Below are 144,179 nucleotides of genomic sequence, written 5' to 3' on the forward strand. Positions count from 1 at the left end.
ACAGGTTTAAGGCCAAACAACCCAACATTAAGTGTTCATGTTCCTGTCCTGCTGAACTTTATACCCCCCCCCCCCCCTCAATAAAATAGTAAGGAACTTTGTTTAAAAGTTCCTACTTAGAAAATTGTTATCGTATACTCCAAGAGAATGAAAAACTGCAATAAGGAAAAATATAGAGTTTAACTGATCTCTGCTGAGGAGTTTTAGGGATTGAAGAGTTTTAATTATTGACTTTGAAATAGCAGCCAGTGTGTTATACACTCTCTGACTACAGAGCTCCTGCCTCAAAGAGCATACAGTCTTATACACACACACACGAATGGTAGAATATTAAAAAATAAGGCGTATCAGTTTATGGAGACTTCTTTTTCTCCGCTTATTCAGTATTTGAAGTTGAGGGCCAGCATCATCGTTAGCTTTTAGCATGGTTAAGATTGTGGACTGCTGTTCTGTAAGAAGTCTTGCTTTAAAACTATTTTACTGTTCTGCTGTGTAAGTAAGGAATGTATGGCACACTGACAAATAAAAAATAAAAAATGCCAGTACCAAATGGGCCGAATGGTCAAAAGGAAAGTGAAGAAACCAAAAGACGCCAACCTAATTATCAGAATTGCTCTGATAGCTGAAGCAGCAGCAAATTAACAATCCTAAAGGAAAGGCATATGCCCCCAAGAATAAAAATAAATAAAACCAAAAAAAGGAATAAAAAAAACAGCAACTCCCAGTAGTGACCCAAAATAACGTTGATTGAAAGCAACCTTAACTATTGCCTTTTAATCACCTCAGCATAACACAGCAAGGCTCATAAACTTGCATGGGAACTTATTACTATAAAAAAGGGTGTATTGCCATGGGACTTTGGGTTCGTTCTGCATGGACATTGAAGCTTTGGACACGTCAGACAGAGACCCAGCTCTGCCCTCTCCCTTGTGTGTAGTTCAACTGGCCACTTGAACTGACCGAGCAACACTAAGGACTGGTAACTATAAGATCCAGCTGAAGAACCTTGGGGGTGTGTGTGTGTGCGTGCGCTAATTTTAATGTTTAAATTGTACTTTCAATAAACGTGGCGTATTGCCTTATCCCCTAAAAAAAATTCCGTGTGCTTCTTATGAGCATAAGATTTTTGGTGGAGAATAGTGGAGGGGAACATGGTGATAGACCATACTTCTTGTAAAGTTTTGCCTACAGTAAAATAAAATTGATCAATCCTTGTAGAAGTTGGTGTGCACACCCTCGGTCGTAGCGAGCCGAGTAAATAGGGGGAGAACTTAAAGTTTCTCGCTCCAACCTGAGCATCGGAGTAAACTCCGAAGGGTATAGGAGTTTCAGGCGGTATTTCCTGCATTCCTTGTGTAAGACCCAGCTCTGAAGAATATAGGAGGGTGGGCAAATAGTGGTACACAACGCAACAGCGTGTAAATTGGCACCTTTGTAGAAATGTTGAAAAGGAAGCAATCTAAAGATAATGCCTCCAAGGAAGGACTGGGATCACTGCCTTTTGTTCATGAGATTACTCCTTTTAAACAAAATTTGCAAAAATTCATAGATTCATAGATTCTAGGACTGGAAGGGACCTCGAGAGGTCATCGAGTCCAGTCCCCTGCCCGCATGGCAGGACCAAATACTGTCTAGACCATCCCTGATAGACATTTATCTAACCTACTCTTAAATATCTCCAGAGATGGAGATTCCACAACCTCCCTAGGCAATTTATTCCAGTGTTTAACCACCCTGACAGTTAGGAACTTTTTCCTAATGTCCAACCTAGACCTCCCTTGCTGCAGTTTAAGCCCGTTGCTTCGTGTTCTATCCTCAGAGGCTAAGGTGAACAAGTTTTCTCCCTCCTCCTTATGACACCCTTTTAGATACCTGAAAACTGCTATCATGTCCCCTCTCAGTCTTCTCTTTTCCAAACTAAACAAACCCAATTCTTTCAGCCTTCCTTCATAGGTCATGTTCTCAAGACCTTTAATCATTCTTGTTGCTCTTCTCTGGACCCTTTCCAATTTCTCCACATCTTTCTTGAAATGCGGTGCCCAGAACTGGACACAATACTCCAGCTGAGGCCTAACCAGAGCAGAGTAGAGCGGAAGAATGACTTCTCGTGTCTTGCTCACAACACACCTGTTAATACATCCCAGAATCATGTTTGCTTTTTTTGCAACAGCATCACACTGTTGACTCATATTTAGCTTGTGGTCCACTATAACCCCTAGATCCCTTTCTGCCGTACTCCTTCCTAGACAGTCTCTTCCCATTCTGTATGTGTGAAACTGATTTTTTTTTCGTAAGTGGAGCACTTTGCATTTGTCTTTGTTAAACTTCATCCTGTTTAACTCAGACCATTTCTCCAATTTGTCCAGATCATTTTGAATTATGACCCTGTCCTCCAAAGCAGTTGCAATCCCTCCCAGTTTGGTATCATCCGCAAACTTAATAAGCGTACTTTCTATGCCAATATCTAAGTCGTTAATGAAGATATTGAACAGAGCCGGTCCCAAAACAGACCCCTGCGGAACCCCACTCGTTATGCCTTTCCAGCTGGATTGGGAACCATTAATAACAACTCTCTGAGTACGGTTATCCAGCCAGTTATGCACCCACCTTATAGTAGCCCCATCTAAATTGTATTTGCCTAGTTTGTCGATAAGAATATCATGCGAGACCGTATCAAATGCCTTACTAAAGTCTAGGTATACCACATCCACAGCTTCTCCCTTATCCACAAGACTCATTATCCTATCAAAGAAAGCTATCAGATTGGTTTGACATGATTTGTTCTTTACAAATCCATGCTGGCTGTTCCCTATCACCTTACCACCTTCCAAGTGTTTGCAGATGATTTCCTTAATTACTTGCTCCATTATCTTCCCTGGCACAGAAGTTAAACTAACTGGTCTGTAGTTTCCTGGGTTGTTTTTATTTCCCTTTTTATAGATGGGCACTATATTTGCCCTTTTCCAGTCTTCTGGAATCTCTCCCGTCTCCCATGATTTTCCAAAGATAATAGCTAGAGGCTCAGATACCTCCTCTATTAGCTCCTTGAGTATTCTAGGATGCATTTCATCAGGCCCTGGTGACTTGCAGGCATCTAACTTTTCTAAGTGATTTTTAACTTGTTCTTTTTTTATTTTATCTGCTAAACCTACTCCCTTCCCATTAGCATTCACTATGTTAGGCATTCCTTCAGACTTCTCAGTGAAGACCGAAACAAAGAAGTCATTAAGCATCTCTGCCATTTCCAAGTTTCCTGTTACTGTTTCTCCCTCTTCACTAAGCAGTGGGCCTACCCTGTCTTTGGTCTTCCTCTTGCTTCTAATGTATTGATAAAAAGTCTTCTTGTTCCCCTTTATTCCCGTAGCTAGTTTGAGCTCATTTTGTGCCTTTGCCTTTCTAATCTTGCCCCTGCATTCCTGTGTTGTTTGCCTATATTCATCCTTTGTAATCTGTCCTAGTTTCCATTTTTTGTATGGCTCCTTTTTATTTTTTAGATCATGCAAGATCTCGTGGTTAAGCCAAGGTGGTCTTTTGCCACATTTTCTATCTTTAGATAGAATAGCTTGCTTTTGGGCCCTTAATAGTGTCCCTTTGAAAAACTGCCAACTCTCCTCAGTTGTTTTTCCCCTCAGTCTTGATTCCCATGGGACCTTACCTATCAGCTCTCTGAGCTTACCAAAATCCGCCTTCCTGAAATCCATTGTCTCTATTTTGCTGTTCTCCCTTCTACCCTTCCTTAGAATTGCAAACTCTATGATTTCATGATCATTTTCACCCAAGCTGCCTTCTACTTTCAAATTCTCAACGAGTTCCTCCCTATTTGTTAAAATCAAGTCTAGAACAGCTTCCCCCCTAGTAGCTTTTTCAACCTTCTGAAATAAAAAGTTGTCTGCAATGCAGTCCAAGAATTTGTTGGATAGTCTGTGCCCCGCTGTGTTATTTTCCCAACATATATCCGGATAGTTGAAGTCCCCCATCACCACCAAATCTTGGGCTTTGGATGATTTTGTTAGTTGTTTAAAAAAAGCCTCATCCACCTCTTCCACCTGGTTAGGTGGCCTGTAGTAGACTCCTAGCATGACATCACCCTTGTTTTTTTACCCCTTTTAGCCTAACCCAGAGACTCTCAACACTTCCATCTCCTATGTCCATCTCTACCTCAGTCCAAGTGTGTACATTTTTAATATATAAGGCAACACCTCCTCCCTTTTTCCCATCTATCCTTCCTGAGCAAGCTGTATCCATCCACACCAACATTCCAATCATGTGTATTATCCCACCAAGTTTCAGTGATGCCAACAATGTCATAGTTGTATTTACTTATTAGCACTTCCAGTTCTTCCTGCTTATTACCCATACTTCTCGCGTTTGTATATAGGCATCTAAGATACTGGTTTGATCTTTCCTCCCAGTTTTGTCCTGACCCTCCTTTCTCTCTGCCAATATAGCCCACACTCCCTCTCGTTTCCGACCCATCTCCCAGGTCTCCATGTTCCCCACTTACCTGCGGGCTTTGCTCACCTGTCCCCGTCGAACCTAGTTTAAAGCCCTCCTCACTAGGTTAGCCAGTCTGTGTCCAAATAGGGTCTTTCCCCTCCTCGAAAGGTGAACGCCATCTCTGCCTAGCAGTCCTTCCTCAAATAGCATCCCGTGGTCTAGGAAGCCAAAGCCCTCCTGGCGACACCATCTTCGCAGCCAGGCATTCACCTCCATGATGCATCTGTCTCTGCCCGGGCCCCTACCTTTGACAGGAAGAATCAAAGAGAAGTACGGGCACAGTCCATGGACCGAACAGGTACTTGCAAAAGTCCACACTATTTCATATCTAGAAGATAAATTTGCCAAATATATACTGGTATATAAACCTTCGACCCCAGCAAAGAGAGATTCAGCAGCAATTTGGCTACTATGGGAGGCAAGCAATGAGTCATATCTCCGTCTGGCTGCTTGCCAAGAGGAGAATGCCTCCCTGCAGAAGAAGTTTTCCCAAGCAGAAAAAAAGATCAAGAAATGGAAGGTACTGGGAACAGGAATACAGAGTCAGTTAGATTCCCTTCGGGACACATTTAGAGAAGGGAAACAAAGGGGAAAAAAGTTAGCAGACCAGGACTGGAAAAAAAATAAGATAAAAAAAATAATTAAGTGTTACAAGAAATGGTTAAAAATTAACTTTAAAACAAGGCAGAGCCCCTGCCAATCATAATCGCTCTGAATCCCTTATTAAACACCTTAAGGAAAAATTGGAATTTGCAACCCGCCGAGTAGTGGTGGTAACGGCAGGAAAATCGGCTGACAGCCCGGAAGACGGCACCCCTAGCTGGGATAAACCATGGGATCCCTGTGAAGTATGGGATGGAAATATTTGGAATAACAATTCTAAAAGGACAGGACTTAAAAACCCTGTCACAGCCATAAAACAAACTGCGACCACCAAAGTAAGAGACTGGGGGAGCAAACTCCACCATCACCACAATTCCTGTATCTGCCTCCAATCTCCAAGCCATGTCAAAATGGTTAGAACCCCTAACTCAAAAATTTTTTTCTAAATGAAGTTTAAATGCAGTCCAACTTGCAGGTCAAGAAAGTCTAGAAGTAACTGAAGTGCGGTGCCTAATAAATATCTGTGCCGCACCCGAAATTCGTGGGGGTCATTAACAGAATAGTATGTGCAGAGAACACAAAACTCATAGTGCTGACAGCTTTTGGGGAACAGATGGGCCGCCATTTAATAGCACAAGCGGTACTAATGGCCCAAGAGCCCAATGAGATAAGCATAACTATACCCTTTGAACCTGAACAACACATGTAGAAGGAATTCAAAAATATGAAGCATGGGTGTGGCCTAGACAGCTATTTCCTATTTGTTTAATTTGCATATATGGTTTCATTTTGCACTAATAGCCCATTCTGCCCCCCCAAAAAAAATCCCCCAAAAAGGAACTGTCTGCCAATAACCATCACTAACAAACTTAGTTGTGTTTTGTGTACTTGTGACACAAATTATACCCACTTGACTCTGAAATTAACACCTGGGGTAAAAGTTCTTATTAAATACTGGTACTCTGGCAGACAAAAGCAAGGTATGAGTCTTTTGATTTTTACAGATTCCAAGCAGAACACCACTATCTGAAAATTTACTTTTCTGTATAACATGGCAAGAGTCTACAACCTTTCATAACCTTAGCTTTGCCATAATATGTTGAGCCATTAAATCCAATTTCGTCCTTCCAAAAATAGCCACTATCCCCGTGTTCCAAAAGGAAGGCAAAAAAACGGCAGCATTACGCAGCGGACCGAATGTGCAGGGTTGTACTGGAAGCTTTTTTCCTAAGCCACTGTAAAATCAAACTTACAATCAGAATGCTGCATGAGATTTAACCATCACTATCAAATGTTATGCGTAATTACTAATACCTCCAGGAGGCTAAACTCTCCTCAATTCATAAGTCTTTTGGGGGTGGTTAAGCAGCAGCAAACTGCAGATTTTTATAATAAAAACAAACATAAAATGATAGCATAATTATGCCAAAAATAATCTTAAATAATCCTTATAGTCTTTTTCTGGAAGGGAAAATGCCAGCTAGTTCAGGTCAATCTGTTTTGCCAGAGAAAGGTGTTGGGAGGAATTTTCTATTCAGAAATATTTATTCTTTCTTAATACATCAGGTAAAAAAAGCCCGCATTCAAAAGTTACAATGTAACATTTAAGTCCCTGTAGTATTTAAATCCTTCACTAAACTAAAATTAGCTATTTTTGCCGGTAAATTGAAAAAACCCTTGCATGCAGTCTGCATCATTCAACCATGTGTAAATAGCTTAGTTATAAAGTGTAAAGGATTGCATACAGGAATAAATAATTCAATTACAAGCCCTTCATCAAAACAAATAGATGTGGAGCTTTCCATACATTATTCAATTCTATATTTATTCTGAGGATGCTTTCCAAATAAACCATACGGAAAATATACTGTACAGCTTTAAGTACAGTGACAAGATGGCCTTTAAAAGATCATTTGCCAAAATTAAAATATTAGACATCCATCCCATGTTGTATTTAAATACCAGTTCCTATTTTGTCTTGATCTGTTATGTAGTAATTGCTGTGTGCTGTTAAGATATCTTTGGTATTCCATCCCAGAGATGGTTGCAGTTCAGCAATAGGTGAAATTATAGGATTTACCTATTTATTATTTATTGTGAGGCTTAAAGGTGACCTACAAAAGAAAAAGCAATTGTGTGCACTTTTGGGGGAGTGGAGGAGGCTGGTTTATGATATAGGAGGGAGGTTAATATTTTCTGATTAAATTTTTACATTAGAAATTCAGATCTTACCGACATTGTTTTCCCCAAAAGACTATGTACATCTGAAGTAATAATGTGGAAGGGGAGAAAGGATGTGTAGCCAGATTACAAAAGCTGAATCAAGTTTTAAACAAACAGCTATGTAATTTGAAAGTCTGAGACAACAGATGGGAGAGTGTCAGATATCTAACATGCCCAACTCCTCAACAGAGGGCTAAAGTAGCTTTGACTGCCGCAAGTAAATACAAGATTATATTCCTAGAAAGGTAAAGCAAGCAGAAAAAGTTCTTTATAAGATACCAATCACAACTTCTTTATGCATCATTAAGCAGCAAAAATAGGGCACGGATCCATTTCTTTCATTTGCAGGTCACAGAAGTAGTTAATTGCTTATAAAGCACTTTGATATCCTTGCAAGAAGGTATTAAGGAAACAGTACTGTAATCACATTAGTAAATACAATATTTTCAGGCAGATCATAAAGCAATCATTTGGAATTTACCATATAAAGTATTGTTGTAATTTTATCATGCAGTCATTTATTTAGATAACTTGCTTCAAAGTAGTCTAGTACTGACATAACAAAATCAGATTGCACAATTCATCTTATGGTATTTGAATAACGATAATTTTTATCAGGCAGTTAAACATGTGAACAAGCTTTGCTGGCTGAACTTTTTTTTTTTTTTTTTTTGCTTTTCTTGTTTTTCTGACACATTAGTAGCTTGTAATAAAATTTCATCTCACTTATGTCACTTTATATTCCACTGTTCTGCATTATTTTAAAAACATGCAGTAGCTTAGGTTTTTTAAGGTCCAATCATGTACTTCAAACAGCGGCACAGTATCTCAGGCTCTCACTAACTTCAGATTGGTTTCTATTTTAGCTAGGATGCATTAGGAACATCTCCACTCTCCCCTGCATTATAGTAAACAGTAATACTGACTTATCCTTATTGGTCATAAGAGATTTTTATTAAATGTAAGCTCCAGAAGAAAACAACTTTTTCGCTGCATTAAGTCAAACATCTGACATACTTGAGAGAAAAAAAAAATTTGGGTACGTCTACAGTACGAAATTAATTCGAACTTATTTTATTCGAATTTTTGGAAGCGATTTTATACATTCGATGTTGTGTCCCCCCACTCAAGCGCGTGAATTCGGCGGAGTACGTCCACAGTACCGAGGCTGGCATCGAATGCAGGAGTGGTGCACTGTGGGAAGCTATCCCACAGTTCCCGCAGTCCCCGCCACCCATTGGAATTGTGCGTTAAGCTCCCAGTGCATGATGGAGCAAAAACATTCTCGTGGGTGTTTCTGGGTGTGTGCCGTCACTCGCTCCTCCCTCCATGAAAGCTACGGCAGACGCCATACTGCCAGCAGACGGTGCAGTACGGTGCACCGCCTGTCTCCTGGTACTATGAATCCACCTTGCATGTCCTCTCGTCTTTCTATCTACTCTTTTATCTAACCATTTCCCACCTTTTTTTGGCTACCATGAACCGAGCAGCACAGCTTCCGCTGCAAACTCTGCTCTCCTGCTCTTGCATCGCTAGCTAATTTTTCCATGTTGTCAGTCCTGGGTTCCCGTGCAAGTTACAGAAGGCAACAATTCCCCGCTGTTTTTCAGCCACCGTGAACTGAGCCGCACAGCTTCTGCCGCTTTTTCCATGTTGTTGGTCCTGGGCTCCCATGGAAGCTACAGACAGCAACAATTCCCCACCGTTTTTTGACCATCGTGACCTGAGCTGCACAGCTTCTGCCGCAAACTCTGCTCACGCCTCCGCCGCAGACTCTGCTCTCCCGCTCCTGCAGCTCTAGCGAGCTTCCCGACTCCATGAAAGCTACAGAAGACAACCATTTACCGCCTTTTATCTGCCATCTTGAACCGAACGGGCCTCCTACGTTTCGCGCCCTTTTTCCAGGATTACCCGTGCAGGCGCCATAGCGCAGCAATCATGGAGCCCGCTCAGATCTCCGCTGCAGTTTTGACCATTGTAAATACCTCGCGCATTATCCAGCAGTATGTGCAGTACCTGCAAAACCGAGCGAGGAAGCGACGACAGTGCAATTACTATACTGATGAGGACATGGACTCAGACATTCCTAGAAGCACGGCATGTGGCGATTGGGAGATCGTGGTGGCATTGGGCCAGGTTCATGCCGTGGAATGCAGATTCTGGGCCCAGGAAACAAGCACAGACTGCTGGGACTGCATACTGTTGCAGGTCTGGGATGATTCCCAGAGGCTGCGAAACTTTCGTATGCGTAGGGCCACTTTCATGGAACTTTGTGACTTGCTGTCCCCTGCCCTGATGCGCAAAGACACCAAAATGAGAGCAGCCCTCACAGTTGAGAAGCGAGTGGCCATAGCACTGTGGAAGCTTGCAACGCCCGACAGCTACCGGTCAGTCGGGAATCAGTTTGGAGTGTGCAAATCTACTGTAGGGGCTGCTGTGCTGCAAGTAGCCAATGCAATCATTGACCAGCTGCTATCAAGGGTAGTGACTTTGGGAAATGTGCAGACCATTGTGGATGGTTTTAATGCGCTGGGGTTCCCTAACTGTGGCGGGGCGATAGACGGAACGCATATCCCTATCTTGGCCCCGGCACACCGCGGTGGCCAGTACATAAACCACAAGGGGTACTTTTCCATGGTGCTGCAAGCACTGGTGGATCACCAGGGACGTTTCACCGACATCAACGTGGGATGGCTGGGAAAGGTGCATGACGCTCGCATCTTCAGGAACTCTGGTCTGTTTGAACAGCTGCAGGAAGGGACTTACTTCCCAGACCAGAAAATTACTGTTGGGGTTGCTGAAATGCCTATAGTTATCCTCGGGGACCCAGCCTATCCCTTAATGCCACGGCTCATGAAGCTGTACACAGGCACCCTGGACAGTAGTAAGGAGCAGTTCAACTATAGGCTGAGCAAGTGCAGAATGGTGGTAGAATGTGCTTTTGGACGTTTGAAAGCGCGCCGGCGCAGTTTACTGACTTGGTTAGATCTCAGCACAACCAATATTCCAATTGTAATTGCTGCTTGTTGTGTGCTCCACAATATCTGTCAACAGGGAGATTAGAAGAGCGCAGCAGGGCGTGCTGCGCATCAGAGAAGCTTTGAAAGCCAGTTTCATGACTGGCCAGGGTACAGTGTGACAGTTGTGTTTGTTTCTCTTGAAGTTACCTGCCCCCTATATATATGAAAGGAAATAAAGTCAAAATTGTTTAAAAACTGTTCTTTATTATTTGTTGCACAACACATTGAGAGAAATCCGAAGGTAGACCGGGGGAGGGGAGGGTATAGCGTTGGGGGGGTGGAGGAGGAGGAAAGGACAAGTCCAGAAACCAAATCGAAAGTTCGCATATGCCAGCTTTCTGCTGCTTGGGCGATCCTCTGGGGTTGAGTGTATGGGTCCCCGTAGCCTCCCGCCTCGTGTTCTTGGGCATCTGGGTGAGGAGGCTATGGGAACTTGTGGAGGAGGAAGGGCCGTTATACAGGGGCTGCAGCGGCAGTCTGTGTTCTTGTTGCCTTTCCCGCATTAGATGCACCATAGAGCGGAGCATGTCAGTTTGCTCCCCCATGAGCTTGACCATAGCGTCCTGCCTGCTCTCATCACGCGTGTCCCTCCTCTCTTCGTGTTCCTGTAATGCTTTACAGGACTCCTCAATTGTTTGCCTCCACGCATTCAGCTGGGCCCTATCAGTGCAGGAGGACTGCATGAGCTTGGCGAACATGTCGTCCCGAGTTTGTTTTTTCCGCCTTCTAATCTGGACCAGCCTCTGGGACAGAGTAGATAGGGGCCGCGTTGAAACATTTGCACCTGGGGGAGGAGAAAAAGGGAGGACAGTATTTTAAAAGATACATTTCAGAGAACAAAGGGGACACTTCGGTGTGAATAAGCCATCATACACGGCCGGGCAACAGAATTCAGCTTGCAGGCAGCCTAGGGGCACGCGGGGTTCTGCTTCTTCTACATTCATTTCAGTGCTCTCAAACTGCTGGGCCCCCTTTCCCATAGCAAGCAATGCCTGGTGGGTTTGCCATATAAAAGGAGGGCCTGTGGGCTCTCTGGGATGATTGTTTCACACAACCCCCCCCCCGCGTGGCTCCAATAAGGCTCTGAGCAGGGATGAGCCCTTTAAATTAAACGCGAACAGTCCAGCATCGCTGGGTTTCCCCCCCAACCCCCACCACGTGGCTCCGATCAGGCTCTCACTCACCAGAAATACTTTCTCCAGGGTCATGGTCCGGGAGCCCGCCTTGGGAGTGGGGGGGAGGCTATTGGCTCCAGCCTTAAGAATAGTTCCTGGCTATTCCCCACTTGCCGCCTGTGCACTGTCCTCCTCCTCTTCGTCCTCCAATGACTCTTTCTCCTCGCTCCGTGCAACTCCCCCCTTGCAGGTGTCCATGGACAGTGGAGGGGTAGTGGTGGCGTCACCCCCCATAATTGCATGCAGCTCACGGTAGAAGCGGAATGTATGGGGCCGTGACCCAGAGCGCTCATTCGCCTCCCTGGCTTTTTGGTACACTTGCCTGAGAGCTCCTTGATTTTTGTACGACACTGCTCGGTGTCCCTGGAGTAGCCTCTTTCCGTCATGGCCCAGGAGACTTTAGCGTACGTATTTGCGTTCCTTTTTTTGGAACGTAGTTCTGCCATAACAGACTCGTCTCCCCAACATGCGATGAGATCCAGAACCTCCCGTTCGGACCATGCTGGAGCTCGTCTGCGAATCCGGGACTGCGTGATCTCCGGCGATGGTGGACTCTGCATGGTTGCCTGTGATGGTGAACTGTGCTGATGGTGACCAAACAGGAAATGAAATTCAAAAGTTCCCGGGGCTTTTCCTGCCCACCTGGCTAGTGCATCGGAGTTGAGAGTGTTGTCCAGAGCGGTCACAAGGGAGCATTCTGGGATAGCTCCCGGAGGCCAATAACGTCGAATTGCATTCACAATACCTTTAACCCGGGATTGCGATCTCGATTTAAGCGCTACTCCACTTGCCAAGGTGGAGTACAGAAATCGGATTAAAGAGCCCTTTAAATTAAAAAAAAAACGATTGGTCATGTGGACAGAATCTTTTTTTTTTTTTCGAATTAACTCGGCTAATTCCGAAATAACAGACTAGTGTAGACCAGGCCTTAGAGATTCAGCATGCCTTCATCCGAGGTCTGAGAAAGCACACATACCTGTTTCCTGGTTGTCCTCATCCAAAGAATCTGGCAGCAAAAGCAGAGGAGACAAACCCTGTATTCCTGCCATTTTGTAGGTAAAAACAAGTAGAACAAATGTTTGGAGGGAGAAAGGGTTTTTTATATACATTATAAAAGATAATCCTTCCTGCATCATTAAAGTTAACTTAATTACTTTAAAACATCTTGCCATATAAGGTTCTCCTCTTACCCGAGATTGTAAAATCTTTGAAGCAAGGAACCTGTTTAGCTATTTTGTAAAGCACCATGCAAGTTATTTTAAGGTTATTTTCTCATAACAGTGGTTTTCAACCTGTGGTCCGTGGACTCCTGGGGGTCCACAGACTATGTCTAAGGGAATGGTTGTCATTACCACAGAGCAGCAGTTTTCAACCTGTGGGCTGCAGACCCATGGGGGTGTTTAAGATTTCCAAAGGGTTCCACACCTCCATTTGAAACTTTTTGGGGTCTGCAAATGAAAAAAAAAAAAAGGTTGAAAACCACGATTCATGGCCACTTCAGTGGCGTAGGCCGACAGCTTGAACCATGGAGCTTTGGACAGATGTGGAGAATGAACAACAATTTCTGTACAAGTTTTAATTTTTAATTGAAGAATGACGACCTCTCAAGTACATTGTTAGTTTGGTAAGCCAGGCAAGTTAAAAACAACTTGCAAATTATGCTTCACACAGCTTACATTAGCACTCTTGCAATATATATATATATATACACACACACAAACACACACACTATCAAAGACCTGCCTAGCCCCATTTCTGATATAAGATTATTCAAAATAGACTGCTTGGAAGTGAATATGATGCATGGTTCCTGGCTTTTGTCAGGTTATTGTTTAATTGCCAGGCCATAAAAAGGAAGTATAGTGTTGTGATTAAAGCCCAGGAGGGGAAATGAAGAGACCTGGGTTCTATTCCCAGCTGTGTTACAGATTCACTGTTAGTCTTGGCAAGTTACTTAATCTCTTTGCCTTAGTTTCTGCAAGAAACTTTGGGGGGGAGGGAGGAGAGAAAAAAAAGGGCCATGGAGAATCAGTTAAGTAAAGTGATTTGAGACTTTTGGATGAAAGGTGCTACAGAAGTAAAAACATTAATATTTAAAACCATACACAATCAAAGTGTCAGAAACACATTGTGGTTTTAACGCAACATAACTTTCATAAGTTCATAGATTCCAAGGCCAGAAGGGACCATTGTCATTATCTTGTCTAACCTTCTGCAGAATGGGCCATAGAACTTCCCCAAAATAATTCCTAAGGCATATATTTTAGAAACATATCCAATCTTGATTTAAAAACGGTCAGTAATGGAGAATCCACCACAACCCTTGGTAAGTTGTTCCAATGGTTAATTACACTCACGGTTAAAAATTTACACCTTATTTCCTGTCTGAATTTGTCTAGCTTCAGCTTCCAGCCATTGGATCATATAAATTCCTCTGCTAGATTGAAGAGTCCATTATTAAATATTTGTTGCCAGTGTAGGTATTTATAGACAAACTGTCACCCCTTAAACGTTCCTCTTTGTTAATATAAATAGATTGAGCTGTTTGAGTCCATCACTATAAAGCACATTTTCCAATCCTGTAATGATTCTCGTGGCTCTTCTCTGAGCCCTCTCCAGTCTATCAACATTCTTCTTGAATTGTTGACACCCAGAACTGAACACAATACTCCAGCAGTGATCACACCAGTGCCAAATACAGAAGTAAAATAATCTCTGCTCCAATTTGTGATTCCTATTTATGCCTCTAAGGATTACATCAGCCCTTTTGGCTTTGGTCTCAAAAAAAAGAGGAAAAAACAGTTACAAAACAAATAACCAGACAATCTAGAAACTTCTAGAAGTGGACATAATTCAGATTTGTTGAAACACAGGGATAACCAGATCAAATCAGTATTCCATCTATTCCAATATACTTACCATTTTCTGTACTAAAGTGCAAAGCACGCCTCTTCAAAATTTGACTTTACAAATTAAAGCACACAGCTCCTCAAAAAAAAAAAAAAAAAAAAAAAAAAAAAAAAAAAAGGCCATCCCCACATGCAATACTCCTCCTGGGAGGGTGAATGGAGGCACCTCACGTAACATCTGGTAGTCACATTGTTTATGCATCATTAGCACTTAGATGGATGCAATACAAGAACTTGGATAGAACTGTATCCTGTCTGTGACAATACCCAGTACCAGATGATTCAAGAGGTAGAAGGAAGAAGCTATGAAGTAGGCAGGTTTATTCCTGTCCATAAGAGAAGAAACCCCTTATCGAAGGTTGCCTTGTGCCCCAAAAGCAGGAGGATTTATCATCTTATCCAAGGTATTAAAAAAAAACTAAAACTAGTATTTCCATGTTCCTTTAGTGAGTGATTTACCTAGCCACTGTGGATTCCTTCAGGAGAAATTTCGCTTTCAGTAATTTGCCACCAAGCATAAAGGCCCCTAAATTTTATTTTATTCCTTAAAAGTTTACTTTCTCCCACCCCCTACCCCAAGACATTGTTAAAGCTCCGAGGTGTTCTCTCTGGTTCCTTTTTGCAGAGTTCCCTGATCCCAGTCTCAGGAGTTCAAAGCCAGTTTTATTTGTCTCACTACAGTATTAGTGCTCTAAGGGCCTGATTTTCAGAAGTTATGGGCGTGCAAATTGGGCATTTGAGAATACAAATGAGCGGAGCATTTAACCGTACATTTGCATGCATGATCATAAGTGCATGTCAAAGTTAGGCATAGACTGAGATGCACCTAAAATTAAAAACCACAAATTTCAATTTTTTCAATATAAATTTGAAGGGATGGGAAAAAACACTTTAATCAAGTGCACAAGAACTGTTTTATATGACTGCAATTTTAGTACAATGCATTAGTAAAAACCCATTTAAAGAAAAGAATCTACTAGTTTTATTTAAAATTTTAAGATGGTGGTTTTTGTTATGTTTTTACTACATTATGCTATTAATCATTGCCGAAAAAGAAGGGGTGCTTTATAAGCACAATTACTGCTTCCTACTTCTATTTTTATTACTAAAAGAGCAATACCTTGATTTGAATTTTCCTCCAAATATATTTTTAGTTTTGTTTTGAAGGGTGCTTAGAGTTAGAAGCACCAAAAAACCCCCCAAAGAAACCTCCAAAACTTTGAAGTCCCACTATTATTATCTGTACTAAATTTTAGTTATTTTCTGATTATTAGATTACCTTACAACAGTAAATGCACGTTTCTAGACATTTTAAACAAGTGTTTCTTATTTATTCACAATTTAGACAGTTTAAAGAAAGACACAAAAGAAATACAAATGACAACATCAAAATGAAAAGGAAGTTTAGTGACAGAAAGTGAGTTTCTATAGCCAGTGCTCTCCATACATTTCAAAATATTATCCAAACACTGCAGATGCAGAACTCAAATCAATGCCACACGATAAACTGCTGTTACTATTCTCTTTGAAATTAAAATGGAAATGGAAGTTAGCTGCCTCTTTATTTATGATCACATGAACCACCTAATTTTCCATTTCTGCTTAAAGCAACATTTAATATCTTTTACAAGATGAATTCTGCAATACATTTTGAAGTAGCAACTTCATTTTGTCTGAGCTCTGCTTAAAAGAAAGTCAGTGTCAATTTTCTTTTTAAACAAACAGTTTTCCATCTTGCTTGTCAAACATGCAATTCAGAGCAGCGTTACACTTGCGGCTTGGAGGTATCCTTGGAGATACTGCAAGGCTTCTGCATTCAGACTAGTACTCAGCATTGATGGAACCTTAAACATAAATAAGACAGAGGCATTAATATGTGTATGCACTAACCAAATACCACTATATTTCAGGATTGCATCAGTCTGAGGGTATAAGGTACGGCGCTAACTGAAGTCCTGACACAAGGAGTTTTGCAATGTGAAAGCACTTCCTGCAACAGACATGCCAGTGTCTGCCAGCACAAGAGATTAGTATCAGAGATCTTAATTCCCAGCATTTTTCAATACTGCACCTTGAAATTGAAATTAACATGAGCAGCTTCGCTTATATTGTTGTATTACCAGTTTGAGTAGAATGTGAAAAATGAAAACAAACCAAGTACAAAAATCAGGTGCCTTACACAGTAGGCTGTACCCTGATCTCTCTCTTCCTCAGAAATCTTGAAGACTACTAAGAGTTATGAAAACTTAAAAATATTATATGGTCTAAGGTATTTTTAACTGCAGCCTATTAGTATGTCCAGGCACGAGACTCTTCATCCTGAAAAGGTGTTTTCCATGCCAACAGTAACACAGCTTAGTGTTTTTCAAACCGTGGGTCGTGACTCAGTACTGGGTCGCCTTGCTCTGGTCAGCATCACCGACCGGGCCGTTAAAAGTCCCTTCGGCAGTGCTGCCCAGCTAAGGCAGGCTAGTGCCTACCTTTTCCAACACCGCGCTGCACCCCGGAAGCGGCCAGCAGCGGGTCTGGCTTCTAGGCAGGGGGGACACAGGGCTCTGCGCGCTGCCCCCACCTCGAGCACTGGCTCTGCACTCCAATTTCCGGCCAATGGGAGCTGGGGGAGAAGGGGGGACGGTGCCTGTGTGCGAGAGTTGTGCACCTCCGCCTAGGAGTTGGACCTGTTGCTGGCTGCTTCTGGGGCGCAGCACGGTCCACGGTGCCAGAACAGGCGGGAAGCCTGCCTCTGCACCCCGGCTGTGCTGCTGACCAGGAACCGCCGGAGGCAAGTCCACGCCCCAACCCCGTGCTCCAATCCCCTGCCCCAGCCCTGAGCCTCCCCAAACCTTGAACCCCTTCTTGCACCCCAAGCCCCCCATCCCCACCCCAGAGCCTGCACCCACAGCCCAGAGCCCTGACCCCATTCCCCACCCCCTTCCCCAGCCCAGAGCCCCCTCCCACACCCTGCACCCCTCATTCCCGGCCCCAGCCTGCAGCCCTCACCCCCGCACTCCAACCCTCTCCCACACCCCAAACCCCTCATCCCCAGCTCCATTGGGTTGCAGGCATCAACAATTTTATTCAACTGAGTCCCCAGAAAAAAAGTTTGAAAACCACTGACATAGCTGAAGACACTGATTTGGAGCTTTACCATTCTATTTAACTCATTAGTGGCATTTTTTCTCTGGATTCTGCTTCCAGTCCAGGCATCATCTTCCCCAGAAGACCAATAAATGCATTAGAATCTAATTCAGAATAGTTTCCCCCCCTCCCCCCCAACCCACCCTTTTACCAAGAGAAGATAGTTTACCCTAAGAGGTGACAACATTTTAAACTCTTCTCAGAATCCAACAGAAGTATTTGGGCCCTTATTAGCCTAGCAAAATATACCTTACAGAAAAATACTTCAGTTGCAAACTAAATGAAACATCCACTCAGTTTTTCTGGCTAGCAAGACAACTTGCACAAAAGAAATCCGTTGTCAAAAGGGTATCTTCTCTCTGTAGAAACGGAGATTAATGTGCCTTACATTAACTGTTACCTACCCTGCCTGGACATGCAGTAGATAGTTTGTGAAGAGACTGTGCCAGGTGGATTTTAGGATTGTTCACCATTTGACCCACAGGATCATGTTCTTTTTTCCCAGCAAAGGCAAGCTGAGAGAATGCAGTCTGGTATCCTGGGGTATCTTCTATATCAATGAAGTGTTCTTCATCAGGGATGGTATCATCTTCAGGCAGTTCAAAGAGACCAATTAGAGCCTGCAGTAAAGGAGTCCTACAACAGGACGAAGGAGGATAAAACCAAAATAGACACACATTATGTCAGCATGGATGGATTTTAAAAGAATACTGAAAACTCAAATTTATCTGAACCTGAGTGAGAACTAACAAAGGGCCAGGTGTTCATAGATTGCGTCCTGACTTGTGCAAATATGGGCTGTGTAGGTGTAATGGATGTGCACAAAAATTTACAGGCACAACTTGGATGCTCTTATTAAAGAGATGGAGAATGTATTCATCTTGGATTGTCTCAAGTTCTCTTAAAGTGTCTAAGGAAAGCAACTCTTTTAGACTACTCCATTCATGCTGCCATTGAATTTTTTCCTAATATTCTAACATTGAGATCAAATCATTTTAAATATAACTTAAGTTACTTGCCATTTGGACAATGGAATTTCTACGAGGCTTGATGGCAAACAAGAATTTTATTAATGGAACAATGGCAACATCAGAACGAAAGTTATATATAGGCTCAATTATATTGCCATTCTGAAGACCAATGAGTCAAAACCTGGCTTGATTTTTCATAAGTAATGCAAAGGTAAAGGAAAGTAATATTCTCTCAAGCAGGGTCCTAGCTGACCTGTCCAATGCTGCATCCCTGTCAGATAAGTTTCAAAACAATACTGACATCTGCTCTGGAAGCAGTATAATATCTCTCTTAGTAACAGCAAACAGGCCTGAACACTCACTCCATATTGCAGCAAGCATATCTAAGACCACAAAAAGACATTTTATTTTTTTTAAAAGGGATTTGATTAGTTCAATTGTATAAGCAACACTCAGTATCTTCACCAACAAACCTTCAGGAGTTGTTCTGCACTTACCACAGTTTTGTGTATTCTGTGTCCATCATGGGAGGACACTCCGTTAGTATTTTAGTAATACCAACAGCACAGATTTTCTTCTCTACTTGTCCAGATACTTTCTGTATTTCAGGAATTATAATTTTCTCCAAAACCATTCCAAACATCCTATTGTGATGTTATAAACAGAAAAATAAGTATAAATAAAAATGGTGAAGGGGAAAAATCCGCCAATTATATTTAAAATAAACATATACTAAAACTGTATGTAATCTTCAGGGAGCGATCTAAAGAAAAGCAATGCTATGCCATCACTGAGGTGACCTGAAATGGGTTCATTCAAAAATCCAAACCAAGCCAAGTTTAATTTCCTAACAGGAACAGAATCAAACTTCACAATTCCCCACGATCATCAGTGAAGTGATCTAACGAGTTCATTCAATAGAAATTACATGGAAAAGTAAGTTAGATACGCTAGGAAGAAAAGAAAGACTAGAGGATATGAGAACTACCCAGTCTTAGAGAACAAATAAGGACAGCAACAAGAGGCATCAAAAAACCATACAAAAATGTGGAATCTAGCATGACAGAGCATTCCCAGAGGACCCAAGCTGGAAATTGTGTGTAGGCAGCACGCTCTTCCCATGGATCGAGGCGAAACAGGGAATACCTCTTGCCCTCTTCAGGAGACACTCTTTGGCAGATACTCAGACAATCAGAATGATTCAGGAGGAAATCACAATCAGCCAGTCTCAGCAGAAGAAAGTATTACTGCTACATGGAGCCTTTGATATGGTAGCAGAAATCTCAGCGGATAACCCCTCCTCCAGGATGGGGGGGAATAAAATGACTATTTAGTTGAAGGGACAAGTACTTGTTTTCTGATTTTTAAGTAGCAGACCAACTATTTCCCACTTACAAGTAGTAAATATACAAAAGTCTTAAGTAAGAATGATACTAACTTTGGCTGTATGCTGTCAAATATTTCTTGAAGTGCTAACGCCCCATATTTTACACAGTACAAATTAATGAAGACTAGGAAACCTATTGAAAGAAAAGGATCAAGTTAAAAAACTATCTAAAGAATATTTGTACATACTATTGTATAACAAGAGAATTCTCTGAACTAGCTTTAGAATGAGAAACAGACTGCACCATTACTACTCAACCTGGCATAAGACATCTGATTTCAAAAAGTGGCATTTTTTGATAGGATTAGAAATGGTGATCCAAAGAATGTAAAATTTTAGTTATAGGAACTAGCTTCATTCCAGTTATCGAGATTTGTTCAAAAAGTTATGCACAGGGTACAATTTTAGATATCTAAAAAGAAATGAACAAAGATTGATTTTCTCATGCAATGTGTTCAAGCTCCTGCCATAATTAGATAAACTAAGAATTATGGCAATTGTAACACAACAACTGTCAACCCTCTTTCCTATGTGGCTGTTAGGAAAATCACTTAATTTCAGTTTGATGTAGGTTGTTATAACAATCATACCATTCTCATTCCTGCCAAAGACACACATTTAACTACAAGACTAAAGATTTTGTGGCATATTGTATTATTTACATAGTGAAAGAACACAAGATTATATACTGAGTAACTATGATACTCTCTAAATTATGGTGTAAATCACCAAAACACATTTCAGTTATTTGCCATACAATTTGCTTGTGTAACGCAAAACCCTAACGATGACCACAGCTGTGTTAAGGCAGAATAACGTCCCAAATGCATGAAATGTGAGAGTCCTATGTGCTGATCTGTTGATATAATTGACATACAAGCACATCGGGTCACTGTAAAATTTCTGTATTTAGAGTGCAAGTTTGATGAAGCTGGAATATATATTGCTTCTCAGTATCAATTTGAGATGAAAATGAAAAGTCTTATGGAGTGTTTTATCAATAGTGGTGTCAGCAATATGAAGGTGGAAAGGAACACACACAAGTCTTTCCCCATAACTTCTTATTTCCCTTATTTTGGATGGATGGAGTGCAGCCTTAACTGCCTCAAGATGTAGTTTTTGTTCGCTAATAGAAATAAGTTGGTATAAATCACAGAAGTTCGAGATGCAAAAGACCTGTTAGGTCATGTACTCATCCCCCTTAGCCACTGCAGGATTCTTCCCTATGGTAAGTTCATCCAGTCACTTTTTGTGTTCCAAGTTATAGGGATTTCTGTATATCAGAATTCATATATGGCACAAAACTTACTTTTGATAAACTTTGTTGTTTTGGAATTTTGCAGTCTTTGGAATAGTAGAATGAAGATTTGCTTCCTGTACTGGTCAACTGATTCTCTAGAAATTTAAAACAATTATTCAAGTTACAACTGTATCTTGCTAATGTAGTTTTATAGAAAGCGTATATAAGAGTTTAATTTAAAATTATGACATTTGATTGAATTTAGCACTGGTATCTTTCAAAGTACATAAATATGTCTGGTCTTCAGTAATTAGGCTTGAACCCTAGTTTCACGCAGTTATACTCACGGAGGCATATGCTCTATAATACTGTTGAGAAGATAGAATCCTTGATGGTCATTAGCTTTAGAGGCAATCAGCTTCTGGAACACACCTAATAATCCAGGCTGTAAGTGAAACAAATGAAAGACAGCATTTTTCTCTGGTGTGACTTAGCAGATATGATGAGAACTAGCAAAAGTCATGCACCTATTTTCCTAAAAAGTATATCAAGGAGAATCAAATCAATCAATCTAACAGACAATTTCATTTTTGCAGTTAGGGACAAAAAGATTTAGCAAAAGGACATTGATGGAACCAAGTGTTCAAGAGTTAGAGCTAACTTTGAAAACTACTTGAAAGCCAAAGCTAATTCAGAACATGGCTGCCTGCCTGTTCAATGGCATTATCTGCTCAGGCCTGACTCTGTGAAGCTGGGTGGTGATGGAGGGTCATGACACGCAGGACAAATCTGCTGCTGGAAGTTGCAGGGAGAAGCATGGGGGGCATATTTGTTCCTCACCATTCCAATGCTCTTTCTGGGAGAAATCTTTGTCCTTTCCTGTTCCAGAGCTCTACTGAGAGGCTCCAGCTTCTCCCATCTCACTAGCAGAACTGGGAAAATCTATTTGCCTGCCAAGAGCAGCAGGGTCTGGGCACAAGAATTCTGCATCTACAATGGTTAGCTGTGTGACGGAGTGGTTGCCATCAATAAAGAAAAATAGAATGAAGAGGATGTGCAGTGTACATTGTGTTGTGTACATTATTCTTCAGTTTACTATATGAGAAGTTTGAGTTTACAAAGGGAGTAAAAACTCTGCATTAATCTTGCTACCTACTAAATTTGTTAAGCTTTGGAAAGTGTGTCAGTATCTCATTTGTCTGAATTAAAAAATGCAGTGATAGGCATGTTGCAGTCAAATTAACCCAACTTACAATTTTGTCAGCTGCAGCACTTGCTATTGTATTGGCACCCTTCTCTAAGTATGCCTGGAGGAGTCTCACCAAAGGAGGAATGTTTCCTGTCCTTTCCCACAGTACTGGCTGGAGGAGATGAGGAAACAATGCCATGTAGGATGACGGGATGTCATTTTTATGTATTTCCAATAGCAAAGACATCACTTGAAACACGTATGGAATAAACTCTGTTATGAGGGAGTAGAAAATGACATTTACACACAGTTGAAAGGGTCACTATCAATTCATACAAACATATTTCTGTCTAAATTATTTTTAAACCTACTATTGTTACAAGTAACACCTAAGATCCCTGTAATGAAACCTAGGAAAAAAAGCTTTTCTGCCCCCACATTTACTTATTGTATACATTTGCAAGCACTTTGTGTATAGTCAAATTCAAATTTTCTCCATTTGTCAATCTTTCACAGAGAGGAGAAAAACTTGAAGACTATGTAGATGTTAGAAAGCTGCAAAAACTGGTAGGATGATTCGGGGGTAAGAGTAGTAAGTAGGGCTGTCAAACAATTAAAAAAAATTAATCGCGATTAATCGTGCCATTAAAAATATTAATCACGATTAATCGCACTGTTAAACAATAGAATACCATTTAAATATTTTTGGATGTTTTCTACATTTTCAAATATATTGGATTACAACTACAACACAGAATACCAAGTGTACAGTGCTCACTTTATATTTATTTTTGATTACAAGTATTTGCACTGTAAAAAAACAAAAGAAATAGTATTTTTCAATTCACCTATTACAAGTATTGTAATGCAATCTCTATTATGAAAGTTGAACGTACAAATGTAGAATTATGTACAAAAATACTGCATTCAAAAATAAAACAAACAATGTAAAATTTTAGAGCCTGCAAGTCCACTCAGTCCCACTTCTTGTTCAGCCAATCACTCAGACAAACACGTTTGTTTACATTTTAGGGAGATAATGCTGCCTGCTTCTTGTTTACAATGTCACCTGAAAGTGAGAACAGGCGTTCTCATGGCACAGTTGTAGCCGGCGTCACAAGATATTTACGTGCCAGATCCGCTAAAGATTCATATGTCCCTTCATGCTTCAACCACCATTCCAGGGGACATGCTAATGACGGATTCTACTTGGTAACAATCCAAAGTTCATTTTCATTATCTGACTCAGATGTCACCAGCAGAAGGTTGATTTTCTTTTTTGATGGTTTGGGTTTTGCAGTTTCCGCATCGGAGTGTTGCTCTTTAAAGGCTTCCAAAAGTATGCTCCAAACCTCGATCCTCTCAGATTTTGGAAGGCACTTAAGATTCTTAAACCTTGGGTCGAGTGCTGTAGCTATCTTTAGAAATCTCACATTGGTACCTTCTTTGCGTTTTGTCAAATCTGCAGTGAAAGTGTTCTTAAAATGAACAGTGTGTGCTGGGTCATCATCCGAGACTGCTATAACATGAAATATATGTCAGAATGCGGGTAAATCAGCAGGAGACATACAATTCTCCCCCAAGGAGATCATGCACAAATTTAATTAACGCATTTCTTTTTAACGAGCGTCATCAGCAAGGAAGCATGTCCTCTGGAATGGTGGCTGAAAGATGAAAGGGCATACAAATATTTAGCATATCTGGCACATAAATACCTTGCAATGCCGGCTACAAAAGTGCCATGCAAATGCCTGTTCTCACTTTCTGGTGACATTTTAAATAAGACAAGGGCAGCATTATCTCCTGTAAATTAAAACAAATGTTTGTTTTAGCAATTGGCTGAGCAAGAAGTAGGACTGAGTGGACTTGTAGGCTCTGAAGTTTTACGTTGTTTGTTTGAGTGCAGTTATGTAAAAAAAAAAAAAAAATCTACCTTTGTAAGTTTTCACTTTCATGACAAAGATTGCACTACAGTACTTGTATGAGGTGAATTGAAAAATACTATTTATTTTATAATTTTTAGTGCAAATATTTGTAATCCAAAATAATATACACTTTGATTTCAATTACAACACAGAATACAATATATATGAATTGTAGAACATCTAAAATATTTAATAAATTTCAGTTGTTTTTTTAACAGTGCAATTAAAACTGCAATTAATTTTTTTGAGTTAATCACGTGAGTTAACTGCAATTAATTGACAGCCCTAGTTGTAAGTTAACTATTTTTTTTTTAAATTGGTTAAATTTTCAGTTGGCATGTCCTGTATGAACAAGGAGATGTTGGGATACTGTATTTTATAAATAAAGCTCTTTGGAACTGTAGATATAATATGTAACTCAGAATTACTGCATTAACAGATATGTGTAGTAAGTCATTGCACATTACATACACTACAACACAGGATGGAAACACAGACAGCTACTTATTGCTTTTAGTTACCTTGCACATCATTCTGTAGTATCTCAGTAAACACCATAAACAAAGCCTCTTCGAAGCTTCCAACAGCAGCAGGGTTTGCTTTGCAAGTTATCCTTATCGACAAGCATATTGACTCAAACATGTAATGGTTAAAGTGAGGTTTGCTTGGGTTCTAAAAACAAGTTATGAATAAACAATCAACTCAGACTTTGAGCCAAGTCAGTTATTTAACACAATGTAACTTATATTTAAATAGAAATCTACAGCTTCTTAATCTAATTTTAGTCAAAGAATAAGTGCATTATGCTATATTTTTCTAACAGTAATTCCATTGACACCATGGGATAAAGCAGCAAGATCCACTAATATTCGTTGTCTAAGTTCTTATCAGTTTTGGAAATATACAAATACGGTTTTCATAACTAGACAAACCAAACAAATATAAAAAAAGAAACAGCATGGGAAAACATCTCCTGAAAAAAATAAAAAATATATTTTGCAGTTACGTAACAACGTTCATTCAATTCTTTATCTATACAGAATGGCCTTTATTCCCTACAGCAAAAATGTAGGCTTTAAAAAAAAAAAGTTCATTTGGTTAGCAGTTGAAGGTGGTCTGTAGTCTTCACAGGATTGTCTACATAAAGTATAGCAGTCCAACTTGAACTGAAAAAATCTGTTAGTGATCAAGAGATTTAAACATATCAAGAGTTAATTTCTTCTTTTATAAATAACATTTACAGCCTCCATATTTCATTGGTTTAAACAACTGCCTGAGAAGTCCCCAATACAAAGGAAAAACCAGACAGTTTTAAGATCTATGTGACTATCCGTGAAAAATCCAGATTTATATACTCGCCGTTTGTGTATATACAAAAGTTTGTACTAAAATAATTGTTATATTATAAATACACTTAAAAAGTTTTTTATAAAGCTTGTATTTCAAATGAAAGAGGGGAAACTTTGCAGGAACCTGTGTCTACAAAAGAGGATACTATTTCACTAGGTATGAAGAATGAGTTCCTACCAAATGTAAAAAAGCTGCTTATTATTATTTTAATTGGCAATTTGTTGTGCAACAACCAGTATTTTAACAACAACAACAAAAATCATTTTTAAGAAAAACAAAACAGATTTCTGCCTTAATAAGTAGCAGAAGCAGCTAATAGCGAAGTGAACATTGTGCTCAGATAGCCTTCTGTTTACCTTACTGACAGCCAGCAGTTTCTGTGTAAGCTGAGCGATGAGAGAAGGGATGTATGGGATTATAGCTTCCTGTAGCAGAGAAAAACTTCTCATGACAGCTGTAAATAAATTGAGATAGAGAATTTTACATCCATGAAGATGTGCCAGCTTGCCAGTTATACGTATAAATCCTTAGATCTTGTATTATAGTAGAGCCTAGAGGCCCCAGCTAAGATCAGGGCCCATTGTCTTAGCTGCCACATCCCTCCTCTGAGGCCTTGCTACGTTTTTGTCACATACAAGCCTGCTATAGATACCATATTTCCTGGGTTCCACATTTGGGCCATGGCAAAATTAGCTATGTTAACTTGACTAATAAGCACCTGCATTTAGAGTGTGTATCCACTTTTTTTAAAAAGCTGCATAAAACAGGCGTTTCAAATCAGACTTTCAGAGGCCCATAGCTAGAGTAGCTTCTTACCTCAAGTTAAGTCAGTTTCTCAGTGCACAGTATGGAATTTCTTACCTTTCATAATATACTCATTTTCAGATGAGCCAGGAAACGTCAGGGCTTTAAAAAGGTTTGTCAGTAGCACTTCTACAAATGGTGCCATTTCTGGAGCTGTAATGCTGTAGATGAAAAAACACAGTTTTGCAACACTTCAGTGTTTTATTCAAAATACAATTTCTGAGCAACTTAGGATACTCTGATATGAAGAGAAAAAAAATCCCCTAAAATGCTGATAAAAACCCAGAGATAAAATTACTTCTAACTGAAAACTTACAGTGTAGCATTGTTAGTTCCTCTCATGGTAAACAATCTCTCAAGAGCATGGGCTGCATAAGTATGAACCACAATACTTTCTGCTTGCAGATGATTGATTAAGAGAGGGATAGACACCAAAAGTTGTTCTTTAGGTACCTACAAAAATAATAGTAACAACATTTATATAATATTAAAATTGACATTTTAGAATCAGACACCTGTATTTTGAGAAAACATTCACCTTAGAATCTGTTTCATTGAGACAACGCAAGTTCTGCAGGAGATCAGAAAGAATCTCTGGCAGGCTTCTCCAGTAGTTAATATCACACCCTGACCACCTGATATCCATAACCTTTTTTCTGTCGTCACCTATGTATTGCTCCCTATCAATATAATATGATTTTTTTAAATAATATTTTTCTTCCGCATTTTATTATGCAAAGAATCTCCAAATTAAGATCTCAATATTTTTTCTCCTCTTAACTGTCTGTATGATGATCATTTTTATAGACTTCTCTAGCAGCATTTGATATACCTAAAATACTTTTCTCCCCCATTATTAGATGAAAAATAGCTCTCTGATATCCCCTATGGTATCAATTTGACCAGGAATGCTTGGGGAATAAGGTACTACTCACCATGACTAAGGTAGCAGAATCAGGCTGTCTGATTTTATTTTGGGGCCCAATCCTGCTCCCATTACAGTTAATTTAAAAAAAAATAAAATCACATTGACTCCAATGGTGTGGAATCAGGCCCTTTTGTCTTCTGAAATAATACATAGCTGTGATTTGAACAGCTTAGCAAAAATAGAGTATACAACTGAAATACCTAATGTCTTCTCTTGCTACATCTCAAAAGTCAAAGGAGAGAGAGGAAACATTATTGTACTTCCTGTAACAACAGATGTCATGACAAAGGCAACTGGGCAAGCCCTAGCTAAAAGTCACTTCACTTCTCTGTGCACATGGAAGCTTAAGAGTGGAAAAGAAATCCTAAATGTTCCCTATTCTAACAGTAACGGAACATTAACAAGCTTTTTATACCACTAATATTCACCTTCAGACTTAATTTATCATGGAACATGAGGTTACTGAATATCTGTTGAAGTAATTTATTATATGTTGTGTAGAAATTAGTTCATTAGGCTTGGTAAGTATAAAATGACTGCAAGCTAAATGACACTAGTAATGGAGGATTAAGAAAGCAACTTACTTGGTTCCTGAAAATCATGATATACTTGATGCCATCAGCTTTAAGCACAGGAAATTCATTCACTACAAATGAATGGGATGTTTAGTGAGCTTTTGGGCATTATTGTATATGGAGATTATTATTTAACATAAAATTACATACAGAGTTGACAGCAGCTCAAAGAATTCTTCATGAGTTATCTGTACAATACATTTTCAAAATTTTATAACGTGGACTTTGCTGTAGGAGAACTTACACAGCATGTAGCAGTTGTAAGAACGTAATGCTCTCTCCACATTTGCTTCTTTTTTGCTTTTTATAATTTTACGATCAGATATGTTAAACTCTGGATTTTGAGTTGGTCTGATCAGTTATTCATAGCCCTGACCTACAACAATATGACATGGCACTAGCCACCACACTGATCCTATTGGGAACCAGGAAGTGGGTGGGCAGAGCCCGCCCACTGCTAAAGGACCCTCCCCCCAGCCTAAGGGGAGGATCCACAGGGCCTGGAAACCAAATAATTCCAGGGGACAACTAATGAGATAACAGGGACGGGAGTGAGGTCAAAGGGTCAAACAAAGGGAACCTGACGGGGACACCGAGCAGAGAACCCCGGACAGCGCCCACTGCTCCTTGAAGGCGTCAAGGGAGCCAGCGGACGCCGCCCAGAGGAACTCTGCCCGGATGCGTGAACGGACCACACTGATGGTAGGCCATGAAACTGATCAAGGTAACCTCGTGACACAGTTTAAAGAAGTACTTCAAAAAAACAAAAAAAAAATCTGAGGTAGTTTGTACATGAATAGTTAACTGTATTTCTAGGCTGAAGACAGCAGTCTATCCTGGATCAAATGGGAATATGAAAAACCTCCCATCCTCAGCCCCACCAAATACTTCCACAGAATAAACGGTTGCAGCAGAATACAAAACATTCAGTCTCCTATAATCAAATTTTTGACTTTGCTACCTTACTCAAAAATGGGTGGGTATACGCTGCAGGCAAGCCATCAGTATTGTTACTCTTAAAACTTTTGTGCATCTGAAAAATCATCAATAAAAGTTAACGGCCACCAAAGAAGTTTTAGGTATGCTACAAAAGGAGCGTTATGGCATACGTAACCCTGAGCTTACCATTAGCAGACTTTAAGTCAGGTTGAATATGATTAACAAAGAATTCTGTCAGATTTACAAATTCATTGGCTTGCGTTATTCCATGCTAGAAAAAAGAAAAATCAGAAAAATCTTTATAGACATCAACATTCATCTATTTTTCTAACTTATTGCCAAGTCGTTATACAGAAGGCACCCAAATTTATCTAGTTATTTATAAAGTGCTCAATCACCACAGTCTAGGTGCTACATAGGTATTCTCATTCAGAACATCCTCTCCAATTATTCTGCACACATTTGTTTTGGCATCATTTCTAGCTGCAATGTTAAAAGCTCAACATAAAATAGCCCCATAACTGAGAAAGTACTTATGACACTTGCTAATCCTATAACCCCTATATAGAGATGAAATCAAGTTCCTCTTAAATCAAGTGGAGATGTGTTTCATGGCAGTTTCGTAATCCTTGTAATCCTTATCTATAGCACAACCATCTAATGTATCATAATTGAGCACTGCTATTCAGATGCTCACAACTGGAAAGCAAGAGAGCTATAGAGCAGAATTGGGGTTCTTTGGCAGAACAGCAAGAAAGAAGCGTGCATAACATTTTTCACGATGCTTGATTGCAGACAATTGTATTAGTCTCTCATAAGGCCATTCTAATTCATATACGGTGGGCCAAATTTTGATCATCCACATAATGCCCTTCCCTTTAATTAATTTATTGCCAGTATATACCATGTAACAAACTCAATCAACCTGTGGTACATAATAGTTTAGTCTCCTGTGGGCTGTGATACTTTAAACTCAAGGACCAAAATTAGACCAATGTGCAAGTGCTGGGTGATGGTAGCGGTCTGTGATATGTAGGGGGTCAGACAATCCAGTGGCCTTTAACTCTATGATGTGTGTATAGATACATTATGGTTTAAAATAAAAGGCATGTAAAAGTACCTTCTGTGTCTGAGCTTTGGATGCCAAAGATGTTACAAGGTAAATGGCTGCATCTTTATGCTTCCAGTTGACAGATGGATTCTTTGCATATTCTTGCAGCATGGAATTAACATAGCCAGAGAAGATCCCTGTTACAGGTCCTTCAAAAAACTTGCATAAGCCTCGTACTAGATCACAGGCTGCTCTGCGTCTGGTATCAATATCTGTATAAAAAAGAAATAAAAAGATTATTTGGATATGAAAGAATGAATGGATCTAGGTCACATACATACCTAATATAGTTTATACTGACTACCAACAACTATTGCCATGTACAGTATTAAGTCAAATATTTTATTTACTGTGATGAACATAGAATGGATAAGTTTAAATCCATGCAGAAAATTTAAGCAGTAGATTAACAGAGTGTTAAACAATATTCTAGGATACAGGCAAAGATATGTAACACTGCTGATAGCATGCACTTCATATTTAATGCTCAATGAAAAAAAATTTTTTTTGACAGGCATGCAAGGAGTTTTCTTCTTCATCATAATTTTCTCTTTACCCTTACAATAAAGTGCCTGGGCTTATAAATTTGCATGACAATTCTGTAGAATTTTCTTTTTGTTTCCAAAGAGGACATATACACACTGGAGCTTATTCTAGACAAACTCGAGATATGGAATGAGCTTTTAAAAAAATGGATTAAAAATTTAAGGTTTCCAACTGGACAGAACAAGTAACAACCTACTTTCCATAACTGTTTGCAGTTTATTTGCTCAACTGGTCTCCAACATAATATAACTGAGGTAAGGGAAATCAGAACCAGATTCAGATGCATCAGGATGTCTTCCTAGTATCCCAAGTAGCCTCAAAGTTCATATAAAATGTAACCAGTTGCCTAAATTCGATAAGAGTGGTATACTAGTTCATAAGAAGTCTCTCTACAGTCCTGGGACCAACATGGCTACATCACCACTGCATATTATATCACAGAACTTCAGGATCATCATGAATAAATGCCAATAGTGGAGGCAGTGTTGCCTAGTAGATAAGCGCTCAGAAGACCCAGGCTCTATCTCTGGCTCTGCCATGGACCTGTAAGGTGACCCTGGGCAAGACACTTCACCTCAATGCCAGTTCCCTCTCTGTAAAGTGAGGATAATGATATTGACCTCATTTGTAAAGCATTTTGAGATCAATGGATGAAAAGCACTACATAAGAACTAGGTACTAGGTATTATTATTGTTGTACGTCTGAAGTCTGCCTAATTCCAGGTAAGAGTGGTAGTATTTAAAACTCTGCTATGTCTTTCAATTGCAACACATTGACTTTTAGCCACTCTCTTTCCTATTATAGTTTAAGAAAAAACTGAACAATTATTCTTTTGCATGACAGTCAACTTTCTCAAGATTTGGATAAAGTCTCTTTAGAACTGATTTTGGAAAGGATCTTCCAAGTGTAAAAATAAAGATATATAAACTTCAGTAAACTACTTCAGTTCTTTGGCATTATGTTTAAAAATGTAAAATATTCCCACTATATCTGTGCATTACCAGATCCTTCCAAATCCCTTCTTATATATTCTTCAGAATTATCTTCAAAAGCTTCTTCATCAGCAGCTGCAGAGAAAATAGACCATTTATGAGATACACTAATGAATTCATTTGTTTGTTTGGTTCTTGGCAAAGAATTGAGATAATTTGTGTCAACAACTATGGTTTAACAGTGTTCTGTGATATTAATGGGATTAAGAGATCTTGACAGCTACCACACAGCATATTGGGCTTGATGCATAACAAGTGACACAATGAGCTTTAACTGACAAATGTAACTCCTTTTCTTTCATGTTCATGAGCTGTTATACATTGGATGTAGAAAAGATGGGGCACATTCAATATATTTTAAGTGTATTTGCACCAAGAGGCTTTCAAACTCACACACTAGAAAGAAGAGAAGCTTCCAATTGCTGCAATAAATTTTCGTTACAGGTTAAGTCTTGCTGGCCCCGGGATCAAAATGATTCAGATGAGCCAGACAGATGAACCACTAAAGCTTGATGGGGTAAATTCTCCATGCTCCACCTCATTACACAGCCTGAATTATTCTGGTGTTTGCTCTAATAACTTTAAAAATTCAAAGTAATAGCTCAACTTGAAATTACAAGAGAAAGGACTTCCATCATTCCTTCCCAAATTGAGATTTTCCTACATGATCATTTCCACAGCAACTCAACAGATGAGCATACTATTAGAGAGACTTGGTTTGACTCTTGTGCAAGGGTGCATAGGGTCCAATCATGCAGCCCTTACATTACTATGCAGGTAACAAAACCACCACTATACCCAAAGTTATCCTTTACTGGTCATAATTGCTACTAACATGCCTTAAAAAACAAAAAATTAGTTACCTCTAAATTCCATGTTGGGAACAATAACTTTTTCACAGATGCTTGTCAGGGTATTCTGATCTTCAAACAGATGTTTATAATGTGGTCTCTCACAAACTGAGGCCAGAAACTGGATTGCATTGCTTACCAACTAGAACATAAAACGGACCATTTTTAGCACAACTGAATCGTTTATTCTAAAACTGGATGGAAATATATAACAACTTACCAAGTCATATTTAACTTCCTGGCCTGTCGTGACCAACAAATTCCAGATCGCTGTGACAAAACGAGGCAGGTAAGGCTGGAATTCTTCGTCATATTTTTGAGCATACAAAGCAGCATTATCACAAATTTGGGATTTCAATAGCTCCAATAATCCAGCTTCCTCTTCATCCTCATATAAAACAAAACTAAAAACTCAAACATGCAAATTTCAACACTAGTGAACAGTCAGCTACCAAAAAAAAAAAGAAAAAAAAGAGGCAAGTATTTTATAATGCTATTGTATTGGTGTTTCACAATTCTAAATACAAGGAAATATAGGAATAAATGTACAGTTCTCACAATGGAGAGAAGTAAATAACAAGGTCTCTCAAGTATCTGTACAGGGACCAATGTTGCTTAATATATTCATAAATGATCTGGAAAAAGAGGGTGAACAGTGAGGTTGCTAAGTTTGCAGACAATACAAAATTACCCAACATAGTTAAGCCTAAAGCTGTCTATGAAGAGTTACAGAGAGATTTCAGAAAACTGGGCAACAAAATGCAGTTTTGATAAATGCGAAGTAATTCATATTGGAAAACAATCTCAATTATACATACAAAATGATGGGGTCTAATTTAGCTGTTACCACTCAAGAAAGATCTTGGCGTCATTGAGCAATGTGCAGCAGCAGACAAGCTAACAGAATGTTAAGAACCATTAGGAAAGAGATAGATCAGACAAAAAAGCATCAGAATGTTACTATATAAATCCATGGTATGCCCAACACCTTGAATACTGTGTGCAGTTCTGGTTGCCCCATCTCAAAAAAGATATATTAGAATTGGAAAAAATACAGAGAAGGACAACAAAAAACGATTGGGGTATGGAACAGTTTCTATATGAGGAGAGATTAAAAAGACTGACTGTTCAGCTTGGAAAAAGAGGCGACTAAAGGGGGATATGATAGAGGTCTATAAAATCCTGACTGGTGTGGAGAAAGTGAACAAGGAAGTATTATTTACCCCCTTCACATAACACACAACAAGGGGGTCACCCAATGAAATTAATAGGTAGCAGGTTTAAAACAAACGAACAAAAAAGTACTTCTTCACACAACACCCAGTCAACCTGTGGAACTCATTGCCAGGGGATCTTGTGAAGGCCAAAACTATAACAGGGTTCAAAAAAGAATTAGATAAGTTCACAGAGGATAGGTCCACCAATAGCTCTCTCCCAGCGCTGTGCCGAGACTACACAAGCCACATTAAAGTGCTGCCACAGCAGCACTTTAATGTTGCCAGTGTAGACAAGTCCTTAGTCACTCCTTCCCATTGCAAACAGATTTGAACAGAGGCAAATTTTATGGAATACTTACATCAGTCTGTAAAAGTTTGTTATCTAAAGTTAAAAGACTATGAAAATTTGTCATCCAGGTTTCCATGTGATCTTCAAAAAACTCAGGAAGATCCTATGAGGGGAAAAAAGTATGAAAGAAATGCACATTTTAAGTTCATTCCTGGTTATACTAGTTTGGCAGCTTTATACAGTTACTGTCCACTGTTCATTAATTTATTTTCTCAAAAAGGAAGATGGACAAGGACATAGGAAATCATGCAAGACCATGACATAGAGACTTCACATTATAGCTTCTATCTCTAGTATTTGTTTGTAGACACCACTTCAGGGGATATTAGGAGCCATGAGAGATTTTCTCCTCTGAAAGATGGTCAGGGAGAGGCAACTCACGGCCCTTTTTGTCATAACTAAAGACACTCTCACTCCTCTTGCCCCCTTAGCCTCAAACACAAAAGCACAGGCCGCCCCTTTTGCTCAATCCTACTCTTCAGTCCAAAAGAAGGAAACAGGAGTGGACTCCAACAGTCTACGGGGACGTTTATCAAACTTCAAGGGCCTGTACTCACATGGGTGCTTTGCATTGCATAGCGAGTCTAAAAGTTTGCTTTTTAGCGTGTTTTTAAACACAGATATGCTTGTTTTATACCTTAGCAATTCTATGGCAATAAAAAAATAGTGAAATTATGTTGCTATCAAACTTAAAGTTAATAAAATCCCTTCTCATTTGATTTGCTTGAAACTGTTTACAACTGTTTTCTGTCAATCCTTATTAGACATGCAAAATAGTTTGACACTTGGGAAACAATGTCCATTGAACCTTTACCACCACCACTGCTCTTGTAATTAAGGTTGAACACTCCTAACAAAACGAGAAAAGGCCAAAATTGACATTTTGATCGTTTTCATTATTGTTTACCTTACTATAAGCAACAAAAGCTTTTCAGGCTCCTTTATGCATTATGAAGCAGCAGAGTGGTCACAAATTCAGGGTTTTTGTTTTTAAGAGTCTTTTGCAATTCACCTGTAACTAGCTACCCTTGTATTTTTGAAATGCTAAGGGAAATTAGAGAGGCTATCAAAATTAAGAACCCAATAATAGTGGGGGATTTCAATTATCCCCATATTGACTGGGAACATTTCACTTCAGGACGAAATGCAGAGATAAAATTTCTCGATACTTTAAATGACTGCTTCATGGAGCAGTTGGTACGGGAACCCACAAGGGGAGAGGCGACTCTAGATTTAATCCTGAGTGGAGCGCAGGAGCTGGTCCAAGAGGTAACTATAGCAGGACCGCTTGGAAATAGTGACCATAATACAATAGCATTCAACATCCCTGTGGTGGGAAGAACACCTCAACTGCCCAACACTGTGGCCTTTAATTTCAAAAGGGGGAACTATACAAAAATGAGGGGGTTAGTTAGACAAAAGTTAAAAGGTACAGTGACTAAAGTGAAATCCCTGCAAGTTGCGTGGGCCCTTTTTAAAGACACCATAATAGAGGCTCAACTTCAATGTATACCCCAAATTAAGAAAAACAGTAAAAGAACTAAAAAAGAGCCACCGTGGCTTAACAACCATGTAAAAGAAGCAGTGAGAGATAAAAAGACTTCCTTTAAAAAGTGGAAGTCAAATCCTAGTGAGGCAAATAGAAAGGAGCACAAACACTGCCAACTTAAGTGCAAGAGTGTAATAAGAAAAGCCAAAGAGGAGTTTGAAGAACGGCTAGCCAAAAACTCCAAAGGTAATAACAAAATGTTTTTTAAGTACATCAGAAGCAGGAAGCCTGCTAAACAACCAGTGGGGCCCCTTGACGATGAAAATACAAAAGGAGCGCTTAAAGATGATAAAGTCATTGCGGAGAAACTAAATGGATTCTTTGCTTCAGTCTTCACGGCTGAGGATGTTAGGGAGATTCCCAAACCTGAGCTGGCTTTTGTAGGTGACAAATCTGAGGAACTGTCATAGATTGAAGTATCACTAGAGGAGGTTTTGGAATTAATTGATAAACTCAACATTAACAAGTCACCGGGACCAGATGGCATTCACCCAAGAGTTCTGAAAGAACTCAAATGTGAAGTTGCGGAACTATTAACTAAGGTTTGTAACCTGTCCTTTAAATCGGCTTCGGTACCCAATGACTGGAAGTTAGCTAATGTAACGCCAATATTTAAAAAGGGCTCTAGGGGTGATCCCGGCAATTACAGACCGGTAAGTCTAACGTCGGTACCGGGCAAATTAGTTGAAACAATAGTAAAGAACAAAATTGTCAGACACATAGAAAAACAAACTCTTGAGCAATAGTCAACATGGTTTCTGTAAAGGGAAATCGTGTCTTACTAAGCTATTAGAGTTCTTTGAAGGGGTCAACAAACATGTGGACAAGGGGGATCCGGTGGACATAGTGTACTTAGATTTCCAGAAAGCCTTTGACAAGGTCCCTCACCAAAGGCTCTTACGTAAATTAAGCTGTCATGGGATAAAAGGGAAGGTCCTTTCATGGATTGAGAACTGGTTAAAGGACAGGGAACAAAGGGTAGGAATTAATGGTAAATTCTCAGAATGGAGAGGGGTAACTAGTGGTGTTCCCCAAGGGTCAGTCCTAGGACCAATCCTATTCAATTTATTCATAAATAATCTGGAGAAAGGGGTAAACAGTGAGGTGGCAAAGTTTGCAGATGATACTAAACTACTCAAGATAGTTAAGACCAAAGCAGATTGTGAAGAACTTCAAAAAGATCTCACAAAACTAAGTGATTGGGCAGCAAAATGGCAAATGAAATTTAATGTGGATAAATATAAAGTAATGCACATTGGAAAAAATAACCCCAACTATACATACATCATGATGGGGGCTAATTTAGCTACAACGAGTCAGGAAAAAGATCTTGGCGTCATCGTGGATAGTCTCTAAAGATGTCCACGCAGTGTGCAGAGGCGGTCAAAAAAGCAAACAGGATGTTAGGAATCATTAAAAAGGGGATAGAGAATAAGACTGAGAATACATTATTGCCCTTATATAAATCCATGGTACGCCCACATCTCGAATACTGTGTACAGATGTGGTCTCCTCACCTCAAAAAAGATATTCTAGCACTAGAAAAGGTTCAGAAAAGAGCAACTAAAATGATTAAGGGTTTAGAGAGGGTCCCATATGAGGAAAGATTAAAGAGGCTAGGACTCTTCAGTTTGGAAAAGAGAAGACTAAGGGGGGACATGATAGAGGTATATAAAATCATGAGTGATGTTGAGAAAGTGGATAAGGAAAAGTTATTTACTTATTCCCATAATACAAGAACTAGGGGTCACCAAATGAAATTAATAGGCAGCAGGTTTAAAACAAATAAAAGAAAGTTCTTCTTCACGCAGCGCACAGTCAACTTGTGGAACTCCTTACCTGAGGAGGTTGTGAAGGCTAGGACTATAACAATGTTTAAAAGGGGACTGGATAAATTCATGGTGGCTAAGTCCATAAATGGCTATTAGCCAGGATGGGTAAGAATGGTGTCCCTAGCCTCTGTTCGTCAGAGGATGGAGATGGATGGCAGGAGAGAGATCACTTGATCATTGCCTCTTAGGTTCACTCCCTCTGGGGCACCTGGCATTGGCCACTGTCGGTAGACAGATACTGGGCTAGATGGACCTTTGGTCTGACCCAGTACGGCCTTTCTTGTGTTCTTATGTTCTTATTTTTGCCTCTCTGATCTGCTACTTAGAGTTTACCTAGATCAGGAAGACAGACTAAAATTAACAAACACATTAGTCAATCTCAACCTCTGCCTATTCCCTCGTGTAGGCACAGGTTAATACCTTTTACCTTGACCAGATAATATGCTCCAGAGGGGACCTTTTAAATTGATTCTACAGCAAAAAGCATAACAGCTTAAAGCATAACAGCTCTGTCTCCTTCAGAGCAGACCCAATAATTAGGAACAATAAATTAAGATTCACCTGAAAATTTAAACTGTAGAACAATTTTGCAATCTGAATTAGAGAAGAGAAGAGAACCTTCAAAGCACTGGCATCATTTGCATGCGTACTGCAAAGTTCAATGGTGGCCTAGAAAAGAAGAAAGGATTAATAGGAAACATGAACAGAAATGTATTGGGTGTATTGCAAATGCCATGTAATGTTACAATTTTATTGAGAGCACATTCCAGAGTACTGATGACTTTAGTTCTGTCATCCTGATTTCAGTTTAAAATTTAGTATGTTTCTAAACAACTATTTCTAAGTAACTTGCATTCCACAAGAATTCACAAGTAAGTCAATTTAAAGTGTTAAATCATCCTTAAAAGAAGCTCAAACAACTCTCAGAAATAATCCTGTACCTTAAAGAGATTTGTCAAGGGCTGTGCAAAGGCATCAAGGACAAGTTTGATTTCTGTCCACAGTTCATTTGATTTAAACTCATGGCGGTATCTGGCAAATGAAGGGAGGGGGAGGGAAAAAAATGGTAATAGCACTTCATTCCAATTTAACTTGCATCTAATTATTTATAAAGGAACTCTGAACCTTGAGATAAGTCAATTCAAGCAAATGCAAGAACTAAATGCTACAGTTAAAACTGTCCATGTAAGATATGAAATTCAATAACCACTTAAATAAAGCTACCAATCATTATAAAGTCAGTAACTTCAATTAGAAGCCACAAACAATTAACACAACCACAAAATTCAATTTAATAAGCAAAGGTTTGTGCATTTTAGTAGAAATTCTGGAATCCACACACTAATCCCTTAATACCTTTTAAATAAGGAGTGTGCAGTGCGAAGGACTCCATTAATGACATGGAAATCTCCACTCTGAAAACGATTCACCATTTCGGTCAGCAGGTCTGGCCATTTCTGAGGGAAGTCTTCCCTGCCAATAATGCTAATGGCGTCACTTAACTGGAAAGGAAATGTAACCATTATATCATACCATTTGTGAGCAGCATAGTGATCAGTACTTACATATGACAGTTACTCCTGGGGGAATTTTGCACCACTGCTGGTGTCTCCTACCCTGCTCCCCAGTCCACCCAACCCCCATGCATCCGGACCCCCCATATCCAGAGCAACCCAGAACACCCCCCCTCCCCCCCCCCAGAAACCCCTCAGTCTCCTGCACCCGAACCCCCACCACGGTGATTCTTACCCTTCCTGCAACCGGACCCCCACCCCTGCACCCCGAACACACCTGCTGAGCCCCAACCACCTTCATCTGGATCCCCCCCCGCAGAGTCCCATTCCCCCAGCACCAGGAACTCCCCAAACAGCCTCTGCATCCATATCTCCCCCTTCAAACCACCCACACAGAACCCCCTCACCCCATACCTGGATTCCCACTAGGCTAATCCTGCTTGCCTCACACCTGGATCGGGGCCAGGGCTAGGCATGCAAGACTGTCCCCCTCTCACTTGCTATCTTGGTACATATGGCATGAAGGGGCAGGGCCCTGGGGTGTTTCTGGGGCAAGCCCGGCCCTTGCATTGTGTTCGGGTCTGGTGCAGCCTCACCACTGAGTCTGTGTCCCGAGGGGCGGGAGAGCTGCAGGGTGATCTCCCACCTCCATGCTGCCAGTGGCCTGTGCTCCCCTCTGCCATGCTGGAGTCTCCACATTTATTGACTAATGAAATATGCAGAATTTTAAAATACTGTGCTCAGAATTTTTATTTTTTTGGTGCAGAATTCCCTTAGGAGCTACAGTGACTGACAAATGACAAATACCTAGATGCTCACTCACTTTAAGCTACTTAGATTGAGAGGGATCACAAGTTAAAGAAAAAAACATTTGTTTTATCCACTTGTTCTCATTGGGCGGGGGGAGAGGAGAGAGAGAAAGAATGAGAATGACTACACACACACACAAAACTCTTTGGGAGACCCCAGAACATGACTCTGATCTCCCATCAGGGCTTGTAGGCACAACATCCTCCCGAAGGTCTCAGTGAAGCAATCTAAAAAACCCCACTTCATTCTGTCCTCTTACCTGTTTTTGAATTTGTTCTGGACTGCTAAGCATCAAGTGCACTATGTTGCCTTTAATAGCTATCCTGTCTGTTTCACATATTTTGTTTGGTTCATCTTCAATCTAAAAGTAAAACATTAGTTAACTATGAGACACATCTGTTACTCCTCTGTGCAATGAAAGGAAAAAATACTCCACATATTTTTTAGTGTTCTTTACATAAATTGAGCATGTTGCACTATAAAACACTACAGTGTAGAAAACTGAGTGTTTGCCAACATCTTTATTTTTAATGATATACCTCTGCCTATGCTGGAACTATAATGGCAATCTCTGCAGATAAACCAAGAAAATTAACTGCTTCTATAAAATTAGGGACTACACTTTCTCCTTCAGAATTACTGGTTTGAAGAGGCTGACCAACCACTTCAAATAGACACCTATAGGTGAATTGGAATTAAATTAAGGTATTTCTCTGTTGGGTGGGTGAACTTAACTTGGAACCCAGCGAACTTCAAACAATGAATAAGTAATTTCAAAGCACTGCCACATACACAAAATAAAACTGAAAACAACTAGAGAAAGGTCCCCCCGCCCCCTTCTCTAATCTGCGATTTATAGTTATTGACCCCTTGCTGAGTAGTAGCAGAACTCAGGACCGTGCAAGATCAGCTTCCTATTTGGAGCAGAAATAAGTGAGAGTGAACCTCTTAATGTAGCTTGTTTATTTACAAGATGTACAAATCCTGTTTCCTTGAACAGGACTTATAATGAGCAGCGCATAGGCATCTCCCTCTTACAGCGGCCTCAGGAAAGGTAGCTTTGCCCTGTCGCCAGAAGCATCTTGTGCCTCTAGCTCTCTTCTCCAAGACCTATCAAGTCTAAAGCCTGGTCTATGCTAAAAAGTTATGTCAACATCAGCCATTTTGCATCAACCTAGTTGAATGTGTCCAATTTTGTCTCCTTCCGACATAAGCTCTCCATTATGCCGACATAGTAATAGCACCTCCCTGAGCAGCACTGAGCCATGGTCGATGTACTGAGGTTGACGCAGAGTGAACGTAGACACTGCATTACCTATGTTGACCCTAACAGTCCTCCAGCAGCCGTCTCATAATACCCGACACTGACCATTCTGGTCACAGTTGTGAACTCCACTGCCCAGGCATCACAGAGACCTTAAAGCCCTCCACATTTTTGAAATGTCTTTTCCTGATTGTCCATCTTGGTGAGCACAACTACCAGTTTTCCATTGTTGTGGACAACTGCCCAGCTCACCACATCAGCTACATGCTCCAGACGTGCTCCAGCCAGGAGCAGACAGGATTGGATTTCCTGGGCCTGAGAGCATTCTGTGCAGTCACAGCTACAGACCATCCATAGAAATGTGGACGTCTATGAGCAGATTGCACAGGGGAGGCAGAAGGGGTACGACAGGGAGCAGCACCAAAGCAAAGAAATGGCGGCAGGCATACCAGAACGCCAACGAACCCAACGGTCGATTCAGTGCCAAGCTGCAGACCTGCTACTTTTACAAAGAGCTGCATGCCATACTTGGTGGATACACCACCATCCCACACTCCCCCATTGATACCACTGAGGAGCGCAAATCACAGGCCCCTGGTATGAACAACAAGGATGAGGACGACAACGGGGGACATTCAACTGGGGAGGGTGTCCAGCTATGCCACAAGCCAGGACCTATTTGAGACTTCACTGCAGTCCAGGCAGTTGAGCAAAGCAAGCCCACGCCTGTGTAAAAATGGTGCCAGTATTCAGTGCCATTGCCCTATACTCATAATTTTATGCAACCGAGCAATTCCCCCCTTCATTTCCCTCATCCCTGGCAGGGCATACCACGGCTGAAGCTGTGAGTGATGCTGCGCACAATCACTCTGAAGCAGAAATGTCAACCTCTTGTTTAACATTTTAGGGGAACAAGGGAAGGGAGTTCTGAATCTTAACTTTCGTTTTCCGTTGTGACTATACTGACAACGGTACCTCTGTGTGTTTTATCTGTAGCTGCTGCAGTTGCAGCAATCAGGGGTTTCCCTTCCACACCGGTGAGTGCCTGAACCAGAGGAGGACTTGGGATAACATTTTCAGTGGGATTCTGCAAGCCAGTGCTGCATCAGACTGTGAACAGAGGACCTGGAGGATGAATATCGCAAGACTGTAGGGAGAAGGAAAGATCAGACAGGGGAAGGGCCCAGGAGTCAGAAAGGGAGATGCACCAGGTCATAAAGGGGCTTCTCTATCAACAAACACAGATGCTGCAGACTCTTCTGGACCTAATGATTCAACAATCCCAGGCTCACCTCCCTCTGAAGGCCATGGAGAACTCCAGGATACTCCACATTCCATGTGGCATCAGGGGCCACATCCCTACCTCTACCGCTTCACACTGGGGGACATTAAAGACAACCACAACTTCACATACACTGACCTGTTAAGAGCCATGACTGCTGTATGTGAAGCTAAAATGGACATGAATGTTCCTTCTGCTTCTTTAAGCTCTGTTCCAGAAGTCTATTAAGGTTTTAATGTATTTAGTTTTAACTTGCACAAAAATTTTTTTTGAAGTGTTTTCATTTACTCAAGAAAACAGTATTGTTTGGAAAATAATTCATCTTTATTAGTTCCCAACATATGCTGCAGAATGCCTGGTGGCACTGAAAGCACCCACTTCGTTGTTATTGTACACTGTAAGACAATTCATAGGCTCGGTGAACAAAGTATAATCATCAGATGTGCATCAAGCACCACACAATTTGTAACAAGCCTCAAAACTATAGGGCCAGGTAGAGCACTGTACACCACAAGGCATTACTGTGGCTTGCTGTTAATGTGCTCTTTCAAATCCTCCTTGAGCTATATCGCTCCATGCTGAGCTCTTCTGATAGCCCTTACGCCTAGCTGCTCAAACTCAGCGGACAGCAACTGCACCTCTGCCCTCTACCCAGCAGGTACTATTCCCCCTTTGCTTCACAGATATTATACAGGACACAACAGGCAGCTATGACAATTGGGATATTTTTCTTACTGAGATTCAATTGTGTGAATAAACGCCAGCACCCTTACAGTCTACCAAAAGCATATTCATTCAACTGTCATTCTCCAACTGCTGAGCCAGTATATGGCTTCATGACCCAGGGGAGTAAAGAATAGGCTGGGTCCCTCAGGATCAGTATTGGCATTTCAACATCCCTAATGGTAATCTGCCAATCAGGAAAGAGTCCCTGCGTGTAGCTTTCTGAACAGTCCTGTGTTCTTAAAGATGCAAGTGTCATGCACCTTCCCTGACCAGCCAACACTGATGTCAGTGAAGTCCCTGGTGAGCCACCAGCGCTTGCATAACCATTGAAAAATAGCCCCTTCTCATGATGTACTCTGTGGCAAAGTGGTCTGGTGCCAAAATAGACACATGCATGCTGTCTGTTGCTCCACTGCAGTTCAGGAAACCTATTGCTGCAAATCCACGCATTATGTCCTGCACGCTGCCAAGAGTTACAATCCTGCATAGCAGGAGATGATTAATGGCCCTGCACACTTGCATGACAACAGTCCCCAAAGTGGATTTTCCAATTCCAAAATGACTTTGCAATGATAGTAGCAATCTGGCATTGCAAGTTTCCACAGTGTAATCACCACTCACTTCTCCACTGTCAGTGCAGCTCTCATTCTTGTGTCACTGCTCTGGAGGGCTGGGGCAAGCTCGGCACACAGATCCAGGAAAGTGGCCTTGCACATCCGAACATTCTGCAGCCAGTGCTCATCACCCCAAACCTGCATTACAATGCGATCCCATTAATCAGCACTTGTTTCCCAGGGCCAGAACCAGTGCTCCACCACTTGCACCTGCTCCATGTACACCAAAAACAATCTTGAACTAGTTCTCACTATGTCCCACAGCAATCTGTTCTTCAGAAAATCATCACGTTCTCCGCAGCTCTTCAAATACCAGAAGACTGTGTCTCCTGTGCCTGCAATACTCAGGACAATAGTTCAGAGCTGTGCATGCTCCATGCTTGTGTCAGAGATGGCGGACAACAACAAGTTCCACGTTGGTTCACAGAATTTTCAAAACAAGCGTGAAAATTATGGGATAGATATGGCATTATGGGGTAGAGAAAGTCATATGATGAGAACTTGAACCCCACAGTCCCAGTCACCCCTGTGCGACTCACTTACGCACTACCAGGCAATGCCAAAACTTTCCAAAACACAGTGCAGTGAATGACGGGGGGGCACACTGGGATTACCTACCCATGGCACACCGCATTGTTCATCGGAACAAGCATTCCTGGTGCATACATGAAGTGCTCACATAAGGAGCGAAGTGTGCATGTGCACAAGTGATAGAGTAACTGTGGCGGCTTTATGCAAGCAGAACTTGTGCCGATAAAAGTTTGTAGTGCAGACGTGACCTATGTGCTTGATAAACTCAGTGCCTTTTTCCTCCCCCAGCCCATGAGCTTTATATCTGGGGAATACCTCCTAGCCCAAGGCTGTTCACTAAGACCACATGGTCTAGAAAGGTGAACCTGGACATATACTCTGTACAGCTGCTCTCCAACACAAGTGAATCTCAGCATTTCAATTTCCAGACAAAGGGAGTGCTTGAACCCACATGGCATCCTTAATGACTTTTTGGATGCACCTACTACATGGCATCTTTATCCTGAGTGCTTGTACTAATAAGGAAACCATTAGCAACTTTTGCTATAACTGTATGCTGGATACTAATTATGACAACAGCAAATACAATATTTCATATAAAGAAGTGTGATATGACAGTGTCCATTTAAATTGTAGTAAGAGACACCAAAGCCCTAAAATTTTACATCACTAATACAGTCATCCCATTTGTAATGGGAAATTCACATTCTGATTTAACAGCTAGTTTGCATTAATCCTAAAGCATTTTTTCCAATATTATAAAATTTATACATTGAAGATTTTCAGAGACACAAATGGCAGTTAGGCATTTAACTCCCATTAACTTTCAGTGGGAATTCAGCATTTAGCTGCCAGGTGTACCTACAAAAATCTCCACACATTGTCAGGGTTGACAGGTCCCAAATTTAGTTGTTTTAACCATAAATTAAATTTCACTACAGCTGAATATTTTGAACAAAGAACGCTCCAGGATCTCCAAAATAAGAACAACTTTAAGTTCCAACATCTCTGTAAGTGAGAAACCAAAACAATATAATGCCCAGGTGTGGACACTCTTTAAATTGGTTAGCATAAGTCAGTTACAACCTGACCTAAGCTAAATTGATTTAAAGAGTGTTTGCATACAAAGTTGTATTGGTTTATATCAATTGGTTTAAAAAAAAAATAAAAAAAAATCACACCTCTAGTTGAAATGAGGCAACTTTGTGTTTAGACCAGGCTTGTGCTACTGTCTTCTGTATTTTTTGCAGAAATGTGAATGTCAAATGCTATATTCTTCCTTCACCATTTCATTATCCTGCTCTATTCTTATGATCCAGCAAGGGAGTGAAATTAACAAGAATCCTACCGTCTTCTCTCAGGCTTCAAGAACCCAAATATTGTTAATTCCTATCCCATCAATAAGTCAAGATCTGTACTTGTTTTCTGAATGATCCATCTATCATCTCTCAAAGCATGGGTATGCAAACATTCTCCATGATTACTGTTCACATAAGAATAATTTACTGCATATCAGAGAGCTTATATTACATTTTATCACAACTATTCACCAAAATACCTACAATTCTCCAGTTTCTTTTAATATAATTCTTGAAAGTTACAGAGGCACAGACTTTGATGACATTATCTTGTGACTTCTCCAGCAGCGTTAAGAGTAACAATGGATAATTCTGGTTTCCTTCAACTGATTCGAGAAACTTCTCCGCTGTAAGAGAATATGCTAAGTTTAACAAAAAATGCATTAGCTTTTACACAGAGCCCTATCATTCTTCAACATTGAAATAGAAAACAAAGCTCCATTTAGTAATTAGACTAATATTCATACGAGTGTGTCTCAAGAAGAGAAGTATGTAAATAGAATGCATTTTTATTTCCACAAAAATTGACAAATATTAAGTAATAGTGGTGCTAGAGTGTTTCCACTACAAACAAAAGTTTTGAATGCAGAGCAAGCTGTGGAAATATTGCATTCTCACCATTTCTAAAAAGCCATAAACACCCAGAGGCAAATCCTGGATTTTTAATTAGCATTATCCATGTTTGGAAACAGCATTGCTTCTTTTCATTGACAACCATATGAAGATATACAAGAGAATATGAAATTAGGAAAAGAGGGAAATGGAAGAGAAGAAAAACAGGGAGAAGAATTATGGATAGCTTTTATTTACACACTTTGTCACAGGGTTCCTTCAAAGACTCAACTGCTTTAGAAACTAACCCAAAACAGCTTAAGGTAGGAAAAAGATCACATCTAACAAACTTCAGTGGCAGTTCAGGCAGACAGAAGAGCTAAGCAGATACTATGCTTTTCAGCCAAGCGCTATGCACTTTTTAACCATTTTACCTGGACGCCGTATAGAAGGATCTGGATCTAGTGTCTTCTTTAGGTATTCTGTTAAAGTCTGTAAATTGGCATCACTGAGCTCCATAACTGCAGAACCTAAAGATGCATAAAATATTTGGTTAAGAATTCAGAGTAAAAAATAGTTTCTATGCAATCTATTTACCAGCCCAATAGTCTGTGCATACACTTATTTAGGATTTACATTTTCATTTGGAATTTCAAAAAGTGCATTCATAACCTGTATTATATCCAAGCAAAGCTGATATGAAATTAAATATGTATCTAAAGCAGAAAGCATGACATTTTTCTCAATTATGTATGACTGCTAACAGCTGTTTCAAGCCAAAGCCAACCTATGTTACTCTTCCTCTCCCCTCATTGTCCTACACATATTTCCAGGTTCACCTCGGTGAGCTGTTACCTTCACAACTTAGTTGAGATCATTCAAGTGACAATATCATCTCTCGACCAGAGTCAAGACACATTCAATTTTGTTCAAGCTCTTTTTCTCCCTCTTCTTTTCCCAAGGTGGTCTGTTTTTCTTTGCTGTTCCAAGCAGCACTTTCTTATCCTATTGTTTAGGCAAAAATAAGATTGGGCTTTTCTTCAGTGAGCCATCCTTAGATGTTTCCCTTCTCAAAAAGGAGATAATTTTAATTGTTGCTACCAACTGCAGAATTTGTAATCTGCTATGAGAACACACACTTTTCCACTGGAGTATCAGCAGATACTTCTGTAATCCAGACTGAAGTCTGGGTGTCCCATTTTAGTATTGATCACCAATCCACAACAACTTCTAACGTATCTACAAATGCATCCAGCCTCCATCTCGTTGAGATAATTTTTGCCTGATGGTATAGTATGTACTTATATAGCATTTTAAAGAGACAGTAACACCACAAGAGTTTCATTTACCTTACTGTGGGTAAGTATGCGAGTGACCATTGCATGTTGTAATAGAATACAATCCTGCCCCAAAACAGAAAGGTCAGAGGCATCACTTTTTCCTGCAGTTTTCAGCTGACCTGACTACAATCACATTCATTAGCTCATATCAGCTAACAAAACCCTACTAAAAGGTAATATTTAATATGAGAGTTTACCAGCTCTACGACAGAATGCCCTCATCCACCATTACTATGGTAAAACAAATATTTGATGCATCCATAATTAAAAATTACTTACTCCAGGCAAGTATAATTTTGCAAGGCCAGAGAATCAACCAATACACAAGTCATTCAGTTTATCTTTTGAGTCTGAATGAAGTTCAGTGCTCATGAAACAAATGGATCGCAAGTACTGGCTAGGGAGAGCCTGGCCTTGGTAAGCAGCTGTATAATATAGGTATGTAGACATACTCCACCCTAATTAAACTCATGTCACTTGTTAATTATGTAGACTTGATACATGGCTGCAGTGGTAAGTAATGAATCCATAACACACAGACCCTTTCCCACAATCCTATAGTGGATGGAATTTACATTAGCAACAAGAATGTTGCTGATTTTTCATCTTTACAACTTGTTTCCTCTATTTCTCACTCCACCTCTCTACTACTTTCGTCCTTTTTCTGTTACAATCAGGAAATAAAAGACACTTTAGCCAAAAAATATGTTAGCTACTGAATTAAGATTCTATTCTCTTCCGTCTCAATCGATCTGCTTTCTTATCAGAGATTTTCTTCTCTGGGAAACTGTCGGTTGAAACAACTTTGAACTCAGATGACTATGCTTTCCTTCTCTGAGCTCAGAGCAGGAGTTTAGACTTTCAAAGCCCTTTCAGTTGCATCTGGCATGTCAGTCAGTACCTGGTCCTGTAGGGCCACAGGAAATCCCATCTCTCAGCCTCTCTTATTTCCACAAAGATAGAATGGGCTTTTCTCCCTGGAGGGCTTACTATAAAGTTATAGAAAAACCTCAAACGGAAAGAAACTGAAGTCTGTTTTCACAGTCCTGTTTCAGACTCTGGACTAAATCTTGCTTACTTTACATAAATAATCCCACTGAAATTAATGGGCCCATATCTGCTCCAACCGAAGGCCAATGAACTCATTCACATAAGTATTGTGAACAGGTGCACAGTTGGTAGCTGTGGTGCTATACTGCCAGCAACTTTTCCCCCCTTTACATTAATACACACCAGAAAGCCATAATAATGCATCTTCCTTAACAGACTGCAACTTACTCTAGAGAGAATAAAAACGTTTTTGAGTTTTGACCCAGGCAAGTGTCTATGCTGACAGACACTAACATAATTCACATATTAAGGAGGGAGACAAATTAACTGAGGGAGAGGATTACTGTGTCAGAAATAAGAAAAAAGACATTTCTCCCCACTCCACTTTCATGGAACACTATAAAGAACTTTTGAGAACACTGCATTTCTGCTCTAAATTGTTACATCACTTACCAAGCATGAGTTTCATTCACAAGAATACTTATTGTCTTTTCACTAAATTAAGGAAATAAGCGGAATAGCAACTGACTAAGCAACAATACTTTGGAAACAAGTACTAGCTGGAATTTTACCTGAAACAAGACAAAGTGAGGGCAAAGTCAAGAGGTAGAAAGAAGTACCATGTGCTATGATTTACTGTTCCAAACACCCATCTTCTCTGCAAACTCCTTCTACCACAAAACCCACTGTGCGGGCAATAGAAGGGGTTTTTCTATCCATGTAGTAAATCCACCCCCTTGAAAGGTGGTAACTTGGTTGACAGAATTCTTCCATTAATCTAGCCGTACGTACACCAGGGTTTAAATTGGGTTAACTACGTCCCTTCGGGGCATGACATTTTTCACACCCCTGAGCAAAGTATTGAGATTGACCTAAATTTTAGGTGTAGCCCAGACCTCTGTTGCAGATATCAGTACATAGAAGAGCACGAAGCCAATACACATTGAAGTAATGGCTGTCTCATGTTCTGGAATTTTTCTCTTCCCCCAGCAGCTATCACCCATTCTCTTAACCCCAACTTCTCTTAAGTTACTTTAGCAGCAGAGCTCTTTATGTGGCAGTGAGCAGGAAAGAGATGGAGGAAAGAAAGGAGCTAAACACATAGAAGTCCACGTATGTTTTAGAGTAATTAGGCCTATGAAGTGGGTATTCACCCACAAAAGCTCATGCTTCAATACGTCTGTTAGTCTATAAGGTGCCACAGGACTCTTTGCTGCTTAAGCCTAGTATGTTTTCCCAATCACCACCACTCCTTCGCCATCCATTCCAAGTTTCTAAATCCCTGTTTTAGAGTAATTAGGCCTATGAAGTGGGTATTCACCCACAAAAGCTCATGCTTCAATACGTCTGTTAGTCTATAAGGTGCCACAGGACTCTTTGCTGCTTAGGCCTAGTATGTTTTCCCAATCACCACCACTCCTTCGCCATCCATTCCAAGTTTCTAAATCCCTGTTTTTACTACAGTGCCCAGAGTATTACACAGATGTAAAGATTGCTCCTCCTTCCTCCACAAACCTCAGCTCATTTGCACTCCTTTTTAATGCATCCTAGCTCCTCTCTTCCCTTTCAACTGCAGCCAGTAACCAGGGATAGAGTTAAATTAGAACAAGGACTAAGTGCACACAAGTATTTTGCAGCAAAAGCTGGTGCCTTCCAACAGGTACAGTGCTGTGAAGTGAACCCAGCTTACATCCAGAGACGAGTGCCTGAGTTTCCTCCCTTTGGTTGTACTAACCAGTGAGTGTATAGCATGCACAAGGAAGGGGGGGAGAGAGGGGAAAAGCACACAACCCAACAGTGAGAGGGAGAAACTCAGTGACACAGACTTCTGCAGCAGATTTAAAGATCCCACCCATGTGGTGAGGCTTCCTCCGGTTATCACCCAGCTACCTCCGAAATACTGCTGTGCAAATCACCTCCTGTGCTCCTCTACCCATCATACCGCAGTAGAACCAGACCACGTGCCCGAGAGACAGACGAGCGAGAGATGCCCATCAGGGAGGGCAGAGGCTGCCCCCTTATCTCCTCCCTGCAGCGATCGGAGGACGGCGGCTGCCCCCTCGCACTCAGCCTGTGCAAGAGGGGCCGGGGAGACTGCCCCCTTCGTGGTCCCCGAGCGCGTGCCGAAGAGGGGGTAGGAGGCGACACCTCCACCCTCAGTCGCTACTGTTAAGTCGGGGGTCGGGGTAGGCTGCCCCCCAGGCCCTACCGCCAAGGGGGCGCACTCAGGGCCTCGGAGAAGAGAGACTGAAGCAGCACTCACCCTCCCTCAAACTAACTCGCTACCCGCCAGAGACTGACAGCAGCGCAGACCAATCAGAGAGGACCTTTCCCTACTACTTCGGCCTAAGAACCAACGCTCGCGGGTGCAAGCGAAGAAGGCGGGCCCAGGTGGGCCCAGCACGTTCAGCTGCGCCTCCCACTGGGCCGCGGGCCCAGAGCCCATCCCCAGTCCAGAATAAACAGGGAACCTCCATGTAAGCAGCGAAGGGGACACGGCCTACGAGCCTCGCCCGCAGGGGCCCTGGCGCTGCGCGCGCGGCTGATCCTCACCTGGAGGGTCTCCCCGGCGGCGGCAGCTCCGAGAGCTCCGGCTCCGCTTCACATTCAAACCACGGTGAGAGGGCGCGACGGCGGCGGCGACGACGACGCACTGACCGCATCACGCTACGCGCGCGGAGCTGAGCCAATCAACAAAGCCTTAGCGCCTCCCGCTTGGGCCAATCGCCGACATCTTCGCTCCTGAGGCTGCCGGGCCAATCGCCAGCCTCCCACAATCCATCCTGCGCGGCCGGGCTTGTGGCTGTGTGGGGTCCAGGCCTGAGTCAGCTCTGCCCCCCGGCCTGGCTAGGCAGCCGCCGCTCCTCATCCCCACCCCCCCAGCAGGAGAGCGGCTCTACGGGGGCCGTGACGGTGGATTTCTCTTCAAGTCACGGTGGAGTTCACGTTTTCCAGCTTTTCTCTGCGACCCCCAAGGGCTGGAAACGTACATTAGCCCCCCCCCCCTCCACACACCCCCCCAACCTGTGAGAGTCTCACCTAGTTACATGACACCCCTCCCCCCCAGAGCGTTAAGCACCAACTGTCACCTGAGTTGGTGCCATTGCTGCTGCTCCTTCCAGGGCAGGGGAGCCAGTGCAATGTACCCCTCCCGCAACTCATTTAATCTCCAGCTTCAGGAATCAAGGCCTCCCCCCGTCACATCTCCGCGAAGCAGCAAGCCAGCCAGAGCTCATCCACAACCTTAATTTCTACCATCATGCTTCAGGAATAACGGGCATGGCCTCTTTGTGAACAAATGACTAAGGATTGCATGGAATTTACAAGCACCTGTAAAAAAAAAAAGAAAGAAAGAAAGAAACTGATAGCATAAGCTTCCCACTTGTGCTCAACAAGGCCATTTAGTCAAACCTGGCACTGTAAGTAGTAGGGTGGGGGAAGGAATATCTTTTATTGGACCAACTTCTATTGGTGGCAGAGACAAGCTTTTACATTTACACAGAGCTTGTGGGGGGAGAGAAGAGAAGCTTACTCAGTGTCACACCTAACTACAAAGAACATATTGTTTAGCTTAACTACTTAACACATTTCAAGGGACCATTCAAGGTGAAATGGCCTGTTAAAACCCCTCTACTCAAAAGGGGGGAAGGGGGTTACAGATTGTTTATCTCGTGTCTCTATTGAGTCACTGCTTTTTAATATCTATCAGAGTTAGGAATTTTAGCTCCCAAGCTCATCTTTTGAAAGTATATGCAGGTTTCCTGTGCAGAAAACTGATAGGTCAGATGGAGTAATTGCATTGTGAAATATGTTCACCCACAGATGTGATGTTTCTGTTTTATTTTCCTGTGTGAGTTTATTTGAGAGCATAGTGAGTGTCTGGTTTCACACACACACCCCTTCTATGAGCGCATTTAGTGCACTGGAGGAAGTACACCCCATGCTGTGATAGGCATATGTGTAAGAGCTATGCATCCAAAGCAGCACAGAAGATACTTCAGTCTCACTATGGGGTAGCTTAGACTCCTGCCCATCTTTCCTCATCCCCTTGCCTTTCCCGGTGCCCCAACACCTCTCTTGGAGCAGCCTAACAAAAGCAGGGTTAGTATGGGGACCTTTGCCAAAAAGGAATTAGTTCAAAACCTAATCATAAAACTGGATGCTATAGAAATCAGACTACACAAAGTGTTTGGATACAGACCACTCTAGTAACTTTACAGCAGTATTAAGGAATGCTAGAAGAAACTAATAGCAGACAGTAAGCACTGTCTTAATTCCCCAAAAATGTTATGGGTTATGTCAAACTAAGATGGTCATTCAATGCACTTCCCACAACATGTTACTGATTCCACACACTACTACGCCAAACATTAAATTAATGTAATATTTTGTGTGCTCAGATTAAGTGTGTATATTAATGTTCTCCCACTTGCACTAAACTCTAATCCCAGGCAAAATGTTTAAGATGAGATGTAGACCCATGGCAACATGGTAGTTTGTGTTATACCTATTGTGGATATTCTATTTCTCAACTTCCATTTGTATGCAATAATTGTTACCCTGTAGTTGCTGTTACACCTTTGGGTCTCATTTTCCTTGAGGGAGAGGTGTTTTTCTTGACTCTCCAATTCTGGCGGACACAAAAGATCAGTCTGTCAGCTGGTGGCAAAATAAGAAGTCAACAGAAAACTAGACTGGCCATAATCTAAAGCTAATAAGGAAATTCACACTCAGGCAAATCACATCAAACTAAGCCTCATGGTTCCACCTCAGCTGACATTGTGCAAGCTAGGCACCATTTGTCTAGTTTGGACAGATTTTATAATGTTATGGCCTGAATTGTTGCAAATTAATATAGTAGGAAAAGTTTAAGACTATTGTAGAGGTTTTACTATAATTGCAGTGGTACTAAAAAACATAGAAAGGTCTATACTACACCCTAATTTAAAAACCCATACATCTATCATCTCTTCCTACAGTAGACGAGATTGTTGTAGTTCATAGTTGTGCCCCAAAAATATTTTAAATCTATAAACAAACATCAGATAAGCATCAATGAGGACTAAGTCAATTTATTTGACAAACTTTGCTGAGCATACAGTGCTAGTTAGAAGTAGCTTTCATAATATATTATTCTGCCTAACCAGGCACTCCTAGCTTCTGAAAAGCTACTATTCAGATGAGTAGTAGTGGCAGTTAAAAATGATTGTTGTGGAAATCAAAGTGATAATATTCTGATTCCTGAATTACCTATTCTCAACCCTTCTTCTCCCCCCCTCCCCCCCAAAAAAGTAGTAAGAACACTAACAGGTACTCTATGGAATAGTAACCTGGAAAAGGACTCCTCTAATCATGGAAGCATACATAAGAACTTGTACTTCGTTGCTCATAGAAGAATTATAGGGAATTCACAATAATGGAATGGAATTCTCCTGCCAGTGACCACACACACACTTAACAAAACAAGAGATATGAATAATAGTGGACAATTCTCTATGTTTTGTAAGTTGTCACTGATAGGGAACTCCCCCAATGAAACTGCCCCAATTTAAAGTTAGCACAATTTTTCCTACATATACCATTACATTAGTGTTTAAGCAAATCACTTTGGTTAACAAGACTGCATAGGCAACTTTATGCGAATAGCCAAGATGTATCTGCCTTCTCTGAAAATTTGTCAATTTTTTTTTGTTTTGTTTTAAAAAAAAGCACATTACCACCATTTCTATTTGTTACTCACCATACACCAAAAGCTTTGATGTTCAGAAGTTTGAAAACAAGAGGAGTGGTTACATCTCACAAACTGGATATACCACAAAATAGTTTCACATGAGTTTTAATTACTACATTAAAAACCACTTCACTTTTTAAAACTTTATTGATTTACCACCTGATTAAAGCATGGATTATAACAGTATTATACACAATATTTTTATGTAGAAAACTTTACATAGTTTTTATTATATAATTATTTCTGCTATTCTCTCAAAAATGTATACATCCATTGGGCAAGGAACGCTTCTCATTAAATTACTGATATTAAATGCACTTAATATGGAGATCTTTAAGAAAAAGTAACTAGTTACTAACTTAGGCATTTTACATACATAAAACATACATTGTGCACAGAAAGTACATTTTGTTTGAAGTGGCAGAAGTGATTGAACAAAATTTAAAGACATTTTAAGTGAGCTGTACCTTAGAAAGCTTGTAAATTTACTGCAGGCCAAGGATAGAATATTCTTTTAAAACATTCATCAATATATCACTACAATGTTAGATTTTTTAAGCTAGAGAGTTGTACTAGAATCTTGTTGTGTCTGCATTTTAGAAGCTACAAAAATAAGTGAAATCACATAGGGAGGAAAAAAAAAAAAAAACAAAGTTCAATATATTTTACTTGCACCATAACAAGCAATAGAAGCACCAAGATGAGGGTAATTTTGAGGGTTTATCCAAATCAGCACATTAAACTCTCCCACTGTCCACCACCTTCAAAAGGTTCCAGTAAAAAAAAAAAAAAAAAAAAAAAAAAAAATCATAAACATGCAGGTACTCCACATTAATACCATTAAATTATAAGACTGTCATTTGTTGCATAACATTTAAAATACAACATCTGAATACAACTGTGTACTGCACACGGAGGCCTAGATCCTTATCAGAATATGCTAACATGGACCCCGTTCTCATGCATAGTCCCACTGAAGCCAGTGAGACTCCACACAGACAGTGGGAGTTTGTGCCAGCAGACCCTGGTTTAGGATCAGAGCCAGAAGGTAATTACTCTTGGAGTTTTGATTGAGCGCTCTTAGCTTTGTTATTATGATGTCCCTGGGTTATGGCCTTTCCAAAAGGTACAGAGAAGCAAACAGCTGGTGTAAAATTAAGGGCTTCACACATTACATTTACTAATGCACCATTCTCTATACAATCAACTTTCAGAAACCTCTGAGACAGGAATAAGGCTGTTATAGTCTCTCCTCACCGCATACACTACATGGTAAAGCTAGAATGTTTCAGATGTCATGTATGATCAAATAACAATTTTAACAGTTTATAAATGGCATATAGACCAGTCAAATTCTTTCATAAGGAATCAATCTAAGGAAATAGTCACTCAACCCTCAGGCTGTGTTAAAAGGCTCTCCGACACTGATCAAGGCTCTTAATTTCATTATCTTGAGTATCCATATATGTATAAAGACATGTTTATTAAAACCACTTCAATACTATTTTATATTGAAAGAAAACCCATAATTCCATTGTTGTGAAAGAATTTGGAGAAAAAATAAAAAGCCCAATTCTCATCATTCAGATCTTAAGACATTAGTTGTATTGCTTTCATGCTGTCTAATAGGGATAGAAAGCATGCAACCTGAAAGGTAATGTTTTAACAGGAGACAGGACTAAAGTCATATACTGTACATTCATTAACAATGAGAGTGACGTTCAAACATGAGAAAATCTAAATAAATAGTCCTATTTATTTTCTTACTGTAGTTGATGAAACAATACAGTAGAAGGGAATAAGTGACTGCTACACTTTACAATGCCACATAAAGGACATATACTGACTTCAAATGTAGCAAGTTAATTATATGCAATTACTTATTTTTCAGTCTTTATTCATGGTAAAATATAGCCATATATTATTTTCTACTGAAAGAATTTATATATTTCTTCTAATGTATACTTAAAGTAAAAACCCATTTACTTTTCTTTGGTATTAAAATTAAAAAGACAAAATAAGTAAGTGAAAACCTTAGAGCACTACTGGCCAAAACAAACTACGTTAATATAAAGTAAGAGCACCATTCTGACTCTGAAGAAACCCACAAAAAATGAATCCCCATCAAATCCAAAGTTTGGATTTTCCAATGCTATATTAAACTTTGATTGCATTAGCAGGAAAAATCTCTATTTACAAAGCAAAAGGATAAGTACTAAAGACACAAATGTTTTATTTCATTCAATTAACACTTATATAGTTCTTGTATGCAAATATGGGTGGCACAAACAGTGCTTGATAACACTTTTCCCACTTGCATCCTTAATACATTAAAGAAGGTGGCGATTTTCCTCCCACCCCTCCACATGGATCCTATACTGTCTTTAGAGTTACGGTTTTAAGTCACTTGCAAATACAGATAATCCTATGGACAGGTTCAATTCTGTTGAACTTCAGTTAAAACTGAAAGTGCATCAGAGGAATCATTGTAACAAGAACACTACAGTCAGGCCTTTCAAAAAAAAAATAATAATAAATAAAATGGAAGTCACTAGGGCTAATAGAATTGCAATGTTAAATCAAGAGTTTGCTTCTTGGTTGCCTCCAATAAATCGGAATGTATTGGAAGGTGTGTTATAGTGTGTGCTTAAGTTAATTTTTTTTAACTAAAGCAGTCCTGGTGGGAATTAGACTATTTCCCCAAGCCATACTGACAGAACTTGAAAGCTGAGGCATTAAAATAACCAACACTCACAAATTGGCAGTAAAAACAGATATGTCCTGATATGTACTAAAGAGATTACTTCTGGCTAAACAGACATCTTTGCTATGAAATATATATTCAAAATGGAAGAGGCTGACAAACCAATGTTATTTTTACTTAATCTGTTCAGTGTGCACTTTAAAGAAAATCAAATAAATAACCCTATTCTTGCATTTTACCATCTCATCTAGATAATCAGGCAAAATATAAAAGGCAATGAAGAATTTAAAAAGCTTTCCAATTCCTAATAACTTGAGATTTTTCTGAGTTCATTTGAGAGTATGTGTTACTATGTACTCCTGACACAACTAAACCTTCCATGAAAGCTGATCTTGGAAGGGTAAACACTGCTACTAAAGTGTTTTAAAATGGCTCACTACATAACCTGCAGGAGGAATGTCTTTCCCCCCCAACTGGTGTATCTACAGCCACTGTACAACAAACTAAAAAACCACACTAACTGTTCTAGTCATGTGCACACAAAGAAAAAAATCCAGCATGATCTTTTGGTGGCCACTAGCCATTGCAATATATTTTATTATTAACATATGTGCTAACATCACAAGCCTATACAACCATATTCAGTATTTCCAAGGGGAATAATTTCCATTGAGGAATCATTTCCAGCAGATTTATGGGAATAAGCTGGAAGGTACAAGACCAAACAACTGAAGTAACTGATCTGCAGAAACAGAATTAATCGTAAGAATGACTAGCACTGAAGCAGACTTTACATCCACTATGTTAACTCTGTAGGCAACAACTTAAATAAAATCATTGAACTGCTGATAGCTATATTTTTGTAGGGTGGGCAGAACAAAAATCTGTTTTTTCCAAAAATAGCATCTTGATCCAGATGATCTGCTGCTCTCTTGGGTTACAGAGAGGTACCAATGACTTTTGTTCCTCCTCTTGAATCCATTCCTTGAATGTAGCATGACTAAAGCTTTGTGAATAAGCAGCAATGGCCAGTCTTACTTGGGGCTACCATGAAGGCGAACGGGTCCCACTTGTCCGTAACGGCTCCTGTGGTATCCAGATTTTGAACACTATACCTATACGCAGGAAGAACTTCCGTAACACAGCTCGGAGCTCAGGAATCAGGTCAAACTGCATGATTTCACAGAGGTACGGGTAATAAGTTGAAGCATGTGCTTTAAACTTTTGTGGAAAAAAGAATAAAATGACTTAATGCAAGACAAAAATAAAAAGAAAGTTACTCCCATTACCTAGAACGTTACAACAGTAAAATTCAGGAGTTGGCATTGTTTTTCCCAATGAAGAGAAGAAACTGTCATCAAATCCTCATGCCACCACTAAAGCCAATTTCTGAACTCTGTAAAGCAGCAATATGATATTTCAGACAATGTGACAGTGCACTAGTTCAATGCCGGGAATTTCCTATTGTGATAACTATGCATAGTTAAGTAAAATATTTTACAATAAGATAAAAGGTTTAGTAAGTTCTGGCTTTATATTTATTTCTAACTATCAACACACTGATGTGGCAGCTGGTTTAAACAACTCTTCAAGCAAAACTGGGCCACTTGTAACCTTCCCTGGGTGAACTACACTGTAGTGAGTACCAATAGCCTCATCTTACTTCACCAGTTTACACTAACCTTCCTCTGCATGGTCAACATCCTGGGGGATGCAGGAAATCCAGGAGACTTTTACATTTATAGCTACAAATTTTCTCCACAATTGCCAACTTAAATTATATGGAACTAATGTAACATACGCAATGTAAAACCAAGTATTCTCATAACCTTACATTATTCATTTGTATGTAAAGCACCATGAATATCTATATTGGTATGTAAATAATATTTCTCCACCATATCTTTGTGAATAAGTATATTTCATTGACAGTCCCCTCTGTGCACTGTGGAGCACTGGCAAACTAAATTTAAAAAATCCTACATTCAGCAAAGAAAAATTTACAAGTTAGCTAATAAAAATACTGAAAAACAATAGAATTCATAACATGGTTTCCTTTTAGCAGTAGTTAAGATCAGAGAAAGTATATTTGGATGCAAGTATGAATGATTTTCAGGTCTATCTTACCTTTTCATCACTGATTTTAAGTGTTTTTGTTAAAAGCAACAATAGGAGATTGGTCCAGGCCTCTCTGTGGCTTTCTGAATTTACTGTTATAAAATAGGCCAGTGCTTCACTGCACACACTAAGAAAAAATTACACACATTAGTGCAGATAAGGGTACAGCAAACAAAACAAATCAAGTTTATATATGTGTCCGCCATCTGTAACAGCAGTATTTTGTGTTTAAATGTGAGCTGCACTTTGAGCTTTTTTCCCCCATTCGTATATCTATGTTTTTAATAGACTTTGCTAACTTTAAACAAGTACACTGCTATGTCTCTCTAGGTTTTCATTTATCGAAATTGTTACTGATAACCAACTGGCATTGAGACTTGCATTAAAACTGATGGCTCTCTACTGGCAGGATGGGAAAAGGTTTTTCCCCCCCCTCAAATCCCTCCCTCCATACTGACATTTTTAAAATACATTACTATAGTAATCATTAAAGAGATATCAGTTTGATAACCCCATGAAGAGAAATCCTTTCCTGATCCTCAGAACAGGTATAGCAGTGCAAGATTCCCCCCGCCAAAACAGCATCCCTTTAACAAAGATCTGTCAAGACCTTTTAGGGACAGAAGGGGAGTTTTTGGTCCCTCTGGAAAGACTGCCAACAAGAGGCATAATCAGTGCCATTTATTGTGGTGATTTCTGCTATGCTGACTAGAAATTGATAGAGACCTCCTGTTACACACACTGATTTAAGAAATCAACTATAAGCCAATAGGTAATGGTAACCAGACTGCTGCCAGCCTCAGCTGGATTTGAACTGGCAATCTATAAGTTCTCCCCACACAGACTCAATATGAATCCTCTGAGCCTCCAGTCAGCAGCAAGTCATCTTTGGGGTAAGGATGAAGTGGATCTCTTTATTACCTCTTGTTCCCCAAAGTTCAAACTGTGATGCAACAGATGCCTGAAAAAGTTCATCAGGAATTGGGCTATATGGCGATTGGTGCTCACACCCTACCAATCCCCCCGAGCCGGAAGGGCTATCTGGCCACATAGTATCCATTCTGAATGGACTTACTTCTGGTTGCCAAAACCCCTTTATTAGAGTGCCCCCTTTTCTATCCCTAATCAATTTATGATCCATCTGCACAGCTACTTTGAATGGCAACATGATTAATACTGCACTAGCACCCAGAAGTCCCAATCAGGATCAGGGACCCACTATGCTAGGTGCTGGAAAAACAGTACAAGACACTCCCCCCAAAGAGAATCTTGGGCTTCAAGAAGACATTAGGTAAAATACCATTCTTACTTTAGGAGTCGCTGTTGTATAGCATCCCAGGAATCTCTGCGACTTTCATCAATGTACATTCGGAAGAGGATTCTCAAGCAACAAGCCAAGCTGCTGGTCTCTTGTTTTAAAAGATTGGGTTTTGACTTACCCTTGAACCCTAGAAATGAATTCCAATTTGATACATTCATACATCTTTGCATATAGTTTAGAAACAGTAAAAAGTATAATTAAACTTCAAGATACCAGCTAGGCAGACCAACTTATTGTAGTACTGCCTAAATCATTTTAAGGGATAACTTAATTACACAGAAATGTTTAAAACAACTAATCCTGTAGGCTGTTGACATGACATCTGAGGGGAGCACTGTCAGGGTTTGTCATGGAGCCTTAGGTGGTGCAAGTCACTCATCATTGAGAGGTTTAGATTTGTAAACTACATAGGTTTGGATTTGCCTCTAAAATCCCTGTGTATTTTACTATTCAATCCACATATGGTCCCACAAAACTCAGTTCAGCACACACAACTCTCCTTGCATATTTTATATGGTGTTTTATTCAAGACAGACCACACACACGCCAAAGTCAGAAGCAAGAGCCTTCCAAAACTGCTTGATCTAACTTTGTTTTGTTTTTTTTGTTTGTTTGTTTTTATAATAGCTCCCCAAGTTGGTACAGAATTACCACCAAGTAGCAGCATTGGTCAAAGATACTGCCACAAGGTAGCCCAGTGATTAGAGATAAGCAGGAATCCTAGAAATCCATTTGCCATGGAAAAAGGCAGAATTTGCGTTTTTACATTTTGTGAAAAAATAAAAACATACAGTAGAACCCCATTTATCTGAGCCTCCATTATCCGGCTCTCTGTATTAACCAAACTGAAACTGACAGCCAAAGCCCGGCTGCCACCCAGAGCTGAAGCTCTCCGGATTATCCAAATTTTTGACTATCCAATCTGACCTCGGTCCCAATTAGATCAGATAATTGGGGTTCCACTGAACCTATCTATATTGTGGTTAGGGAAACTGAAGTTCAGAGTTTTATTTTAAACATGGAAAATATGTAGATTTTTATACCTTTGTATCAGATTATTTTTTTATTTTTTTTTTAAATCATGGAAAACTGGGATCCCTGGTGATGAGCACTTCTGTGCAAGAAGAATGGATTCCATTGCTCCCTGGGCCAACTCCCCTACCATCAATAACAACCCCCTTCCCCCTACCTACCCCCCGCCCCCAAGTTATATTGACAAAACTGAATTACATAAATAAAATCCAATGTTTCCCATCATGTTTCTATTTTATTGTAAATGAAGTAGGTCTTTTGATCAATATTTCAATGTTGTAATTAAAGGAATCAGAAAAGTGACAAGTCTAATATAGAGCAGTTAAGTAGCACTATGTGATTAAAAACTTTTACTATATAGTACACTTGGAAAAAGTCACTTTTGCTATACTACACATTCCTACCTTAGGGTAAATATTTAAAAAAAACCCCACAAGCAAGAAAGCTCAAAACCATTACTAAGTAACGTGCTCACCAGCTCTCCATAGGACAGTTCGCTGCTCATAATTTGAGTTAAAGGCTTTTGAAAATGAATGAGACTCTTGCAAACAATCCAATAACTTAAAAAGATGTTGTGAAGTTATGTACTTATACATTCCTTGCTCTTCTGTGTCAATGTGGATATCTGCATCCAGTGTGTCTCTCTACAGAGAAAATCAAGTTATTAGTGGTGGTTAATGGAGAAGGGGTCCAAAAAAAAACAAAAAAACCCACAAAAAACAAAAAACTCAGTTGTGTTACACAGTGAAGTACCTAAATCCAGAATAATTCCATTGTCACGGATGTAAATGAAATTTACTCAAGAGTACCAGAGCAAAGTTTGGCCCACAATATCTACACATCTGTTTCCATCAGACCAGTGGGTTTGGAGAATGTTAGGGCTGTGTTCCAGTGATTAGGGCTTTCCTTCCTACTAGTGTATTTCCAAAAATATGTGATGTAATTTTAGCAATTAGCATAAGATTAGACCAGAAAAGAACACGACTTCTATTTCAAGGCACAGAGAGGTCCTGTTGAGTGATACAAAGCACTTGCCTACCCACAAGGGCTGATTCACTGCCTCTGCAGAGCTCTGAAGACTGTCAGACAAGTTAACTAGTCAGATATGTAGTTCCACATGTTTAAGTAGATGCTGCGCAACATAAGAATTCAGCTTCTTTGCCTTAATTAGAGGTTGCATCAATAAAATTTTATTCTCTATATTTGTAAGATGTGTACCCATTACACAAGCTTCTGGACATAACACATTAATAACAGACCTGCCAACTGTCAGGAAGCAGACAATCCCAAAATATCAGCTTCACCTCTACCCCCAAGCAATAGAATATAGGAGTTAACCATCCTCACCAAACCTGTTAAGACAAACCCCGATCCAAACCCCTAACCCCGCCCTCTACTGGAACAAGCAGGTGGGCTTTGCACAGTGCCCTCAAGATCAGGGTATTTGGACCTGAAACATGGAGTTTCAGAGTTAAGAATTTGTCACTGAAGACAGCCTGCTATCAGCCTCAGAGGTTAAGCCTTGCTAAACAAAGAATAACTTCTCCCCTCAACAGAGTATGCATTCTAAAAGAGATGTCCCTTTCAGAAAGTACAGTGTTCAGAAAGGGGAAATTGATACAGGAAGTTACACTCTATTGAACCCATTTTTAAATTAATAATAATAATAATAATAATAATCTTAATGGTTGGAAGGCCTTCCACAAACTATAAAGCACTACAAAAAGTGCTAATTATTACTAGGATAGTAAGATGCAAAGACAAAAAGATTATGACGTTCAGAATCTAAGATAAGTTACCTGGGCTGCAGCCATGTGCTCGGCATCCTCCTTCTTGCTAGTTGCTGGGTAGAATACTATGTTGTCAATGGTCTGTATCAATTCCAGCTGCACCACACATTTAATAAGGAGGCCAGCAAACAGTTTCTGGTCTAATAGAATAGAGGAACTCTGGTTTTCAGTCTAGTTTTAGATGCAACTTATGATAAAGTATGTTAAACTAGAAGACTAAAACTCATATTTCTACCAGCATCTCCATATCCAGTTATTTTGTGTGCTATCTTTGAAGTACAGTACCATATTGCATAGTCAAACATTTTCTCGATTATAATCATGGTAGAAATGGGAGAGTAGATTATGTGCTTTGGCTAGTAAGTTTTCATTAAAACATTAGGGCACCTGAAGCACAGATTTAGGAACCTCAGCAAGTTGTTAGGTTTAAAACAAAAAACAAAAAACCCAGCAAGTTAGTAGAGCAATTATTTTGTGTTTTTAATTAAATGATTTGGGTCAGTGACTAGAGGTTGTGTTGAAACTAAAGAACTTTACAGTGAAATGCATCCTTACTTGCATAAGGACCACCTTTCCAGCTGTCATCTGTGGGATTTGAAAACTGACTCTGTCCCCTTTCCGAAGCATTTTTATCAATACTGCTTAGAGACTGACGATCTAGGTCCACATCCTAGAAGTGACAATCGAAGATATAATTCTGTTTATCCAATGTACTTAAAATTTGTCACAACTCAGTTTTCACATGACGTAACTAATGTGGCTTAAGTTTTCTACTATCAAAGTACTGAGATAGTCTTGCATTTGACTTTATGATCAGTTGGCCCTAGCATACAGAATAGTCTGTATTTAATTCCAGTATGTGTCTTTACAAACAGATTTACCATATAAACTGTTCTTCTTTAGAAATACTTAAAGTCTTACCAAATGCTTTTCAGATGAATCATCGTCCATTCCTGCTGGCCTCCATGTCAGCAAGCTTCACAGAGAAAAGAAATATAATAAATAACCTTAACATGACAGCTGGCCTCAAAACAAATTTATGTTGGACTAACTTACGCATGAGGAATGGTGGTTTTGAAGATTTCTAGCATACAATTACATGTTTGGTCCCAGACTTCAGGACTGAATTTCTGTCCATTTAGTATCACCAGGTTTTCTAGACAGTTCGTACCTGATCGAGCCAGCTGTTCATTATCTGTAAAATAATTATCCTTATTTATTAATCTCTGAGCTCTTCTAGTCAAACAATGTGAATTAAACATCTACTGTGCTTGACAGTCATTATGCATGTTTGATATTATGATGCAATTGGTATTTGTACCGAATGTCCAATAGCTCAAAGCATGCTTAGAGTGTAACCATTATTTGTGTGACAGTAAGCACCAAGGTCAGGACCCTAGTGTACAAAGACAGTAAGAATCCCTATTGTGAGGAACCTGCAAGCTAAATAGACAAGACAAATGGTGAGAGAGGAAAGAGGCACAGAGAAACAAAGCATCTTGCCAAGGTCACACAGCAGGCCAGTGACAGAGCTGGGAATAGAGATTAGATCTCCTGACGCCTAGTCCAGTGCCCGAGAGGCCCCAAGTCATTTTCCCATGAAATAATAAACTAGGCACCATAGAGGATTTAAGGACAGTTTGCGTTCAATTCACAAGCCACCCTTTCCCTCCCAGTCTTCCCTACACACACTGTGCTGTCTGCATAAAAAGGTTACATAATATAATATTCCAACACAAAGATATGGTAGCTGACCCCTTATGTCTCTTGTTCAAGTAAGTATTCTAACTTTTTAGAATGCAGTCTATATAGATATAGGGACAATTTTCTAAAGTGTGAAAGCAATGTGAGATTAAATGTTATTCATGCAGCAAATAAAAAAATGCTGTTTTTTGCCAAATGAAGAAAGGATAATGGCAAAAAGAGTGTTAACATAATTCAAGCAAAATAAGTTAAAGATCTTTCGTAAGTAGCAGCACACATTTGGCAAAAATTGCAGAGACAGAGAAAAGTCACTAATGGATTAAACGACATGAAAAAAACATTCTTGCATCAGTTTTACATATAGAAATAGTGGTTTATTTTCCTTGCTTTGATTACCTCAAGAAAAAAAGTTAAAGCATGCATTCCAGACATTGTACTTTAAAAACAATGTGTATATGTATGTAAATAAGCTACCTTGTTTTACACACCAGTGTAACTGTGCAAATATGTCAGGAAGAAGGATCTCATTTAAAGCTTCATAAAACTGCGTGAATACATCACAGATTGCATAAAGTGCATGGTTACATGTAGTTGTCATCCATTCAGATTTCTGCAAGACAATGACAGGCCTTTATTTTTGTTATGGTAAGTGCTGAATGGAAAGAACGGGTTTCCATCTTATGGTGGTACATGGCATAGGATTGGCTATACAAAAAGACATGAATTGTAAAGAGAGGAATGTAGTCTGGCTTTGGAGCAGAGCCCGGAGCTGGAGTGCGGAGGAGTGGAGCTGCAGGTTTTTGCCTGGAGCCGGAGTGGAGCCAGAACACAGCTCCAAAGCCCTGGTTTGGATAAAATTGAATCATCTTGTAAGTACCTTGAGTCAGGGGCAATTAGAAACTAGTTACCATTTGGGTGTGGGAATACACAATATACCACTGTCCAGGCTGAACCAGTTTTGTTTTTTGGGTTTTATTTTATTTTATTTTTAAAAAAAGTTACCAGACGTCAGTTTACCAGGGCTAAGAATCTGGCTCCTTCCAGGAACAGTAGGATTTCACTAAGTGGAAGTTTGGGGGTTTTATTTCACAATTGTATGGAAATCTCTTATTTTGTCACAACAAGATCCTTCAGAGGGCTTTCGTTACCTCCGTTTGTTGTTCAGGAAGCTTCATATTGTCAAATATCCGAAACACAATCCTAAACAGATCTTGCCACCAGTGTTTTTCAAAGGTATGGCCATAGCTCTTCATTATTTCAAACATCACCGTTAGGCCTCTACAATAAGGAAACAGGAATACAAAAATAAGATGCTAAAATGGTTGCCTCTGATCAGAGTTTCAATAACTGAATGCAGCTTAAAAAAAAAAACAAAAAACTCATTACCTTGTCCGAACATCTAATTTGCATCGATTAATAATGCAGGAAAGTTCAAATAAAATAGGGAACCATCCTCTGACCCAGACCCTGTCTCCAGGAGCAACATTCATATCATCACTTGTATATTCTCGCAATACCTGAAAGCCATTTAGAGAAAGATTACCTCCTATTAAGTTACATCTAAAAGACTTCAGAATTAAACTAAATTGCATCTTCTAAACAGAATTTGGCTACTCAACATTTAAGTAAGTAGTGACAGGTCAAATGAGATATTTGATTAACCCTTTCCTAATTTGTTTGTTTCTCCTTAACACTTTTAAATAATAAAAAGATTCATCTAGTTCTATTCCTACTCTAGGTTTAAAAAAATATTTGGCTCTTTTGGTACATTGGAGACAAGATTTCAGATCAACCTCTTAACTGCACCCACATTTACACACAATTGCTCATCCAAATAGATGTGTGCACACAGTTCTGCGTAAGTCAATGCTGTGCTCATGCATGTAAGAACTGATGAACCTGCAAATCTTGCAAGATTAACTAACAATGTTAATTAGGTAACTTCAGCCTACATTCTTTTAAACAGAATTACTGTAATATTACATATTTATACAATAGGGATTTGATGTTAAGCTCTAACAGAATAGGAAGTGACATGCAATATGAAAGTTAGATTACAAGAGTCCTTATTTAGAGTTTAAAAGTTTACAATTTTCGTTTAACAAAGCTGCAACAGCCAATTTTATCCAGCTATTTCCACACCTGATTGAAACAAAGTTTTCTCCATTTTCTAAAGAGGATGGTTGACTAGCGTTAAGTGTGTGTTCTGCTAATGCTAAACAGGTGTCTAATTTGGGGTAAACATTTTAGCATGATATTCACTAAGAGCCTACAGTCTACGTTTAAGAGCAGAGTCTTAGCTACAGGAGTAATCAGTTAATTTTTAGTTTTAATTACAAGAACAGAAAATACCTGTGGTCTTTCTGAAACATATTTAGCACAATAACGGATAAGTCGGATTGCTTCCATACTGGTGTCTGGAAATGCTGCATTACAGGCAAATTCAGATAAACATTTTACAGCATCCTGGAATGAATCTATTGCTGCTGGAAAATGCTGCTGAAAAATATTGGCTGGGGAAAACAAAGGAAAGAGAAATGTCTTAAACATACTAATATTGTATCAGACTTTTTGAGTCAGAGCCTCCACTGATGTAAACTGGCATACCTTCACCGAAGTCAATGAAGCTATACCAATTTGTATCAGCTGAGGATCTGGTAATTTGATTTTATCAATATTAAACACTGAACAGTATTACAGAATCAACACACCACAATTTCTTAGTATGTACTATAAGGTAAATAGTATTAATATTAAAAATCCATTCTATGATAATGATCATTACTATTTCATAGTCTCATTAAAATGGTTCAAGTCTATTTTTTTTTAAAGCCACAGATACTTTTGTTAAAGCTCTTTAGATGTATTGTTAAATTTCAAATCATCTTCTATCTGTATGCAAGATGCACAACCTTTCTTGTTTAGGTCAAATAACCTAGAGAGTCCTCAGAGGTTCTGTAGTAAAAGAAACTGACTAGTGTTCAAAAACTGAAGGGACAGTCAGATTTGTCTGAAAGTTTTGTACCTAGTAGTTGTAACCATAGTAAGGTCACTATAACTGATGTTGGAGGGGGGGAAAAAAAAGAAAAAAAAAAAAAAAAAAAAGAGAAAGTTATTCTGTTAGTTTATAAGCATAATGCTATTAAATACAAAGAGCAGTTAGGCCGTGGTCTACCCTACACACAAGGCAGCTTATGTTGATCTAACTATGTCAGCGTACAAACTACAGCTTTGCTCCCGCCGATTTAAGTGCCCTACTACACCGACATAATAACTCCACCTCCACGAGGGGTATAGGGCTTATGTCGGTGTAGTTAGGACTATGCAGTGTCAATGTAGACATTGAATGACTTACATCAGTTACTGGCTGTCTTGTCAATTTCACAGCTCTGCTGGAGCCCTGAAATTGATAAGAAAGCCCAGCTCCCCAGCAGGGCTGCTGCAGGGTCTCCGCTCCAAGCTGAGCTGTCACCCAGGCTCCTGGTGGTGTTGCCGGGGCTCTCCACTCCCTGCTGGGAGCCTGGCTGTCTCCCCCTCAGATCCCAGCTGGGAGCCCAGCAGCACAGAGGCTCCCGGCTAGAAGTTTGGCTGCCTGCCACCCCAGGCTCTCTGCTTCCCATGGGAGGCAAGAAGACTGGGTGGCTTCCCCCCCCCCCCCCCCCACTGGGAGCAGGAAGGCGAGAAGCCCCACAGGGTAGCTGGGCTCCCAGCGGGAGAACTTCACAAAGCTAAGAGCCCTGGCTCTCAGCCCCACCACACTGCTACTCTTCAGTCGGTGGAAGCACTCCTGGTGAGGACGCGCACCACCAACATCAGCCACCACAGTAATTACATGTAGTGTAGACATGCCCTTAGTTTCACTTTTTAACGCATATAGTCAATTTATCCCTTGCTGTAAAAAGCATTTAAACAGCAACAAAGCAGAATAACTTCTACAAAAGTGTACAGAGAATGCTTAAAAATAAGTTTCAGGACATATATTGCAAATAATATGCCATCAGAAACTAGAATTACTTCATTTCAAAAATTGGAGTACACAGTGTCCCTCCTTTTTAATTAGCGCATCAATTTGCCCAAATATCTTTTTAATAGAGGAGTAGATGGCTCTATAGGGCTAACTCAGCAAGTAAAATATGTAGGGCAGTTGATTAATCGCAGTTAACTCAGACGATTAACAAAAAAATTATTTGTGATTAATCGCAGTTGTAATCGCACTGTTAAACAATAGAATATCAATTGACATTTACTATAAATATTTTGGATGTTTTTCTACATTTTCAAATATGTTGATTTCAATCACAGCACAGAATACAAAGTGTACAGTGCTCACTTTATTTTTGATCATTTTTACAGAGCAAATATTTGTAAACAAAAGAAATAGTATTTTTTCAATTCACCTCATACACGTATTGTAGTGCGATCTCTTTACCGTGAAAGTGCAACTTACAAATGTAAATTTTTTTTTGTTCCATAACTGCACCCAAAAACAAAACAATGTAAAATTTTAGAGCCTACAAGTCCCTCGGTCCTACTTCTTGTTCAGCCAATCGCTAAGACAAACAAGTTTGTTTACATTTACAGGAGATAATGCTGCCTGCTTCTTGTTTACGATATCACCCAAAAATGAAAACAGGTGTTTGCATGGCACTTTTGTAGCTAGCATTGCAAGGTAATTACCCAATGCGCTGAAACTCCAGCATGTACTGTTTAAAAGACAGACTGGAGTAAGCACTGGGTGTAGTACAATGCAACCCACCCATACCCCCCACAAACAATCTGACCTGACAAAGAGGGCGGGGGGAGAGAAAGTACTACTGCAACATCTAATCCAGCCTTGAAATCAAGTCATTTGTAGTTTTTTTTCTGTGTAAGGAGAAGCATGAGGGTGGAGTGTCTTAAATCGCAGTTAATTATGATAAAGGGCTGTGAATAGATTATGCTTGGACTGGGAAGAGTTTTCCTCTAGCCATCCATGACATTTCCAAGGCACCCATCACTGCCTTTGCTTGAGGCTATATATCAGAGACACAGTACTTAACTAAATCTGTAAGGCTGGAGAATTAATCTAGGTGCCCAGATGTATTATACAGGGTTGAGAGAACACTTTCATATTACTATTAAAAGTATTTCATATACCCGATTGGATTCAGATTATATACAATGATACTTACAGATCATGCCATAAACTATTAGGCACTGTACAATAGTTTGGTCTTCCATGATACAGAATTGTTTAGAGCCAGGGGAGCAGGCAAAACGTAACCACATACTTTAAACAATTTGGACATTTAAAAACACAACCCCCTCGCCTACAATAGAGTTTATTATGTAGACAGGCTCTTTTAGAATAAGAGTATGTTAGTTAAGGTATTCCATATCTGCCAACCACTACTTACTAACTATATGTCCTGTTGTTTGGAAAGCCAACTCCACAATATTCCCATCATGGTCTGAAGCCGCTTGGTGAAATACTGCAAAGATATTCTTCCAGCCTGAGCGAATGTTACCAGCCTGTGAGTTCACCATCTGAGCAATACAGCGTATTACCATGTCACGAATGGTAGGAGATCTTAAAAACAAATTAACCACCATGTTATTTGCCATTGCCTGCACACCGGAGAGCATCCCACCCACCGGAGAGCATCCCACCCACCGGAGAGCTGGTCACATTTTAAGTTGCTGCATAAAAAAACCCAAGCCAAGACAGAAGTTTCAGTGCACGCACACCTGTTTTTCTTCATAATGTGCTCAAAGGGCCTCAAAAAGTCTTTCTGGAAACGGAAGTTGGCTAATTCTCCCTTCTCGAGAAACTTCATTGATAGCTGCCTTAATGAATCAACTGCAAAGATGGCCACATCTTCATTCGGATTACATCCAACCTAGTAATAGAGAAGGAAAAGGGGTGTATGCGTGTCTTAACGTACACTACACAAGCCCATCATGGGAGTTTCATTTCCATGACCCAACCTTTATACACCTAAATGGTTTTTACAAACGTATAATGGCTGTCTAAGAACCCCAGGGATTCGTTTACTAAGGGGCATGAGAGAAGGGGTACATCACCAAACTATCAGACTAGGACATGCAGAATCATTTTATGTTAGAGAGTTGGCATATTTAAGTTTGCAAACACACAGTTTCCCTGTATACTATTTTTCTAGTTTCAATAAGATAACATTTCATAGCAAGAACAAACCTCATAAGCTTCAACATTTTGCTTAAATGCCTAAAGATAGGAACAGAGATGATAATGAGCTGATTTTTTTCAGAGATCCTGACCACTTAAGTCATTGACTTCAATAGGAGCTACGGGTGGTCAGTATATCTTGTCAGGAGTGGAAGGAAGTCAGATAGGCAACTAAATCGCAGTTAACTTTAGGTACCTACATCTGAATGCTTTGACAAGGATTAAGTGTTAATGGGGAAATATTAAATTAAAAGATTCATTTAGAACTATCCAGATATTTATGCTGCACATCATCGATGTTCTTAGGCTAGATGTTGTGGTTAGACCATGTTTTTCTGAAGTTGACAGGTGTGCTTTTGCTCATGTTCAAACTAAAGAAACAGACTCCTGAGCTGGTAAAACAAATTGAGAATTTAGATTTAAAGAGGAGAATCAGATGGGCATTTTTCTTGCTTTGATTGATTGTGTGGAAAAAAGGATTAGCAGCGGAGACTACCAGGAGAGACAAATAAATTAATCATCCAAGCATGTCATAAGGAACACATATGGTTGCTGTCCCTCAGTCTACACACATTTTATAAGATGAAACCTAACCAGGCATTACTGATTCCAAAAGGAAACTGCCTACATAGTTTAGAAAGAAGAGGACAACATAAATCATGTCTTGACGTTCTCAATAAGGGGGGAAACAAAGGATGAAGAAAGCGGTCATATGATTTCCAAAAACAAACCAAAAAAAGGGGGGGGGGAAGAAGGGGAGACGACAGACATCTTTCCCCTCCTCAAGAGAATACGAATATTATGGCGCAACACCACGGATTCAATTAAGATACAAACACATATGAAAGACTTAGAACTTCTCCAACTCAAATATAAAGAATGTAATAGCTTCAACTAAATCCATGTTGATCAATACATGTCAAAACCTATGATGTTCTGAATCAGGAAAGCCCTCCAAGACATAACCTTGGGCATCTTACTAAGGGAAAGCTAATGAGCATGATGCCAACTGGACTCAAAAAATAGTACTACAAAAGCATGTTGTGTAACCTTTAAGTTTTGAATTACCTTATTGAAATGATCTCCAATCACTTGCCATATCCTTGACCATTGCAGTCTAATTCGATTCATATTGTAATACGAGATCTCTACTATCTTCTGCAGGCTGAACATGCGAGGATGGTGTGGGGAAGCCAGCTCGTCCATGGAAACGGCGCACAGCCATCGGACAAAATCAACTGAATATTAAACAGATTTTACAAACCATGAGTTTTGGGTGTTCTACTGCAACACAGTCAATTTCCTCATATGTTCAGCATACATACCTATTGCATTTCCATCCAACCGGGTTGATCCTGTAAATATTCTGTAGAACAAATCAAGATGTGATATAAAATATAAGTTCTATTTAAAAAAATAAAGGAGAAGAACATAACAGACTAAAGTATTTCCAGGTAAAAAGGTGCAAGTTTATAAAGAAACCTTGATGCTGCAAAATAGACTAGCAAGGTAATGCTTTGGATTTCCACCAGTGACTTACGGGTGGAAAGAGTGAACTATGTACAGGGAGGAAGTAAAAAAGGAAAGCTGAAATACAGAAGTCAGCATGGTCTAATAGACTGAGGACACTGATGCATTTCAGACACCTTGACCTGGGTTAGTTACCCAGCAATGACAAAAAGTCTAACTGTAAAGTAGTGGCTCATGGCCAAATATTAACAGAACAAACCCAGTGTAGCAGAAAGCCTTTATAAAAATCACCAAGTGTGCATTACAAAGGCACCAATTTAATGAATTCTGGTCGCCATTTCTCCAAATGGAAAGGGTTAAGAATACTCTCTCTCCCTCTACTTCCCACCCTCAAACTAACTTGCATACGTTCTTTTTTCCAATTACCCAGCTATCAATGGTAACACCAGACTAGTTTACTGGAATAGTCTTTCACTCTCTTTAGTGTTGCAGGACTGAGGTTTAAAAACAAAACAAAAAAACCCACCCACCAGAATATTTTATCATCATCAGGTCCAGGAGATTTGGCATCATTCAAGGTGAATGCCAACCTGTTCTTAAACTGGTTTTAAGTTAGGCTTTTAGAGCCAACCGCCCTGTCAGTCTGCAGGGGGAAATCAGGACAGTTTGGGTAACTCTTGATTTGCAAGTCACTACAAACAGAAAGAGAGAAAGCACTACAGTACCTGTCTACTGCCACCACCACACTTTGCGAACTGGTCTCGCCCACAGACTCCTGAATGCTGGCCATATGCCTTTTATCAACTCCACCACCAACTAGGTTACCTGTAATAAAACAGTCAGATCCAAACATTTAATCTGAGGAAATATTCATAGTTAAATACCAGCAATATGCTCAATTTTATACAAAACAGGAATTAAGATGGGTCCTGCTCCCAAGAAGCTTAGAATTTAGATAGGACAGGTGCTATAAGTCAGAAATGATGCACATGATTATTCTGCATTTGAAGGTCCAGTTTCAAAGCAGTGTACCGCTTAAAAACATTAACTGCCTGAAAATTATTTCAGCAAGTTCATAACAAAAGTTATGAGCATGTGAAGATTTTGTGGGGGAGGGTATAGAGATGTTTTAATGGATACAGTTTTGCATCCTGAATTTTGGTGGCTAGTATCCATTTTAAGAAAGCAGACCATCAAGATTACAAGAGGCTTACAAATCATCTTTAACATTTGAGAAATGCATTAGTAGTTAAGTAACAGTTGTCATGACAATTATGCCTAAAGCTACCATAAAAACATTTGAATGTAATATTTGTAATTAACCTACAGTAACACTGGTACTACATAAACATTTATAACTGAATATGAGCAATTAGTACTGGGCACATGTAGTTTAATTACATTAATACACAGAATGTGCTACTGTCTCAGTGGAACTCTAGAGTAGTTCTACATTAAATGTTTTTTCATGGAGAGTGTTTATTTCTTTTCTCAGGTAAATGCAGACTACCATCGTCCCCCTAATCCCCATTTACAAACCAGATTTTAGACTATGCAACGTGCATTGGGGTGAAATATCTAACTTGAAAACCATCTATTGCCACATCTCAAGGCAGAAAATTGTTAGTATCAGCAAAAATTTTTTAGCATTCAGACAGATTTCAGTAATTTCAACATTTTTATTTCAAAATGGAATGAAAAAAGTAGAGCTTTTAATGTCCGTAACAAGACTATGGCCATACTAGATCTGATGTAACAGAAAGTTATGACCACACTCAAGTTCCTACAAGGCAGTTAATCTGGGTAGTCTATGAAGTAATTTCTCATAGCTGATTTATAGAAACTGGAACATGTTCAGATGTTTAATCATTACCAAGCTAGTTGAAGTAATGGCTACTTTTATTAATTATGTAGTGACACTAGTCTCCACACAGTTAAAATGAAAGCAGGTAAATATATGACCCAACATCATGTGAAGAACTGATCATTCGTTCTCATAGCGACAAACGTTTAGGTTTCATTAATTTGTAAATGCAGGTTTGTGAAGTGACAGAGCTATTAATCTTACCTAGTCCCAGGCCCATGAATTCTTCTCCTCCAGATGTATAGCTTTTAATGCTGCCTTCCCTTTCACGCCCAGAGCCAGATAAGTATCGAGTTTTAACCCCAGTCCCTATAAGCTGTGCTAGTTCCAGCTGGCTGATGCATTTCAAGATCTAATAACAAAGGCACATTTCAATAATGTAAGTGACCACTACCACGTTTTACCTTATGAGACTTCACAGGTTCGCAAACCATTTTACCAACACTAAACCTCAACACTTCTGTGATATAGGCAAATATTACTGCTAATTTACAATGGAATTAAGCAACTTGCCACAGATTACAGTGAGTCAGTGGCAGCTGTGAAAAACAGAACCAAGAAGTCCAACTCTTAGTTCTCTGGTCACGAGACCAAGTTTCCTTCTTAGGGTGTGGTTTAAGAACTTATACATTATGGGGCTTATTATCCAATAGGTTCTCTTCCCCATACAGATAAATAAGTGAGCTCCCATTACTACAAATGGCAGCTGCAATGAAATTCCCACAATGTGTCAAGTGAAGACGACCACAAGTTTACAATAGGATCATGATTCCAATTTGGTTTGACAAGTCTTGTCTTCTACTTCAGTTCTAGCCCAGTCTCTCAAAGCCCCCCCATGCACTATCTACTCTCTCCATGATAGTGCAAAATTTATTAGATTAATCTCATGAACACAAACAAGAGACTAGATTTAATATCTAAATGCAAAATTGTTCAAGAGTTGAAGTAGTTGTAAAGCTCAGGGGCGGCTCTATGTATTTTACCGCCCCAAGCACGGCAGTCAGGCGGCTTTTGGCGGCATGCCTGCGGGAGGTCCGCTGATCCCGCGCCTTTGGCGTACCCGTCGCCGAATTGCCACCGAAACTGCGGGACCAGCGGACCTCCCGCAGGCATGCCGCCAAAGGCAGCCTGACTGCCGCCCTCACAGCGACCGGCAGGCCGCCCTCTGCGGCTTGCCGCCCCAGGTACGCGCTTGCTGCACTGGTGCCTGGAGCCGCCCCTGGTAAAGATCACTGGCAACATATACATAGATACCAGATACTGGCATATGCCATCAAGGCAGAATTCATGGCCATCTACTCTAAGACAGGCCTTATTCTGAGGAGCTAGAGAAACTGCCCTGCTAGCTCAGCTGATAAGAGAGTACTTATAATATCTTCAACTAGTCAGATATGCTTTCCAGTAGAGGACAGTGCTGCACTCATCCATTTACCTAGGTACTTATATGGTCTCTATTGATGTAGCTTCCAAATACCTCCCAACTACGTGAAGACAGAAATGACTCTTTCCTTCCTTGATTGTAGGGGACAGCTTGATTAATTTATTGTGGGTTAGGGGAGGTCTGGTGCTGGAGTTTCAAATCCTGTGGGCTGTGCGAACAGGCAGAGCTCGGTGAACAAAAGTTTGGTAAGCTGTGAGTGCACACTGAAGCCTCACGTTTACTATTCAAGTTTTTACCTCATGCCAGGAATTCCCAAGATAGTTGCCATCTGTATGGGCCACGGTAATAAGTGTCTTAATGGTGTCTATGTTTTTCTGTTTCATTTCTGTGATGCTAGAGCTGGCAGTCAACAGTGAGAAGCGAGCAAGGGCCTGCACATAGGCATCTCGTTCAAGCTAGAATGCAGATACAAATATGGGAACAGAAATAAGCCTGAGAAATTGAGATGTCTGCAAATACTAAACAAAAATCACCCTCTACCCCAAAATGCACACAACCCCCTCAGGTTTGGGTAACTTCCCTTCCAAGTATGGCTCTGTGATTGCAATTATGGCAAAGTATTTCCCAGTCAATATAGTACAGAAGAGCTGGAGACATACTAGCAAATGATCTTAATGGGAGCCTCAGAAGTGGGAGGCATTTGAGGATTAAGAATAAACCCGCCACTATTATCTTTATTTATGATCCAGAGCTCTGGACAGATTAAAACTAAAATGGTTCTGCAAACAAAAACATTATATGTGTTGATTAGCAGAGCAAGTTATTTTCACTTGCTTGAGATAGCTTACACCAAAGTAACACTTTTATAGTTTTACTATTACAGATGTCAGAGTCCATGATGGCCTCCAGTGACCTAGACATAGCATGTCTAACATATACAAACCTGCATTCCAAAAATGCAGGCTATTCGGATTGCACATCGAATTCCTTCCAAACACAGAGATGCAACTTCAGTGTCATCGCAGTTCTGAAGGCCAACGCTGTAAGCTGCCAACAATGGAGTCCATACAAGCTAGCAAAAAGGAAACCTTTGTAAGTTTAGTTTCATTACCACCAAATCATGATTCTCCCTAAAGCAGTGGCTAGTGTAGACACTGCCCATGCCAACACTGTATCCTCCTATTCACATAATGAAGTACCAGAATGCCATTCACATACTTTTTCTACAGCATCTAGAGCAGGGGTGGGCAAACTATGGCCTGCGGGTTGGATCCGGCCTATCAGGGCTTTGGATCCGGCCCGCGGGATTGCCCCCCCTGTGGCGCCGCGGGGCTAAGGCAGGCTCCCTGCCTGCCCTGGCCCCGCGCCACTCCCAGAAGCAGCCGGCACCACATCCCTGTGGCCCCTTGGGGTGGGAGGGGTGAAGGGAGGCAGAGGGCTCCGCTCACTGCCCTCACTTGCAGGCACCACTCCCCACAGCCCTCATTGGCCGGGAATGGGGAACTGTGGCCAATGGGAGCTTTGGGGGAGATACCCGCAGGTGAGGGCAGTGCACGGAGCCGGACATGGTGCCGGCTGCTTCCGTGAGCGGCACAGGGCCAGGGCAGGCAGGGAGCCTGCCTTAGCCCCGCTACATGCTGCTTCCATCCCAGAGCCGCTCAAGGTAAGCAGCGCCAGGCCGGAACCTGCACCCCAACCCCCTGCCACACCCTGAACCCCTCCTGCACCCTAGCCCCCTTCTCTGAGCCCCCTCCTGCACTCAGCACCCCTCCCCTGCACCCCAACCCCCTGCCCTGAGCCCCCCCACACCCCTCCCTGCACCCCAACCCCCTGCCCTGAGCCCCCTCATACACCCCACACTCCTCTTGAGCCCCTTTCTGCACACCACACCCCCTCCCACACCCTGCACTCCCTCCTGCACCCGAACCCCCTGCCCCAGCCCTACATTCATGGCCCTGCATGTAATTTCCCCACCCAGATGTGGCCCTCGGGCCAAAAAGTGTGCCCACCCCTGATTTAGAGTATATTAATATTTTTTTTATAGGGGATAAAGACCCTTTTCTGCCTCCAATATTCCCGGCTCTTCTCTTCACACTCCTGAGCCAGAGACTCTCATGGCAGAATGCAACACTTTTAGTCACATCAGAATATTGACACCTTCATAAAAGAGATGCACTGCTGCACTCTATGGCTCAGTTATCACAGCTCTCAATGAGGCATGTTATGGATTGAAGAGGATTACGTGCCCTAACAGATACGTGACGGAGAAATCCATACACTCACTTTGAACATGGGTCTGACGTGATCCAGGTGAGTGGCACTAGTAAAAGGAGCCTTTGCATGGCTTACTGCCTCCATGAGGGCTTTAGCTGTTTTAGCCATTTGCTCCATCTCCAGGTTGTACAATAACCGCCGCTGCTTCTCATTGGCTACATCTATGAAGAACACCACAAAACCTGCATCATTATATGTATTTTTGCTATCAGGCTCCATTCCTTAGTTCTGGGTATCAGATGCTGAAGGGAGATTTTTTAAATTTTTAATCTAGAGACTGCAATTTAAGGAAGCTTGTTCAGAAGCTTTTGAATTTACTCAAGATGCTGTCATGGGACTTTGCCTTTCATATAAAGTATAAGCCTTGGGGTGAAAAAAAAAAACCATGTCTAGTACAACAATCCACATATATCGTAAGGTACAGTACTGCAGTTATACAGCTCTTCCCTTAACAGTCTCACACACTTTATGACCTGCTTCATAGAAAACTAAAATCCAGAGGAGTATTTCATTAAGTCATTTAGTTCGTGTGAACTACTTAAGAATGCTTTAAAGTCTCAAGTTTGCAAAACAGACGCTATGGCTATGTCTACACTAGAGAGCTTACAATAGCGCCACTGTACTGATGCAGCTGTGCTGCTGTAAGATCTCTAGTGTAGCCACTCGATGCTGATGGGAGAGAGCTCTCCCATCAACACAATTAATCCACCCCCAACGAGTGGTGGCATTTATGTCAGCGGGAGAAGCTGTCCACACCAGCACTTACATTGGTGTGACTTATGTCACTCAGGGGGGTGGTTTTTTCACTCCCCTGAGCAACATAGGTGGTAGTGTAGACATAGGCTATGTCTACACTGGCAATTGAACGACAAAACTTGTGTCTTTCAGAGGTGTGTAAAAAATAAATATATAAACAAACCCTGAAAGACAAAACGTTTTGCCAGCGACATGCACTAGTGTGAACAGCGCTTTCTCAGCAGGAGAGTGCTCCTGCTGACAATGCAAACGCTGCTCGTTGGGAGGGTGAACGTTTTTTGTCAGCAGGAGAGCCGACAAGCAGCACCTACACTGCGCGACTTTTAGCGGCACGGCTGTAGCAACGCAGCCATGTCGCTAAAAGCTGTGTAATGTAGACATAGCCATAGCCTATTAAAATAATCAGTGCTGTTTCTTTATTCCTGTAGCAACACCACCTCAGGCTGTGACTTAGTCAACTCTCAAGATAAAGAGAGTCAATACCTGAATGTAAGACCTCGAAGGAGCATGCAAGCACTGAAGGAGGTAGTGCTGATCATTTGGTACTTGGTTCTCTTCCTTCAGTTGGCACTACATTAATTGCCCAATATGCTATTAAAAGTACAGTGCAGCTGGAGTGCTGTCATTTGGATGCAACATACCATTTAAGTCCTCATCTATTCTAGATACAGAAAGGTCACCTAACTTCAAGTGACTTTAATGATGTTGCCAACTGCTAAGCCCTCCCTGTGTTATCACCTCAGACTGCAAACTCCTTAGGAACAGCAATCAGTCTCTCTGTACTATGAGGTGCCATTGTTAAACATGGCACAACAACATCAGATAGTTGCATAAAACTCTGAAGAAGACAACTGTCAGCTCTTTTCTCCTGGCCAAGCGCCAACTTAGATTATTACATTCTGCCTCCCTTAAGTCCCTCTTCTTTTTCAAATAGCTACAGCATTCTTCACTTCTTCTCCTTAACGGTGTCTAGTGGTGCCAGGAGCTTTTAGACAGAAGTGGCCACATACCAGTGGCCACGTTTCAGCATTGGGTGAAGTGGTCCCCAGATTGCCAACACTTGTATGAAGTACACAAAGGCTAAGCTGAATTAACGCATTTTATAATGTTAATCCTGGAATACGAGATACTATTAAAAAAAACTCTGAGCATTATATTGAGTTTCTAATTAAATCTTACTTGGCTTAGTAGATTTAGTTGTAATTGCATATTCTTTTGTCTCTTTCATTGCAATTTTTTTCCCTTCTATTTCTTCATAGATAGTGGACAGATACTCTTCTGGCAGGTCTTTACTGTCATTGATTCCTCGATTCATTTTAATATATTGCTCTTTTGTCATTTTATTCTTTACCTGTCAACAGGTGAGACGGATACAAATTCAGGTGTCAAATTTTGAGAACAAGTTCTAGAGAAGAGCACTTGTAACAGTTCGATAGTGATTTTTCCCTACCTGGGGACTGTGCAAGTCTGTAGTCAGCATTATAATAGAATATGCTAAAACATAGGCAGTGTCAGCACTAGCAAATAGGGTTTGCCTGAAACAGAGAAACACGTTTTAGAGTTCTAGATCTTCAATCCATTAGCTCTCTGCGCATGCAGGGAAGAGATGCAGTTCAGAAGTATTACACACTCCTGACACAGTAAAACCTGACAAGGAATCTCCTACTTTAGCCTTTTATATTAAAATAAGTTTAAAATTAGCCCAGCTACTGCTTAATATGTACTGAAAGCTACAGCAAGGCCAATGAAGGGGAAAGGGAAGAATTTGTGAAGCCATACATTTACAAGATTACAGAAAAAGGCATTTAAAAAAATGCTATTCATTACTATTCTTCCATCTTCTTCCACTGTTTTCAACAAGCAACTAGAATAAGATTTATCCACTAGTGTATCACTCACATCCAGGTTTCCTTTCTAAATATACTCATTTTTATTAAAACAGTGATGTGTGACTGATCTGGGGAGTGGAAATTGATTAAGTCTGGATTCTTAAGCAGACAATGTCAAAGTTTTCAAGCAAGAATTGCATTTTCAAATTTGTTTTAGAGTAAAATGGTCTATATCATCACAAATTGGCCCATCCATGCACATTTGACTGGCTAAGGCAAGTGGGAAAATGCCTCATTACACAGAGATACATTACCAGGGCCGCCCAGAGGGGGGCAAGTGGGGCAATTTGCCCCAGGCCCCGGGCCCCGCGAGCCCTGGCCCGGCGGCGGTCCGGGCTTCGGCGGCATTTCAGCGGCGGGTCCTTCAGTGCTGCCGAAGATGCGGAGCGACTGAAGGGCTCCCCGTCGCCGAAATGCCGCCAAAGACCCGGACCGCCACCGGGTGAGTACAAGTGCCGCAGCTCCCCCACTTTGCCCCAGGCCCCCTGAATCCTCTGGGCGACCCTGCACATTACTTACCAAACTAGATTTTTAATCTTCCACTAACAAACAATTAAGGCTCACAAAACTTTGATTTTGTTGAACTGATTAAGTACAACATGGATAAATAGGATATGCAGTATCTGAAGCATTCTTGCTCAATTAGATCCCATGCACTGGTTAGAAAGTGCTCTCTGAAGTGCCAATACTGCCACACCTACTGTCCAAGACTTCATGATGATTTAGCAGCTGCCTACAGGAACATCCCACAGGTCTTCCATTTAGCTATAGAACAGGTATAGCATGGACAGCAGCAACAAAATCTGCCCCCACACATCCCTGCAATGTGCCTTGCCCTTGTGTGGCAAGCGCGAGTCAAGCCTTACTTTATTGCCTAAGGCTGCCAACAAAGGTGACCATTCCTAAGACAGTTTATCCAATATTATGTTTCAAGTTACCTTTGGTTACATTCAATGTATCTAGCTGCAAACTTCTCCATTAATCTATCAATCTTCTGCGCTTCGCCTGGCAACCGAAAGCCTTCCAGAAATATACGTAGAGCAGAGACAAAGTCTTTCCCGCAGAAATCAAGCTGGTCTACGTAGGCATACATCACCTCCTTGTTAAACCTACTGCTCTCCCCTAGAAATTCTCCAACTTGGGTCTAAACACAAGAGAGACTTATGAATATTACGTATCAAACTAACTGTACCTTCTCCCTTTTATATTTCAATGAACTTATTGTATAACAGTTGCACTGCAGTCAATTTCATAATAAGGTTGGTATGTTGCTCATGATAAGCAGAGCCACTGTGGGATATGGAAAGTCGAGTCTGGTCAACTGTCACAACATTCCATTAAGTATCATTAACACCACCTTTAGAAGTCAATGCTGTAAAATAACCGGCTCCAGTAAGAAGCCAGCTCGCTCTTCTGGCAGATCTAAAAAGCAGCATTAGAAGGCAGGGCCGGCGCAACCCATTAGGCGACCTAGGCGGTTGCCTAGGGCGCTACAATTTGGGGGGGCGGCGACCGCGGCAGTATTTCGGCGGCGGGACCTTCCGCCGCCTCTGTGGGGGGCGGCATTTTGGGGCGGGACCTTCCGCCACCTAGGGCGGCAGAAAAGCTGGCGGCGCTCCTGTTAGTAGGCATGAAGGGAATCCCACCCTGTCCTCCATTGCCAAAAGAAAGGATCTGTAAAGAGCCTAAAAGAAGTATGTAAATTGGTAGTAGTGGTGCGGAGGCATAGGCGCAGGCACCCGGGGCTTTGCTCCCGGCCTCAGCTGGGGGTGGGGGAGGCTGGCTTTCAGCACCCCCCCCTATTAAAAATGTTCCAGTGCCACTGTGCGGCAGTGGTCTGAGATTAACCTGGGGGTAGGGAGTTGAGAACCTTCATTAGATTCTCTACCATAAAAGGCAGTTAAAGTAAGGTGGCATGGAATATGAAAGAAGCAACAGCTGAATTGCTGGGGAGAGGGAAGGAATATCTTCATAAAACAAATGAATCGCTTAAGTAGCATTCAGTCTTACAAAACACAGACGTTCCTCTTGGTGCAGAAACTGTGCAATGTCTTCTGTTGTAGTGCCAAGCATGCCCTGTTCTTGAAGATACTGTATTCCTCTTTTTGACTTTTTGTTAAATCTATTCATACAGACAGAATATAAAAAAAATTAAATGAGAGGCAGAAAAGTTATAGCTTACACCTGGAATATCATTTCCCAAGACACTATGGTGCATAAAGTTTACTTGCATCTGCAGAGCTCTTACAAAAGGAAGGTATTTAAAAATGACGTTACTTCCACCTTAAAGGTGAATAGTTAAGAAAAGACGTCTGGAAATTTGGGGAGGAGGGAGGAGATTAATACGTTAGCTAGGTAACACTAGACATCCCATCCTGCGTATTATGTGGTATATTCAAAGACCACTATTTTAGAATTAAGGATGTCAAGAGGATTTAGGTTTAATAAAAAAAACTGATTTTTCCAAATGCTATTAATAGAAGCTTTTTCATAAAATAAAAACAGTTTTAAGGAGGTTTGTGCGCGTGTTTGGATGTTTTTAAAAGAAACATACTTCTACAGCATTTGAAGCATAGCAATATCTAGGATAATTTAATTTTTTTTAAGTGATTATAAGACAAATGTAATTGGACCAATCATTTTATTCTCCCAGTTGTGTGTGTGTAACACAGGCAGCACGAAAGGCGAAAGCACTTGCAGAATTCAGTTTTCATTTAATATTATTAGTAATACAACTAATATTTTTAATATAGCAATTTGAAAGGGTCATTGCCAACTTGAAGTCTAACCATTTTTTTGAATGAAAGAGAAGTCTGATATTACACCTGCTCCAAACCAATTAGTAATTTGCAATTTACAAGTTTCCCCTCCTTTGTGGCTGAGTCGGCCTAAAAGGAGACCGCCACAAAAGTTGTGTCAAGAGCACAGAGTGAACAAAATCATCCCCCAATTCCTTTTAGTTACAGTAGACTTCGGGGACATCTACACTGCAATAAAACCCCCTTGGTGCAAAGTCTCAGAACCCAGAGCAACTGACTCAGGCACATGGGCTCGGGCTGCAAGGCTTAAAACTGCAGTGTAGACGTTTGGGCTCCACTGTGCTTTTTAGCCCCGAAGGCCAAGTCAGCTGAGCCAGGTCAGCCGCAGACATACCCCTCAGGAGTTAGCTTGTGACAAGAGTAGACAAAGGTTTTCAGAAATAAGTGTAATTTTTAGTTGTCAGTGCTACTTTATTATGACAAGTGTCCCTTTAAACTGAACAAACACAGTTCCTATAATACATAGTGACTACAGTGAAGATGCATCCGACAGACATTCACGCTAGTTATCCTTTATTTCCTTGCCAATCCACTTACAATTCTATCCCATGTTCAATTATCTCTTTTTGTTGCTTGATGACCTCAAATTGCTCAGGATCATCAGGGACAGCAGTCTGGATGCCAGTGCTTCCAATTCCTGAGGACACCGTCGAATCCAAGGAACTCACACTACTCCGTCTTCTTCCAGTCTCCAAACATTTACCTTCACCCATTTCCTGATCTGAAGGCCTATCTGGACCTGCAGGTAGGTGAAGAGTACAAGAAGCATAAGAATGATTAGTGAGAAAAGCCAACATGCCCCCAAGGAGCATTTGAACACACACACTCCTTTTAAACCATCCATCCCCTCTCTCTCCAGCAAACAGCCACCAAACATTTAATCATTAGGGGCATCTTATGCCCCATGCCACTTTCCTGAAGCAGTGAGGGAGAAGAGTGGAGGAAAGATCTCTGCGCCTCCGCCTACTAAAGAAGGGTGTGCAGGGTGCAGAAGAACAGCTATTGCTACTTACAATAGCACCAGTTTCACCACCTAAGTGATCGGGGGAGAGCTGGCTAGCACACTACTCAATATGAGGGCCCCACCTCATGTGCGGTTTTTTTAAAACTCTATTTGAATTCCTGGGGCCTACAGACACTATTAGTGCACATAAGAATTATCCTGTTCAGTCTCCTGCTCAACTCCTAGAACCTCAGCTTTTAAACAGAAAAAGAAATATCTGTAAACAGGCATCTTTCCCCATGTTCACTGGGAACTATCAGTTTGTAGACAAGACACGTTACTTTTCATAGAGCTTTGATATTCCTCAGTCTACCAAGTACACTGTATTTTTTATCTTAAAGCTCCCACAAGTTTTGCTAGCTGTTAAAAAAAAAAAAAAAAAAAAAAAAAAAAAAAAATCCATGTCTCAAGTAGCTTACAACCTTGTCAGTGGATCTGCCAGAGAAGTGAGGATCACACACCAGGAATGGGAAGCAGAAGAAGGAGGACATGGTTTACTGAAATAGGACTTTATGCTTAACCAAATAGCCACAAAATCCTATTTCTGTAACCAATGCTCTGTTTCCCCATCCTCCTCATTCAGAGTGTTTTGTCAAGTCCATTATCTAGATTGTAAGCTCTTCAGGGCAGGTACCTCTATTGGTTTCCTATGGAAACACACACAGCACACTTGCTAGTGTTATAACAGCAGCAAAAAGGTGTACATAAAGTTACATACATTTATTTATTTGTTGGACACACATTTGGGCTGTCATCCACATTTTAATGCATTTTTCTACTGCTGGGGGGTGGGGAGGGAGAATCTCACCAAGACTGGCCTGATGGTTAGGGTTCACATACAGGTCTTTGCTCCATTCGACCATGCACTTTAAAATAGAAACCAAACATTCTAGACCTTTTTTCCGCAGGCTGAGCTCCTGCAGAAAAGAAATAAGAAAAAAAAATTAATCACACTGTACTGGACAGCTCAAGTCCTAGATACTAAAATTTAGAATTTCTGTGCTGAGACAAAATACATCTAAAGCAGGAAGAGAACAAGCCAACAAATTCTCTCTCTCTCTCTAGTTAAATCACACCCGTAAAAAACTTACGAAACAAACTCACCTCAGAGAGACTTAATAGTAGAGGAGAGCTGTTCTGATGTACAGCACTGCTGTTGGCTTTAGACACCAGTAATGACAGCTTGTGGGGTTTTTTAAGCTTGAAACAGTTTTAGTTGGAGAGCCATATTATATGCAACTATTGATAAAGCAGTGTTTCCAGGGGTAAAGTGGACTGTTTCCCTGCTGTTACTATGACTTCAAAGAATGGAAGAAGAGACTAAGGCAAGAATACAGAGCTACTTCAGTTCTTTGATCTAGCAATGTTTTATTGACATTGGCCCAGGTCTGTCTATAGTAAGTCCTGGATCAGGGATCACCAATTTTTAATCCTTGTAATTGCAAGAAATATTGTTGTAAACAACATTCAAATTTTCTAAATGCTACTACTAATAGCTGCAAAAGGATTTACAATTCAGACCCTCTCCAAATAAAAGCAAATAGGTGCATCCCAGTAAGTGAGCTGCACTGCATTACCTTGACAGGCAGGCAACCAAGCTATAAATCCTCAGTCAGTTTCATTCCCTGGCCAACAAGGGGATTGCAGGGGGATGGTGTTAATGGATCTGTGACTGTGGGGGAGAGGTGTGTTCAGCTCCAACGTGAAGAATACCAATGAGTGGTCCCTAGAATTTGCTTTCAGCACTACTGTTAGCAAGCAAGAGATGACCATAGCTCAGGGTCAATATTGGAAGGATAGTATGGCACTTGCTGAAGAACGAATGTTAAGCCCCATCATTTTCTACGGCTAGGAGAGTGCCATTTTAAAGAGGGGGAAAAAACACAGCTTGTGATAAAGAGGTGATGTCAAAACCATGGATTCCACACAATGCAAGTACTGTAACCCAGAATGTTACTGCTCTTGGGGTAAGCCACAGAAGGAAATCAGATGACTCAGTCACATGAGTGATGAAGTAGGGAGAAGCCTCAAATCATGAAAAGTGTTAGCTCTCCCTTAGCACTCCCAACAAAAGAGTGGCCTGAACATGTATAATAAAGTATTATCATTGGGCATTCAACCAACTAAATTCACTAGGAGATGAAACAACAGGACTACCTCCCCGGTGACAGTCATAGGTGACTCTCAATAAAACCAATCTAGCTGCGTTGCACACTATACAAGTAAAAACTAAGTCAGGGGTGGGCAAACGTTTTGGCCCGAGGGCCACATCTGGGAACAGAAATTGTATGGCGGGCCATGAATGCTCACAAAATTGGGGATGGGGTGAGAAATGAGGAGTTCAGGGTGCGGGAGGGGACTCCGGGCTGGGGTGTGACGGCTCCAGCTGGGGGGTGCAGGCTCTGGGGATGAGGAGTTTGGGGTGTAGGAGGGTGGTCCGGGCTGGAACCAAAGGATTCAGAGGACCGGAGGGGGATCAGGGCAGGGGTGCGGGAAGGGGTGCTGGCTCTGGGGTGGGGCTGGGGGGTTTGGGGTGCAGGAGGGTGCTCCGGGCTGGGATCGAGGGGTTTGGAGGGTGGGAGGAGGATCAAGGAAGGGGCAGCGGGTTGGGGCACAGGGAGAGGCTCAGGGCTGCAGGCGGCACTTACAGCAGCTCAAGCAGCTCCCAGAAGCAGCGGCATGTCCCACCTCCGGCTCCGACGCGGAGGTGCGGCCAGGCGGCTCTGCATGCTGCCCTGTCTGCAGGCGTTGCCTCTGCAGCTCCCATTGGGTGCGGCTTCTGGCCAATGGGAGCTGCAGGGGACACTTGGGGTGGGGGCAGCATGCAGAGCGGAGCCCTCTGGCTGCCTCTATGCATAGAAGCCGGAGGGTGGCCATGCCGTTGCTTCCGGGAGCCACGTGGAGCGGCCCCCGACTCTGCTCCCCGTCTGGAGCGCTGGAGCAGGGCAAGCCCCGACCCCGCTCCCCAGCGGGAGCTCAAGGGCCAGATTAAAAACAGCTGGCAGGCCAGATCCAGCCCGCGGGCCGTATTTTGCCCACCCCGAACTAAGTGGTACTCATTATTTAAAGGAGGCGGCACTGAAGGGAAAAGCAGAGCTATATTATTTCCAATGTTGTTGCTCTTACCTGCAGAGGTGTCATTCCCAACTCATGTCCACTCCGTCCCTGAGCGATTTTAGACAAGTCATTTACAAGGCGTTCAAAAATATTAGCAGCATTTAAATCACAGTCGTAGTTAACATAAATATCCACCACACACTGAGCATCTTAAAAATGAGAAAAATCAGAGTATTAGAATTCAAAGATATAGAACTTAAAAATAGGTGGAAAGAATCTAAGTATGTTTTTTAAAACATGTTCATCACCATGATATCAGAGCAGTTATTTTATGCATCATTTCTTGATTAAAATATTTTGAATTAAAAGACAAATGCTTCTCTTAGGACACTCACTTAAAGCTACCACTACTCTGATATTAGCTGCCTTCAGTATTTCCAGATCATTGTCAAACCAAAAGGAAAGTTATTTCTACATTGTGAAGAACAGGTAACTTTTATAACTAAATACCTGCACAAATTCTAGTCAAGGTCTGAATCACCATCCATTTGTGCTCAAAAGAACTTGAGGAGGTCTCCAAAATATTCAGGAAGATCTCTTTGAAAAACACCTGTGCACAGCAAATGAGACAAAGATACAACGTCTGCAGTTTCCTACTGAAGAACTTAAAAAAATATGCTAAATGAGCACATTCATTTGTACACAGTAATTTCACTTGGAAGAGAGTCTTCATCTCATGCATATCCAATTTGTAAAGGAGGTAGTACTTCAAGGTGCAAAGAAAGCAAAATTTTGAAGCAGCAATTTTTAAAGTATTGTGCTGTGCTTTGCTTTGCATTATTAGTAAAATGTATTGAGTTGACAGAACATTTTGTAGGTAAAAATGAAGATAAAGCACTCTTACCTCAATCTGCATTTTTAAATGGGTCTTAAAGTTTGAAAGCAGTGTGAGAAAGATGGCAAGAGATAGCTCAAAGACATCAGGAACAGAAGAGACCCCGTTTTTAGATAATGCTACACAAAGATATTGCTTGATTGCATTGATGAACATTTCATGTGTCCTGAATACTCCACCAGCATTCTGCAATACGGAGAGAAGCAGCTGGAGGGACACTATCTTAGAACGCAACTCATGGGATCTGGGGAAGAAAGCAGAAGACTATCGTTAAGAAAACAGGTTACTTTCATCTCTCTCTCTCACACACACACACGTGTATAAGTCACAGTGACTCTTGAGGCCAAGTGAAATGAGCACTAGCTCAGTTCATTTCGGAGATAACAGCTTGCTTAACTTCTCCGCTGAGAATGCTAGGGAAGAGCAACCTTCTTACCTTGGAGATTCTTCTCCTTCTAGAGAATATTAGATGCTTGAAACCCATGGGATGGGGTCAGTTAGTCCTACTGGTTGCATAAAAGCATAGGATTCAAACTGCAGAAGGAGTTCTTTCTACAGATCTGCAGAGATACTACATCTAAGGCAACTTTTGTTGAGACCACATGAACTACAGCATAATGGTTTCCTGCAGTACTGCATCCCTCTGCTATTTGGTTTATCCAAGTAAGAAGGTTTGCATACAGGGAATTTTCAATGCAAAGAGAACTCTCAATGTATTCAAAACAGGGGCGTAATTGGGAGTTCTGGATGACCAAGGCTGTACTATGAAGTACCTAGACAATCTGATTCCCTTTGTTCCTAAAAATAGCTATCTGAAGAGCATACAACTCAGTAAATATAATCTCATTACTTGGGATCTGGTGGTCCATCACCAAGTGGTTTCATCGAAAGCTTGCACAGTGACCGGAACACAAGGAAGGCATCTTTCTGCAGGATATGGGAGAATTTGGCAGCTGACTGAGATCCAGGTACATCTGTTTCCTAATGAGCAAAGAACCACCACATCAAATCTTCATTAAAACAACTGATAAGGTGAAAAAATTAAAGAGTCACCGAAAAGTCAAGTTTAGCCACAAATTTAAGTCCAGCAAAAGTCATCTTTACACAAGCTAGCAGGAACGCAATGATTTATTTTTAAGTTCCAGTGGAATCTGTGTTTAAAGAACAAAGTCATCTGTCTGCAGTGTTCATAACCAAAGCAGCATCATGATGCAACACCCCCCAAAAGTGAAACTAATTTGCTTACACTGTTCAGTGTGAGAAATGTAAAAGACCACGCAAACAGAGTAAATTAGACTTTTTTAAACTCTCAGTTTCAATAATCTAAGGGTTTGGCTATATAAACACTTAGTTTGTGGCAAGTTGGGGCATAAATCTACTCTGCACAGCCAGCTAGTCACTAAGTGTCTGTGTGGACACTGCTGCTACGCACTGGAAGTTCCCTGGAGTAGATCAAAGCACACTAGGGAACTTTTAGAGTGGGCCACCAGGGTCTACATGGACACCATGCACGGCAAACTAGTGTGTGGTATATTTACAGCCCAGACTGACATGAACTACGTGTTCATTTAGACAATCCCTAAGATGCTAGTAATATAAGTAAGGGCACTTAATAGTTTTTATTCTTACAGCCCCTTCTAACTCACCATAAATTTGAAAGGGTTGTTTTTCCAAGTTACCTATCAAAAAGAAGTAATTCCAAACTTTCAGATGAAAAACTGAAAGCCACTAGGATCCAGGTATTGAGACAGACTAACTATGTAGATTCACCAATATCTACAGGGATTCAGGAATGAGACTATTTTATCACTATTCAGACCACAGCACTCACATGAAAACAATGCAATCTGATCTTACTTTCATGCTCTGATAATGCAAACTTTCAGGTAGCAAAGCAAAAATTAAGAACATACTGTTCCACACCTAATTTTAAATACCAAATGCTGTCCTTTTGCACACTTTCTGATTTATCTTTTTCCCCCAAAAGAAAATCAAGAGTGTGGGGGTTTTGTTTTTACCAGATTATCCGTGGAGGAGACCGACTGTCTGTCATCTGGAATTCCATTCGTTTGTACATTTTCATTAATACCACCAGCAGGGGCAAGATCCACTGCTTCTAATTCAGATGGGTGAGTAGCTGTTTCAGCTGCAACATGCTTCTCTTCAACCACTTAAATAAATAAAAAAATAGACGAAAAGCCCAAATAAATACTTGCAATAATAAACTCACTAAAATATCAATGTCATACAAATTCTTAGGGTGCACAGGTGACACTTGTGGTTGATGGACAAGAGCAGCACTAATCAGCTAGAGGGAGCTTGTCTCAGCTTCAGCCAGAGGAAGGGTTACTGTGATACAGTAACTCCTCACTTAATGTTGTAGTTATGTTCCTGAAAAAGGCGACTTTAAGCGAAACGATGTTAAGCAAATCCGATTTCCCCATAAGAATTAATGTAAAATGAGGGGGTTAGGGTCCAGGGAAATTTTTTTCACCAGACAAAAAGACATATATATATATATATATATATATACACACACACAAAGTTTTAAACAATTTAATACTGGTACACAGTGATGATGATTGTGAAGCTTGGTTGAGGTGGAGGAGTCGGAGGGTGGGATATTTCCCTTACTGATAAATAATGAACTAGCAATTGGTTGAGCCCTCAAGGGTTAACTCTCTCACTCTACAAGGCAGCAGAAATGGAGGGAGATTTGTGCATTTCCCCTTTAAGTACACTGCCTTGTTAATTAGATCAACTTGCTGAGACCTCAGCTGCTGCAAGCTCCCTCCGTCCTGAGCCCTGGTGTGTCGCCCTGCTGCTCTATGGAAGATGGGGTAAGCGGGGTGCAGGAGCAGGGGGGCACCCTGACATTAGCCCCCCTCTTCCTTTCCCCCTCCCCCCACAGAGCAAGGAGTCGTCTCGGGGAGCAGCTCCAAGGCAGAGGGCAGGAGGGAGGGAGGAACAGTGGGGGGAGGAACAGCTGCAATTGCTAGCCTGCTGGGCAGCTGCTGCACAGGGAACTTAGGGGAGCTGATAGGGGGACTGGGAGCTGATAGGGGGGCTGCTGGTCCACCCTGATTCCAAGCCCCCACCAGCTAGTTGCAACGGGCTGCTCTTCCTGCAAGCAGCAGACAAAGCAGGCAGCTGCCAAACAACGTTATAAGGGAGCATTACACAACTTTAAACGAGCACGTTCCCTAATTGATCAGCAACGTAACAACGAAACAATGTTAACTGGGACGACTTTAAATGAGTTACTGTACATGGGAGGGTATTGACAGTGTTCCTATTACAGGCCTTTGTACATGGGAGGGTATTGACAGTGTTCCTATTACAGGCCTTAGTAGGCTCGACAACATCTGTGGATCTCAAAATAAATTCTTAAGGAAAAAGGCATTCCATACTTCTAAAAGCACAAGGCAAAAGCTGTATAAATATATATGTTTACTTGGGAAAGTTTCTTCCGATATGAAAGTTTTACCTTTAACAGCTGATATGACCACATCCTCCAGGATGGCTGTAACCATTTCCTTGCCTCCATCAGTGGTTTCCTCTGATTAAATATGCCAAGAAATAGGATTTTTGGTGGGGGAGGTAAGAAGAATAGTGCAATTTAGTGTTTTCTTTTAAAGGCATTTTATACACACACCCCACCACACTATTTAGGTAACACTACATTTTGTTTACTACAGTCAAATATTACTGAATAAGCACAAATGTGTTAGTAGTACTATTTTACCGAATAAAACGAAATACCTACAGTAAAGAACATTAAGTATGAAAGTCAAGCAAAGATTAAGAAATGCCCGAATGGAGGCAGCCTTAATTCTGACCCTTGTGTGTAGCATTATGAAAATCTTTGAAGTAGACGTTCACATACTATTTTCCCCCCCTAGGACTTTCAACTAGCTTTAGCTCTGTTTCAAGACACCTTACCTCACCTTCTCCATTCCTCCCCCGACCCCATTGACCCCCCAACTGAAAACAACAAGGTCAAAATCCAGCACAACCCTGCACACACAGATTTTATATTACCAAATAGTTCAAGAATAACATTTCACTCATTTCAAAGTGGTTACACTTTGGTAAAGAAAATGTTTGAGTCCCAAGGATATCTATCCACTTTCACTGACAAGTGTGCAAGATAAATGCTGTAAATGCATTATCCTAGAATATTTGTCTTGGCAGTTACAGAGCTAGATAAGACTTGCACTTATGCGAACTAAACCCCCCATTTCAACAACTTCCCTAACATGATCATGCTTTTTCACACCAAGAAATTAGAGCCATGGTGGGTTGTGCTCCAAAGTAGAGAATAGGAGGGCGGAGAGGGGAGACAGACCTGATTGCCAAAAGAAAGGCAGTGTTATTTTCATGATTTAACGAGCCATTAAAAAAAAAAAAAAGATGGGAGAATAAAGAATGTATAGGGATATACTTAGAATTACAGTAAAAAGAGTTGCCCACAGGGGTAAGTCAGCACAAGCAACATGATCTTATTTACCGGAGACTGAAGGAGTCCGTTCTCTTTCTGGCTTTTGGTCTGCATTTTCGGTTCTCTCAGGCTCGCCATTTGTTAAATCTGTTTTTTCAGGGGTTGAGGGTTTCCCTTCCTGTTGGCCGTGTCGCAGTAGATTAATCTTCGGAGATCCTGCCACATCCTGAATCATGGGAGACTGGGATTTTAGTTGATTTGGTTTTTCTAATTCTCTGGCCTCTTGTATCTAAAAAACAAGGTAATACTATTTCTCCAAAAACACCCCATAATAGAGCAAAGAGAAGTTTAACACATAACTTAAGCATCAGACCGTGAAATACACCAAGAATATATACAAGTTCACACTTTAAGACAGAGGTAGTCAAATTATTTTTTGTCCAGGTCCAAATTTCTTGGTCAAGGTACAGCCTCCAGAGAAGAAAAATAATAATAATAAAAAACCCCCAATAATGATAAGTAAATAAAAAGATTTCGGGGTCTGTTCAAAAGTGTTTGGTGGTCTGGATTTGGCCCTCGCTCTGCCTAGTCACTACCCCTGCTTTAATGGCTATTAGATTTAATTAGAAACCAATCTTTCTGCTCTAGCTACAAGCTTTGTGGATTTTTCATCTTAAATTTTATTCAAGCTGCTCTATTACACTTGACAGATTAGCTTTGCATAAACATAACCCCCTTCAAATTTGAGCCCTGTTTTTCCCTTACTTTCAAATGTTGACTATTACTGAGTTCATTCACTAATCATGTTTAATAAAAGTTACATCTGCATTTGTCTAAAGTCTCCTCTATGCTTTGTTTGTGCAATGAATTGCTTTATTTTGAAGATCAAATCAAACATTTTTGTAAGTATGCCTGCATGTATGGTATTTGATTTGCAAAGATTAATAGAGCTGCGTTTTCTTGACATTTAAAAGAGTACAATTTCTCCGAGGGCAAATCCAGAATGAAAAGTCCTTTCGTAGTGGTCAGGGGGAGGGAGCTTTATTCTAGAGTGTGTCCCCATTTCTTTATGCAGCTCTGTTAAGCATAAGTTACAGGGTCAAATTCTGATACCAGTAACACATTTCAAATCAGAATTTGGCCCAGATTTTCTTTACTACCGAGCAAGAGATATTGTATCACAACAGCACACAAAAAATAAAATAAAAAAAAAGGTAGAGTAGCGTGTTCATTTTTCAAGGCTAAACATTAAAGAAGATGGATTGGTAAAAGCAATAATGACATACAGCTTGATTCTCCATCCGGGTGAAAATAACATTCAGCATCTGAGTGAGGGTAGCCTTGGCAGTAGTCTGATTAATGAGATTTTTACTGGCTAGATAGATGTTGTAACAGGTTCTAACAGTCTGAAGGATGGTTCCTTCATGAATTTCTATATATGGAGATGTCACAGCAGTAAGAAGAGCCTAAAAAAAACCAAAACACCATTACACACACACAGTAAAATGGAAATCTAAATAAGTAGGAACAACCATATTTTAGAAGATTTACACATGTAAATAAAGTAGGCTGTGGCTTTGTTATGGAATACACGTCTACTCCAATCTACCTTTATAAGACTATTTCTTTGAAATCAAAATTAGATTGGAGGAAGTTTACACAACAAACCCTTACAATCTCTTCTAACCCTATGATTTTATAGCTGAAATTTGTAGAGATTGGAGATATCAAACGATTTATTCCATGCAGTTATTTTAAAAGTATGTCAATGTCTGCATCGAAGACGACATATTGTAATGAAAATAAGGACTCTCTCCACCTTCACAATCAGTCACAGATTCCTTTCTTTGACCAATGGAAGCTTTAACTTTCGGCATCAAATTATTAGATTTCCACCAAGCAAACTTCTGCTCTCACCTGCAATACCCTAATATTCCTGGACCAAAACCAGACTAGTGATGCTACTATAGCATGCCAGATCTTTTGAGCACAGTGTATGGTGGACTAATATCTACTGAGCCACCGACATATGCCTCTAATTTTATAGTCTCAAGCAATTGCTGATCAATTTGTTTTAATTTTTATCAAAAGAAATAGATTTATAGTCCCCATTCCTTACCAGTTTACACCCTTTGAAAACCCCATTGAAATCAATGAGACTGCATAAAGTATAAGCAGGTGAAGAAATTGGCCCTTAAACAGGCTTTCAGATTTAGGAATTCTATTGCTGCAGCATAACATACAAGATGGAAAGAGTTTTCCATTAAGCAAACAAATTCCTAAAATGAACCTTAGAAAATAGTGAACTGAAATACCTTAATTATTTGTAACTGCACTCCCTCATCTGTTTGAGGACCCTGAAAGCAATTGCAAACGGTCTCAACTATCCGGTCAATCAGGCGCTTTCCAGGAGCTCCACTATCTGGAGCATTGCCAGTGATATGTCCATATGCAATGAGTTTCTAAGTGGAGAGAATAGAGATTAGAGCATTACACATTGTCAGTTACAAGACACCTGCAATACAGCGCAGGAAAAGATTTTTGTATACGGTTCTCCTAACCAATTACAGCCTCCTACAAGACAATGTTCAACTTTGCTGACAGCACAAAAATGAGCCAGACCAGACTGAGTCACATGTATGCTTGGATTGTCCATACGTCAGACAACTAAAGCTTTAAAGAAACCAAACATTTTTCCAAGTTAAACAGCCTAATGTCTCCTTTGCAAGCTTTGTACCAGCAATGAGCAGGTAGATACAAAATGCCATCATAAAAAGACTGCATGCCAGTCCATATTATAGTCAATAGAATACAAATGTGCATTAGCAAAATTTTCTGCTATAACAAACAAGTTTTGGTTTTTGGAGTTATTTTTAACACCCCAGAAAGACCAAGTCTGCTTAAATAGTGAAATTCCTGAAAAAGCCCATTTTAAATTATTAGAAACAGCTGATAAAAAATGGACAATAATCAGAGGCCCTGATCCTGCACCCAAAACTCCAACTGACTTCAAGTTGGTGCTACAAGGCAGTTTAAGGGTTTACTACAATGGCCCCATTAGGAATGCTAGTTTCCACCTTAACAAAAACAACAAGGAGTCTGGTGGCACCTTAAAGACTAACAGATTCTATAAGGTGCCACCAGACTCCTTGTTGTTTTTGTAGATACAGACTAACACGGCTACCTCCTGATACTAGGTTCCACCTACAAATCTTTATAGAGAATGCTTTATCACGTTATGTAAAATGGTGAAGTGCCTGAAAAGCTAAAGCTGACATATGCTTATTTAGTTCAAAAACTGCTTCAAGAAAAGCAGCTGAAAAGGATCTTTTGGGGACAAGCTTTCAGATCACAGCAAGATTTTTCAGCCAAGTTTTGCAAAGCCCTATTTTGTGTGATTTACATATATAAATTACTCCTGGGGAAATTCTGCACCAAAAAATTAAAAATTCTGTGCACAGTATTTTAAAATTCTGAAAAATTATGTGTTTCTTTGACAAAACAACACAATATAATCACACTCCCGGCACCCCAGCCGCCCGGGACTGACGGCCGGCAGGAGTGCTGGGAGAGGTGGTGGAGATAAAATTTTGCAGAAAACATTAATCCTCCACTGTGCAGTGGCACAGAATTCCAGCAGGAGTAAATACAGAATGGTTTTTGTCAGAGCAATTGTACATGTTCTGGCTAAATTCACTCCTTCACTGTCACGATTACTAATAAAAGGACAAGATTTTAGACCTGCAATTTTGCCCATAATACCTCACGCTATTCCCGTTTAAACAGAATACTTACCTGCAAGCAGTCTAGTGAAGTACTGACGATGCGGGGGGACTTTGATTGGCAGGCCAGCTCAAATGGAAGGAAATACTTATCTGCTTCGATGAAGTTTGCTTTTGGTGGAGAGACAGTGCCTTGCCTAGTTTAAGAGGAAAAAAATTATTGCTTGTGTTCTGAAAACTTCTACTACATTTTCACCCTCTTCAAAATTAAAGCAGATATAAGTGGCGCACAGCAGCATGTAAAAGGGATGCAAGTTTCTCCCCACAAAACTGAATACATTTTAAAACCCTGAAGACTCAATCTGCTTTAAAATCCAACTTCAGCTTTTCTTTTATTACAGCTATTCATTTTGATACATCCCTCCTCACAAATAGCATACAGTCAGATTCTCCTTTCACCTATATTATTTTAAGCCATTGTGGTTTCAATGGAATTACTCTCCATTTACACTAGTACAAGTAAGAGAAAAACCAGGCCCACTAATTCAACAATTGATCTCATTGAGGGGGGAAAACAATAACAGAAAATGTGGAAATGGCAGAAGTGCTAAATGACTTTTTTGTTTCAGTTTTCACCAAAAAGTTTAGTTGCAATTGGAAATCTCTTAATGAATGCCAGTGAAAATGAGGTAGGCTCAGAGGCTAAAATAGGGAAGTTAAAAATTACTGTTTTCAAATCACCAGGGCCTGATGAAATACATCCTAGAATAAAGGAGCTGACTGAGGAGATATCTGAGCCATTAGCAATTATCTTCGAAAAGTCATGAAAGACCCGTGAGATTCCACAGGGCAAATATAGTGCCAATCTATAAAAAGGGGAATAAGCACAACCCAGGGAATTACAGACCAGTCAGTTTAACTTCAGTACCCAAAAAGATAGTGAAGCAAATAATTAAGCTATCAACTTGCAGACACCTAGAAGATATTAAGGTGATAAGTAACCGTCAGCTTGGATTTGTCAAGAACAAATCATGTCAAACCAACCTAATAGCCTTTTTTGACAGAGTAACAAGCTGCGCGCGGGGGGGGGGGGAGAGAAGCAGCAGTAGAGGTGGTATATCTTGACTTTAGTAAGGCTTCTGATACTGTCTTGCATCACCTTCTCATTAACAAACTAGAGAAATACAAGCTAGATGGCGCTACTACGGTAACTCCTCACTTAACGTTGTCTCTGTTAACCTTGTTTTGTTGTTACGTTGCTGATCAATCAGGGAACATGCTCATTTAAAGTTGTGCAATGCTCCCTTATAACATTGTTTGGCAGCTGCCTGCTTTGTCCACTGCCTGCAGAAAGAGCAGCCCGTTGGAGCTAGCTGGTGGGGGCTTGGAACCAGGGTGGACCGGCAGCCCCCCCATCAGCTCCCCTAAGTTCCCTGTGCAGCACCACCCAGCAGGCTATCAATTGCCTGGCAGTTCAGCTGTGCCTCCCCCCACTGACCTGTGCTGCTCCTGCCCTCTGCCTTGGAGCTGCTCCCGGGAACCTCCTGCTTGCTGTGCGGCGGGGTGGGGGTGGGGGGGAGAAGAGGGGTGCTGATGTCAGGGTGTCCCCCTCCCCCAGCTCCTGATCCTCATCTCCACAGAGCAGGGGGGGGACAGGACAGGGCTCAGGACAGAGGGAGCTTGCTGGCAGCAGCTGCTGTCTCAACTTGCTGATTTACTTAAAAAGGCAGTGTACTTAGAGTGGGGTCACCGTATTTAAAGGGGCAATGCTTGTCTCTCACACGCGGTGTGTTTCTCTGTCTCTCTCTGCCATGCTGTGTTTCCTCCCTCCATTTGTGCTGCATTATAGAATGTGAGGCTACATTAACAAGGTGTTAACCCTTGAGGGCTCAGCCGAGTGCTACTTCATCATTTAGCAGTAAGGCATTCCCTGGGAAATATCCCACCCTCTTCCTCCACCACCTCAACCAAGCTTCACAATCATCATTGCTGTGCACAGTATTAAATTGTTTAAAACTTATACTGTGTGTGTGTGCACATCTCTCTCTCTCTCACACAGAGTCTTTTGTGTGGAGAAAAAATTTCCCTGGAACCTAAGACCCCCAATTTACATTAATTCTTATGGGGAAAATTGGATTTGCTTAACATTGTTTCACTTAAAGTTGTATTTTTCAGGAACATCACTACAACGTTAAGCAAGGAGTTACTGTATAAGGTGGATGCACAACTGGTTGCAAAACCGTTCCCACAAAGTAGTTATCAGTGGTTCAGTGTCATGCCGGAAGGGCACACTGAGTGGGGTGCTGCAGGAATCAGTCCTGGGTCCAGTTCTGTTCAATATCTTCATCAATTATTTAGATAATGGCATAGAGAGTATATTTATAAAGTTTGTGGACAATACCTGGGAGGGGGTTGCAAGTGCTTTAGAGGATAGGAATAAAATTCAAAGTTATCTGGATAAATTGGAGAAATGGTCTGGAATAAATAAGATGAACTTCAACAAAGACTAATACAAAGTACTCCACTTAGGAAGGAACAAATCAGTTGCACACATACAAAATGGGAAATGACTGCCTAGGAAAGAGTACTGTGGAAAGGGATCTGGGGGTCATAGTGGAGCACAAGCTACATGAGTCAATAGTGTAACCATATTGCAAAAAATTCAAACATAATTCTGGGCTGTATTAGCAGGAGTGTTGTAAGCAAGACATGAGAAGTAATTCTTCCGCTCTACTCCGCGCTGATTAGGTCTCAACTGGAGTATAGTGTCCAGTTCTGGGCACCACATTTCAGGAAAGATGTGGACAAATTGGAGAAAGGCCAGAGAAGAGCAACAAACATGATTAAAGGTCTAGAAAATGTGACTTATGAGGGAAGATTGAAATAATTGGGTTTGTTTAGTATGGAGAAGAGAAGACTGGGGGGGGGGGGGAGGGAGGGAGAGAACGGGACATGACAATAGTTTTCAAGTACATAAAAGGTTGTTACAAGACGAGGGAGAAAAATTGTTCTCCTTAACCTCTGAGGATAGGACAAGAAGCAATTGACTTAAATTGCAACAATGGCAGTTTATGTTGGACATTAGGAAAAATTTCCTGTCAGGATGGTTAAGCACTGGAATAAATTGCCCCGGGGAGTTGTAGAATGTCCATCATTTGAGATTTTTAAGAGCAGGTTAGACAAACACCTGTCAGGGATGGTCTAGAGATAATACTTAGTCCTGCCTTGAGTGCAGGGGACTGGACTAGAAGACCTCTCGAAGTCCCTTCCAGTCTTACAATTCTACAATCTTGGTGATAACGGAGAGTAGCTCTATAGAGACCATGTGAAGCTTTCTGGGGAACTGGTGACTTGACTTAAAATATTTTAAGTAACAAGCAACATTATGAGAAGTGAAAATGCTAATAAATGGAGAAGTTTTCAGTCACTGGCCAGCAGGCCATGTGTTTGCAAATTTTTTTTAAGAGACCTTTATGAATTCCTTGTATTTCCAAACTGGCAATCTGAAAACAAATATTGAGACTGAGATGGACATTTTTATTCTTGGTAGGTAGCAGAGCGAGAGGAGAAGCCAGTGACGATTTTGGAAACTGGATTTACAGACAGACACCAAGGATGTAAATCTGTGAAACTATGACATATATACTAGCTGAAGATTAGGACTCAAGTGTGCAAATAAATTTTAACTGCCATTTATCCATTTAGGAATTAGTAGTGCTTTTCATCATGCTCTTTACTCCTCTCAGAGTGTTTCACTAAGTGTAGCTTCTCTTAGCATTAACAAGAAAATAGGCCTTGACAATTAATCTCTCCAATTTTCCACTCAGTTTGTGATTCACAGATTCAAATGACTACTGAATTTTTATACGGCCATAAATCTGCTCTTAATTCAAAGGGAAAAACTACAGCCCTCAGATTATATTTTGATGTTCATACTGAAACTTCATTTCTAAAGGAAATACAATTAAGTATGATGCGACTAGGGGAAGATCAGTCTCAGACTCAAATATCTTCTGTTGGTCCTGAATTCCCCCTCCCTATACCCCAAGAAATGTAAGAATCTTTTGGGAAGTACTTTTAATTTTGCATTTAGATCTTAAGCGCGCACACACACTCTTACTTTCTTCCACGAAAGCCATCTCTAGCTTTTACTAACAATTTAGGTACAGTATTGCTTAAATATTTTATTAGATTCCGCTTTATTAAGTTTTAGAACATTACCATTTGTCAGCTTATCCCCATCCAACTCCAAAACACCATCCTAACACACTGGGGGATGCATAGAACGTAAATATTTTCCCATTAAGATACTCAGATTAATAGTATACCATCCCAGAGACAGAGAAACACACAAAAATAGATATAATGTAATAACACTGATTCACAGAGTTGCTAATGTCGGAAAGAAATCCAGTGACTTGGCTGACCTGTAGCTAATTAAATGTGATCGCAGACCAGCATTTGTGATCAAAACAACTAAAAACATGCATTATTGAACACAAAATAACCATAAAAAGAAGAGACTAGGATTTTCTATGAACAAATATGGTTAAGTCATGACTATTAAGAGACAAACCTAGTTAACAAAAGGAAGTGAAAAATTGGCATCCTTCAGAAATGTGGCAGTTATCTGTAATGAAATGTGCTGGCAGTTACGGCTTGATTACCCACAACCACGAGCATTACATAATTAGTACTCTCCACATACACACGTTTCCTTACACAGACAGTACCAAAGCTATTCAAACTCTCCCCAATAAGCAAGCTTGTTCGTACTTTGCAAAAATTGCTGCTCAGATACTTGCACACTCACTACTGTGCAATCTTTGACAAATAGCAGCAAGAGAGGTTGCTATAAATTGTATTAAGAACTTACCTTTGTTTTTCTAGATCTGCTTTTATTTCATCTAGGAAAAAAAGAAAAGGCAGAACAATGAAGATACCACAACATTCAACAGAAATGATTACACCTTCTGAATTTACATGCCAGTTGTCATGAAGTAAACTAGTCTCAAACTAGAAGTTATATATCATTAGTATCTGCTATTCCTTCTGTTGTATATTAAACAAAGCTTCCAAACATAAATAAATCTGCTTGGATGTACATTAACAGCAGAACTTTTTAAATACAGTAAATTTTCAGGAGTGTCAATACAACAAACATCACCAATCAGAAGTACACACGGCAAATGTTACCTTAGCCTTTATGCCACACTCTCAGTGAAATCAGAACACAATAATCTAAGATCCCAGTACTTTAACGGTGACCTAATTTTCACTAGCTGTGGATGGCAGCCTTATACTCATATAACTCCCAGACAGGATACTGTCGGTATCTTAACTTGTTTCAAGTGATAATCCTGGACGATGGGCAATTCAGTCTGTACTTGCTCTTCAAAACCACCTTTGGAGGAGTGTCATTAGCCTTGGACTAGATGTGCACAAATTCAGATGACTTTGGTGTCACCTGAGTATCCTAATAACTTTGCTCATTCTCAGGAGTTCTGTTATGCAAGGAATAGTAAGTGAATGGAGGAACGCAAAGAGCTCCTATGAGCATTCCAGGACTCAAACGCTATCATCACACCTCCTTCACTTGGAGCCTGTAGTTGTCTGTAAAACACCATGCTTAAATAGTGATGCATCTCTGTGGTGTCAGATATATTTCTCCAATGGACCCCTCCAGCATCATGTTAATATTATGAATCTTGGGTGCCATCGCTCCAACCTTTGTCAAGTAGCCCAGGATACATATTTCCATGGATCTGTTTATTTATCAAGACTTGTTACCGTGTCACCGTGTATTGGTGACACTGTGGCACCAATGGCGCGTTACAATTGATAGATTATTATTCCAGAACTACATTTTGAACTTCTATGGTGCTCTCTATCCAAAGATCTCAAAATGCTTTAACAACCTAGTTGGGCCTCCCAACTCTCCAGGTGGTATTAGACTCATTTTATAGAAAAAGACATTGACGTTTTCTAAATCTTAGATCCTTCCTCCTCCCACTGTTTCTGTAGCGTGTGTCCGTGTCTCAGTGCCACAGTTCTGAATAATATTACATACTCAACAGCTCCTTCTCATTCCAACTCCTTTCTAAACAACCCCTCATGCTCACTTAGCCTCCCTAGAATTTGACCCACAACTGGGCTTTGTCCACCCAAACTTTAGACATTTCTCACACTTCCGAGAAGTGCTAGGGTAAACAAAAAGCAGTCACTGAGGCTGGGGTGGGAGTGGTGGGGAGGGAGAAGCTTCTACCTGGTTTTCTCTAACATTTGTACTAGACCAAGATGGGGGACTTGCTGCAGAATCTCATTGTAAAAACACACCACAGCTAAACAAGAGATGCTTTTGACTGGTACAGTAACTTTCAGTGTTTCAGACAACTATACATCCCTTACATATATCTAGCATTTATACACAGCACATTACAAGAATGAATCCCCAGTGCGCCTGTCAAGAAGGTAAGTGAATTAGTGCTATTATCCCCATTTTACACATGAGGAGATGGAAGAGAGAGGAAGTGACCTGCATAAGATCAGTTAGTGACAGAGCCAGAATTGGAACTTGGGACCTTCGATTCCTAATACCACACTTATCTTTCCATATCACACTACTACAGGTCAATGTGTTCAGCGATTAAAAGAAGGGAAGGGAAGGGACAGACTCCAGCAATGAGCAATGGCACAAGAACAGACTGAACTCTTTGGACAACATGCTACCTATTCTGCACACAATAGCATCAGAGGCAGCAGCAAGATTGAGTAACATCCTTCAAGTTAATGAAGTGCAAGATCTTGAAAAGCATGTAATGAGACCCATAGTATGTTATGGCTAACTATCCTGTTTCTATGTGGTTTGTTGAGATACAGGTGGGCAGTGTAGCTTAATGTATATAATGTGTTGAGCTCCCTGGATGGCAGGAACTATAGAAATTCAGAGTTTTATTATGAGATGACTGCTGAGTGGTCCTGTCAAACAGGTTTCAGTGTAGACCTGACATAGCTGTAAGCAGTATTTTTGCAAAGTTTTCAATTATAAGAAATGATTGCTTGCTGATCAGATCTTAAATTTCAGAATGAAAAACAAATGGTTTATAACTGGTGGTGACTTCTCCTTCTAGTGCTATCAAAAGCCAGATAAACAATACTCTGTGTTGATTAAACTAACTTTACTCACATGAATAGTCCTATTGGCTTCAATGAGATCACTCGTATTAGTAAAGATAAGCATGTATCAGAGAGATGGGGTAGAGATTGGGCTGGGTTATATAGTCTACCAGATGAAACTATGGCAGCAGCCCCAGGTGGTGGGGCAGGGGGAGACAGATCTCATGTGGTCACTGAGTTTGGTAGAGGTCATTAATGCTCATTTTGTCATAAAAGAACTTTGCAGCTAAGTCTTCCTTTCAGCTGTTTAAAAACTAATCTTTTTATTTTGTTAGAATTACACAGAGTTAATCATTCTCTGAAACAGTCATGCTTGTATGTAAACTGCTCACTATCACTCTTACACAACTAGGCTTATCTCCTACTGCTTAGGCTAACCATTTCTTGGCTCAAACAGCAGGTAATGCAAGGGCTTGGTTATGCGAGGAATTTAACCAGCCTAGCCATTCCAGAATAACTCCCCGTGTAACTCGTATTCTCAGAAGAAGATTCCCTCTTTCCAGTTTAGTTTACATCTACAAAGACATTCTTATTGTGAAATAAGTGTCTACATGGGGAGTTACTTCACAATAGCTGTAGTTAAGGCTGCGTGTCTGTCACAGATTCCGTGACCTCCATGACTTCTCCAGCGGCCACTGCTGGCTCAGGGGCTGCCCAAACCGTGCAGCTCATGGGCCAGCAGCAGCGGTTTGGGTGTGGGAGGGGGCTCAAGGCTGGGGCAGAGGGTTGGGAGCGGGGGGGGGGAGGCACTTAACTGGGGGGAGTCCCTGGCTCCCACCAGCATGTCCCTGCAGCTCCTAGGGCACCCCCGAGCACCTGCAGCCCCTCGGCCCAAGTTTTAGTTAGGGGTATATAGTAAAAAAGTCATGCATAGGTTACGAGCTGTGAATTTTTGTTTACTGCCTGTGACCTGTCCATGACTTTTACTAAAAATACCCGTGACTAAAACGTAACCTTAGCTATAGTACTTTAAATTCACACCCTACCTTATTATGGAAATAACTTCCCCATGTAAATAAGCCCTCAATCTCTCACATAGTTCAAATCATTTGTTTGAGTTTCCTTCCCCCACTAAATTGGTTTATCTTGCATGTAATCAATTTTGTTTAAATGGATCAGAGCTGTCTGTTTTCCTCTCTAATGCTGCATCAGATACCAGACTGAAGTTTGCAGACCGATGAAAAACGACGTTTCCAACTGAATAGAACTGGCCTTAGCGACTTCCTGTATTCCATCAGATAGCAAGGGAAGCTACCTTGCTTCTCAGTCCTCAAGGCTCAAAATACACTCATTATGAATCATACACTAGCTGTTTCCCCATCACAATTCTGATGCAAGGTTAATATCCACATAGTTTTAGTATTAAAATCCTGTACACCAATACTCACTGAATATACAAGTCTATACATTTTTCCAGAACTTTTGAGCTGATGATTTGAGATCTATTATCACCAGTCATTGCATAAGGCATTCTGGTTCAAGGATAATGCAGAAGAGCAAGCAAAAGCTTTAAAACACAAGATTTAAAGTAAATTCAGCTGCCTAATATTATGACAGTCCCCTCAGCTCAAGATTTAAAGCATGGCAGGACCCATTCAGGAAGTGTCCAGAGACATTCTAGGATCAAGAGAAAGGTTAGCTAAATTCCACTTCCGGGTCTGAGACTGACTCACCGTGGAAATTTGGGCCATTCATTTAATTGCTCTACCACAGTTACATCATCTGTAAAATAGTGATAGTACTAGCACATCACAAGCATGCTGTGTGGCTTCATTCGTTTTCTGTAAAGCACTATTGGGCAAGAAGAGTTAAATGTTGGACTCTCTGTGGCATGACAGCATCCCCTTATGCAAAATTCCATGGAATACAGGCTATAGAAGTTTCGCAACTCAAGCTTGTGAGTTTAAAAACCATTCCAGGACATACTCCACATCAAGAGTTTTGCCTAATGTCAAGGTGAGAACATAATGTATAACATTAATTTCTTTTTCTGGCAAACTCACAAGATGCTACTGGCAACAGCCCAAGACAAACCTACTTCTTTCAAAAGATGGACTATGCCACAGTATACTCTTGGGGGAGTGGAGCAGAAAAAAGTCAGTCCAGAATCGTGGCCTCTAAAAAAAAAGAAAAGAGAAAGGCTTCTACTATTTTAGCCCTTTAAATGGGTTGAAACAGTAAGATTACAACCAAACTTCCTGAGCATTACTTCATCAGGGATAAAGTATGCAGGGAGCAGCTCTTTTGACATAACTGAGCGGTTTACAAAGAAAACGGATTTTTAACTACTAGCCCTGCAAATCCAGGCTGGAACCCAAGAGCCAAATTGTTTGCTTTATGGGACATGCATCACTAGCAATAGCTACATTTTAATTCCAGAATCTAGCAGTTCTGCTACAGACAAACAAGCTAGAATAGAATCCTTCCCACTCTCCCTAAGCTCTGCTGATTCTGCACTGTTAACAGAAATAAAATTATTTTTGGTCACAAAAACAAGACAATATGAATCCAAATACATAGAGGGTGCAGATCCATTGAAGGAGACACTATTTTTTAACAAAATCCCACCCCCCATGCTTTAAAAATCTTGAAATGTCAGAAAAAAGGTATCTGCAATCCACCTTCATAGAATAAAAGACAGAAGAGAAAAGCTGAACCAGATGGATTCCTTTGTATTTTGGCAAATAATGTCAGGTAACAAAGGGTATGTCTACACTACAGGATTAATCCGAATTTATATAATTCGAATTTAGGAAACCGATTTTATAAATTCGAATGTATTCGGCCACACTAGGCACCATTAATTCGGTGGTGTGCGTCCAAGCTACCGTAGTAGCATCGATTTCCAGAGCGTTGCATTGTGGGTAGCCAATAACATTGAATTGCCAATAACTTCGAATTGCGGCCACACTAACCTTAATTCGGATTAACAATACCGATTTTGACGCTACTCCTCTCGTTGAGGAGGAGTACAGAAATCGAATTAAAGGGCTTCGTTGTGTGGACGGGTCAAGCGTTAATTCGAATTAAAGCAGCTAAATCCGAATTAAAGTCGTAGTGTAGACCAGGCCAAAGACTAACTCAAGAAGAAACAGGGAGTAGTCAAATTTATCCATAAAAGACAAGATTGTTGCTTTTGCGGTCTAGATGCCACAGTGATGGGAATGCTGAGTATAGTGACTGAACAGGCAAAGCTACCTTAAGAGGACTCTACAAGTTGTGCTGGAAGCTGAAATAAACGGGAAATAATTTAATAAAATTGTTACTGCATAGTTAATAAAGGCAACATGTTGATAAACCATCTGTTTGCCCTTATTGCATGGTGGCCTGAACCTATATCACTACAGTAGAATGTTCTTCACATACACTACACTTTGAGGATAGGAATAATTTGCTTAACATATTGGCATTTTGCTAGACATATTTTATTTGTTCAAAACGCTGAGGTCCAAAAGTCAGACTAGGCAGGGAAAGTGGAATTAAGCTCTGCCCACAATCCCAAAACAACTGAATCTTTCTATGATGTAATCAGCAGTAACACTTAATGAAGAGATTTCAGTTATGTTAGGCTTCAATGAACAGTGCATTTTCACATTTCTCTGAGCTGTTTTTATTTGCAGAATCAGGCAGTCTGCCTCAAGTGATTTTCTTTGCAACTATTAGGACTACAAACTTTATTTCAAAACTATTAAAGCTTCAATTCTGCATAGTTTGATCAAGCCGTACTAGAGAGATAGCTGGCATATGGCACCAGTAAATCTAATCCAGGGGTCGGCAACCTTTCAGAAGTGGTGTGCCAAGTCTTCATTTATTCACTCTAATTTAAGGTTTCACGTGCCAGTAATACATTTTAACGTTTTTAGAAGGTCTCTATAAGTCTATAATATATAACTAAACTATTGTTGTATGTAAAGTAAATAAGGTTTTTAAAATGTTTAAGAAGCTTCATTTAAAATTAAATTAAAATGCAGAGCCCCCCGGACCAGTGGCCAGGACCCGGGCAGTGTGAGTGCCACTGAAAATCAGCTCATGTGCCATCTTCGGCACACGTGCCATAGGTTGCCTATCCCTGGTCTAATCCCTGCCTGATGATTTTTGTTTTTTTAATATAAATGCAGAGTATGTTGTTAACTTGTAATTAAGATTGTGCCTTGGCTAGTCCTGTGGCAATGAAATTCAAAACTATGTTTAATACTCAGAATAGTTATTGGAAATGTTTTCCCCAGCCTTTCTAGACAAAGTTGCTGGTGGTGATGCAAGACCTTCCGCTTGGAGGCACACCCTGCCTGTTCTCAGCCGGTTCTGGTCAAGACGACTTAGAATTTGTCTTAACTAGAAAAAGGGTGAGATTGGAGGAAAGCAGGGCTTTGGAGCGGAGCCCGGAGTTGGAGCGCGGACCAGTAGGTTTTTGCCCGGAGCTGGAGTGGAGCAATTCAAAAATTTGATTGCTCCAAATCCCTGGAGGAAAGAGTCTGTTTTTGGTTTTTAAATGACCCATATTGACTATGTTGGGGTTATAACAGCTGTTCTACACACACACACACACACCCCATATGGGAAGTCTAGTAAAACTGAGGGGTTTTGTTTCACCACATGTTAATTAACAGATGTTTATTCAAGGTCACTGCAGCTTAAGGTTAAACAGGACAAGCAACAACTGTGCAGTCCTATCTAACTTTGAATTTAGAGTCAATTTAATTAACGTGTTCACACACAACTAAAAAGGTGAAGTGTAGATACATGTGAGATTTCCTATGCATTCACCCGCTACTAGGCTGGCTGCATAGTTTTGTCATTTAAAAATACTGCCACGTCACTTTAATGCAACCATATACATGGCTAGTCTTGTGTCTTTCTTTTAATTACTGCCCTATGTTTCATCTTGTCTATATCCCATTGTAAGCTCTTCTAAGCCTGTGTTCCAATACATTTGTAAAGTGCCATATATGCCTATAGTATTCTATAAATGCTTATTATTCAGCTATTTATCCAGAGATTCTGGATACTTGTCTATTTTACACCAATTTTCTTGAGTTCATTGTCCTCCAGAGAACAGAGTCTCTATTTAAAGACTCCATTTCTCCCATTCAATTTCTCCTGGGGTTTACAAGCATTAAGGGTACAAGCTACTGGTACAAGCACTGCTGAAGCAAGACTCCGAATGAAGGAATCATTCAGACTCCATTTATTCTACACCCAATACCATACAACTCAACTAAGAAAAGTCTACAGAAACAAGTTGCTACAGATAACAGGCAGGACAGTTCTCGCCCCATAGATGGTCCTGACATAGTTAGGAGCATGACTGGAAAGTCCTTTCCTTTCATTCCTGTCTGGACTCCTGTTTAACATACAACTTAAACATCTTCACAGTATGTTTCTCATTTCTATGATGAGCTTTATGCTAGACATTGAGAAGCTCTTCAGAGAAAACTACAGGTTGCTGATCTATTTGTAACCAGGGAGAGTGGGAACCTTGTCAGAAAATCATCAGTTACCAAAGACTTGAAATTACAGAGCAAGAGTTACTCCACCTCTTTTGGACAAGAATCACCACAACATTCAGGGGCAATTCACATGTCAAGGGACATTTTCTCATCAACTGATTAACGTTACATACACATTTGGTTGATTTCAAATTTCACAGATGAACATTATTCCCACTGTCAAAAGATGTCCTCAAGCTTAATAGAAGAAAGTCCAGCTTTTCGCAGTTCCTTTCATATTTTTATAGTACAGCTGTGGAACTTCTCAGTTACTTGTATACATTTGATTTAGGAAGATTGAATTATTCTCTTAATTGTGTTATGGGACCTGCAGAATATCAACAATTTTATTTTCTAAATCAATTTAAGGACATGTGCATTATCTTGTCAAGGCTCAAAATCCCACACATTAAAAGAACAGTTATACAATTTAAAAGATTTGAATGTGCCCCTCAAAAAACTCAAGACAAGAGTTATAGGGATGGGATTTTTAAAGTTAGAGAGAAAAATTAAGCTCCCAAATTTAGTGCTATAGGATTCAAGTTTATTACACAGGACATATAAAGTTTTATTGATGTGTTAAATATCAAGATAGTTAATAATCAATCGAACTAAATGATTATTTAGAACAATGGAGTAGCAAACCTCACCCCCTCCAGTTATTTAGAATGAGAACCCATCATAAGTGCACCATGTTCTCCACAGGTACAGGTAGCGTGGGTCACTGATATATTAGTGTGTTGTGGTCTCACTCGCTATTTTATGCTCTGGCATGCTATTAATTCAAGTCTCATTAAACAATAAAGATCTGTTAATAAATTAGTATTCTAACAAGGAATTTCAAAAGAGACAGCTGACAACTGCATGATGTTAGTTACACACAAAACAAAATTCATCTTAATTCACTGTGCTCTTCTTTCACTAGATTAGCTCTGCTGGCAAATCATTAATTTAAAAAGAGTGCTAGATTATTTCTTTGATATTCTGCAACACAGTTATAGAAGTGTTTAAGATTTGAGTGGCCGGAGAAAACAGGTCTCATTAACAACAGAAGTCTCTTAACAATTCTGCAGCCTTATTCTCCCATAGTAGTTCCCTTGGATTAGGCAGTCTATCCTCAATTCCCCAAACTGCAAGGGTTGTGTTACTTCCACACTCCCCAGTGTATTTTATACTATACATACTTGATAATTGTGTCATTTAAAGAGTTTAAGATTCATTAATTATGAATTACACCAATGAACTCCAATGTAACTTATTTTTCTTCACCTGGAATAGAAAGGAGTTCATCTGATATGGAGTAAAATTTAGTAAATGAAGTATTAATACCTGGATGCATAAATAGAAGAGAATGTATTCATGTTGCTGCTGAAAAAGTTATTTGGCAACACTCACCAAACATAACTTGTAGAGAGATTCCTTCAATGTAGCAATCAAGGCTCTACATGAGCAGGAATAGTTGAGCAATAGATTATCATCTGCCCAGGCCCAACTTTGTGCCTGACACAGGTTTGGAAACATGAATCCAAAAATGTGAAAAGTCAGCTTCATACCAACCATCACCACCAGTTTCCCCCAAAGACAGTCTATATGCAATGACACAAGAAATTAGTTCCAAATTCATTTATATCACTCTTATCATAGCTTGAGCCACAGGGAATTTTATTAATAGCCCTAGTCTCTTTGACCACAGCGCTTTAAGTGCTTTTTGATATTCTGCAGTTTGATAAAATGATTGTCTAGTTTCCTTTTGTTAATTATTCACTAGTAGAAATAATCCCGTGAAAGAAAAGTACAATGAAATTGGGTTCCCCCCCACAATTAGCATCACAGGATTTCAGTTTTTTGTTTTACTTCAAGTGTCATAAATAGTCAAACCAAGATCAATACATCTACTGGTAGCTAGTATTGTATTACCCATATTATTATTATCTCTTGTTTATTAAACACATTTTTAAGAACTAGAAACATGCTATTTATCACAGCTGTTGCATCTTACTACTTTAGACAACTGGATCAATGCATACTCCTGTGCTTATATACAAATCCAATTCCAGGATTGGAGCTTTAGATTGTAAACTCTTTGGGGCATAGATTATTTTTTCCATGTGCATTTGTACAGCACCCAGCACAATGGAGCCCCAAATCCTCATTGGGGTTTCTGAATCTGGGGTCGCTAAGGCAATACATATAATACTACCACCACATAACAGAAATAGTCAACTTAAAAAAAAAAAAAATCAAATCACACGTATACCTGATTCCTGATCCCACCTCCCAGTCTACTGTTAATACAATTAACTCCAGAATATTTCTATAAGGCAGAGCTGGGGTGGAGTGTGTCCTTTTTTTTCCTTCTTCTTTTTTTTCGGGGGCGGGGGGGAGAAGGGGGTATTTACATAGTGCACCTGACAGCACTTCATGTCTAGTCAGTTTCATTGTTTTCCCTGCATACTCAATGATTCTTTCCACCTATTATGTATTTCACACAGCTCTAGGGGAAATACACTTAAAAAAGAAACAAAACAAAAATAGCAACACTTGGTTTTACAGTTTTTGTGGCTTTACAAGTACTCCAGGGTAAATATAGGACCTGAAACTTAACTGATTAAAAAAAATTCAAGTTGATGTTATCCCTTTAAAGAACACAAACAAAAAAGGTCACTTTGACTATAAAAACTGGACTGGTTGACCTAATGCCATTCCCTCTCCTGCCCAAACTCTAATTTCCATTATCCTATACACTGTAACTTTCCCAAAATCCATTAAATTGGCTAATATAGAAGATTATTATTTGAAGAATAAAAAAAGATGTCAAAGAATTATCAGCTTGATTGATAGAACTGTTCTTAAAGTTGATAGTTTTTTGACAGTCCCTCCTGGTTTCCAGCTGTATAGCCCCTGAACTAGTTTGAAAAGAATCCACAGACAGCATTTAAATTTTACATTAACATCAGAAGTAAATCAATTGGACCTTGTTCTTTTCTCCTGAGTTTAAAAAAAAAAGGCCTCGTTTTCCTTCCCCCAAGCAAATTTGTCCAGAGAATAACAGAGTCTCTGAGAGTCAGGAAGATCCAGAGTCACGCTGTTTGCTCACAGACCGAAGAGGATCCAACGTGGCAGATTAACCTGCAGAATGGTAACTAATGATAGTTGCAGTCACTGATAATGTCACTGCCCATTGGCAGAGACGGGCTGCACGCTGGCTCTACGCAGCCGGTGGAAGTAGGGAACTCCCAGCCCCGGCAGGGCTCGCCCAGCCACACCTGGCTGGCTCTCCCCTACCGGGGCGGGGGCACACAAAGGAAATGGCCATCCCCCAAAGAAAGGCGAAGTGTGACCCTGATCCAGACTCACCTGGCGCCACCTGTCGGGGTCCCCGCAGCTGCCTACGAGGGAGAATGGGCCCCCCAGGGAATACAGGAGACCTGGGGCGATCCGGGCTCACCCTCCGCCACCTGTCAGGGTCCCCGCAGCTGCCAAGGAGGGTGAATGGCCCCCCCAGGGAATACAAGGGGCCTGGGGCGATCCGGACTCACCCTCCGCCACCAGTCAGGCTCCCCGCAGCTAGCCCCCGCCGTGCGGGGGCGGGGGCGTCCCGGGGAACAGGGCCCAGGCGCGGACTCACCCAGCGCCACCTGGCAGGCTCTCCGCAGCTGGCTGTACGGGGGCCGCTTCGCCTCCTTCTCCGCTAGGATCTTCTCCAGGGCCCGGGAGACGAACATGCTCTTGGTGCGGGTGTCCTGTTCCCGGGCCGGGGGCTGCATGGCCGAAGGCCCCGCCAGGGGAGGAGAACGGGGCTCAGAGGCTCCGGCCGCGTTGGGGCCCCATGATCTAGAAGAGGCGCGACTCCCTCAGCAGCGGCAATAGCGGCAGGGACACGGCGCCGCCATATTGGATCCGTCACGTGACTCCTCCAACGCTACCTTCCCCCGTCTTCCGGCGTGATCTCTGACCCCCCACAAAGTTGCCAATGGTGACGGAGAGGGCGGAGGTAGGAAAAGGGGAGGGGCCGGGAGAGTGGGTGTGGCCTGGCGGAGAGGCGTGGCCGTCGTGTCTGGGTTGATAATAAGGTCACAACTGGGGGCTTGCAGAGGAGGAAAGGGGAAAGCCCCTCTCCCCCCCATTTCACACTGCTTCAGCCATTACTGCAGGATTGGCTTGGAGTCTCTGGGAATTAAAGATTAATCTTTAATTTAAAATTGTGTCATGTGATTAAATCTCCAGGAATACATCCAACCGGAATTGGCAACCCTAATAGTTACCTATGCTAGCTAGTATGGGTATGCCTAGCCTGTGCTACGATGGCAGTGTAGACATAGCCACAGTCAGGAGGCACCAGTGTGGCACCGTCACTACAAAGAGAGAAATGTCACTGTGATAGGAAGTGACTCCGCATGCCACACCTCAACACCATTGCTTCTCAGTCAATGATATCATGTCATAAGCCAACATCACTACCTCTTAGGACCTTGAACTCCTTCTGCCACAGGGCTGAACCCCCAAAATCAGAACAGAACGCATTTAGGTGGTAGCGAGTCGTGGTTTAGCCAATGAACGTTTGAGGACATTTTGTTGCAATTGTAACGCCGACAGACCCCAGTCATCCGCGGGTGGGATCGAAGCAGGGAACCTCTGGAGCTTAGTGCGTGAGCCTGTACCGCATGAGCTAAAAGCCAACTGCCTGTTAAATGAGTCTGCTCTACAGCCTTAGCTAACGCTCTCTAAGTGGTCTTGGTACCACTGGGACATAACACCACACACAGGAGGTGTGTGGGTTACACAGTGTCATCACATCAAATTGTCAGCACATTCATTGCCATATAATATTGCAATGTGATTAGGTCTGCTCAGAAAATGTTAGGTATTTTATGTAAAAATAAAAAAATGTTCTAAATTTGTCCCAGATTTGTTTTTATTTTTCAGTGAATCAAAATGAAAATTTCAAATTAAAAAGTTCAGTTTCTATTCGTATTGAAAAATTTCATTTGTTTTGGGTTTGTGTTCCCTTTGAGTAGAACCCTAGAAAAGTAGGGCTGAAAGGGAATTCAAGAGATTATCTAGTCCATCCCCCTGCCCTGAAGCAGGACCAAGTATACCGAGAACATCCATGACAGATGTTTGTCCAACCTGTTCTTAAAAACCTCCAATTATGGGGATTCCGCAACCTCCGTTTGAAGACTATTCCGGTGCTTAACTATCCTTATAATTAGAAAGTCTTTCCTAATATGGAATCTAGATCTCCCTTGCTTTAGATTAAGCCAATTACTTCTTGTTTTACCTTCAGTGGACATGGGAACAAAAGATCACCTCCTCATAATAGCCCTTAGCTTATTTTAAGACTGTTATCAGATCCTCACTCAATCTTCTTTTCTCAAGACTAAACATGCCCATTTGTTAAACGTTTCTTCATTGGTCAGGTTTTCAAATCTTTTATCATTTGACTTCCCTTTTGTCACAGCCAGATGTAGTAATCAGAGCCAGAATCAGCAAACACGAGATAGGAGTCAAGAATCAGCTGGATCAGGATACCAGAAGGTCAGAAGCAGAAGACAAAATGGAGGCCCAGATCAGGTGCCATGAAATCAAGCTGAGGAGGGGGAGCCACACAGTCCAGGGTAGGCTAGAGGCAGAATTGCTCAAACAGCTTCCTGTTCCTGCTGCCAGTCAGCCACTCTGGGACTCTGCCAATCAGACCTCAGGGGTGGAGCTTCACATTGGGAGTGGGCTTCATGGGTCCCAGGTAAGCTATTGCCAGTAGGCTGCCAGATGGAGGATAGGAGCGTGGCTGCTCTTGTGGGCTACATTCAAGCCCCATGGCTCCTGACACCATTTTCCAGTGGGAAAAGGGAAAGAAATGGGAAAAACCAAAATATTAATTTTCTATTCAAATTGGGGGGGGAAATGAATTTTTTTATTTGAAATGAAATTAAATGAAAACTTTCTAATCAAGACTATTTAAATGTTTCATTTCAATTCATTTTGTTGAAAAATCAAAACATTTAGAGTAAATTAATAAAATTAAAATGCATCATTGTGTTGGAGCTACTTAGCTACTCATTTATATAAATGTCTCAGTAGATAGTAGAAGGTTTGTATTTGGGACCAGCCCTGCACAACTGATCTTATGGGGGAAAAGGGAGCTCCAAAACCCTAATGCTACCAATGCTGGCACCTGTTGGACTTTTGAAAACTTGGCCTCATTTCTTGCCCCAGGGTTTGTGGGGATAAGCTATTACATGTCTATCTGATATCATTTAAAATGTGTATCTGATCTGTGGGAACCATCGGATCTTAGATATCCACATAACTTCAGTTGCACCCAGAAACAGATGCAGAAACAATTTAATGTTGCTTGTTATTTGTATGCACAAAATTATGAATACTGAAAGAGAGGCAATTTAACACAATTCTGTTCACTTGTTTAATGCCTTTCATCTCATGATCTCAACATACTTTATCAGTATTAACTTTCACAGCATTATCCCTATTTTATAGATGGGGAAACTAAGAAACTGTAAGGTTGAGAGACTTGGGCAAGATCATACAGTGAGGTAGGGCCAGAGCTGAGATGAGAATCCAGGATCCCAGACACCCAGTCTCCTTTTGTAACCACTAGGCCCCTTCCTCTCTAATCTCTTTATCCTTTGGCCTCAACAATAGAAGCCCATTGTGACACATTGTACCCCATGTGATACCCTGTATCCCATGTTCATGCATGTTATATGGTTATTATATATTATGTACAAAGTATGCCTGGTGAGGTATCATTTGAAAACTCACAAACTGCTGAATATTATTATCCTGCTGAAATGTGTGTAATATCACTGCATGTAAAATTGTGAGATTTTGCTATATGATTGTTACTGAAATATGCTGTAGTTCTGGGTAATGCCCTCCGACCATTTTCACAAAGGCACACTGGCACACCAGCTGGGCGCTAAAAGACCAGTATCTGCTTAATTGGAGAATCACCACCAGGGGAGTTATAAACAAAGTATTTACAATTCACCTGATGGACAGCTTGCAGAGCACGTACGCAATGGGACTGCTGACCCCATGACCCAGCAAAGACTTTTCCAGTACAAGGGGTCGGAATATAAGAAGGGGGGGAAAGGCCTCTGGCCACCTCTACCATCTCCTCTCCTCTCCCATGACATCAACAAATACCTAAAGAACACTGAATTAAGAGGAGTGGTCCCAGGCTGGAAAAAGAAGCAGCCTGTGAAATGAATTATAGCTAATGGTGAGATAACCTATTTTGCTTTTAGAACTATTAGCCTTGGTAAAGTTTAGGAATTAGATTGGTGTTTTATCTTTTTATTTCTTTTGTAACCAATTCTGACTTTTATGCTTTATCACTTGTATCATTTAAAATCTATCTTTGTCTAGTTAATAGACTTGTTTATTGTTTTATCTAAACCAGTGTGTTTGGTTGAAGTGTTTGGGAAATCTCTACTTAGGTCAATGGGGTTAGTGCATATGCATTACCCTTTGTTGGAATGACAGACTAATTTATGAGCTTGTGGGCTACTGAGCAGTAAAAGACACACATTTCTGGGATACAAGGCTGGGACTGGGGGATATGTGGGTGTCGTCTTCTATCTATTCATGAATGGCTGGGAGAGCATTCATGTAAACATCTGGGAGTGATGTTACATGCTAGTGGCTGTGCATGAGCAGGCCAGGAGTGGCTGTTCTGAGAGTAAAGCAGTGTAAAAGGCACCCCAGGCTAGAGAGATAGGGGACACAGCAGTTCAGTAGTCCACGTTGTACCTGGGGGAATGTCACACTTATAACACCCAAAATGATCTCTGGATTTTAATGTATTCCTATGGCTACCCCTACTGGGTGCTTGAGCTGCTACATGAAACATTTGTCATGATGGAAATTCAATGACCTCAATTGTGTCAGAAATATTACATGACATTTTAGACAAAAAAGTGAAGAATGTATACTATCCAATTGAAACTACTGGGGCAAATAAGGTTTTCTAGATTGTTATACGAGTGGGAATATTTCCAGGTCAACAGGGCTTTTACTCAACCCTTTCAAATGGCACCAAAGTGTCCTCAAGCAACAGAACTTTGATTTTGTCTTAACCAAAAGACACCATCAGGAGTCCAAGGTTAATATCTTTCTGAGGCTCTGGTTCAGTACTGACTTGGGAAAGAGTGACAGGTGCTTTGTGACTAATCCCACTGCCCACAGGCCAATGAGGACTGTAGACTCAACCAGCACTAAAACAAAGAACTCAGAGGGAGTAGAATCAGTAATAATGGAGGATCAGAAGTGGCAGATGCAGTATTTAGTGGAGATCATTTTAAGGCCTGCTCCCATAAGAAGTCCTTGGGTTTTCTTTGGAGATCTCCAATCCAAGAATGGATACGGTATAAGAGTGATTAGCCATGAGATCACAGTCTATTGTAGGTGTGAGTGCAAGCAAAACCTATTAGTTATCAAAGTTCTCTTGCAGCTAATAGTAGGTTTGGCCTTTTGCTGATAGGATGGAAATACGTAGTGTAACAAAATGGGAGACTATATGGAAAGGTTAATATCCTCCTGGAGGGACTGTCTGCTGAAGTTGTTGTAGAGCAGCTGATGGGTACTTCCCTTTGCTTGAAATCAAGAAGGTGAATTTAGAATGAGTTTCGGGGGGGGGGGGGGGGAAATGAAGTAAATCAAAAGTTGCACAAGTATTGGATTTATCTCACAGTCAAGAATCAAGTCCCCATCCCACATTCCCAAAAAGCATTATCCCAGTCCCTCCATTCACTGCCCCTTATCAGATCCTCCCCCAGAACATTCCTGAATTACACTGTCTTCTTGGCTGCCCAGCTGTTGCTTTTCTTTTCTGGGATAATAATATTTAACTATCTTAAAGGGAGGATGGTTGTGAAGCTGCATTCATTAATAATGCTTAAAATGCCCTGAGACCTTTGAGGAAGGATATTAAAGGAGTGTGAAGTTTTGTTATTATTTTAACCAAAGGTCTGTACATAGACAACAGGTGCGACTCCCCTCTGTTGAGAGATGCTGTACAATTCCACAGAGAAGGCCAGCTGGAGCCAAGGATAACAAACAGATGTCCTGGCACAGGTAAAGGTAATGAAAGAAGAGAAGTGATTTCACACATGAAGAAAATTAAATTCCCATTTTAAAAGGCCTTAGTCCCCTGACTGAGAGCAGGAGAAAGGAAATGGCTTAAAGAAAACTGGTTTTTATTAGCAAGAGGCTGACATTGCAGTTTTAAAGCGACCAAGTTGTAGATCATATACAACAGGAAAACCCACCTGCTCTGGAACATTAGATCAGCATCAAGTTTTCAGGAAAAAGTCCAAGCTGATGGCTATCAGAGTGACTCAGGCTAAGCGTGCTAGGATAGAGAAGCAGCCTTCACTACATCATCTTTGGCTCCAACCTAGCGCAGTACACTGTCAGATAATTATTTTGGTATGTTAAAGGTACCTTCTATTGGAAACCTGAACCCAGAGCCAAGCACACAAGTAGGTGCTAAAGTCATTTACTAATTAGGTTGTGCGGGGTATTGATAAAATAACACAATAAATAGAAAAAACAAATGCAAATGATATTTAGTATAGTAAAATAATGATAAATAAGGAAACATTAAACTGAGAAAAAAATGTGATTTACCTAGGGTTCCATAGGCCAGCTCACTGTAACCGTGGCATTTTCTGGTACTGTATTTGTGACATGCCAGAACGATGTATTCTAGGGCAGGGATTCTCAACCTTTTCTTTCTGAGGCCCCCTCAATATGCTAGAGAATCTCCAAAGCCCACCTGTGCCACAATAACTGTATTTCTCCATATAAAAGCCAGGGCTGGCATTAGGGTGTAGCAAGCAGGGCAATTGCTCGGGGCCCATGCCACAGAGGGAACTGCAAAGCTAAGTTGCTCAGGCTTCAGCTTAGAATCACAGAATATCAGGGTTGGAAGGGACCTCAGAAGATCATCTAGTCCAACCCCCTGCTCAAAGGGGGACCAATCCCCAGAGAGGTTTTTAACCCCAGGTCCCTAAATGGCCCCCTCAAGGATTAAACTTACAACCCTGGGTTTAGTAGGCCAATGCTCAAACCACTGAGCTATCCCTCCCCCTGAGTGTTGGGGCTCAGGGCCCAGGGCTGCAGTCCTGTGTGGTGGGGCTTCAGCTTTCTGCCCTGGGCCCCAGCGAGTCCAATGCTGGCCATGCTTGGTGGACCCCCTGGAACCTGCTCACAGCCCCCCAGGAGGCCCCGGTCCCCTGGTTGAGAACCACTGTTTTAGGGTGTAAATGCTGTAGCAGACAGGAAGATTTATTCGAACAGGAGGACTTTGGAAGCTACATATCATGGTGATGGGAAAATTAGAAAGACATAGATTAATAATATCAAGTAAATTTAAATTAGATTGTAGGAACTATAAAAAATGTTTAAAAGATGGAGTTCATTGCAGGATTGAAGCTTTAATTTAGGTTTAATTTTCTGCTGAAAGTCCTCCTGCAACCTGGTAATTTATGTGTTTAGTTCAGGTTTTCTTTACAGAGCACATTCATTCTTGTTAGTATTTGAATTTGAAATACAGGCACATATTAATCCCCATTGACTTCAGTGTGTTCACGGCAGGGATAGATTTGGGCCAATCATTTGGCTCAACTTTTTATAGTAACCATATGAGTAATTGATACTCTCTCTGAAAATTCATACTCCCTACAACATTGGACCACCATATAAAGAAAACGGGAGCTTCTGTAGTAGCAACTGACTTTATTAAACATCTAGAGAATTGCTTCAAAATACAGAATGCTAAATACTCCAGATTCTTCTCTGGTATTTTCCTGTGAAGTCCCAGTTTTCTACTGTTTCTATATATCCAATACACTACAGAATAAATCATGAGGCTAGATTCCTTAATAATTTTGTATTTCCTTTGTTTAATAAAGCATAGGTCATTGTTTTCTATCTTGCATGAACATTTGTGTGCCTCGTTTGAGTGTTTAATTACCAACATTGCATGTACAATCAGATTAAATGAAGATGCAAATAACTGCTTAGATATCTTTTCAACAGCTTCCACCCCACCATCAACCTCAGCCTGGACCAATCTACACGGGAGGTCCACTTCCTAGACACCACGGTGCAAATAAGTGACGGTCACGTTAACACCACCCTATACCGAAAACCCACCGACCGCTATGCCTACCTTCATGCCTCCAGCTTCCATCCCGGACACACCACACGATCCATTGTCTACAGCCAAGTACTGAGATACAACCGTATCTGCTCCAACCCCTCAGACAGAGACCAACACCTACAAAATCTTCACCAAGCATTCTCAAAACTACGATACCCGCATGAGGAAATAAGGAAACAGATCAACAGAGCCAGACGTGTACCCAGAAGCCTCCTACTGCAAGACAAGCCCAAGCAAGAAACCAACAGAACACTACTGGCCATCACATACTGTCCCCAGCTAAAACCTCTCCAATGTATCATCAGTGATCTACAACCCATCCTGGACAACGATCCCTCACTTTCACAGGCCTTGGGTGGAGTCCTCACTCACAGACAACCCGCCAACCTGAAGTATATTCTCACCAGTAACTACACACCGCACCATAGTAACTCTAACTCAGGAACCAATCCATGCAACAAACCTCGATGCCAACTCTGCCCACATATCTACACCAGTGACACCATCACAGGACCTAACCAGATCAGCCACACCATCACTGGTTCATTCACCTGCACGTCCACCAATGTAATATACGCCATCTTATGCTAGCAATGCCCCTCTGCTATGTACATAGGCCAAACTGGACAGTCCCTACGTAAAAGGATAAATGGACAGAAATCAGATATTAGGAATGGCAATATACAAAAACCTGTAGGAGAACACTTCAACCTCCCTGGACACACAATAGCAGTTTTAAAGGTAGCTATCCTGCAACAAAAAAACTTCAGGACCAGACTTCAAAGAGAAACTGCTGAGCTTCAGTTCATCTGCAAATTTGACACCATCAGCTCAGGATTAAACAAAGACTGTGAATGGCTAGCCAAATTCAAAAGCAGTTTCTCCTCCCTTGGTGTTCACACCTCAACTGCTAGAAGAGGGCCTCATCCTCCCTGATTGAACTAACCTCGTTATCTCTAGCCTGACTCACTCTTGCTTGCATATTTATACCTGCCTCTGGAAATTTCCACTACATGCATCCGAAGAAGTGGGTATTCACCCACGAAAGCTCATGGTCCAATACGTTGTGACAGCGTACCCCATAAGGCTTTATGGGGGGGTGTTTATAAATGTATGTATGATATAACTGAAATATGTTTTGTGCTGCCTGTGCCATGTAACATATCTCCGTAAAGGTTATGGTCTACTATATCTATTCATCCTTTGTACTTATATACCATTTTCTACTTGAGGTTAAGAATATGGGCTGTATGCTTGCTTGATTTCTAAGTAAGCTTGGTGAGGCATTTGGTCAGCTTCTTTAGGAAGGAATTTGCCAGGTTAAGTACCTGATCGGGAAACACTTGGGGAACAATGCATCTTGGAATGCTCCAATCCACATAAGAAGTCTTCCTGGAGACATGCAAGATACCATGTGGACAATGGCGTCGGCCTGTAAAGACTGAGTCATGCAGGGGCATGTGACTTGCCCAGGTGTCTCCAAAACTCCATCTTGGAGCTGGACTTTGCATAGGAGGGAGGAGGGGGGTCTCCTCCCACAAGAGAAAGCCTATTTATACCTGGGGGAGACCCCTCCATTTTGTCTTCAGCTGGCTAAAGAAGGAGCCTCTCCACCCCCCCCCCCCCCCCCAGGATACTTGAAAGAAACTGGAACAAAAGACAGAGACTACAGGGGTTGTGAGAGATTGCTGGACCCAGGCTAAAGGGAGATTAGCCTGTAAAAGGGAGCATTCTGGAACTGGTGAGGAACTTATCTGTATTTAGTTTGATTAGGCATAGATTTGCGCATTTTATTTTATTTTGCTTGTGACTTACTTTGTTCTGTCTGTTTCTACTTTGAACCACTTAAATCCTACTGTCTGTATTTAATAAAATCACTTTTTATTCAGTAATTTACTCAGAGTATGTATTAATACCTGGGGGAGCAAACAGCTGTGCATATCTCTCTATCAGTGTTATAGAGGGCGAACAATTTATGAGTTTGCCTTGCATAAGCTTTATGCAGGGTAAAACGGATTTATCTGGGTTTAGGCCCCATTGGGAGTTGGGCATCTGAGTGCTAAAGACAAGCACACTACTGTACGCTGTTTTTGGGTAAACTTGCAGCTTTGGGACAAGTGATTCAGACCCTGAGTCTTGGTTAGAGCAGACTGGAGTGTCTGGCTCAGCAAAACAGGGTGCTGGAGTCCTGAGCTGGCAGGGAAAACAGAAGCAGGGGTAGTCTTTGCACATTAGGTGGCAGCTCCCAAGGGGGTTTCTGTGATCCAACTCGTCACAGTGGCGTAGACGGCAGGATCACAGAAACCCCCTTGGGAGCTGCCACCTAATGTGCAAAGACTACCCCTGCTTCTGTTTTCCCTGCCATCCCTGATTGAACTAACCTCGTTATCTCTAGCCTGACTCACTCTTGCTTGCATATTTATACCTGCCTCTGGAAATTTCCACTACATGCATCCGAAGAAGTGGGTATTCACCCACGAAAGCTCATGGTCCAATACGTCTGTTAGTCTATAAGGTGCCACAGGACTCTTTGCTTTTTTTAGATATCTTAGTGATGCAATTGTGCATAAGCATTTCTGAAAATCAGGGTTATATGTTGTTTTTAAATTGTGACATTGTAGAAAGATAAGGTGTGCAGAATCCACATGTGATGTCTCCCAGATCCAAACCACTGATTTTCATGTCATTCTTTGGACATGTGCAGTTTCACAGTGATACTTCCTTCTGCATATAGTTTTAATGGAAACCTGACTGCCTTGCAGAACTGCAAAGTCTCCTGGGGTCACTGAATGTTGTGAGATGCAGCTCACAGATGTATAGCTCTGCTGCCTCTTTGTATAACTATCTACTAAACGTTTTAGGAAAAAATGATGCAAAACCATAATGTGTCACATTTGTTGGAATAGCAGGAAATCAGCACAGTTTGTAGAACTGTAAACAACTGCAGGACCGTGCGCTGACTTCAGGATCTTGCTAGAGCTCTACATTCAGTTTCAAGTTCCTCTCCTTCTTTAGAAGTGATTCTCCCCAGTTGTCTCTCAGACAGATATGGCCACATCACTGCTCTGTCAGTTACATTTCTATGATTCTTCTCTTCTCAACCTCTGCAGGGAAAATGAGAAAACGTCTCTTCATACTTGAGAAGGATTATGTTTCCATGCATCCAGCTCCCTTACTCTCTATAGAATCAAAGCTGTGTGCATGCGGATGTCAAGGGTTAGAATTCAGAGCATTATTCCAGGCAACTGCAGCAGCAGCATAGGGAATGGGAGCTTATTTTTTTCCTGATTCAACATAGGCAATATGACACATGTCGTACTAGCAGCACCAAATACAGCATTGTAAAATATTAAGGAAAAACTGCTACGAATACCTCATGATACACACACAAGCCGCACACCTGGAGACTGCTATAATAGTAAGGGGGTGCAGAAAATACATGTGGAATTTTATGCCAACTTTATGTCTGTAATTATTACAGCTATGTGCTCAAATAGCAAAGCAGTTTTATTTGCATGTACAATTGGCTAGTTTTCAAACAATCACAGAAACTACACATGCAGTTTTAGTCACAATTACCTGTCTAAATTACTTGAAAATCTGGTCTCATCTATTTTTCACTGTTTATGCTGTTCACATTTAGCATTTCTTTCAGTATGGACACTGAAAACAGATGAGTACATTTCAATTTTGTTTAGTCAAACTTTAAGATTCTTATGCACTAACAATCCTGCAGAATTTGGATTATGAACGCTGCAGAAAAATGTCTGTTTAATATATTAGAGCTGTCGATTAATTGCAGTTAACTCATGCGATTAACTCAAAATAATTAATTGTGATTAATTGCAGTTTTAATCGCACTGCTAAACAATAGAATACCAATTGAAATGTATTAAATATTTTGGATGTTTTTCTACATTTTCAGATACGGTGATTTCAATTACAATACAGAATACAAAGTGTATATTATTTTTTATTACAAATATTTGCACTGTAAAAATGATAAACAAAAGAAATAGTATTTTTCAATTCACCTCATACAAGTATTGTAGTGCAATCTCTTTGTTGTGAATGTGAAACTTACAAACAGATTTTTTTTTGTTACGTAACTGCACTCAAAAACAAAGCAATGTAAAACTTTAGAGTTTACAAGTCCACTCAGTCCTACTTCTTGTTCAGCCAATCACTAAGACAAACAAGTTTGTTTACATTTACGGGAGATACTGCTGCCTGCTTCTTATTTACAATGTCACCAGAAAGTGAGAACAGGCATTTGCATGGCACTTTTGTAGCCAGCATTCCAAGGTATTTATATGCCAGATGTGCTAAACATCCATGCTTCGGCCACCATTCCAGAGAACATGCTTCCATACTGATGCCGTTCATTAAACAATGTGTTAATTAAATTTGTGACTGAACTCCTTGGGGGAGAATTGTATGTCCCCTGCTCAGTCTTACCCGCATTCTGTCATATATTTCAGGTTACAGCAGTCTCGGCTGATGACCCAGCATATGTTGTTCATTTTAAGAACACTTTTGCTGCAGATTTCACAAAATGCAAAGAAGGTATGTAACGGTGCAGACCTCCTGCTGGTCGTGCTGGGAATTAGCTCTCTTGGACCACCAGGGCGCCTTTTACTAGCAGCCTCTCACTCGCCATTACTTCTACTTCCTCCACCGTCTCCACCATCTGGACCCCCGTCGCTCCCAGACCACAGCATCCTCCTCAGGACACGGCTCTCCGGCTGTGCCCAGCCTGCTGTCTCCCCGCTTTCGGGGGAAAGGTGGTCTTCAGTCCCTCCAATTGCCTTAGCAGCCAACTGCAGTCTCTAGTCTAACCCCTGGCTTCAGGGGCAAACTGCAGTCTGGATTTAGGCCACTCTCCTCATAGGCAAGTAGGAGTAAAGGGGCAGGGGGACCCAGGCCCACCCGCTACTCTGGGTCCCAGCCCAGGGACCCTATAGCCGTAAACCACTTACTGCCCTTCCTCATATTCCCACTGCCAACTTTTTCTGGGCCACTTCCCCTGTAGCCCTAGCACCTTCCCTGCCCCTGCTTCAGGGCCTCAGTCTGGCCACGGTCAGCCAAGAGCTCCCCTATTGCTCTGCTACCCTACCCAGCACGGCAGTATCTCAGGCGCTCCTCGGCCAACAGTCCTTCCCCCTTGCCCTCCAGGAAGAAACTGCCTCTTACTCTGCTGAACAGCCCTTTATATATGGGCTTCTCCAGAAAGTCTTTTCCTGATTGGCTCTCCCAATAAACCCTTTCCTGATTGGCTGGGTGCTGCACAGCTTTTCCAAGGCTGCCTTAACCCTGCTTCTGCCTGTGTGGGGCAGCCACCCCACCCCAAGGTACCAATGTGAGATTTCTAAAGATAGCTACAGAACTTGACCCAAGGTTTAAGAATCTTAAGTGCCTTCCAAAATTTGAGAGGGACAAGGTGTGGAGCATGCTTTCAGAAGTCTTAAAAGAGAAACACTCAGATGTGAAAACTACAGAACCCGAACCACCACAAAAAAAAAAGTCAGCCTTCTACTGGTGGCATCTGACTCAGATAATAAAAATGAACATGCATCGGTCCACACTGCTTTGGACTGTTATCAAGCAGAACTCATCATCAGCATGGACACATGTCCCCGGGAACGGTGTTTGAAGCACGGAGGGACATATGAATCTTTAGCGCATCTGGCACGAAAATATCTTGCAATGCTGGCTACAACAGTGCCATGCGAATGCCTGTTCTCACTTTCAGGTGACATTGTAAACAAGAAGCGGGCAGATGCAGTTTACATCTCCTGCAAATGTAAAAAAACTTGTTTGTCTGAGCGATTGGCTGAACAAGAAGTAGGCCTGAGTGGACTTGCAGGCTCTAAAGTTTTACATTGTTTTATTTTTGAATTTTTTTTTACATAATTCTACATTTGTAAATTCACCTTTCATGATAAAGAGATTGCACTACAGTACTTGTATTAGGTGAATTGAAAAATACTATTTCTTTTGTTTTTTTACAGTGCAAATACTTGTAATCAAAAATAAATATAAAGTGAGCACTGTACACTTTGTATTCTGTGTTGTAATTGAAATCAATATATTTGAAAATGTAGAAAACACCCAAAATATTTAAATAAATGGTATTCTATTATTGTTTAACAGTGCGATTAATCACAATTAATTTTTTTAATCGCGCGATTAATTGCAACTAATTTTTTTAATCACTTGACAGTCCTAATATATATATTTGGAACTTAAATTCATGGAAACATTTCTATTGGTCTTGGGTTTTGCAATGATTTAAAAACTAAAAAACTAAATTTTGAGCCAATTTTGACCTGACAAAGTTTCTTTCAACGGAAAGGTGATTCCAGAATGCACTTTGCTCTGCTGTGATGTTAAAACAACAGTGTCTAGCAGGGATCTCGAAGCACTTTACAATGGAAGTTAAGTTTCACAACCCCTCTGTGTGGTAGGTCAGTATTAAAGGGCAAAATTCATGCCTGCTATAAATTTGTTGAAATTAATGAAGTTACAATAGGGATGAATCTGGCCCATAATATCCATTTTGCAAATGAGGAAAGTGAGGCTCGGAGAGATTAAATGGCCTACGTCACCAAGCCAGGCAATGGCAGAAAGGGAAATAGAGCCTAGAAGGGAAACAGAGCTGACTCCCAGTCCTGTGCGGTAACCACAAAAAGTCTGGAGTAGAGGACTGCAATTTTGGAGAGTATTTTTACAGGTCTAAAGGATTGTTTTGAAAATACACTATAAGGCTTAGTATTTTTCATGCTGGGCTATTAAATTGCATGAGGCATTTTCAAAATACCCCTCCAGATTTGTAACAATATCCTGCAGGGTTGCAGCCCTGGTCTATGTCTTGATCCCTTGAAGTGTCCCCACACCACTGCAGAGTGAACAGCTTTCTGTGGGGTCCCACAGCACTGAAGGATAGTTTTGGTGTCATGCGCCCCATTGGTAGAGTGGATTTGCATTAAGGGCTAAAACACTGATAGTATTATGAGGGGTCTGATTACAGTTTTCAAACCAGAAATCTGGGTCAGAAAGGCAAAGGCTGGGAATCAGCTTTTCAGGTTAGTGTTGATTCAATGTGTTCCTCACAGTGAATTAGTTAGGAAGGTTGCCGTGCTTTGTATGACTCGGCTGCTTCCTTGAATTCTTCCTCACAGCTCCACTGCAGCTCTACTATAGCAAAAGCTTTCAAATCCTTTCCACCGGCTGTCTCAGTGACTGAGCCCCATCTAATTTAATTTGTTCTGATCTGTGGGGCAAGAAATTCAGCACAAACCTAAAAGCCTCATCACTGATAGAACAAAAACTAAGTGACAATTTTAATTTTTTTTCTGACTGGTTTCATTTAGAAAAGAAAGGGATTAATATATCTCCCCAGCAGTTGGAATTCAAGCTGTGTCACCTCCGGATAAATCATCCCTCACTGAGGGAGGGAGAAGGAAAGGAATCGAGATGGGCTAAAATGCAGAGTAAGGGAGAGCTGGAAGAGGAGAATAAAGAAGAGAGAGCTAGGTCAGCTGTGATAGTGAGCTCTGCAGTCAAAGGGAAATCTGTGTCTGTGATTTGATTAGTTTCACAAGACACATCAGTGCTGAAGTCTGTATCCTAGAAGTAGGTAAGCATATGGCAGAGGGTACATGACAGCCCTCCCTGTACTCCTGGCCAAAGGCAGTATTTGGCCTTTTAGTGTAAGTTAAGTAGGCAGCATCAGATGAAAAATCTCTGGTGGGGATTGTGACAGATAACCTTTGGTCTGTCAATAATTCATCTTTGATAGCGTGCAGAGATAAAATTAAGAGGGAGCTACATGACAAGTGAATCCTGTATCTTTAAAGGCAAACAGTCCAGCCAGGGCAAATTAACAGGATAGAAAGTGTGGCCACTGGGTTAGAAAAAGAAGCCAACTGCCCATAGAGTGGAGGATGCTTATTAGGAACTAAGGGCCCAATTCTTATTTACACTAAGGCCCTTTTACACAATTACCCTCATTTTAATGCCCCTTTATGCTCCCAGAGTGGTGTAAAAGGGGCCTTAGTGTACATGTGAATCAGGCCCAAGATGTGGCAGGTGTACAGGAACCTGCACTGTTTATCCAAAGCAGTGATGGGGAACCCATCTGCAATGGACATGTCAAAAGACACTGGAATATCCCCCTCTGGAGAAAACGGGGCACACCTCTGTGTGTGTGGAGGGGCTGGTGGGGAGCCTGTCTGGAATTAATAAATCACATGTCACAAAAACATGAAAAGTATATCAGTGGTAAGTCAGGTAGGAAGGAAGAGATGAACGCTGCCTTCTCACCGGGTCTCACACGCAGTCCTGCCAAGAGGACTGGGAGGAAAGGGACCAGCTGGACCGGAGAGAGCACATTCCCTAGAAATGTCAGATGTTACTTATTTTCCTGTGACAGCATGAAGGGGACTGCTCTAGATTAGCTATTGCAGACCACAAGACTAGCTATTTTATACGCACTGTTTCTCTTGCTTTAATCTGATTCTCTTACTTGCTCTGTTTTTAATAAATCTTGTATTACTGCAACCCATGTGGTTTTAGAGTGTGGTTTGGGAATTTCACACAGGCCATCCCGGAGGGGGGAAACCTTTCAACTCTGGGTTTGTCTAGATTAGGAAAAGAGGCTGAGGTTAGGTGGGGTTAGCTAATATGTGTTTAACCCTGATCTTTCCCCTAATGTGGAGAGAGATTAACATCTTGTACCTGGATTTAGTTAATGGAGATTGATCCTAGGGGGGAACTTAGGGCTCACCAATGCAGCCTTCTCCTCAGGGACCTGGGCAGCCTTTCCTTCTGCCCTCTGTTCATGGAACTCAAACTGTCTTTCCTCCCTTGACACAAGCTCGTCTCTCTGGGCCTTTCCTTTCCTAAGGCCTTCTCTGGCATTTTCCATGCTGTTTCTCAGCAAGGAATCACTGGTCCAGCCCCCAGCCCTGGGAGAGCTGCTGCTTTCACAAGTCTCCCTCATGCTGAGCTCAGAGAGATCTTATATCCTGCTTCCCCCAATAAGCCTTTCTTGCTCCAAGTCATATGCTCCTTCTCAGTCAGTTACTCCATCAAGGGATTACAACCAGACTGGGAGCATGGCCCAAGCTTCATAATAGGTGTGGTGGGCCATGCCTTCCCTTAAAGGACCAGCATGCTCTGTTACAGTCTGTCAGATTGCAAACAGTTTCTGCTATCTAGTCTGTAGCTCCTGAGAATAATTCTTGTGCTTCCGAAGCTAATTATCCTCCTGTTTATAACCGTGTCTCACTGCTGGTCACAACAAAAAAAATTTTCAGCAAACACAGTGACCTTCTGTGCCTTAGTTTCTAGGGATGCTTTTACAGATCCCTTTCTCTGGATTTTGAGGCCTTGCACATATTGTTACTCAGACGAGACTCAAACAGCTCTTGCACATTAATTCAAAATTGTTAGCTATGCATTGGGAGCCAAAGAGGTTTGGAAAATTGCTGGTTGAAGGTAATTCCCTTCCTTTTCCATTAGGAGTGGGGTACAGTAAGGTGCTGCATGTTTGTTAGGATCTAAGAGGGTAATATTGCAGAACGGCCTCTGCTCAAGTATTAGTTAATGTTGGGTTTAAGGCAGAAGGAGTCAGATTGCCTGTTACACGATTTGACTAGGTAGGTGTCCAGGATCACCATAAAAGATGCCAGAGTTTCAAACAGTAACAAAAATCCAAGTTTATCCAAGCCATAGCATGAGAGATGCATGTATGCTAGAAACCCTGGTTCCATGTGTCCCCGTTTCACAATGCAGCTGTGTGTGTGCATGAATCCATTATAACTGCACATGCCTGCTTATACTGTTGTTATGAGATTAAACATTGCTTTGATAGTACTGTGGACACATGAGCTTTTCTGACTGGCTGCCAATGAGGTTAGACTCATGTGAGTAATGTGAAGTAATTGCACAGACTATCTATTCTTATTTATTGTGACAGTCCAGGCAGACCACTTCTAAGGGACTGCATTTATGAGGTAGTCAAAGTCACTAAGTCTTTGTGACTCCTAAGAGCCATTAAGGCATGCAACAAAACACTCTGCCTGTTACAGTTTGATTTCATAGTCTGGGGTTTGCACAGATCTGATCTCCACACCTGCATGGTCAGTTTCTCAGAACATCACCTGGCCAGGGAAGTTGATTTTTTAAATGCATTACAACTTACAGAGCTCTATTCATAGTGGTTAAGAGTCACATTGAAGACAAGGTCCTTTCCCCAGAAAGCTTGCAATATACTTCAAGTAACTACAATACACTGGATAGCAGTTAAAATGCAAGAGGTTGAAGGGTAGTATTGGTGTGGAGAAGACTGTAGGAGGATTCATGATAAAAGTTCTTATAGATATATGAAGAGGGTAATGGGGTGCATGACTCAAAAGCAGTGGCAAGCATAGAAGGAGGCAAGAAAAAAAGTAATGAAGCCAAGAATGGGAGAAGGAGCTAAGAGAAGAAGTTAGAAAAGAGAATTCAGAGGAATGTAGGGAATGAGAGCTGGAGCATGTAGTATGTAGGAGCTCTCTCTCCATCCATCCATGATATTTCTAATGTATACATCACAATAGAACCTTGGCACTGGTATTGAGATGAAGGCAGGGTGAAGTTGTGCCCAGCCTTACAGGTGTGATCATCAAAGCTTGAACTCAATGTAGAAAAAGAAAGGAACCCTGTGAAGGACTTTAGAGGAGGAACGTGGCAGGCATGAAGTCTCACTTCCAGCCTGTAGAGAACAGCAGGACACTATGGGGCTATGTCAACTACTCTTGGTTCCTCTAAATCAACCATCTGAAGATGTTGGCCATGGAGAAGGAATTCCACCCACTCCTTCACCACTAATCAACACTAAGCTATCTCTGAAGAGCAGTTGCAGAAGGTAAGTTAGGTCAGTGTCCTGATTGATTCCGAACACTTTTGCAGAAATGTACTGGCAGTCTTGGTTAGGTTTAATGTTCTCTATTGAGTTCAGTCTGATTCTGTATAATCCATATGCTGGACCTCTAAACTGACATGGAGCCCTTCTGCTTGAGCTGGGCTGACATTTGTCAGGAGGTCTGGAATGCAGAAAGGAGAGTGAATCTCTTTTTCTTCTCTGACTACTATGATTCAGCACCATAAAGATGCATGCTTTTAAAGTATATAATAGGGGAGGTTTCCTTGAGGATTGTCTGTTTTAAATGGTGCACTGTATTTCTTGGATCAGGAAACAGCCTGGTGAAGTGGGAGAAAATTCAGTCTGCCCCATATGAGTCAGAAAGTAGCAGTGATTCCAGTCCATATACAAAACTGGGCAGGGAAAGGGGATGAGAACGCCTTGCCAACAATATATCACCCATGCCACAGGGGGTGGGATTTTGGAAAGCAAGTTAACGTGGGGAGAAAAAAGCTCACTTATCATCCTCTGGCTCTTGGGCACAGCTCGATCAGCAGCAGTCAGCTAAAGGCACTTGCTTGTGTCTGAATACAAACCTTTAAAGTGTCCAAGGGCCCAGGCAATCTTTTGGGGGTGGAAAGGAATATCTAAGGCAAAAAAAGCCAGATTTTTTTTCCAGAACACAAAACCCTGAAATAATATGTAAATTAGCCATTTCCAGTACATCAGCCTAGGATGCGGATGGGCCATGCGGCTGAATTAGGAAAAGATATCCCTGGTAGCACACAAAATTCAAAGAAAGGCTTGTATTAACTTAGTTTTCAGTTTTCCAGATTGGTCCAGCTAGTTCTGTTTTCACTCTCCCCAGAGGCTCAAGGCATCACCAGTGCTGAGGCGTCTGTGTTGAATGCCTGTCATCAGCAGAGTTGCTTCCTCTCACCATAAATTCAAAAGCTGCTTGAATCCCAATAACTTGAGATGTTCCAGCATGTCCAGCTCACAAAGAGTTCCCAACTCAAGGATATCAATTCATGACTGCCACTGGGCAATAAACTGCACTGACAGGCATGACTTCATGCAAGCCAGGAGAGGTTAATATGAGAAGCAGTGAATGTCAGGACAGTTTATTTCCAGGCTGGCAGCATTAAATTAATATCCTTGGGTCTGAAATCTCTGGAACAGGGCTCACCGTATCACATTGCACTGTTTTTCTCTTGGCAGGAGGAGTATCTGATCAGCAGGAATTATTGAAAATTAAAAGGTGAGTTCCAGCCTTACAAAGCTGTATCAAAACTGCTTCCAGGCGTTCTCAGCCATTTGTCTGTAATCCCATATTGTGGATGTGTCAGCAATGGCTCCTTGTGCTTTGTGTTGCAAAACTGTGGTGCAGGGTGTGGTGAATCCCTTGATGACGATTGGTCGGTTGTTATACATGCTAAGAAAAGAATTAGGCTTCATGAGTATTCCTGAGAAAGTACCAGAGCAAATAACCCGCTCCTTTCTTGTGACTTGTGTTTAGACTCATTTCCAGCTTTTCCTACAATTCCCTGGGAGTCAGCATGATGGATCCTTGCTTTTGAGTGTCAGTGCAATTCTATCCTATTGTTGGTCATGCTCATGTCTAACCAGAGAGCAGCCATTTCTTAAAAATCTATAGCTTACTGTTTGTGCTTTGTCTTCTGGAAGGCCCCACATGCTCACAAGGGATGGATGAACTATGTCAGATGAAACAAGAACTGGCCCAAACGGAATAGAATTTTAACCTTTTACAAACAAATAATGTTTTAGGTGGTTTATTTTAAATGTTCACACACTATTGAATGTCCTGGCTTTGTCTGGATGCAGAAATACCATAAACAAGGCTGCTGTTTGAGTGAAAATGGGGCCAGGTTTGTTGGGGTAGCTCGATATGCTGTTGAGGCATTTGTGACCTGGCCGAAACCAGAACTCCCTGGTAACCTCGCAAGAAAACCTGTTCTTATGAGATTTCCAGACCAAGTCATTTTGAATAAGCACTTGCACTTTCCCCTTCTTCTCTTAACCTCCAAACTTTGGTGATTTACCCTTATGGACCCTTACGTTTCTTCTTCCTTTCTACCCTTCACTCTAGCTCCAATATAACCATCTTTCAGATCTTCACCATTAATGAGTGCAGAATCCTGTCTGCTGGAGACTGATTCATCTGTGTGAGGCACTCAGAGCCCCAGAGGATGATAATTGAGGAAGAGGCGCTGGTGATCATGAGTCTATGCTGCCCGTGCCCCTGCTTATTCAACACATCAGAGTTTTCCATTACAGCTAAGATTATTTAAAGAGACAGACCACAATTTTCAAAGATGAGTGCATTACCAGGACAACCATGTCCTCAGCATTTGCACCCTCAGATCAGCACATAATACTTGTTTTATTCACTAAAGTGCAAATCCACTCCCAAGCAACCAGCCTGAGTATCCAAGGAGAAACCTTTTTATAAAGCCATGGAGCAGAAGCAGAGACACTGCATGGAGGCTACTCCAGCCTAGCACTCTCCCTTCACTGAGAGATAGGCCATACTCAATGATCTTCCCTTCTTAGTTCCACAACCAAATCCAGCCTTCTCCTTGCACCGCAAAATTGCACTAGTCCTTCTGCTGGGAGGCCTTCTGTGCCTACCACAGAAGGGAATAATGTGCCCCTCAGCATTAATCTGAGGTTAGATAAGTCATGTCCTATTGAAGGTTTCATATTGGAAACATGGATCCATGCCACTAAGGCCTGGTCTACACTAACCCCCAAATTCGAACTAAGGTACGCAACTTCAGCTACGTGAATAACGTAGCTGAAGTCGACATACCTTAGTTCGAACTTACCGCGGTTCAGACGCGGTCCACACGCGGCAGGCAGGCTCCCCGTCGACTCCGCGGTACTCCTCTCGCCGAGCTGGAGTACCGCAGTCGACGGCGAGCGCTTCCGGGATCGATTTATCGCGTCCAGACCAGACGCGATAAATCGAACCCGGAACTTCGATTGCCAGCCGTCGAACTACCGCGGTGGTGTAGACCTGGCCTAAGTGGTTTCAGCCTGAAATCCAGGTTTTTGGGGAGAGGGGTATTCATTGATTTTACCAGATCTAAAAGGAATAGAAATGGTTCCATGACATTTAAAACATAAACTAGTTCAGTGAAGGAGGAGTGGGGAGTAGTTTAAGCCTTCCTTCCAGTGCTAGGAATCCAAACCTCACAGCATTGCATGAGAAGGAAAATTGGAAACTGACTATACTAGTTTCACTGCCGGAGCTGAATGAGGTGCACACAGTAAACAAACTTCAGTGGTGAGAAAAAGTACATTTGACTTTAAAAATCCTTTCAGCTTTAAACATCTGAGACGTTATAAGTAACACAGGTAACAATATTTGTTATCATTTTGTAAAATATTATGTTGGCCTTGCCCGCCGTCCTTTAACCTGTGTTGAAGTTCTTTAACTCAAATATGAAGAATAATTAGTAAACAACTCCCCAAACACTGCTGCTTGATTTTTTTTTTTTGAAGTAAACTTAATTCAATGAACTTGTCCAGAGTTGTTGGAACTCAAGATGAGCTTGATTGAAAATAGGGCCAGGCTTGCTGGTATAGCTATACCGATATGCTATGCTATCAAAGTGCTCCTAGTGTGTACATAGTTTATACCAGCAAAACAATGCTTTTGCCAGCATAATTTATTCCAGTCCACACCCCAAGTGAAATAAGCTGTACTAGCAAAAGCACTGTTTTGCCAGTGCAACTGTGTCAGTGTTAGGCGCTTTGGCCAGCACAACTATGTCAGTCACAAGTCACACCTCATCGCACCCATGACCAACATAACTGGCAAAAATGTGTAGTGTAGATCTGGCCTAACTCTTATAACAATAACACAAAGCCTGATTCTTCACTCACCTAGTGACTGTAAATTCCATTAACTTCAATGGAGTCACTCCTGATTTATAGTGGTGTAAGTCACAAGAAAATCAGGCTCCAGCAGTTCATTAATTCCCATAGTTAGACTCATCTGCTAAAAGCTGCATGTAGCTGAGTCCAGTCTCAGTTCTTATTTAATTATGTTTTCAAGCATTTATGAATCTTTCTTTGCAAAAGAGATGGAGTTGGTGGGCCAGATCATTAGTTGGTGTAAATAGGCATCGAGCTATTGATTTTTATGGTGTTATGCTGATTTACACCAGCTGAGGATCTGGCATGATGTCTGCTGTATATGTATAAGTTTTTCTTTCTTCAAAATCTGCAGCAAAGAACAAGCATGTTCCCCTGGAATGTATTTACTGACGGTAAGAAAGACAGAAGTTAAGGAGCTTAAGTCCCTTGCACATTCCACAGGACCTGGTCAATGCTCTGTGGAGATAGTACTTCTCACTTTAATGTCTTGATATTTTCTATGTACCTACTGAGGATAAGGTTTTCAAATATGTATGTTTCAAATAACTCACGCATTCCTGATCAGAAATGTGACTCTGCAAAATTGATCAACCTGGGACTGTCCACATTTGCTCCTGCTGTCTGTGTGCCTGATTCTTCTCTCATTTACATCGGTGTAAATCAGGAATAACTCTGCTGAAGTCAGTGGAATTACAGTGGTGTAAAACTGACATAAGTGAGAGGAGAATAAGGTTCCACATGACTTTTGAGTGACTTTTGCTTAGTTTACTGACAAAAACGAAAACAAGGTTTTTACTCCTGTCAGCAGCATAGCAGAGCAAATAAAACTGAAGAAGAGAGAGCTAGATTCAAATTCACTTCATGCATCGTCAGCCAAATTACCAGTTATTTTCCGATTTAGGATCTGTATTGTAGGGGAGGGTTAGCGCTGATGTAAAAAACAGAAAGGGTACCACTGGGTTTTCCAATACTGGCTTGGGCTGGCAGTTTTACAGCAATATTTTTGACTTGTAAACCGAGTGAATGTTTTCCCCTTCAGCTGATATGTTTGTATCTGAATTCCTAGGGAGCATGTCTGTCCCTGCCATCATGCCCTCTCGGGAGCTCAGTCTAAGTATGGCACAAGAATAACTTATTTGGAAAGAAAATATTCTGCAGCAAATTGTGCATCCTTTGGCAGCTGGGGGTCCTTCCCAAAGACAGGCTAACAGCCTCTGAAAATGGCCATATAAATCTCCAGAAGGCTTTGAGGACCCTAGTCCTTAGCAAACCCATTCACCACACTTTAAATTGACCTCACATGAGTAAGGTAGAAAGGAACCTATGCATTCCATGGGATCCATTCTGTCTGGTTGAGTCATCATTAACCCTTTCCATTCTCTAAACAGGTCCCCTCTGAGTTATTTCCAGTGCCTTAAAACAAGACTTTATGCTTTTGGACTCATTAAATCAACTGGTTTGGTAAAATGCATTTTTACAGGCTCAATAACATTAATAATCCTGAGGAACTGGAAAATGCAACCACGGACCATCACTGGATGATAGATTATAGTGGCCCAGTAATATCATACCCCTCTTATATTTCCAAGTGCCAGGGACAATGTAACAGAGGACTTCCCTCAGCTATAATAAAAATGAATCTGACATTTTTCATTGTATCATAAGGGAACTGCACTTCCACAGCAGGTTCCCACATAACCTCCCCTAAACTGGCCAAACTGGATAAAGCACGGGCTCCATGGTGGAGAATACTAAGGCATCCTATACAGCAAACAGGGAAAGATTAAGAATGAGCTCTCAAAACTTGAAACTCTCATAAAAAACCAACCTTCCACACAAACTTCCTCATGGATAGACTTTACAAAAACTAGACAAGCCATTTACAACACAAACTTTGCCTCTCTACAAAGGAAAAAGGACACTAAATTATCTAAACTGCTACATGCCACAAGGAGCCACAACAGTCGTTCCCTTAACCCACCCAACAATATTGTTAATCTTTCCAGCTATACTCTTAGCCCAGCAGAAGAGTTTGTCCTATCTCGGGGCCTCTCCTTTTGTCCCTCCAGACCCACGAACATGATACAGTTCTGCGGTGACCTAGAATCCTACTTTCGACATCTCTGACTCAAAGAATATTTCCAACATACCTCTGAACAGCATACTAACCCACAGAATCCCCCCTACCAGCACTACAAAAAAAAGGATTCTGCGTGGACTCCTCCGGACGGTCGAAACAACAGACTGGACTTCTACATAGATTGCTTCCGTCAACGTGCAAAGGCTGAAATTGTGGAAAAGCAACATCACTTGCCCCATAACCTCAGCCATGCTGAACACAAAACCAACTACAGCCTCAGAAACAACTCTGACATCATAATCAAAAAGGCTGACAAAGGAGGTGCTGTCGTCATCATGAATAAATTGGAATATGACCAAGAGGCTGCTAGACAGCTCTCTAACACCACATTCTACAGGCCATTATCCTCTGCTCCCACTGAGAATTACCTAAAGAAACTACACCATCTGCTAAAAAAACTCCCTGACAAAGCACAGGAACAAATCTGTACAGACACATGCCTAGAACCCCGACCAGGGGTATTCTATTTGCTACCGGAGATCCATAAACCTGGAAATCCTGGACGCCCCATCATCTCAGGCATTGGCACCCTAACATCAGGCTTGTCTGGTTATGTGGACTCTCTCCTCAGGCCCTACGCTACCAGCACTCCCAGCTATCTTCGAGACACCACTGACTTCCTGAGGAAACTACAATCCATTGGTGATCTTCCAGAAAACACCATCCTGGCCACTATGGATGTAGAAGCCCTCTACACCAATATTCCACACAAAGATGGACTACAAGCTATCAGGAACAGTATCCCCGATAATGTCACAGCTAACCTGGTGGCTGAACTTTGTGACTTTGTCCTCACCCACAACTATTTCACATTTGGGGACAATATATACCTTCAAATCAGCGGCACTGCTATGGGTACCCGCATGGCCCCACAGTATGCCAACATTTTTATGGCTGACTTAGAACAACGCTTCCTTAGCTCTCATCCCCTAATGCCCCTACTCTACTTGCGCTACATTGATGACATCGTCATTATCTGGACCCATGGAAAAGAAGCCCTTGAGGAATTCCACCATGATTTCAATAATTTCCATCCCACCATCAACCTCAGCCTAGATCAATCCACACAAGCGGTCCATTTCCTGGACACTACTGTGCTAATAAGTGACGGTCACATAAATACCACCCTATACCGGAAACCTACTGACCGCTACACTTACCTACATGCCTCCAGCTTCCATCCAGGACACACCACACGATCCATTGTCTACAGCCAAGCTCTAAGATACAACCGCATTTGCTCCAATCCCTCAGACAGAGACAAACACCTACAAGATCTCTATCAAGCATTCTTAAAACTACAATACCCACCTGCTGAAGTGAAAAAAACAGACTGACAGAGCCAGACGAGTACCCAGAAGTCACCTCCTACAAGACAGGCCCAACAAAGAAAATAACAGAACACCACTAGCTGTCACCTTCAGCCCCCAACTAAAACCTCTCCAGCGCATCATCAAAGATCTACAACCTATCCTGAAAGATGATCCCTCACTCTCACAGATCTTGGGAGACAGACCTGTCCTCGCTTACAGACAACCCCCCAACCTAAAGCAAATACTCACCAGCAACCACACATCACTGAACAAAAACACTGACCCAGGAACCTATCCTTGTAACAAAGCCCGATGCCAACTCTGTCCACATATCTATTCAAGTGACATCATCATAGGACCTAATCACATCAGCCATACCATCAGGGGCTCGTTCACCTGCACATCTACCAATGTGATATATGCCATCATGTGCCAGCAATGCCCCCCTCTGCCATGTACATTGGCCAAACCGGACAGTCTCTACGCAAAAGAATTAATGGACACAAATCTGACATCAGGAATCATAATACTCAAAAACCAGTGGGAGAACACTTTAACCTGTCTGGCCATTCTATGACAGACCTGCGGGTGGCTATCTTACAACAGAAAAACTTCAAAAACAGACTCCAACGAGAGACTGCTGAGCTGGAAATGATATGCAAACTAGATACGATCAACTTAGGATTGAATAAGGACTGGGAATGGCTGAGTCATTACAAACATTGAATCTATCTCCCCTTGTAAGTATTCTCACACTTCTTATCAAACTGTCTGTACTGGGCTATCTTGATTATCACTTCAAAAGTTTTTTTTCACTTACTTAATTGGCCTCTCAGAGTTGGTAAGACAACTCCCACCTGTTCATGCTCTCTGTATGTGTGTATATATATCTCCTCAATATATGTTCCACTCTATATGCATCCGAAGAAGTGGGCTGTAGCCCACGAAAGCTTATGCTCTAATAAATTTGTTAGTCTCTAAGGTGCCACAAGTACTCCTGTTCTTTTTGCGGATACAGACTAACACGGCTGCTACTCTGAAATACTACGGCTGTTATTTATACAGTGTTTTTTCTGAGTGTGTCACCTACTTTACTGTGCCAGAAACTTGCCTCCCAGTAGGTAATGTAATTATAGACACACCAGCTGTGCCCACATGTGGTCAGGGGGAAAGGGGACATGGGATTTTCAAACACAGCAACGTGACCACAGTCTTGAGGTACTCTCATTTCTGCTTTCTTGAAATAGAATCTTCTTCTTCTTTTTCATTTATCATCATTTTTTAAAATAGAAAATGTATGAGTCTGTCAGCCTGGCATAGAGGTGGCAGGCTGCAGCTGGAAATAGGCTAAGACAAAGGGTGCTTGATCTGTTTATACCAAATAATCAAGTGTTTTACCCACACTGTGGTCTTGAAGGCTGCATTGAGATACAGAGAAGTAGTTGCAGAGGGAGAGAACAGATATTTTTTAACTTGTAATGAAAAAAAAAAAGTACAGAATGAATTTTAGGACCAGATGATTATAATTGTTGATTACTTGTATTATGGCAGTTCCAAGTTGGAACTTCTAACAGGACTGGGCTCCTAGGACTGGTTGAGATGGTTCCTACCCTGAAGAGCTTACATTCTGAGTGCTCACAACTGCCACAAAACCTTTTCCACCAGAACTGTAGTATAAGTGGAGCTGCAAAAAGCAGGTCAGGTTTTAGGAGGGACCTAGTTTGGTGTGATACCAGGGGCTCAGGAACACAAGCTAGTGACCAGGGTGCCTGCAATCAGACAAATGCTGGCCTCTCCGCATGCCCAGTAAAAATTTCTTTCCTACAGCTCTGCCTGGCTGGCAAAACTTTCATTGCTAATGGAACAAGCACATGCTTGAATTTTAAAATCCCTTTGCTCTGGGTGTGCTCGTGCCCCATGAATGTGGGAGCCCCTGAGTTTTGTTCACACAAGTGCTTGCAGAAAGCAAACACTCATCTTGCACACTCAAGTATTCGCACTGGAAGTGAAGGGGTTTTTATTGAAGAGGACACTGCTTGACTCAGCTAGCAGGGGGGTTCTGTAAAGCCCTCTCACGAGAGCCTTTGCACAGAGATAATTAAACAAGCCAGAGAGGGATCTAGCTGCATCTTTTGCAGGTAGGATCATACACATACAGTTAATTTGTGTGTATGTGATGAGAGTAAATTCCATTCAAACTCTGTACTCAGCCAGTAATACACAGGGTAACCTGACTTTTCTAGGAACAATGCCCTGCACAAGCTCTGCATTGCCCAGAAAGGGAAAAGCTTTCACATTTTCTAAAATGCTTTAATCCTGTTTATCTGCTACCTGTGCCTAAACTATCTTTTGGCTGATTGGAGTCTCATTGATCCAACCAGGAACCAAAACATTTCTATGCAATTTACATGACCCATCACAGCTACAAAGCACAACTTGAATTCTAGCCACCGATTGTCAGATACTTGCTGTGAGCTGCGAATGTTCAGATAAAAAATTTGCAAAATCTGGATAAGTAAATGGGCATAATGAATAAGCCTGAAAATTATGGTCTGTATGGGAATAATGGCTCTGTTTGGGAATATTCCATGAGCAGAAAAAGGGGCTATTTCCTTGACCAAATGATTTTCTGTGAATTATTTGCCCAGCTCTGGTCACAGTTCCCAGTGACTTCAGTGGGAGGTGCCAGGTGCCCAGCACTTTTAAAAATCAAACCACTTATGTAGGTGCCTAGATGTGGCTATAGGAGCCCTTCTTTAAGCTTGGTCCTGTTCCAAGCATGGTTAAATGACATAGCACTTGAAAATCATCAGCAGCTGGCAGCCCATCTGCATCAGGGTTCCCAGTGTTGCTAACACCAGGAGAGCTGGATGTCTATGCTCAGAAACTTGTCTCCTTCCTCTTCTGAAAACAATAGTAACCGTTTCCTAGGTAGGTGGATTTTTTCCAGTCTGTCCTTGCTCTGGTTTAAACCAGTTTCCTCCACTTGAGGGCACCAAAGATCTAACCTAATTCCAGAAAGTGAATAGGCACTTCCCAGTAGAGTCTGTGTGTCTCTCTGAAGGACTTCATGTGGCACGAAAAAAAATCATACCTCAGGCGTAGCAATTTACAAATAAATGATCTTCCACCACACACACTAAGATGATGAAATCTCATGTGTGCGTGGGGGTGAGAGGCCGTTTCCAATAGTTCAGAGCCCAGCCGCCCACGGCCGTACTCTGCTCTCAGCCATGCTGGTGGAACTAAAAGCAGAATTAAGTGCCCCCCCCCCCCCCCGACAATTAAGGTCATATCTCTGGCGCTCCCTTTGAATGAACAGCACTCATCCACACGTGTGAATCAAGGCATCTGCATGTGCCAAACTTAGCACATTTGGGCCACATCTTAAAGTCCCTTCTCAGCTTTCTCGGAGTCCTTCCTGAGACAAAACTGTTGCTGGTCTCTGTCGAAGTTCTGCCTGAGTAAGGAGCCTCAGTGAAAACTGAATAGGGATCTGAAGATTTGACCCTTCATTTTCCTCTATCACACTTGTCCCCAGTTTGCTCACAGTCTTTATAGTTCTCAATTACTTGTGAAGCTATCCTTCAATAAGTTCATCTTTGGCAGACTCTGATTCCATAGCACATTTCAAGGGTTCATTTCATTCAGCCCCCCTCTATCTTCCCACTCTCTTTTTAAGATGCTGTTTTTACCCTAGGTTTCCCCAGTTATCTATATGGCAGCCTTTGTTTAGACAAAAATGATCTATAAGCAGAACCTTTGCTTTCCTCTCAATTGCATTTTCATGCAAGCCACATAGCACTTGCTAAACCCAATTTACAGGCCCCATAGGTAATGAAATGAATGTTAAATTAATGTCATATGCGAAGTAATATTTCTACAGATAAATCATACGTGACTAATGTATTGGTCATGCTGAGTATGTTTTAAATAACAGCCTGTGACTATTTATAAAGTATTTATTTGGATGAATCTAGCAGTTCATTTGATGTGTTTACAATGCACTTGAGCTACTGCACCATTTGTTTAACATGCTGACATAATTGGTTCACATATTTTATTCCTCTCTTTCCTCTGTAAACTTTTCAAAATGTAGCCTCTGATTTTGCATACAAAATTATTTACAGTCACAGAGCAGTGAGATATTCATGTACAAATCATTATGCATGCAAAATCAGAGGCTGTCTTGAGGACCCTTGTAAAATACATCCCTCTAGAAGTTATTTTCATTGTGTTAAACCTTGGCTACTAATCCATATTATTTGTTACTTGGACTATGTTCCCCACTTCCTATCCTGTAGCATAGGCATGTGTTACTAATGGCCCCTCCTCCATTTGCCAGTGTGGCATGCAGTACTGTCAACCCCAAGCTAAACTGCAATGGAGCCTAGAGGAAGTAGTTTCCCACCAACTACTCACAATACATTAATTTTCTGTGTGGTCTCCTGGATTTCAGGGTCCCTCACTGAGCTGGAGATTGAAGGCACACAGGGGATTAGGAGCATAAAAACTGTTGAAATTGAGAAGCATGAAGGACCCCTTCCAAATGTGCTTGGATGCCCTTTGACAGGTGAGTGCTTGTCTGCATTCCCAATTAAGCAAGGTATCTACAGTGTGTCTGTGGTCACTGAGGACAAAGAGAAAAGGGAAGGAAAAGGAAAAGCAAGGGGAAGCCAGAACAAAGGGAGCCAGCTGAATCAGATGATGGTCCCAAACACTCTGGAGAGAGAACATCAAGATACACACAATCTCCTACTGATCTATCCTGTCATTAGTACAGAGCTACATCACCACCATTCATCTCAAGAGTCCCCTTGATTCCACTGCTGACCAGAGAATCTTAACCCTGTCATACCCACATAGCGGCAAAAGGGAATATGAGCCAACTAGCAAACTTGCAAGGAATCACATCAGCACTCATGAGACAAGACAAGATTTTCAGAATTTAATACCTCTGATCTGCATGCACAACTACAGTGATTGCAATGTAAACTGTCAACACCGACTACAACTGGACATAAGTGACGCCTTCCCTAAGGAGGTGGGGCTGTCACAACCTTTGGCACAGGTCAGAAAGCTCTCGTCAGATGTCTTGGATCAGGTGAAAAGAAGAGGGCGAGTGTTATTATTATGTATATTGCTGTAGCCCCTAGGAGCCCCAGTCATGGACTATGACCCACTGAGCTAGGCACTGTACAAAACGAACAAAAAGATGGTCCCTGCCCGAAAGAACTATGAATAAACATAATGAAAAGTAGTATCACTCTCCAGTATAATATGGCTATTATCCTGCAGTTTAAAGCATTAGGGTAGAGTCCCACAGTAAAAAACACTGTCCTGTACTTAGCATGCTACAGCATATGTACTTTTCCCTCCAAGCTTTACCTAGTCTTAAGTAAGATAACACTTGTCCTCCTAATAATAAGCGGTGTTTGAACCTTTGCTAGGGTCCCGGGAGGAATCCATGCCTCTCTCAGGCTAAAGCACATGAGAGGAGTTTGACACTTCTTCTGCAGCAGGGATAGTGCTTTTAGC

General features: G+C 41.1%; 2 protein-coding genes across 3 annotated transcripts; both read right to left on the reverse strand.

The window, feature by feature from the left end:
• Positions 1–15,755: 15,755 nt before the first annotated feature.
• CSE1L (chromosome segregation 1 like) lies at positions 15,756–50,991 on the reverse strand. The gene is made up of 25 exons (XM_065414318.1): positions 50,916–50,991; positions 46,407–46,502; positions 45,625–45,767; positions 39,905–40,006; positions 38,678–38,823; positions 38,263–38,353; positions 37,883–37,990; positions 33,951–34,043; positions 32,595–32,762; positions 32,387–32,516; positions 31,533–31,598; positions 29,994–30,196; positions 29,060–29,144; positions 27,944–28,005; positions 26,748–26,884; positions 26,489–26,592; positions 25,984–26,081; positions 24,799–24,949; positions 22,417–22,625; positions 21,511–21,608; positions 21,233–21,318; positions 19,975–20,056; positions 19,034–19,180; positions 17,970–18,201; positions 15,756–16,271 (listed from the first exon to the last, which is right to left on the reverse strand). The coding sequence occupies exons 2-25, from the start codon at positions 46,489–46,491 to the stop codon at positions 16,182–16,184; spliced, it is 2,916 nt and encodes a 971-aa protein (XP_065270390.1). The 5' UTR covers positions 46,492–46,502; positions 50,916–50,991; the 3' UTR covers positions 15,756–16,181.
• Positions 50,992–57,361: 6,370 nt separating this feature from the next.
• On the reverse strand, positions 57,362–113,110 carry ARFGEF2 (ADP ribosylation factor guanine nucleotide exchange factor 2). Of its 2 annotated transcripts, XM_065414824.1 has the most exons (40): positions 112,811–113,110; positions 101,397–101,427; positions 96,594–96,717; positions 95,114–95,260; positions 94,085–94,264; positions 92,875–93,087; positions 91,845–91,914; positions 91,130–91,137; positions 90,376–90,516; positions 89,208–89,338; positions 88,367–88,601; positions 87,973–88,072; positions 87,532–87,671; positions 85,214–85,322; positions 83,940–84,141; positions 82,594–82,705; positions 81,522–81,727; positions 80,145–80,229; positions 79,874–80,045; positions 77,948–78,099; positions 76,608–76,736; positions 75,961–76,119; positions 74,488–74,635; positions 73,145–73,244; positions 72,275–72,315; positions 72,018–72,187; positions 70,490–70,641; positions 70,159–70,331; positions 67,115–67,275; positions 66,149–66,279; positions 65,911–66,040; positions 65,237–65,372; positions 64,115–64,253; positions 63,980–64,034; positions 63,614–63,728; positions 63,068–63,198; positions 61,744–61,912; positions 60,225–60,363; positions 58,925–59,042; positions 57,362–58,018 (listed from the first exon to the last, which is right to left on the reverse strand). In XM_065414824.1, the coding sequence occupies exons 1-40, from the start codon at positions 112,947–112,949 to the stop codon at positions 57,842–57,844; spliced, it is 5,370 nt and encodes a 1,789-aa protein (XP_065270896.1). In that variant the 5' UTR covers positions 112,950–113,110; the 3' UTR covers positions 57,362–57,841. The 2 variants fall into 2 exon arrangements, with proteins under 2 accessions (XP_065270896.1, XP_065270895.1); XM_065414823.1 differs by lacking the exon at positions 91,130–91,137 and having other exon boundaries at positions 90,376–90,527.
• Between the last annotated feature and the right edge of the window lie 31,069 nt (positions 113,111–144,179).

This window comes from Emys orbicularis, chromosome 12, assembly GCF_028017835.1.
Source record: "Emys orbicularis isolate rEmyOrb1 chromosome 12, rEmyOrb1.hap1, whole genome shotgun sequence".
Classification (NCBI taxonomy): domain Eukaryota; kingdom Metazoa; phylum Chordata; order Testudines; family Emydidae; genus Emys; species Emys orbicularis.

Coding starts and splice junctions, on each gene's coding strand:
- CSE1L (XM_065414318.1), bottom strand. CDS start 46,491: ATGGAGCTCAGTGATGCCAATTTACAGACTTTAACAGAATACCTAAAG. Junction 38,354..38,677: donor GCACACTCCTTATTTAAAAG/GTATTAAGGGAT, acceptor TTCATTTGCCAG/ATACCGCCATGAGTTTAAAT. Junction 30,197..31,532: donor AAGGGATTTGGAAGGATCTG/GTAATGCACAGA, acceptor TTTTTTATACAG/ATATTGATACCAGACGCAGA.
- ARFGEF2 (XM_065414823.1), bottom strand. CDS start 112,949: ATGCAGCCCCCGGCCCGGGAACAGGACACCCGCACCAAGAGCATGTTC. Junction 70,642..72,017: donor TTGGAGATCATTTCAATAAG/GTAATTCAAAAC, acceptor CTCTATTACTAG/GTTGGATGTAATCCGAATGA. Junction 63,199..63,613: donor GAAAGGTGGTCCTTATGCAA/GTAAGGATGCAT, acceptor CTATTCTATTAG/ACCAGAAACTGTTTGCTGGC.